At 43.4% G+C, this 144,179-nt stretch overlaps 3 protein-coding genes and 1 non-coding gene across 4 annotated transcripts; 1 reads left to right on the forward strand and 3 right to left on the reverse strand.

Annotated features, from left to right (window-relative positions):
* Positions 1-15,564: 15,564 nt before the first annotated feature.
* On the reverse strand, positions 15,565-15,828 carry SMIM36 (small integral membrane protein 36). Its single transcript, XM_089673440.1, has one exon. It carries the CDS (start codon positions 15,826-15,828, stop codon positions 15,565-15,567), a length of 264 nt encoding a protein of 87 aa, XP_089529566.1.
* A 19,259-nt stretch (positions 15,829-35,087) lies between these two features.
* Positions 35,088-35,160, reverse strand: TRNAM-CAU (transfer RNA methionine (anticodon CAU)). Its single transcript has one exon. It is a non-coding gene; the product is annotated as a tRNA-Met (tRNA).
* Positions 35,161-35,564: 404 nt separating this feature from the next.
* MAP1LC3A (microtubule associated protein 1 light chain 3 alpha) lies at positions 35,565-63,234 on the forward strand. The gene is made up of 4 exons (XM_089673293.1): positions 35,565-35,733; positions 54,367-54,422; positions 55,733-55,839; positions 60,916-63,234. Exons 1-4 carry the CDS (start codon positions 35,694-35,696, stop codon positions 61,073-61,075), a joined length of 363 nt encoding a protein of 120 aa, XP_089529419.1. The 5' UTR covers positions 35,565-35,693; the 3' UTR covers positions 61,076-63,234.
* A 13,295-nt stretch (positions 63,235-76,529) lies between these two features.
* Positions 76,530-112,310, reverse strand: PIGU (phosphatidylinositol glycan anchor biosynthesis class U). Its single transcript, XM_089673294.1, has 12 exons — positions 112,142-112,310; positions 108,042-108,106; positions 105,474-105,533; positions 103,192-103,254; positions 98,690-98,799; positions 95,742-95,842; positions 90,003-90,100; positions 89,773-89,927; positions 86,247-86,390; positions 85,926-86,050; positions 83,977-84,119; positions 76,530-81,752 (listed from the first exon to the last, which is right to left on the reverse strand). Exons 1-12 carry the CDS (start codon positions 112,269-112,271, stop codon positions 81,639-81,641), a joined length of 1,308 nt encoding a protein of 435 aa, XP_089529420.1. The 5' UTR covers positions 112,272-112,310; the 3' UTR covers positions 76,530-81,638.
* Between the last annotated feature and the right edge of the window lie 31,869 nt (positions 112,311-144,179).

Consider the following 144,179-nt stretch of genomic DNA (forward strand, 5'->3'; position numbering starts at 1 on the left):
ATGTACTTACTCTGTCTTCCTTGCTGCCACTGCTCCCAGACATGGATCCTATTCATTCTGTGATGCTGAATGGATCCTCCCGAGCCAGCCCGAGCCCAACCTGGAGGCCAGCCCCCCAGAACTAGGGGACCCCTCCCAGGCCACAGAGAGCCACCTCAGCACTCCATCTTCCACCCGACTCCCCTGCCAGCCTAACTCTTCCATATTAATGGGTTGGCCTCACCACTCTACCAGGGCCTCCAAACTTGGGATTGGTTAGACTCCCATAAACACGCAGATTAGGTCTCCCCCTCTTCTGCCCACTGGCTTCTGGAAGCTTCCATGGTCTTCCAGAACCAGGTGGAGGCTGTAGAGTCCCATCCTGTTAAGTCATCCAGCTTGACCAGCAGTAACCCTACCTAATCACAGACTCACACAATTACCATGAGTCATACACAATAAATTTACCTACACTACCATTGTAGCACACTAGAGGGTGCTACACTAGTATTGTCCTAGCCACTTATAAGAAGCTAATGTGGCAGGATGACAAAGTAGAAGACCAGTTAGAAGACAGAAACAAAGTACTGTCACTAGGGCCATGCTGGGGATGGGTAATGTCTGAGAAGCGCCCATTAGTTTTTTTACTGCCCACCAGTACTTGGTTGCTAGGATGCAGGCGGCCAGGCATGCTGTCCATTGAGAGAGCTGTGCCGCGGCTGGCTCCCCCATGCGCATTTGTGGGAAAGATGTCATAGTGGCTTGGCCATTCAAATGACTGAAGCCCAAGAACCCGGAAGGAAGACCGGGTGAAACCAGAAGCCCTCTCAGCGGTAATAGCTCAGCATATCACATGTGATTCACATAGGAACAGCACCGCATTCCTGTGTAAATCACAAGCAAATTCCGTGAGGTGCAATTTGAGCCAAACATTTTGTATGGCTCAATTGCACCGCATTCGCACCAGTTTGGTCCACACTAGAATTGGATTGCAGGGGTATTCACATCCATGCGATCCGATTCTGCACATTGCACTGCGTTTTGCAAATGGGTGTTGTTAAATTAACTTCGCATACACACCCGCAGCGGTTTGCATGAATAGGGTGTGATTGTGATGTGGTGCGAAACCTGTGCAAATTCCACACTGCAGGCTCAAAGGTAAGTCTGTGATAATGTGCTGGTATGTGATGCATATTAGCATATTTTGTCATTATTTTGCAGGGGCCCAATTTTTTTTACTGTTTTTTTTTAACTCCTTTACATGGTTCCTTTAGATCAGTGGTCTCCAAAACTGCGGCCCCAGGGCCAGATGTGGCCCTTTGCCTACTTTTATCCGACCCTTGTGGCACTATTTTTTTCCACTGATACCAACAATGGGGCATAATTCCCCCCACTGACACCATTAAAGGGGCAGAATAACTCCTAATAACAGGTCACAGTTCCTCCCAATGACACCAATGATGGGGTACAATTCCTCCCAATGACACCAATGATGGGGCACAATTCCACCCACTGACACCATTAAAGGGGCAGAATAACTCCCAATAACAGGTCACAATTCCTCCCAATGACATCAATGATGGGGCACAATTCCTACCAATGACACCAATGATGGGGTACAATTCCTCCCAATGACACCAATGATGGGGCACAATTCCACCCAATGACACCAATGATGGGGCACAATTCCTCCCAATGACACCAATGATGGGGTACATTTCCTCCCAATGACACCAATGATGGGGCACAATTCCACCCAATGACACCAATGATGGGGCACAATTCCTCCCAATGACACTAACAATGGGGCCCAATGACAGTAACGATGGGGCGCTATTCCTCCCAGTGATACCAAAGATGTGGCATTGTTTGTTCTGCAGAAGTCTGGACCCTTTCTACTCCCAAAAGTCCAGCCCCCACTTGGGTTTGAAGAACAGTAAACTGGCCCTTTGTTTAGAAAGTTTGGAGACCCCTGCTTTAGATGACTCTGCTTTAACTCTTTTAGATGACCCTTTTTTTTTTTTTAGATATATCTCTTTTTTAATACAAATAATTATGCAGCAAGAGTGTGAGAATGCTGTCGCGGTTTCCTTGATGTTGCCCTGGAAACAAAAGTGCTGAACACACTGAGCTTTTTTTTTTTTAACGCACATAATATAGCTTTTTTTTTTTTTCTATTTATTTAGTTGAAGCTAGGAAATTCTCAGGGATAAAGTATTGGCATTATGTGAATGGAACTCGTGTACAATAACTCTCTGCTTAGGATGCCAGCTTAGAAACTGAGACAAAACAAGTGTTGTGGTGACGGCGGCATTAGGACAGCCATTGAAGCTCGACGCAATGTACTTTCGTTTGGTGGATTTGTCCAACCGCACAAAGACTCTGGTATAATAAGGGGGAGCATAGCCGTTAGCTAAAAGCTTGTGTGCGACTTTTGTTTTCAGTGCATCCATAGCAATGAATAACCTGCCTACTCTTGTGCAGCAGGGAAAAAAATGTGTTGAATAGATCCCTACAATGAGAGATATGATACTTTAAGTTGCTGGTGAATTTTAACGGGCTCCACCATATTTTCTTGATGTCCCAGCCCTCCTTTTCTTTGAGAAATTCTAGGATTTGTACTGAAGAGCAATTGGTACAAAAGTTCATCCCACATCAAGGACTTTCTGAAACATTTAATGGTTAAGAGAATTAAATACCTTCAACAGGTTTTGGAGGAAAAAAAGCCTTCTTCGGGGTTTGAACAGTCCATGTTATTAAAACCAAGAGAAAATGCAATAAGGGACCAATGTGAAAGACTAATGCAGGGGCAGACTGACAACTCATGGGGCCCTGGGCAGTAGGGGATCATGGGGCCCCTGTGTCCTTGCCCACACTCAAACCACACCCAAAAAAGCTGTCATCAGTCAGTGTCCCTGATCATCGCCACACCAGTTATATGATGACGCTGCACTGCACTTGTGACCAGGGGCAGACTGACAACTCATGGGGCCCCCGGGGCAATAGGGGATCATGGGGCCACTGTGTCCTTGCCCAAACTCAAAAAAGCCTATGAAAAAGGTACCAGGGGCATCTCATAGGGCCCCCTACTGACCCCGGGCCCTCGGGCAGCGCCTGAGTGCTTGAATGGTCAGTCGCCACTGGAATAATGTCTATAATGTCTGAAGATAGCGCCAGTCTTCTTTAACCACTTGCCCTACAGAGGATTTACCCCCCTTCCTGACCAGGCCATTTCTTGCGAAACGGCGATGTGCTAATTTAAATAAAATATAGTGCTGTTGCGCTTAGGAATAAATATTCATGCAACTTTGATAAGTATATGCTGCAGTCCTAATTTGTGAACCAATAACACAAAAACAAACAAAATACCATGTGGACCGCGCATAAATTAAGTGCATTAAATTCAGCAATACATGAATAATAATTCTTCACATATACAAAGTGAATAATTGTAACATTCAGTCCCAATTCGGAAAATTATAGTGCCCAAGTATTAGTATTCAACACCTGGGCACTTTATTTTTCCGAAATGTGATTGAATGTTACAATTATTCACTTTGTATATGTGAAGCATTATTACTCATGTATTGTCAAATGTAATGCACTTAATTTATGCATGGTCCATATGGTATTTTGTTTTTTTAGCTGCGTTACTTTGACTGACAATTGCGCGGTTATGCAACGCTGCACCCAAATTATGTCCTTTTTCTTCCCACAAATAGAGCTTTCTTTCGGTGGTAGTTGATTGCCTCTGCGTTTTTAATTTTTAGTACTATAAAAAAAAAGACCGACAATTTTGAGAAAAAAAACCCTATTTTTTTGCTATTATACATGTCCAGTAAAAAAATGTTAAAAAATCAAATTTTGGCATAAATTTAGGCCAAAATGTATTCTGCTACATGTCTTTGCTAAAAAAAAAATCCCAATACGTGTAAATAATTGGTTTACGTGAAAGTTATAGCATTTACAAATGGCGATATAGATACTAGAATTTTTTATTTTTAAACAGCGACTTATTACGGGACTGCTGCAGGCATTCTGACACTGGAGGGAACTGACTGTCACTGACATCCCCAGTGACACCAATACAGTGATCAGTGCTAATAAAAAGCACTAACACTGTACCAATGACACTGGGCAGGAAAGGGTTAACATCTGTGGCAATCAAAGGGTTAACTGTGCTGTTTGACTGTGTGCTTTACGTGTAAGCACACTGCTTTGTATTGCTCTGCTATACAAAAGTCCTTTAAGTGACATAAACTTATGTACTAGGCGCTCCTCCATATGAGGTGAGACAATTTAATTCCCGGAATGGACTGAAAAAAAAATGTGTACAGTAGCGGCTGTTGCCGTCCTCAAAGTAGTAGTCTTTAGGAAGGTTTTACACTATGGAGAGGCTCTCTTCCCTTTTTGCCTTATATGAAATTTCATACTATGAGGATCATTTATACCCTGTTGGCATGTTCCTGGTTTACTGTTGAGGCTACTGTGGGAGTATCTTTTTGACACTGGAGGATATTATACAAGCACTCTTTGACCATTCTTATTGCAAGATGGTCAATAGGAGCTGGTAAGTGTGTATCCCATTACCACTTCGGGTGGAGGTGTTGGGTAATGTCACTCTATGCCAGGGGCGGACTGACAACTCATTGGGCTCCCGGGCAATAAGGGATCATGGGGCCCCTGTGTCCTTGCCTAAACTCAAAAAAGCCTATGAAAAAGGTACCAGGGGCATCTCATGGGGCCCCCTACTGACCCCGGGCCCTTGGGCAGTGCCCGAGTTTCCAAATGGTCAGTCCGCCCCTGCTCCATGCTATTTGGAAGGAATTAATTTCCCATATTTTGAATTCTTTATGCATATGTGGTTTTATGTTTGTGGTATTTTTGTATAATTTGAACACTTGTAACACTAATTCAAGTTGAGAGCAATACAGTTTATTTAAGTTTCTTTCAGAAATATCAGACACAGCTTCTGTATAGAGAAAGAAGGGTTAGCCGCACATGGGAGGATTGATGAAATGTAACAGATAATTTATTGATCCATCAGAAACAAAGAGCACCAGGACATGTACAAAGCTGTTAACGCATTTCACACGATCGCGTGCTTATGCATAACAAAACTTTTGTTATGAATAAGCACATGATCGTGTGAAACGCGTTAACAGCTTTGTACATGTCCTGGTGCTCTTTGTATCTCATGGATCAATAAATTATCTGTTACATTTCATCAATCCTCTGGTGTGCGGCTAACCCTTCTTTCTCATTCCATTACTTGTCTTGGTTTGATGTGGATTGTTCACCTGAGCGGTAACTCCTCCATTTTTCTTATACAGCTTCTGTATAGAAATCATTGCAGAAAGCCAATAGTTAAAGTGGAGCTCCACCCAAAAGGGGATTTTATGCTTTAAGGACTTGTCCCCCACACCCTGTTAAGGATTGGCACCTTTGGGGAGTGGGTAGGAAAGCAGGCACCTGAAATTGACAGGTACCCCTTTCCACTTCCACTGCGATTGCCTAGGCAATTGGAATCAGTAGTTGTCCTCCCCTCCTCCCTCCCCGTGGTCTTCTGGGACACGTGACAGCTCCCTGAAGACTACGGGGCCATTCATAAAGCGCAGTGCTACTCGCAAGCCACAAGCTGTCACAGCCGGGTGCCCACACTGAAGATGCTGGCACTGGGAACACAGGGTGGTCAGTGAAACTGGCTGCGGGGGACACGCCACAGGATCGAGGAACAGGTGAGTATCCAATTTTTAAAAGTCAGAAGCTATAGTTTTTCTAGCTGCTGACTTTTATTTATTTTTTATTCTCACTGTGACTCCACTTTAAAGTTCTGGCCTTTCCTTCTATACCCTGTACAGTGCAATTCTGCCCCCCCCCCCCATACTGTGCCCTTCTGTCCCCCCATACTGTGCCCTTCTGCCCCCCCCCCCCCCATACTGTGCCCTTTGTGTTGAATAGTGTTTGATTTATGGCATATTTTCCCTGTTGTTTAAAATCTATTTTATTGAAACTACTAATACTGTACATATATGTTTGATTCTATCAACTATTTATACTTTAATTCTTGAGAGTAGGTACGTAAATTGAGGCAGACTGGTAGGGGCCCCAGTGCATTACTTTGCCCAGGGGCCCATGGTTCTATTAAGACAGCCCTCGCTAAAGCAGTAATATTTAGAAACAAAAAAAGCCATGCACTGTTTTACAACCACTGTAAAGCTGGCTAAACACTTTGATTTTTTTTTTTAACACTTGTTTGCTTTTCAAATTGTTAGTGGGAGTCAAATCTATATTGACGTGGACTGCAGTGGAAAGAAAATTTGAAGGAGCAGAATGGAAATTTTTTCTTGAATGACCAAATTTCTACCAGTGTATGGGGTTGTTTATTCAGTACAATACATTCTCTCCAAAACCAAATGCAAAAAAGTAAACAAAATTCTGAAACACACTCAATGGACCATTGTCATGCCATCTCATGTACTGAGAAATGTTCGTATGAACGTTCATTCAAAAATCTACTAGTGTATGGCCAGCTCAAAGTATAACTAAAGGCAAAACTTTTTTTCTAGTTATTGGATACAGTGGATAGGAATTAGACCCCATGGCCTGTTTTTATTGCTCTCTGTACCCCCCCCCCCCTTCTTGGTGAGATTTACCCTCTTTGTTTGTCCTGTTTATCATTGTCGCAGAAAGTGAAAGAGAAAATCCTAGATTCTTGGTTGTCGCCAGAACAAAATCTTCCAATGATATGACAACCATGGTTTTCCTCTCACTTCTTGCTTTGGCTACGGGACAGGAAGTGAAGGGAAATCTCCCCAATGAGGCACAGATGCCAAAAAAACCTAATAGGGGTTATAACCCCTATATGGGCAGCACAGTGGCTAAATGGTTAGCGCTTCCACCTGGCAGTACTAGAGTCATTGGTTTGAATCCCAACCACAGCACCTCCTGCCTGCAGTTTGCATGTTCTCCCTGTGCCTGCGTAGGTTTCCTCCAGGTACTCCAGTTTCCCACACTCCAAAGACATGCTGGTAGGTTAATTGGATCCTGTCTAAATTGTCCCTAGTATGTGTATGTATGAATGTGAGTTAGGGACCTTAGATTGTACACCCCTTGAGGGTTAGAGACTGATGTGAATGTACAATATAGAGTATATGTAAAGCGCTGCATAGATTGACAGTGATATATAAGTACCTGTAATAAATAAATAAACCCTCCCTTAGGCTGCTTATACACAGATCTGTTTTTATTCCGCTTTTGCGTTAAAAAATGTCGAAGAAAATGCATGATCATGTATTCCTATGGAACCATTCACACCGATCTGTTGCAGGTCCTGTGCATTTTTAAAAATTCTGCTTGCTGCAGGTTTGGTGTGGTAAAAAAAACTCACCAAAATGCACCTCCCCATTGAAATCAATGGACAACATGGCAAAAACGCATCAAAACACACCCTCATTGTGTTTGGTGTGGTTTTTGAGTCACATGTCCTGTAAAAAACACACAGCAATCACAGTAAATACTTGGCAAAAATGCATAAAAAGTAGCATTACTCGTCTATCTTAAATCTACTGCAGCGTTTATGTAAAAGTATTGAAAAAAAATCAGTGATGGAATACTATCTGTCTTTGCCAGACGCGTGCTAGTTCTTCCCCTTCCCTTTCCACTCTCTGATCCCTGACTGTCTTTAATGATCACATTATTCATCTTCTGTTTGTGCTGTTGCTGCATTTCAATCATTCCAGGCCCCTACTAGCACTGCCGGATAAATTCTCCATGGAGTCACAGAACATCTGTCGTACTTAGGAAAAGAAAACTTAGAGGTACAAGACATATTTCTATTATAGTGATGGTATCATGGTACTTATTTCCCTGGAATAGTTTTAAAATTACTTATTCCAGATATAAACTCGATCACTAAACTCTCATATAAGCTCATTGTAGTTTCAAAAGTCTACGTCAATATGTTTACATCTGCAATGTTCAAAACCATTTGAAGACCAAACCATTATATACTGCTCACAAATTAAAGGAACACTTTATAATCAGAGTCTACCATCAAGTCAATGAAACTCCTGGGATATGGATCTGGTCAGTTAAGTAGCAGAGGGGGTTGTCAATCAGTTTCAACTGCTCTAGTGTGAAATTAAAAACAGGTGCACTCAGGGGCAGACTGACCATTTGGAAACTCGGGCACTGCCTGAGGGCCCGGGGTCAGTAGGGGGCCCCATGAGATGCCCCTGGTATCTTATTCATAGGCTTTTTTGAGTTTGAGCAAGGACACAGGGGCCCCATGATCCCCTATTGCCCGGGGGCCCCATGAGTTGTCAGTCCGCCCCTGGGTGCACTAGATAGGCAACAATGAGACAACTGCCAAAACAGGAATGGTTTTACAGGTGGAGGCCACTGACATTTTTCCCCTATTTATCTTTTCTGACTGTTTTTCATTAGTTTTGCATTTTGCTAGTGTCAGTGTCGGGCGGGCGGTGATCGAGAAGGTGGTGGGGGAGGGGCAGACGTGTGCGGTCCCTGGAAGACGGATCTCTGATAATTAAATTTTTCTTAGGGATTTGGTTTATTATGCACAGAGCAATAACACGCCACTGGCAGTTGCAGGCTTTGACTTGGAGAAAGCGTACGATCGGGTGTCTCACTCCTTCCTGTTTACGGTACTAAAGAGTATGGGGATGCCGACGGATTTTGTTGAAATGGTGCGGTGTCTAAATAGGGGGATTAGTAGCAGAGTATTGGTGAACGGCAACCTGACGGAGCCGGTGTGGATTAGGTCAGGAGGGAGGCAGGGATGCCCGTTGTCCCCAATTGTATTCATATGTGTCATGGAACCACTATTGAGGCATGTGGAGAAAGACAAGGCTTTCAGAGGATTGTTTGTGCCCGGAAATAACGGGGAGCATGCAAAAATCATGTGCTACATGGATGATGCGGTTTTTCTGTGTAACTCTAAGAGGGATGTGCTGAGAGCAGAACTTCTGCTCAGCATCTTTGGCAGTGTATCCGGTCTGAGAGTCAATTGGGGGAAAAGTAAAGCATGTGCGTTGAGTGGATCTTGTGACCTATCAGGGTGTAAGGTGGAGGTAGTGGAAGAAATAAAGGTGTTGGGGGTGGTATTTAACAGGAGTTTGACGTGTCAAAAAAATGCAGAGGAAGGTGTGGAAAGGATGGAAAGAAAGTTGAGTTTCTGGAAACTGAGGAGCCTGACTTTGTCCGGAAAAACCTTGATCGTGAAAGCTGTGATCTTACCGTTATTGGTGTATTTTGGTGTAGTCTTCGGCCTTAACAAACGACTTACCCAGCGGGTGACAAGGAGTCTGTTCATATTCTTCTGGGGTTCCAAGATGGAGAGAGTGGCAAGGTCAGAACGAGCTGGGGGGTATGGATTTCCAAACATTGACTTGTTCTTGAAGGTACAGTGGTGGATGACACATTGTAAGACTTTCATGGGTGGAGGGAAGGTTGCGAGCCTCATGAGGTTCTTGATTGGACGGCCCGTGGTAACGTGGGGTTGGTGCGAGCAGGATCTGAGAAGGCCATGGTCCTTGGTGTCGCCAGCATACTATATTGGCATGAAGGAGTTTTATGACAGGAATGGTTTGAGAGAGTTGGGGGTGGGTGCCTTGAAAAAAGAGATGCTGTGGAAATGGTTGAGGAGAGGGGAGGTGGTGGCTAATATAAGTGGATTAAGTTCTAAGTATGCGGAAAAGTGCTGGAAGAATTTGGGAATTTTGGGAGTGACAAATAGGCAGAAGGAGATTGCATGGTCGATGTTACACAATTGTCTGACTACGTGTGCTTTCCTGAAAATGATGGATTTGGTGAGAAGTGAGAGGTGCCCGAGGGAAGGATGTGGAGGGTGTGAAACGACGAGGCACGTATTTTGGGAATGTGGCTTTGCCAAGGACATGTGGAGGCGGTTGGATGGCTTCGTGCGGAGAGTGGTGGGAACCAGGAGAGTGTCCTTTGAGTCTGGAGTATTGGGGTTGGTGGAGGGGGACAAGGATGTGAGGAGGAAAATGCATGTCATTTCAGCTGTGGTAAAGGAAGTGCTGTGGGATGCGAGGTGCATTCTGTATAGGAAGAAGGTGGTGCTGACGGAGGAGGATTGTGTGAGGTGGTGCGGTGCTAAGATGTGGTACATGCTTGCTGTGGAAAGGAGGAGGTTGGGGAAGGAGGAGGCTGATAGATTGTGGGACGTGGATGGGTGGAAGGAAGGGGGGGGGGGTTTGGATGTAATGTATAATATTTTAATTGTGTGTTTTTTTTATACTTCTTTCGCTAGTATGATGCAAGGAACATGAACTGGTGGTTGGTTGTGTACAGCCCGGGTTTATGATTCAGTCTGACAGCGAAAAGAAAAAAAAAAATCTGCTCCTTTGTGCAAGGAGGAACAGGATGAGCATTGACAGAGCCTCCAGCAGGTCACTGGTATGAATGTCTCTGACCAAACAATCAGAAACAGACTTCCTCTAGTGGACGCTATGCTCACTGCCCGATACCATAGAGCTTGATTGGCATTTGCTATTGAACACCAGAATTGGAAGGTCTGCCACTGGCACCCTGTGCTTTTCACTGATTAGAGCAGGTTCACTCTGAGCACATGTGACAGACATGAAAGGGTCTGGATAAGCCGTGAAGAAGGTTATGCTGCCTGTAACATCGTTCAGCATGACCGTTTTGGTGGAGGGTCAGTGATGGTCTGGGGAGGCATATCCACGGAGGGACGCACAGACCTCTACAGACTAGACAATGGCACCCTGACTGCCATTAGGTATTGGGATGAAATCCTTTGATCCATTGTCAGAACCTACACTGGTGCAGTGGGTCCTGGGTTCCATCTGTTGCATGACAATGCCTGGCCTCATGTGGCGAGAGTATGCAGGCAGTTCCTGGAAGATGAAGGAATTGATAACATTGAATGGCCCCCAAGCTCGCCTGATCTAAATCCAATAGAATACCTCTGGGATATCATGTTTCGGTCCATCCGCCGCTGCCAGGTTGTGCCTCAGACTGTCCAGGAGCTCAGAGATACCCTGGTCCAGATCTAGGAGAAACACCCCAGGACACCATCCGTTGTCTCATTAGGAGCCTCCCACGAAGTTGTCAGGCATGCATACAAGCATGTGGGAGCCATACAATCTACTGAGTACCATTTTGAGTTGTTGCAATGAAATTTCAGGAAAATGGACTACCCTGCTGCATCATTTTTTCACTTTGATTTTTGGGGTGTCTTTGAATTCAGTCCTCTGTAGATTGATCATTTTCATTTCCATCAAACGATGGGGAATCCATACATTCCTAACACATCACCCCGTCCATATCAGTATAGACATCCAGCAGGAGATTTTTCCCCATTGAGATCTGATGTGTTTTCAAAGTGTTCCTTTAATTTTTTGAGCAGTGTAGCAGAGGCCCTAGAGAATGAATTCGGTATTTGCACAGCAGTCTTTCAAACTCAATTTATTTGGGAAAAAAATAAACTTTTTTGAATTTCAATGCAAAAAAACCCACAATACATAACCCAATCTTTTTCTGTAAAATATAAAAGAGTTATATCGAGTAAATAGATACCAAACATGCTACATTTAAAATTGTGCACGCTTGTGCAACGGCGACAAACAACATTAAATATAGGTGACACTTTAAAAGCCTTTACAGGTTACTTTAGATTTAAAGAGGGATCTGGTACTAGAATTATTGCCCATGATCTGACGTTCGTGGTGATACTTCACATGTGTGGGCCGATCGCTGTTTGCGTGCGTGCAGGACCAAAGCGCGCATTCACCTTTGTGTGCGAGCACGAGGGAATGAGAGAATTTTAATTTTTTTTAAATATTAATTTTTTTTTACACTGTTGCTTTTTTTTTTTTATCACTTTTATTGCTGACACAAGGAATTTAAACATCCCTTGTGACAGCAATAGGCATGTGAAAGGTACTGTTTATGGAGGAATCTGGGGTCAAGTAGACCCCAAATCTCTCCTCTACACTTAAAAGTATCTGCAAACAAAAAAACAGAGAGTGCACCAGTCTAGTGCATTATCCAAAGATCAATTTATTAAAAATAGCATAAAAAATATTCACTTGTGGTGACACTGGTTCTGTGAGCATTCACGAATATGTTTGTAAGTATTTTTTTTATCCTATTTTTAATAAATTGATCCTTGGCTAATGCACTATGCCCAGTGAGCTCTCTATTTATTTGTTTGCAGTTGCCACGTCGGACCCCCCCAGTCGTTTGTGCGAGCAGCAAAGCCTATCATTTCCGTTGGTCTACTTCCATCATTTATTTCCATGTGGTACAGTCAGGAGAGTGGCCTGTAGTTCTTCTCAATAATGCGCAGGAGATTTTTTACTATTACACTTAAAAGTATTCCAAAGCACCAAGATCTGTGTTTTTTAATGCCTTTAAGTTTTCTAAAATGGCACCATTTACATCTGGGTACAGGTCACTGCTTCCGGGTTTCCATAGCGGAGAGACGATCAAAGCCGCTCCTGGTTTTGTTCAGTTGTTCCACCAGGTGGAGGAGGAACTTGATGTTTGCTTGAGTGTCCAGGTGGGACAGGAGAGCCAGAGCAGGCGGCAAAAGGTGGTGGGGGAATGTCCCCTCCCGCTGCTTGTAATAGTGATCGAGTGGCTAGTTAGCTGCTCTGATCACTATTTCAAGAGAGGTGACCCCCAGCTCTAAAAGACTGTATAACTGAAGGAATCATCCCACTATACCTACTCAAACTCCAGCGAGGTACGGGAGCTCAAATGGTTAAATAATAGCTTGTGACCCTGCCATGAAGGTCCTTGTTCAGGTACTTTCTGTAACAAGGTGACAACACTCTGTCACTGTCTCCCGATTGTGCACCTGCGTTGTCACTTTCTCATGTGGGTTTCCAGTGGAAGCTACAAGTGGCCCTTCCAATACACCTTAGACATGCATGGTCCCCTGTTATCATATTTAGGAAATCTGGCCTGAAAAATGCCATGAATCCATTGCTGGAGCCAGGGGCGGACTGACAAGTCATGGGGCCCCTGGGCAATAGGGGATCATGGGGCCCCTGTGTCCTTGCCCAAACTCAAAAAAGCCTATGAAAAAGGTATCAGGGGCATCTCATGGGGCCCTCTACTGACCTCGGGCCCTCGGACAGTGCCCGAGTTTCCAAATGGCCAGTCTGCCCCTGGCTGGAGTACATGTACTGTTCACGTGAAGTGGCTGCAAAGAGGTGGTAGGAGATTAGCAGCACTGAGATGCAACAAATAACAAAAAAAGTTGAAAGCAAATTTTTTTATTTTCATTATGGGTGCATTAGGAAAATAAATGTCATTCAGTTTGGGGTTACAACTATTGTAAAGGTTATTTTTGTTTTAATATGTTTTATACAATTTTTAATTACTTCTATAAAATCTTTGTTTTACTTTTTTAGAGCCTTCTTTTAAAAATCAACATTTCTTACAGGGTCCATTCATGATACTGAAATTGCTGAGCGTTCTAGGATTTTTAAACAAAGAGCACAGCAGTATCTTTTACCTTTTAGATCTTTTTCTAACTGAAAGTCTTTATACAGCCATACAGAGGAACAAAAGAGGAGCAGAGAAGGCTCCCTCTCTTCTGACTCATTTGGCTGTATGTGTGTGATGAATCAAATAAAAAAAAAAAGTATTTTCTAAAATTAATTTACTCTGCAGGAAAGTTCAACCTGAAAAGTGCTTGCAGGCAAACTTAAATTTTACCTTCTGTGATTGGCCATTATTTTTTCTTAATATGTAATACTAGGAAACAAAATGTCAGTTCCCATGAGGCCATGGAAGATTTCAATTCTTGCATTCACTTTCAGGGTTAAGGGCTTGTTCATAAGTGCGGCAGCCCTTGCTGCCCCTCTGAAAAGCAATTCCATGTGTACAACCCTGAGTAGCTGCATGACCTTGTTTAGTTGGGCATTCAATGGGATAGGGGGATAAAAACATGGCTCAATCCCCTGGTTTTACCACAGGCTAGCTCCATGTGTGGGATAATTTTTAGGGTTAGGTTTCTGCAAGGTTCAGGGTTCACTCTTTAAGTTTACAGTCAGGTTATTTTTTTAGGGCTGACAAATGATATATTACTGTGCTCTCCCCCTGTGGTCAGGGCCGTCTTAATAGCATTGTGGGCCCCTGGGCAAAGTAATGCACTGGGGCCCCTAGTAGCTTGTCTCAATTTACACACCTATTCTCAAGAATGAAAGTATAAATAGTTGATAGAATTAAATATATATTTATTAGTATTTTCAATAACATTGATTTTAAAGAATAAGTAAACATGTCATAAAGTAAACACTAATCAACCCAAAAGGCACAGTATGGGGGGGGGGGGGGGTCTGATGGGCACAATACTGGAATCTGGAGGGCACATCTGGGATGCTTCCTGGGACAGCTTAGTAAAAGGAGTGACTGTCCCGGCAAACCCGGGACAGTTGGCAAGTATAGTGATTGCAAGACTATCGTGGGGCACCCATGCACCTGGGGCCCCTGGGCAGTGGTACCCATGCATTAAGACAGCCCTGCCTGTGGGTGACCCCATCCAGATCACATCCACTTTCTTGGTGACCCCCCACCCTAATTATGCGAGGAATCACCCATTTGTGGACTCCCAGTCCCTGAGACACTGTCATCCTGTTCCACGTGCCACATATATCATATCTTTCTAGGCAGTCCCATCTCGATTACGTCTACTTTTCTTGGTAGCCCCACCAAAATCACACCCACTTTCTTGGTGCCCCCAACCCTAATTATGCAGGAATCACCCATTTTCAAAAGCCTAGTCCCTGAGGCACTGTCATCCTTGCCCCCGGCTTACACATGTGTCCTCCTTCTGGGTGGTCCCACCTTGATTACGTCTACTTTCTGGGTGGCCCCACCCAAATCACACCCACTTTCAGGGTGCTCCAATGCTCATTATGCATGAACCATCCCCCTTGGAGGCCTGGATCCCCTCATTTACACCCTTTTTTTGCATTACTACACATGCTCAGTAACTCAAGTGTAATGCTGTGACCAGGGGCGGACTGACCATTTATAAACTCGGGCACTGCCCGAGGGCCCGGGGTCAGTAGGGGGTCCCATGAGATGCCCCTGGTACCATTTTCATAGGCTTTTTTGAGTTTGGGCAAGGACACAGGGGCCCCATGATCCCCTATTGCCTGGGGGCCCCATGAGTTGTCAGTCTGCCCCTGGCTGTGACGTCAAGATCAAGAGCATCAAGATATGAGACTGTACATTTATGCATTAACCACATAGGAAGAAAACAAAATGCCAGCTGATAGTGTTCTTCAATGACAGGAAGCCAGTGGTATGCTGAAAAATACCCCCTCCTCTACTAGAACATCTTCAGTTAAAATATCATTTGTTGTGGTAATCAGTCATAAAAATGTATAATGGCCCTTGGGGATCCTCTTTAGAAGTTTCTACCTATTAAGTTGATGCATGGGTCAATCCAGCACAGCAATGCCCCCAGCACAATTGCCCCATGTACTCACTTGTTGGTCCTGAAAGTCAGCATTGTGAAGATCCAACTTGCCTGAGTCATACAAATGCCCGATAATCTCTTTAGACAACTGTAATTTTCTTCTCCAGCACGCCGGTTTTGTTCTGATAGGCCTTGCCCCACGTAGCACTTTGCTGCATTACCACCAAGCGGATGGGCGAGCGGTTCTCCGGCACGGTCTCTGGGGCATACTCCTTACTGGGGTCCCGACCCCGACAGTCATAAAGCACACAAGACACCAGAAAGACCAGCAGGAGGATGACATAACTAGCTACCAGGATAATTAAGTTCAGTGTCACGGGGTCAATTTCTAAGTAAAACTCCATTGCGGCCCATATTCCGCCCTGGAGCGAGGAAGACGGCTGTCTGGGAGACCCCTGTGGTCCGGGGGAAGCAAGGAGCAGGGGGTGAATGGATGGGAATGGACGCTCAGGATTGTGCGGTAAAAATACATTTAATCCTCTACACTCATTTCTAGGCTGCATGATTAAAGCGGCTCAGTTTAATAACTTAATCCCGGCCTTTGAAGACCACGGTGGAGATGCACTTTCCTGATTGTGGCAAAAGCACCGTCATATCACCCGTCAAAGCTGATTAAATATGGGATTGTCTACCACATTCATTTTCTGATTATTTAAGAGTGATTGGACGGTGACCCTGCAAGGTGAATGGGGGAGGGGTTATCGTATTTGAATATTTTTGCAACTGAAACCCGGCGGAGAATTGTTGAAATTTCCAGAGTATGGCTAAAAGTTGATTTCAAAATTGTGACCCTTAAATTCTCCAATTATGGTAAATCCAATTCTGGGGTCATCAGCAGGGGTGGACTGACCATTTGGAAACACGGGCACTGCCTGAGGGCCCGGGGTCAGTAGGGGGCCCCATGAGATGCCCCTGGTACCTTTTTCATAGGCTTTTTTAAGTTTGGGAAAGGATACAGGGGCCCCATAATTCCCTAGGGGCCCCATGAGTTGTCAGTCCACCCCTGGTCACCAGGCAACTTGCACAACTTTCTTTCTCAGATATACCACCAAAAGTCAAAATGAGTAAAAAGATTAAAGAGCTGTTTCTGGTCTCCAGCTCACTGGGGCAGCAGGCAACATGAAACAGCTACATATGAAATTCTTGGGAGGATTCATGGGATAAAACTGATAAAAATTAGTTAAAATACCTCCCTGCAAGACGTGAACGCACCTAAAGTGGTTGTAAACCCTTCCATATACCCAGTGAAGTGACTGGCCTCAGGTGAGACACAGAGATGAAACAAATCCTCCTACAGAAGTTGTACCTGTTTATCTATAGCCTTCTCTTCTCTATAGCTGTTCAAAGTGCTGAATTCATAAAGCTTGTCTGAGAGTTCAGAAAAAAGGGGGGCGGAGAGCTGAAGTCACACACTGCAGACCTCAGTGAGGAGAGCTCTGAGAGCTGATTGGAGGGAAGAGACACACCCCCTCAGCACAGCACACAGAAACAGAGCTGAGGCTGTCAATCACAGGCTGTGTGCTGGAGGCCCCTGCCCTGTTACCATATTTCTCTTGGTGTTAGGAAAACGTGTCTGAAGTGATTCATGCTCGTAGCAGAGGAATGAAGCAGCAGACAGAAATGACACTTAGTACTCTGGATTGAGACAAGTACACACTATAGAGGGATATGCTTTGTTCATATTTCATATCTGAGGTTTACAACCACTTTAATACTTAACTGTTAAAGGTCCTGCACCAACACTTTCTTGTGAGTGCTGAGCTTTGGGCCTCTTCATTGGCTGGCGTGGGATGATGTCAATCCTGCACGTGTGCAGCAGGCCATCATCCTGGCACTTCACGGGTATATGGAAGGGTTTACAACCACTTTAAGCCTAGGTTCACACATATGTGGTGCCAAATCACTGTGTTTTCAGTTAGCAGTTGCAGTCTGATCCCCTGCGCTTGCCAGTCACCGCTGTAGCTGCTTCCATCTTCACCTGGTCTTCCTTCTGGGTTCACAGGCAGTATAAATTGACTTGCCGCGGTGATGTCACTCCTGCGCATGAGCACGCGAGTCACTGTTTGCGGCACAGGGCTCTGAAGGAATGGCAAGGGTATGCCATTCCTTCAAAGTGCATGCGTCGCTGACATCACCTGGACCCTGCATTCACTATATCCGGTCTCCCAGGACCCTGCATTCACTATATCTGGTCTCCCACAGTACACACAACATGGAAATGCAATTATTTTAGTAGATATAAACTGCTAAATACCTTTTCTCATTAGCAGTTAGAGCAGTCTTGTGACTTCTAGCAGTGTCCAGCCGAGCACATGTCAAAGCCTGTAGGAGGAGTTTTCATTCAGCTCTAGGAAGATGCAGGACCCCTGACCTCTGTCTGGACAGTGCTGACTGGCCCTGTGCGGATCACATGCACTCTCCCAAGAAAAAAACCCCACCCTTGCAATACACACCATACTGAGCATGTGCAGAGTGACTCCACAAGATATGCCCTATCAGGAGATAAGAGGGGGACACTGAAAGAAGGGGAGGATCAGGGAAAACAAGATCAAACAGTGTTTTTACATGAAGAAATTGTGAAGTGGCGAGCGAGCGACCAGATATGATTGTCTATCCTATTATGTCTAGATGGATGTTTGATGTCTATTGTTTCCTCTACTATGGTTGTGAACGTATACAGTAGGTCAAATAGATCTTTGTTAGGTTATACCTATATATCCTTCTCAAGCATTTAACAGGTAAAATTGCCCAAAGTTAACCTCAACCCATTGAATTATGATCTCTTCATATCTTCCGTTAAATTTAATTAATCTCTTTTTTGTCTATCCCATTATGCCTAGATGATATTTGATGCCCATTATATCCTCTACAACTGTTTTGGACGTGTAGGCCAATTTAGATAATTTTTAGGTCATTTTCTCCTAGCTCTGTGAGTTTTCACATCCAGGGTGAGCAATTGAGTCCCATATATATGTGTATATATTTGATTAAATACTCTGTATTGGATATATTAAAGTTGTTTGGTAATTGAACAATTTTCCCTTGATATACCTTTAGACTGCTTTGGCGGTAGAAATTTCCTCAAAAAATCTTCCCTGAAGAAGCCCGTGAGGGCGAAACATGTAGGGAGTAACTACAATTACATAACCAAGTTTGAATCTCAGTTGTATTCTTAGAACTAAAATTGTTTTTATGTTTCTGTATTTTTTCCTTTCTTAAGTTTTTTACAAAAATACGAAATAAAAATGATATAACTTTTTAATGTTTGATATTCATGTTCATGCACCCTGAAAGTCCCATCTTCTCTATTGAAAATTAGTGTTTTTGCATATTGCAGAGGATTAACCCCTTAGGTTCCACAGTGAGTATAACAAGCATGCTTTACTGCATATACAGACTGATTTTACTGTTGTGGGTTTAGTAACACTTTAAAAGTGGCATCTTTGTTGTCAGTGTGCATGTGGCCTAAAGCAAAACTAAGCCTAACAATTTAAAGTTGTTAGGCTTTACATGTTGTGAGAAGGCAGTCTCTTCTGCAATAAACCTACGCCTACCTGGTCGCAGGGCTGGATCTAGGGTGGGTGCTATCATGGGCTGTGCCCCCCAGATTTTAGCTGTGCCCCTACTAGGTTTCTGAGAGTGCATCCACTAATCCATAAGTCAGTCTGATGCAGACTGTTGATGTAAGGAGGCACTCTTATGGTCACAATCCATGTAATGGGGAACTCTGATGGAGACACCTGATGAAAGGGGGCACTCTGATGGAGACATCTGATGAAAGGGGGCACTCTGATGGAGACATCTGATGAAAGGGGACACTCTGATGGAGACACCTGAAGTAACGGAGATCTCTGATGGAAACACCTGATGGAAGTGGGATTCTGATGGGGACATCTGATGTAAGGGGGACTCTGATGGGGAAACCTGATGTAAGCGGGACTCTGATGGGGACACCTGATGTAAGGGGGGACACTGATGGGGACATCTGATGTAAGGGGGAACTCTTTTAGGGACATCTGATGTAAGGGAAACTCTGATAGGAGCCTGATGTAAAGGGGGGCTCTGATGGGGACCTGGAAGTAAGGTGGGCTCTGATGGGGACCAGATGTGAAGGGGGCTCCTAATTTGGACTGTGATGTATGGGGGACTCAGATGGGGACTGTGATGTTATGGGGACCTTGATGGGGACATTGATGTAAGGGGGCACTCTAATGGGGACACCTGATGTTAGGGGGCACTCTGATGGGTACACTTGATATAAGGGGGTAATCTGATGGGGACACTTGATATAAGGGGGCACTCTGATGGGGACCTGATATAAATGGGGACTCTGATGAGGACTCCTAATATAAAGGGGGACTCTGACAGGGCCATCTGATATAAGGGGGCATAGGTTCTTTTTAATCACCGTAATCTAAAACAGTCTAATACATTCTAGTGTTTCCCAAGTTGTGACACTGTGACAGACTGTCAGTGTCTCATACAGTGTTGACATTATGCCCCCTGACGTTTTCTTACTACACCCCCAGATCGAATCAGGCAAGATCTGGCCCTGCCTGGTCGGCACGGGATGATGTCACTGCTGTGCATGCGCAGCAGATAGTCATTCTGGTTCACAGTGATCCCTGGAATGTAAACTGAGTTGGGCATGCACAGCCCAGCTTACAGCGGCCAGCCCGATCCCTACGTGCCAGAATGACTAGCTCCTATGCACGTGCAGGAGTGACGTCATCCCACGCCGCACACAGGAGAACTTGCAACAAGGCGATGGACCATTGGAAAGGTAAGTATTGATCCCTTTAGTTCTGCTTTAACTGTCCAAAACAGTTACATTCAAGGCATGCCATTACTGGTAAATTTCACAGTTGCTTGTGCTCTCAACCGAACTGTCAAGCCATCAACTGGCTGGTGTCATAACTGATCACACGTGCAGCACTTTGGCAACTGAGGATCAAGCATGGATGAGCAAGGTATTGCTCTATCACTGGCACTTTACATTTTAAAATGAGGCCTAGCATGCCAAAGCTGGACAGGGAGCGGTGCATGGAAAGCAAGTAAGTGTTCTTCCTCCATTTTTGTAGCAATCAGGGGCGGACTGACAACTCATGGGGCCCCCCGGGCAATAGGGGATCATGGGGTCCCTGTGTCCTTGCCCAAACTTAAAAAGCCTATGAAAAAGGTACCAGGGGCATCTCATGGGGCCCCCTACTGACCCCGGGCCCTCAGGCAGTGCCCGAGTTTCCAAATGCTCAGTCCGCCCCTGGTAGCAATCCTGTTGCTGGTGAATTCCCACTTGCACTAGAATCACAAATATGAAATTAGCCATGAAGTAAACCTAAGGGGCTGCCATTGCTGATTAGGAGGATCATGAAACTAGCTGTACATGGCAGCCAATCAGCTTCTAAATTCATCTTGTTCAATTAAGCTTTGTCAATGAAACCTGGAAGCTGATTGGTCTCTATGCAGAGCTGCACCAGTTATAGTAAATCAACCCCATTGGGTGCTGCCATAACAGACGATTTACAGGGTGGCCCTTGTCACCTTGGCAACAGTGGAGGTGGATCCCGTGAAAATTCACTGAGATCATTGCCATGGCTCTTGGTATTTTGTTGCCATAGTAATTACTGCAGAAGTTGCCATGGTTATCCCCTCCTTCGCTGCCATAGTAACGGACATTTTGTTTCTGTGGCAACATATAGGGACAGACTCCATGTTCTGCTACTTTATTCAGTTTGAATAAAAAAAGGTTTAAAGTAAAAAAAAAAATGTTTGTAATTCCTGGCTGATCCGGGATCGGTATTTGCTCATATCACTGCCATTATTCGGTTCTTTGCATTCAAAGCTTGCTTCCACTTTAGGTCTTATTCACACTGGGTGTGTGCCCAGCTATCCTGAATGCCTTTCTCCTGGCAGGAGAAACACGCCTATAGCCGCATTTTTTAAAATGTGTGTAGGTGCGTTTAGAGGCATTCAAAAGCATTAAGCATCTTGGCATTTATTCATTTCATTGCCCTGAATATTAAAGTAGAGCTAAATGCAATTTTTTCTTCTATTTTGGATAGAGTAAGGGAGGCGTATATCCCGTCAGTTTATTTTTTGCAATCTGTGTCCCATAGGGGAGATTTACCTTCACTTCCTGTCCCATAGCCAGAACAGGAAGTGAGAGGAAATCCTTGTAAATTAAGGAAATCCCTGGGGCTCTCCCCACCTGGTCACCAGAACTAGTGTCCCCATTGGAAGATTTCACTTCTATTACGTTTCTGGGAACAACCCAAAATGTGGGATTTTCTTTTTCACTTTCACTTACAATGATAATGGTAAACAGGTGAACCTCCTAATGGGGACACAAACAGCAATAACAACTTGACAGGGGTGCTAATCCCTCTCCACTCCATCCAAGTCTTGCATGGAGTCATTCTTTAATTTATTCTGGCCATTGAAATGAATGAACACTCAAGGCTTGACAAAAAGGTATCCTCGAAACACGTTGTCACCCACACATCTGATTTGCCCAGCAGATCTCACAGCAGTGGGGAATGCTGCGCTTGGTTTACACACACAGGCAGGTTCCAGCCGGCACCAGCGAGCTTCTCTTCTATTGATTACATTGTCTCGATTCTGCACTGATCCCCGCTGACATCTGGCTGCTGTAAAGTGAGTCTGCTTTTCTTTTTTAACCGGTTCCCGCCCGGCCAATAGCACAAAGGCGGCCGGCAAAATACCTCGTTCCTCCGGGTGGACGCCACATGGCGTCCTTTAAGGCATGCGCAGTGCGCCTGCCCGCAGGGCCGCGCAGTGGCACGATCTGTCACCGGCTGTGTACCTCGGACACGGCTGATGACAGATCTGTGTACCGGCCCCGTTTCCAGTACCATGTGACCTGCTGTGACCAATCACAGAAGGTCACATGACAGTTGTATACAATGGATGGCTTCATTCATGCCATCCATTGTATGCTAGTGTGTCTAGCTGTGAATGGCCACAGCAATCACATGCACAAGCTGGGCCAATCACAGCCCAGCTGTGTCATGTGATTAGCCATGGCCAAATCACAGCTAAGCACAAAAACCCCCCCTGAATGAATCGATGTCATTCAGGTGAATGCTTGCTTATAGCAAAGTAATTCTTTGCTATAAGCAAATTATGTAAAAAAAAAAATACTGATCACTTCCCCAAAGTAGTACAATGTTACTATGGAAACATTATGCTACTTTGGTCATAGTGAAATATCAAAAAAAAAATCTTAACCGCTTGCCGCCCTGCCACTGTGTATATACGTGTGCAGGGCGGCAGTGGAGCGCAAAACCATGTTTTAAAACTTGTTCCGCGCTCCCGACACTTTCGCCGGTGACACCCGCGGGTGACACGATTTGATCCAGGAGGGATCAATCATTAGATTTCAGCCAGTGATTTCTGGCTGAAATGACATGATCGGTCCCTGTCCTATCCTGTCCTGTGTTGACATATACACAGGGCAGGATATGATGTCATTCTTCCCTGCCTGGACACATTCCGTTCCAGACAGAGAAGACACAGTAAAAGTGAGTACACAAGCACTACACTACAGTTAGAACACACCTAGGACACATTTAACCCCCTGATCGCCCCCCCCCCCCCCGTTAACCCCTTCACTGCCCTGTCACCAGTGTCACTGATCAGTGAAGCGATTTTTACTGATCACTGTATCAGTGTCGCTGGCGACTTCCGATAGAGTTAGCGCCCCTCCCAGATAGCGCCAGTTTGCCCGCCAGTACACCAGTAATCCCATTTAACCCCTTGATCGCCCCCCCCCAGTTAACCCCTTCACTGCCCTGTCACCAGTGTCACTGATCAGTGAACCAATTTTTACTGATCACTGTATCAGTGTCGCTGGCGACTTCCGATAGTGTTAGCGCCCCTCCCAGATAGTGCTAGTTTGCCCGCCAGTACACCAGTAATCCCGTTTAACCCCTTGATCGCCCCCCCCCAGTTAACCCCTTCACTGCCCTGTCACCAGTGTCACTGATCAGTGAACCGATTTTTACTGATCACTGTATCAGTGTCGCTGGCGACTTCTGATAGAGTTAGCGCCCCTCCCAGATAGCGCCAGTTTGCCCGCCAGTACACCAGTAATCCCGTTTAACCCCTTGATCGCCCCCCCAGTTAACCCCTTCACTGCCCTGTCACCAGTGTCACTGATCAGTGAACCAATTTTTACTGATCACTGTATCAGTGTCGCTGGCGACTTCCGATAGTGATAGCGCCCCTCCCAGATAGCGCCAGATTGCCCGCTAGTACACCAGTAATCCCATTTAACCCCTTAATCTCCCCCCCCAGTTAACCCCTTCACTGCCCTGTCACCAGTGTCACTGATCAGTGAACCGATTTTTACTGATCACTGTATCAGTGTCGCTGGCGACTTCCGATAGTGTTAGCGCCCCTCCCTGATAGCACCAGATTGCCCGCCAGTACACCAGTAATCCTGTTTAACCTCTTGATCACCCCCCCCCAGTTAACCCCTTCACTGCCCTGTCACCAGTGTCACTGATCAGTGAACCAATTTTTACCAATCACTGTATCAGTGTCGCTGGCGACTTCCTATAGTGTTAGCGCCCCTCCCAGATAGCGCCAGATTGCCCGCTAGTACACCAGTAATCCCATTTAACCCCTTAATCTCCCCCCCCCCAGTTAACCCCTTCACTGCCCTGTCACCAGTGTCACTGATCAGTGAACCGATTTTTACTGATCACTGTATCAGTGTCGCTGGCGACTTCCGATAGTGTTAGCGCCCCTCCCAGATAGCGCCAGATTGCCCGCTAATACACCAATAATCCTGTCTAACCCCTTGATCGCCCCCCCCCTGAGTTGACCCCTTCACTGCCCTGTCACCAGTGTCATTGATCAGTGAACAGATTTTTACTGATCACTGTATCAGTGTCGCTGGCGACTTCCGATAGTGTTAGCGCCCCTCCCAGATAGCGCCAGTTTGCCCGCTAGTGCACCAGAAATCCCATTTAACCCCTTGATCGCCCCTCTCCCCCCCCCAGTTAACCCTTTGACTGCCCTGTCACCAGTGTCATTGATTACAGTGAACAGATTTTTACTGACTGTATTACTGTATTAGTGTCACTGGTGACTTCCGATAGTGTTAGCGCCCCTCCTAGATAGTGCCAGTTTGCCCGCTAATGCACAGGATTTTTTTTACCAAAAACATGTAGCAGAATACATTTTGGCTTAAATTTATGACTAACTTTGAGTTTACGATATATTTTTTATAGCTGAAAGTAGAAAATATTGTTTTTTTTCAAAATTTTCGTGGTTTTTTTGTTTATAGCGCAAAAAATAAAAAGCGCACAGGTGATAAAATACCACCAAAAGAAAGCTCTATTTGTGTGAAAAAAAGGACGTAAATTTAGTTTGGGTAAAGCATTGCATGACCGCGCAATTATCATTTGAATTAGTGCAGCGCCAAACAACGAAAAAAGGCCTGGTCATTAAGGGGGGTAAATCCTCTGGGGCTCAAGTGGTTAAAAAAAGAAAAAAAAATGTAATAAAAAATTAAAACTAATAAAATTTGTACTGTCACCAGTCAGTGTCTATTTTGCAAAAAGTGGTCATTTGGGGGATATCTGTACAGTTCAGACATTGTTGGACCTCAAGAAATTAGATTGGCTGTCAGTACTTCAGGATTGATCAATATTCAGATCCATACCATAGTTTGTGAACTCTATAACTTTCCTACAGACTAAAATAATACATCCTAATTTGGGTTATTTTCACCAAAGACATGTAGCAGAATACATCTCGGCCTAAATTTATGAAGAACAATTATTTATTAGCGAACCCCTCTCTCTCTCTCTCTCTCTTTCCCATTTTTAGCTAGTACAAATTGCGATACTTTATATTATTATTATTAACTGGTTAATCAATCAAAATCAACCCCCCCCCCTCTCTCTCTCTCTCATTTTTAGCTAGCATAAATGGGGATACTTTTTGAACATACTGGTTAATGTTGGTTAATATCTCTCTTTCTCATTTTAGCTAGTACAAATTGGGATACTCTTTATTATTATTAACTGGTTAATATCTAAGTTAATAATTAAAAATAATAAAAGTTAATAAATAATCTCTCTCTCTCTCTATTGGATGTGAGGAGTACTACGCGCAGGAAAAGTCTGCCATCTATTGGATGAGATGAAGTACTACACTCAGGAAAAGTCTGACATCTATTGGATGTGAGGAGAACTACACTCAGGAAAAGTCTGACATCTAGCGGCTGAGATGAAGTACTACACGCAGGAAAAGTCTGCTATAAATTGGCTGAGATGAAGTACTACACTCAGGAAACGTCTGCCATCTACTGGCTGTGAGGAGTACTACATGCAGGAAAAGTCTGCCATCTATTGGTTGAGATGAAGTACTACACACAGGAAAAGTCTGACCTGTTTTTTTTTTTGATTGAAAAGATACTTTTATTACAGAAGTATAAAAAACAACATGATACTTTGTAATCGGGGTACATCTCACCCTGTACTGCGACGCAGCGCACCACATTGCAATACAGTTCCAAGCATACGATAAATACATTCAGAAATAAATACATTCGCTCAGCGGTATGATGCCTGACGTGATGTGCGTGGAGGATGCATCCCCAGACCAACACGTCATGCATAACGCTGCATACCCCAAAAACCATAGCATCCTAATACACAATACGTTTCCTAATGTCACAAAATCATGCAAAAACGAAAGCCGACTGTTACGCTATACAACAAGCATCGGGTGTGTGTGAGGGGGGGGGGAGGGGGAAAACACAGGCCCGAAGCTTTATTGAAGGGACAAAGACACGCAAGGGGGAGCAGGGGGAAGGGGAAATCTTCAGACGTCCTCTTCCTCCTTAAAGTCCATCAAGGTATAGTCTCTGAGCAGACTGAGGATCAGTCTGCGGCAGTCCTCAATGGACATCCTCTCCCGCTGGTGGATGAGGCGCTTTCTGGCGCACCATAAAGCGTCCTTAAAACAACACAGCACCCGCCAGGCGCCGTCAATGTCCTCCAGAGAAAAAGTTCCACAGAATAGTCCATTCAACACCCCAAAGTGAGTGATGGCTGTCTGTGGTACAAAGTCCTTGAGTTCAGGTTCCAGGGCCCCCAACAGGGCCTGAGCAAATGAGCACTCCCAGAAAACGTGGTGAGACGTTTCCTCATGGATGATGCAGAAGGGGCAGTGTCTGTATCTGCTCAGGTTCCTGGCATGCATAAATGTCCTGAGAGGCAACCCCCCTTGGATTGCCATCCATGCCAGGTCTTTGTGTCTGTTGGTGAGAATGTTGGAAGAAACATTCCTCCAGACCACCTTGCAGGTGTCTGAAGGCAGGCCTGGAACCGACTCCAAAATGTCGCTTGCTCGGATGAGCTTGTAAATGGTCTTTGGTTTCCACAAGTCAGGCTTGACTCCCTGCAGCCCCTGCTCCCTGATGAACTTGAAGGTATCCAAGTAGTACCAAGGAGTGTCCCAGTTGTAGGGGATGGAACTATCCCAAGTGTCCCACCCGAGGGACCTCCAGAGAGGCAACAGGAAGAAACGAGACATTGCGTTCCCGCCAGAGTCCATAATCCTTTTGGGCAAAGTTCTGCGGATGCAGTTGCAAGCAAAGAACACCCTCAGTTGGGTGGCGATGTCGGGTACGCCCTTACCGCCCTTGAGGGGTTCCTTGAACATGACTGCCCGCTTCACTCTGTCCATCTTGGAGCCCCAGATGAAGTGAAACACCGCCCTGGTGATGGCCTTACAGGTGTTGACCCGAGGGGGCCAGGCCTGGGCGAGGTACTGCAACACAGGGAGAATTTCGCTGCGGAGTACCAGTGTCTTCCCTTCGATGGTGAGGTCTCTGAGGCTCCAAAGTCCAAATTTTTGACGCATCTTTGCTAGTCTCTCCTCCCAAGACTTCAGGGCTGCGCCCTCGACACCAAACCAAACTCCCAGAATTTTCATGAAGTCTGTCTTGATGCCAAAGGGCATGGATGCAGAAGAAGGCAGGAACCACTTTCCGAAGAGCATGACTTCCGACTTCCCGCAGTTGACCTTTGCCCCGAAGCTTGGCCGAAGTCCTCGCAGGTCTGGACGAGCTGGTCGATGGAGCGCTGGTTGGCACAGAACACCGTCACGTCGTCCATGTAGAGCGAGCACTTCACTTCCCTTCTGTCTGGTCCCGGTGCGGTGATTCCCCCGATCTCTGGATTCCGTCTGATGCATTCGGCGAAGAGCTCTATACAGCAAACAAAAAGCAGAGGTGAAAGAGGGCAGCCTTGTCTGACCCCGGAGAGGACGGGGAAGGGGTCAGTTTTCCAGCCGTTCACCTGCACGGAACTGCAAATATCATTATACATAATATCAACGTACGAACAAAACATTCCCCCGAGACCAAACCTGCGCAGGGCTCTGCACATAAACCCATGAGAGACACGGTCAAAGGCCTTTTCCTGATCAAGACTGACCAGGGCCGCGTGCACATGGCGGTCCTTGATGTATTGGACCGTGTCCCGGACAAGCGCTAGGCTGTCCGCAATCCTGCGGCCAGGAATGCCACAAGTCTGATCCGGGTGGATTATCTGTCCGATGACAGCCTTCAACGCCAATTTTTCAAGTCACATCTCTCCCCCTTACGCTTGTACAGGATCGTGATCATCCCCTCCCTCAACGAAGGAGGCATCTTGCCCTTCACCACCATCTCCTTGTACAGCTCGAGCAGGTCCGGGCCCACGAGATCCCACAGCGCTACATAGAGCTCCGCTGGGAGACCGTCGCAGCCCGGGGTCCTGCCTCGCCTAAAGGATTTAGCAGCAGAGTGCAGTTCCTCCAACGTCAAGGGGGCGTTGGTGGCCGACAAACCTGCAGGATCAATAGCATTAGAGATACCTGACAAGAACCTGTCGGCCGCTGCCGTGTCTGTTTCTTTGGGGGAGTAGAGGTCGGAGTAGTAGTCGCTGACCACTTCCATCACGGCCTCCTTCCCTTTCTGGAGCGTTCCGGTCTTGTCACGCAGCTCTGACAGGGGTGTGTGTCCTGAGTGGAGTTTCCTGAAAAAGAAAGAGTTACACTTCTCACCTTTCTCGAGATGCTCCACCTTGGCACGGAAGACAATGTGCCTGGATTCTTCCTCAAAGTGCTTTTTCAAGCACTTCTTGGTGTCCTCCAGGTCTTGCCTCACGTCCCAGCCACAGAGATGAAGGTCCTTCAGGGACTGCAGCTGACGCTGCAGCCTCCTGAGTTCCCTCCTCCTGGCGCACACTTGCTGGCGTCCCCTGGCCTGAAAGAAGCTGCGCAGCTTGACTTTCACGAACTCCCACCAGTCGCTTACCTTGGGAAAGAAAGACTTCTCCCCTCGCCAGGCACCGTAGGTTTCCCTGAGCTCCTCTAGCAGTTCCTCATCGTCCAGCAGGGTGCAATTCAGCTTCCAGGAGCCTGGGCCCGGGGCAAAGCCCTCTCCCAGATCACCTTGAAAGTGAATGGCCCTGTGGTCAGAGAAAAAGCAGGGAACCATGGAGAACCCGCGGTGCCTGACTGCCCTGGAGGTGAGCACAAAGTCAATCCTGGAGCGCACAGATCCATCGGGGTGGCTCCATGAGTAGTTCACGGAACCGCGCCCCACGGATCCCACTGCGTCTCGCAGGGAAGCCTCCGCAATCACCTCCCGGAGCAGCTTCGAGGTGGCGTCGAGTTTTGCGTACATGCAGGAGCTGCGCCCATCCTCCTCTATCGGACAGTTAAAATCACCGCCGATTACTACTGTTCTCGTTGTGACGAGTTGCGTCCGCAGGGTTTGGAAAAGTTCCAGCCGCGCGTTCTTCTCCGGGGAGGCGTACACGTTGATGAGCCTAACAGGCTCCCCCACCCAAGAACCGTCTATGACCAGAAGGCAGCCACAGACGAGCTCATGGACGGAGTCAACAGTGAAACGTCCTCCCCTGATAAGAACCGCTACCCCTGCGGACTTGCAATCGCCACCCCCAGACCAGTAGGAGGGACCGTGGGTCCACTGGGAGGACAAATGAGTGTACCTCCTCAGAGGGGGAAGTGCGCACTCCTGAAGCATGTAGACATCACTCTGCTGTGTGGAAAGAAAGGTCAGCACAGTCTGCCTCCTAGACACATCCTTGATGCTCCTCACATTAATGGAAAAGATAGAGATCTCAGCCATCATGGGAAAGAGATGAAGGGGTTAGTCGGCAGGGGCTGTGCTTACCTCCCCTGGGGAGGGGGGGCGACCTCTGCGGCCTGGCCAGGGTCCTGGCTCAGTCCGATCTGGTTGAGGACCTCGTTGAGGACCTCATCGAAGTCGGTGGAGAGATCTGGCCCCGACCGGGTCAGAGCCATCTCTTCTTCCACCTCTTCCTCTTCCTTCAGTGTGTCGAGGTCCTCCCCCACGGGGTCGGGACCTGCGGCATCCTGGAGGACAGCAGGCCATTTGGTGGCGGAGGAGGGTTCCTCCGCCGCCGGGCTAGCCTGCTCCTTCTTCCGCTTCCTGATCCCCGCCGCAGAGCTGCTGACGGGGGTGGCAGGGGGAAGGGGCGGGAAATCCTCCTGTGAGGACAGGTCAGGGGGGGTGGAACCGGGCCCGGGAGGGGTGGGGCAGGGGGGCCAGGGGCGGGAGGGGCAGGGGCGGGGGGGGGCAGGAGGGGCAGGGGCGGGGGGGCAGGGGCGGGAGGGGCAGGAGGGCCAGGGGCGGGGGGGGCAGGAGGGCCAGGGGCGGGAGGGGCAGGGGCGGGAGGGGCAGGAGGGCCGGGGGGGGCAGGAGGGCCAGGGGCGGGGAGGCCAGGGTCCGGGGGGGGGGGTGGGGTGGGGGGAGGGGGGTTCCTCTTACCTGGGTCCTTCTGAGGCTTCTGTGGCACTGGTTTGGCAGCAGGGCCCTTGCTCAGGGCCCCAGCATACGTCCTGCTTCTCTCTGTGCAGTCCCTGTAGTCGTGCTCTGACCGTCCACAGAGGTTGCAGGTTTTGGACCTCGGGCAATCCTTGGTCTCGTGACCTGCAGACCGGCAGAACCTACATGAAAGCACATGGCAATCCTTACCCTCGTGCCCCGGCTGTCCGCACCTGCGGCATGACTGGGGTTGATCCGGGTAATGTAGGAGTCCTGCTGACGCTCCCAGGGAAAAGCATTGTTGCAGGTGTTGGAGATCTCCAGCGGGACGATCTCTCAGCAATCTGCAAAACACAGACCACTTACCTGTCCAGAAGCCGTTGGCGTCTAGTATCCGGACTGGGTCCTTCAACACGACGCAAAACCTTTGGAGATAGGTGGCGATGTCTCTTCCAGGGACGTGAGGGTTCCTCATGGATACCGTGATCCGCCTTTCGTCCCTTTGAATGGGAGAATTCGCAATAAACTTGCGGAAAAGGGAATCGGGCCCAGAGGTCTTCACCGTCTCCCAGTACCTTCTGCATACCTGTAATGATACAAAAGTTACGAAGAAAATACCTTTCATGAAGGATTGCACCGACAGGGTCTCTGCCTTGCTAAATCCTTGTTCAAGGATCATCTTCTTGCCGAAGACTTCCGGGGTCATGTCCGGGACTCTGCCTTCCACTTTTTTCAGCCGCAGCACGACTGTCTGCTTCATCCAGGGCTCTAGGGGGGGGAGACCGTCTGCAGGGCCGGGGCGTTCTGAGGTGGAGGTGGAGGCGGAGGGGGCTTTTCCCGGGGTCTTGGCAGGGGCGGCGGCGGCGGTCAGCGACTTCTTGGTGGTCTGCTTCTTCCCCATCTTGTCGCAGAGGAGTTCTCAGGAGGGCTTCCCAGAGATCTTCAGCGGATTCCTTCTCCTTCCTCGGCGGCTTCACTCTTGCTTAGCCTTTGAAAAGGCTATTGAGCGTCTACTGCCCGGAGGTAGTAACGCAGAGTGAACAAGGGGGGGGGGAAGATCACAAACTCGTTCTGTGTGGGGGCTAAGCCTCAAACCCAATAGCAGCAAGCAGGTGAAGCCGAATTTAATCGACGATCCTACCAGGCTGAGTAGAGGGTACCCCACACAGACCAAATGGCTGGGATAGATGCAAGTGGTTCTCAACGTCCTAGCTGGAAGCAGGGACACCCCTAAAGGCAAGGTCGATACTACACTGGATCTTAGCCAAAAGGCCGAGAAGTGGAAAAGTCTGACCTCTTTTTTGGATTGAAAAGATACTTTTATTACAGAAGTATAAAAAACAACATGATACTTTGTAATCGGGGTACATCTCACCCTGTACTGCGACGTACTAGGCAACTGGTTAATCAATCAAAATCAATCCCCCCCCCCCTCTCTTCTCATTTTTAGCTAGTACAAATTGGGATCTCTCTCTCTCTCTCACTGTTAGGGAGAGCAATGTGTCTAATTTGCATATTTGCTCACTCCCTCTCTCCTCTTGTCTGCCATCTATTGGCTGTGAGGAGTACTACACTCAGGAAAAGTCTGCCATCTATTGGATGAGATGAAACATCACCAAAAGTAAGCTCTATTTATGTGAAAAAAAATGATATACATTTTGTTTGGGTAGAGTGTTGCATGACCGCACAGTTACCAGTAATGCCGGCCATAGACGGGTTTAAAATTGGCAGATTTTTTGGCCGATAAAAAAATTGGCCAATTTTCGCATCATTAGTGGGTTAATTGGTTGGCCATTTTTTGGGGTTTTTGCACATTTTTTTATCAGTCATGTTGGAAAATTTGCAGCCGATTTTGCCGATCGGCTGATTTTCTTGGCAATGATGGGCAAATCAGCCAATCGTTTTACCAATAAAAAATTTGCGCATGAGCCGTGACCTGAGAAGAAGAAGGAGGAGAAGGAGGAGAAGAAGAAGGAGGAGAAGAAGGAGGAGGAGAAGAAGAAGGAGGAGAAGAAGAAGGAGGAGAAGAAGGAGGAGGAGAAGAAGAAGAAGGAGGAGAAGAAGAAGAAGGAGGAGAAGGAGGAGAAGAAGAAGGAGAAGGAGGAGAAGAAGAAGGAGGACAAGGAGAAGAAGAAGGAGGAGGAGAAGGAGGAGAAGAAGAAGGAGGAGAAGGAGAAGAAGAAGAAGGAGAAGAAGAAGGAGGAGAAGGAGGAGGAGGAGGAGAAGAAGAAGAAGGAGGAGAAGGAGGAGGAGAAGGAGGAGAAGAAGAAGGAGGAGAAGGAGAAGAAGAAGGAGGAGAAGGAGGAGGAGAAGAAGAAGGAGAAAGAGGAGAAGAAGAAGGAGGAAAAGAAGAAGGAGGAGAAGAAGAAGGAGGAGAAGGAGGAGAAGGAGAAGAAGGAGGAGGGGGAGGAGAAGAAGGAGGAGGGGGAGGAAAAGAAGGAGGAGAAGGAGGAGGGGAAGGAGGAGAAGAAGAAGAGGTCCACTATTATATTTTATATGAAAAAGTCTTGCGGTTGCAACAAATGTATCCATTTGTATCCAAATAAAAACATCTGTATCCAAATAATGTATCTGTATTGCTGTCACATTGTATGGTGTGCTCCCGCCTCTGCAAGGGACAGAAGTTATGTGGTTAGTGCCAGCCATAGACGGGTCGAAAAATCGGCTGATTTTTTTTAACCTTGGTGGTAAATTGGCCAATGATTGACCCCTCTATGGCTTGCATTGGGGCCAGTTCACACTACATGCGTTTCAGTTGCTTTTTTCTGCATCTAAAACGCACAGGAAGTAGCTTATATGGTTGTCAGTGTCATAGTTCACATCAGTGCTTGCAGTTCCAGTGCGTTCCGATTGCAGAAAAAAAAGTAAAACAGGCTGCATTTTTCCTTCACAGAACTGTACTGGAATGCGGTAAAATGCATAAGAAATGCACCAGAACGCACCAAAAACACACTATTGTCCCTATTTAAATTGAAAAAAAAGAAAAAAATGAACCAGAAAGCATCAAAAACACACTGGAACGGTTCAAAAAAAGGCTTTTAGGCTAGGTTCCCACCTATGCAGGTTGCGTTTGAGCCGTTTCTGCATTGTGTTTTGCGTTTTTGCACCTGTGCTTTTGCTGCGTTTTTTATACGTTTTCCATTTTTTTTTTTTTTTTCTTGTTGCTAAGCAGATTTAAAAAGCAAAACACATAAAAAAATGCAGTAAAATCGCATCCAAAATGCAGCAAAAATGTATTGCGTGCTTTTCTGTAGTGTTTCTACTGAAGTCTATAAAACTAAAAACGCAACTTTTTCCATCCAAAAAATGTTCCTTACCCTTTCCAAAAAATGTGAGAACGCAGAAATGTCAACGTGTCCCCATAGAAAATCATGTAGTGCGTTTCTGCAAAACACTGCCGAAAATGCTTAGGTGTGAACAGGGGTGGACTGACCATTTGGGAACTCGGGCACTGCCTGAGGGCCCAGGGTCAGTAGGGGGCCCCATGAGATGCCCCTGGTACCTTTTTCATTGGCTTTTTTGAGTTTGGGCAAGGACACAGGGGCCCCATGATCCCTTATTGCCTGGGGGCCCCATGAGTTGTCAGCGCCCCTGGGTGTGAACCTGGGGTAAAAATGCACTGGAACATTTCATAAATTTTTCACACCTATGCAGGATGCATTTGAGCCATTTCTGCATTGTGTTGCGTTTTGCACATGTGTTTTTGACGCTTTTTGCTGTCACTTTGATGCATTTTAAATTTTTTTCTTGTTGCTAGGCAGATTTAAAACGTGAAACGCATCAAAAATGCACTACATGCTTTTCTGTAGCGTTCCCATTGAAGTCTATAGAACCAAAAATGCTACTTTTTGTGTTCAAAAAAGTTTGTGAGGGTCAGTTCACACTACACGCATTTCAGTTGCTTTTTTTCTGCATCCAAAATGCACAAAAGTAGGTGATATGGTTGTCAGTGTCATAGTTCACATCAGTGCAGGGGCAGACTGGCCATTTGGAAACTCTGGCACTGCTCGAGGGCCCGGGGTCGGTAGGGGGCCCCATGAGATGCCCCTGGTACCTTTTTCATAGGCTTTTTTGAGTTTGGGCAAGGACACAGGGGCCCCATGATCCCCTATTGCCCGGGGGCCCCATGAGTTGTCAGTCCGCCCCTACATCAGCGCTTGCAGTTCCAGTGCATTCTGGGTGCAAAAAAAAAGTAGAACAGGCTGCATTTTTTCTGCAAAACACTGTACTGGAACGCAGTAAAACGCATCACAAACGCACTGGAGTGTACCAAAACGCACCAAAAAATGTGCTAGAACGCACATGTCCCAATTTAAATTGAAGAAAAAGCAAGGAGAAAAAAATGAACTGTAATGTATAAAAAACGCACGGAAGCGTGTCAAATGCGCACATGCAAAAACGCATCCAGAACACATCTGGACTGCGTTTCTATAGTGTGAACCGGCCCTGACCCTTTCCAAAAATGCCCGGGGTGAAAACACGGAGATGTGAACCTGTCCCATAGGGAATCATGTTAAATGGACTGTAGTGCGTTTCTGCAAAACGCTGCGGAAAATGCTTAGGTGTGAACATGGGGCAAAAAAAACGCACCAGAATGCAGCAAAAACACGCATTCAGAAACACATCCAGACCGCGTTTCTATGAACCGGCCCTAAAAGTAGCACAGTGCTAAGTAATAAAACAATGGCCAGGTCAATAATGGGGGGGTAAAAAAATGTTTGGAGCTGAAGCGGTTAAACCAGCAGACAGATGAAGGAAAAGACTTGCCCCGTGTGAGGATCGAACTCACGACCTTCAGATTATGAGACTGACGCGCTACCTACTGCGCTAACGAGGCGCTGGTTGGTCAGAGATGTCCTTCATATATTGCTGTCAGCTACACTTTTTCTGTTCTCTATTATTATGATGATGATTATGATTATTATTATTATTATGATTCATGACAATGATTCTTTGTTTGTTTTCTTCCCTGTAAATGCGATCTATTATATATAATCTATATAATATCTCTATAATAACTATAGAACGTCTCCTTTCCTATGGTTGTCATTGTGAACATCTGGCTGGCCGCCCTTCTAGACGTAACTGACGGACTGAAGTTGCCGGTATACACAGAATGAGATCCTTCCGTTCCGAACGGAAAGCTGGAATCCAGCAGTGCGGGAGAACGTCCAGCAGATGGCGGCAGAGGCCGGCCGAGCTCCCCGATGACGTCACTCGGCTGTGTACATTGTATCCGCACAGAGTGAGCTCAGAGTACCGGAGATCGTCGCTCGGTGCTGGTCGGGGGACTCGGGAGGAGAAGATCGGGGGGGTAGAAGAAGTCAGCGGGGAATCGTGTGAGCGGAGTCGGGGTTGGCAGAGCTCAGGATGCCGTCAGAACGGCCTTTTAAACACAGGAGGAGCTTCGGTGAGTGTTGACATGTTATGGACGATTCTATTCCCATCATTGTTCCCTGCTAGCCGGCCTTCCATTGTCCGCACACAAATCATGGATCTACCATGGATCCTAGGGAACAGGGACGTTGCCCCTAGCAACCGATTAGCATACATCCTTCATCATCGCTGAGTGGTTGCCATGGGCAACAGCGCCAGATCCAATGAAGGGAGCAGTCGGAAGTAGCAACCAATCAGCATCCATCTTCTATTTTCATAGCTTAAACTGAACAAGCTGAAGCTGGAAGCTGATTGGCTGCCACGCACAGCTGCTCCAGCCTAACCATGGGTAGGAAATCGAACAAAACAAAAAAACAATTGGGTCGGTGTGACTTTCCTATGGTTAGTGTGCTCACTGCAACAAGTCGATTTCTGTTTCAAGATCGGAAAGGAACAAAGAAAGATTTTTATTTTTTCTAAGGATTTTCTAATCATTAGTAAGCCAATTGTCGTAAAAGGAAAAAAATGAAGTGAAATGCTCAGTAGCGTTAGAGATTAGGGGAAAAAAACAATGTTTAATGTTTGAAAACGATTGGAAAAGTGCTGAAAGATTTATTGGGCCATCGAATGTTAGATCCAAAGAGCGGTTCAAATTTTTTTTTCCTTCACCCCCCCGAAATTTCATGACCAGCTTAAGCCGTGAGCAATACTGCTAGTAGTAGAGAGCGATCGCCCCCCCCCCCCCCCATGTTTAGTGCTGAAAATGATCATAAAACGATTGAAGTTCCCATACAATGGTTGCGTCATCGAATGTTAGATCGATAGAACATTTGGTATTTTTTCCAATTTTTGTTTCATTTTTTATGGCCACAGCTGAGTAGGAATCTAAACCAATCTGGTATGAGGCCGAATGATTGTTCGATATTTGCATAGTTAATCTCGACCTTTGATTTCCACTATTTAACAAAAAAAAACAGCCATGTTGGAAACATTTTTCCCAAACGAATGCATTTCAAACCCTGGGTCACTCCGAATACGATTTCTAAGTGGTGCGATTATGGGACCACATTTAAAGTGCAACTTCAAATAGCACTGATAGACACAGCTGCGATTTCAGTGCCACTTCATTTACAGTCTATGAGAGGTAAATCGCACTGAAGTGGTGAAAAAGTCACGCAGGAACTGTTCTTCAAATTGCGCTACTTAAAATCGCACCGATTAAGACAGCACCGTAGACAAACATTCGATGTGACTTCAGGTGCGATTTGCTGCAATTACATTGCATCACTTCTGATCATAAAGAAATCGACTGGAAAAAAAAAACAAGGATTTCATGTTGAAACTGATTGGAAAAAATGTTGATGTTGGCTGGAAAATTGATGGGATTGAATGTGATATCGAACAAACGTTTCAATTGTTTTTGTTGAATTTTCATTTGTTTTTCTACTCCTCTATGGCCACATTAGTAGACTTTTGTTTGACATTTTTGTTGTATAAACATTCGTTCATTAATTTCTGTAATAATTAGTCGGGGGAAATTGTCGTTCCTTTTTGACCACAGTGACGGGAATATTCAAAGGCGTGGGATGGCAATTTTTTCTCGAATATATGGATTTCTAACAGTGTATGTACAGTAGCTTTCATTCGGTAAAGTTCATCTCTTTGGAAATTGAATGTTAAAAGCAAAAGACCTCTTAAACTACTTTGGAACGACGTGCGAATGTTCTGAAATTTTTGTACGATTTACTGCGACTGTTTGTTTGAAATTCTACTATTGTAGACCCAGCTCTAGTAAACCCCCTTCTGTGAGTCCCATTGTCTCCAGCCAGGAGATTAGAGGACAATGGGGCTCTGCCAGACTATTCCTCCTTCTCAGTGCGGGGCAGACCAGGCCGAACCCTTTCTTTGTGATCGGTGGCTTCATGTGATCCAGGTTGGTCCTCAGCTTTCTCTGGATCTTGTCTTGGTAGGGACTATGGTTAGGGTTGCAGGGACCAGCGATGAAAGCAGACAGCTGCAGCCCCCATTGATTGTTGATGAGTGTCACGAGTCCCTTGTTTTCCAAGTCAGATGTACTTCTGCTTGTTCCAAAGTCTACAGCCGGTCACCAGAGGTCAGGGAAATGTTGGTTGCTCAACAGGCCCTGCCGAAGAAACGTCCATGTAGTGTAGCCCTGGAGGAGAAACAACTGCTAATGTCTTTGTAAGCTATAGAGAAGGCTCGTTGAACCCTCCACCTGTTTTACATATATCTACTATATCTGTGCTATGGTGATGTACTAGGTTGGTGCGCCCTCTTTGTTGTTGCTTTTATGAACCCTTTACCCTGGAGGAACCCTTTTCTGGTCCTTGGGAGCCCCAACTAAAAATGATATTTACAGTTCATGGTATATTAGTGTGATTAGCACAGTGTAGATACAGGATATACACAACATAAAATAGAAACTCTGACACCAAGAGCAGATCATGGTACACCTGGTACACTCTTCCTAGAAAGCTGAGGGGTGACTCTGCTGGGCATTCGTAGATGTAGGGGGGCTTTGATGGGCACACATAGATGTAAGGGGGGGACTGTGCTGGGCGCGCATTAGTGTAGGAGGGGGACTGTGATGGACAATCCATCTGTGATGGGTGTTAGTCGGAGGCCCTGTTATGGGGGGGGACTCTGATGGACATGTTGTTGGGGAACTCTGATAGGCACTCCCGGATGCTGGTAGGGGACTCTGATGGGCACTCTCGGATGTTGGCGGGGGACTCTGATGGGCACTCTCAGATGTTGGCAGGGAACTCCGGCAGGCACTCTCGGATGTTGGCGGGGGACTCTGATGGGCACTCCTGGATGTTGGTGGGGCACTCTGATGGGCACTCCCGGATGTTGGAAGGGCACTCTGATGGGCACTCCTGGATGTTGGAAGGGCACTCTGATGGGTACACCAGGATGTTGGAGGGGCACTTTTGATGGGCACTCCAGGATGTTGGAGGGGCACTCTGATGGGCACTCCCAGATGTTGGAGGGGCACTCTGATGGGCACTCCCAGATGTTGGAGGGGCACTCTGATGGGCACTCACGGAGGTTGGAGGGGTACTCTGATGGGCACTCACGGAGGTTGGAGGGGCACTCTGATGGGCACTCCTGAAAGTAATGGGGACTCTGAAGGGCACTCCAGATGTAAGGGGGCCCCTCTAATGAAAAAGGTTGCTGTAGAGAGATTACTGAACTAGAAAAAGCAGCATTGTGTAATCCTGTTTTGTCACTGATAATTTTTGTGTAGAAACCTGAATTCTTCCCTACGGGGTAGGTAAAAGAGGTGGTTGCCTTGGGCATTGCAGCAGGGGTGGGGTCAGAACTTTCAGCTTATGCTGTTGCAGCTGAAGTAGTTGCAAACTCATGGGTGGGGGCACCTTCTTGCCATTTTGCCATGGGTGCTAAAGGGCTTTGTCCCACCACTGCTGCTCATGTAATCTGGACCACTAAAAAGCAATACAAAAATATAGTCCTTTATGATCCAGATCTTAGTTTACAGCAGGGGTGGGAAAACTGCGACCCTCCAGCTATTGTGGAACTACAAGTCCCATCATGCCTCTGCCTTTGGGAGTCATGTTTGTAACTGTTTTGCCATGCCTCATGGGACATATAGTTCCACAACAGTTAGAGGGCCACACCTGGTCTACAGCCAGAAGATAACCATATTTTGAGTGGAGATCCCACCCTGTCCGATCCCAACCTTACAGTGTACAGTCAAGTGATCTCTAGACTTGGGTTAGCCAGCACTTGTTGACTAACTGAGGTCTGGACTGGGGAAAAAAAGGGGCATTTACCCCTGGGCCTCTACTGTACTAATGAGAAGTTGTTGAAATGGTGGTCTTGAGTAGAGAACCTTCACTATTCAGACACTTATTAGAATAAAGCCTACACTCAACGACACATGGTGGGCATCATATAACTATCAGACCTATGATCTCAGCTTCTACAGAGGGAGGGATCCAGCTTTGAGTTGTCCTATGACCAAATGCCAAGGAACACCAACCTTTCACTATGGTCCACCTATTGGCCCCTAGAGGACAAAGCATTGATGTAGGGGTTGGAGGAAGGAACCATGGCGTGCAGTTGGGGACACAACCATTCAGTACTACCTGGACTTTCAAATGCTGAAGGGATTGACATAGGCTGCAGCACTGAAATGGAGAGAAGTTGGGAGATACGGGCTGCCACAGAGGTGGGTATAAAACATGTCATGTTGTAGGGAACTTTCAGGGTAACTTTAAACCTACCACAAGCCTGGCTTACCCATACTTGCGTTGTATAATAAATAAGATCATCATGTTCTTTCATTCAAAAAGAAAATAATCTCCATTGTTGCTAACTGCAACAATAATTAACAAAGTCTATAATTGGATCACTAATGCCGGCCATACATGGGTCAAAATTCGACTGATTTTTCATCCGAAGAATAATCTGCCGATTTTCGCTCTGTGAGTGGGTCAATGGCACTGGCCGATTTTCATGGTTCCTCCCCTTTTCGGCAATTGGGCATGTTGGAAAATCCTTGAAAAACTACCGATTTTTGACTCAATGATGGTCAAATCGTACAATCATTTTTCCAAAAAGAATATGCGCATGGGCCGTGACCTGGAAGGAACAGAAGTTTCACCTGTTATATGGGGTGAACTTTATGACTTGGTCGGCCGATTTTTGAAATCACCATCTGATTACTGAGCGAACGACGGTTTCAATTTTCGGACGAAAAATCGCTCAGAATTCGAACCATGTATGGCCTGTATAAGGCTCGGTTCACACTCCTGCGACTTTGGATCCAACTTGTGACACCCAAAGTTGCAGGACATGTGAATTGCCATGCTTTTCTATGACAGCCGTTCCAGTTACTACTTCTGAAGTCACTGCACTTTCAGAAAAGGTTCATGTACTACTTTCATGCAACTTTTAATCTCAAGTTGCATCAAAGTCTCACTCCAAAGTCGCACTGAAAATCACGCAACTTTGGAGTCTCCTAGTGTGAACGGAGCGTAATCTTGAATGTGAAAGGTCCTAGGCTAAGGTCTACTGCCTAGATTACACTGGCGATGGGGTGAAAGAATGCTGGCTGGAACGTTCCGGGGGTTCTCCCGCACGTACCGCGTATAGTCTACCGTACAATGAGATAGCTGTATGCGCTTCACTCATGTAAATATCAATGTACAGAAGCATCAGCATTTACCTTTGTATGTGCGTAAGATGTCTTTCCTGAATGTTGAAATACATTTTATGCGCATGCGTGTGTGAACGCCGATGCACAGAAGCTTCAGTGTTACCAAACGTATAGCCATTCACTTGTATAGCAGGCTGTATGCAGCTCCCAGGGAACCGAAAAACGGCTGGAACTTTACTCCCAGCATATTTTCAGCCTCTCGCTGTCCATATGCATGAGGCCTTCTAATCCACCATGGATTTACAACCAGGAGGTTTCTGGATTATATAGAAATGATGGAGAACACAGAAAATGCAATATTTAATCTATGTCCTCTACATGGGATCACTGGGTACTGCATAGAAAACCAGCTCTGTCTAATCCGGTCCTCATAATCTGCCATCAGAACGATCACTGGTAGAAAATCGTCCCCTTCTAATGATCTCCTGACCATCTGCTCCTATATAGAACTCGTCATTCAGCCTTTTGTATTTACTGACAATCAGCATAATTACAGTGTTGGGGTTAATGATTGTGAGCTGTGTGATAAATGTACTGAAGGCTAGAATGTTTTCACCCAGCAGGTGATGGCTAATAACAGGTGTCCCCGTCACGTGGTGTTTATTTCCTTGTCACATTGCTGTACTCTTGTATTTCCTGTGATTCATCAGTTCTGGAATCTAAAGCGGTTAGATTAGTTTAGATTGAATACATGTGTACATTTCCAGTACCAGGAACCCAGTGAGAAAGCCACCTGGCATGCAGTTCTGGATCTTCAATGCTACTTCGATATCTGTCAGGGTCAGTGCTTGTAAATAGTTGAAGTGGAACTCTGGGCAGTGCAAAAAGTTTGGATGTTTTAAGTCGGACCAGCTAAAACTGATATTTTAGTTCTTGGGAGGTGTTTCTTTGAGAGTTCCTGGGTCTTTGCAACTGTTATGGCCATTATGAGGGGCTCCCACTCTCCTTGTTGTTGTGTTTTTTGTTTTTTTTTTACTATATATTTCAGATAGTGTAGCATTTGTAACGAAACAAAGAAACACTCAAAATCCCCTGGTAGACAGCAGCCGAGTCAGGAATTATGGTAGATCTCTCTGAGGTTTCAAGATCTTTAAGAAGCCAAGGCTGACTCAGCCCATTAGGCTTCCTCTATAACTAAAATATCAGGGTATAATATTATATTTTATATTATATTTTAATATTATATTTTATAAATGTATATATTATATTTAATAAAATGTAACAGCAGGAACTGGAACAAAGGAACACTCAAAACTTCCTTGTAGCCAGCTGCATGATTAGGAATTATGGTAGATCTCTCTGAGGTTTCAAGATCTTTAAGAAGCCAAGGCTGACTCAGTCCATTGGGCTTCCTCTATAACTAAAAGATCAGGGTATAATATTATATTTTATAAATGTATATATTATATTTAATATTATATTTTATAAAATGTAACAGCAGTAACTGGAACAGACAAAGGAACACTCAAAATTTCCTGGTAGTCATCTGCATGATTAAGAATTATGGTAGATCTCCCTTTTGAGATATCTAAGACCTATGAGAAGCCAAGGCTGACTCAGTCCATTAGGCTTCCTCTATAACTAAAATATCAGGGTATAATTATATTTTATAAAATGTAACAGCAGGAACTGGAACAGATAACGGAATGCTCAAAATTTTCTGGTAGACAGCTGCTTGGTTGGAAAGTTTGGTAGATAACCCTATTTGGGGTATCCAAGACCTTCAAGAAGCCAAGGGCTAACTAAGTCCACAAAGCTTCATCTATAACTAAACTATCAGGGTATATTTATAATTTGGTGAATATAACAGCAGGAGCTGGAACAGACAAAGGAACACTCAGAACTTCCTAGTAGTCAGCAGCATGATTAGGAATTATGGTAGATCTCCCTTTTGAGGTATCTAAGACCTATGAGAAGCCAAGGCTGACTCAGTCCATTGGGTTTCCTCTATAACTAAAATATCAGGGTATAATTACATTTTATAAAATGTAACAGCAGGAACTGGAACACACAACGGAACACTCAAAATTTTCTGGTAGACAGCTGCATGGTTGGAAAGTTTTTGGTAGATAACCCTATTGGGGGTATCCAAGACCTTCAAGAAACCAAGGGCTAACTCAGTCCACAAAGCTTCATCTATAACTAAACTATCAGGGTATATTTATAATTTAGTGACTATAACAGCAGGAGCTGGAACGGACAAAGGAACACTCAAAACATCCTGGTAGCCAGCTGCATGATTAGGTATTATAGTAGATCTACCTTTTGAGGTATCTAAGACCTATGAAAAGCCAGGGGCTGACTTAGGCCATGAGGCTCCACTTATAGCTAAAGTTTCATGTTATACACTCACCGGCCACTTTATTAGGTACATCTGTTCAGATGCTTGGTAACACAAATTGCTAATCAGCCAATCAGAATTTGAATGTGGCATGGTTGTTGGTGTCAGACAGGCTGGTCTGAGTATTTCAAAAACTGCTGATCTACTAGGATTTTCACGCACAACCATCTCAAGGGAAATCGAGACTCATCAGACCAGGCAACATTTTTCCAATCTTCTGTTGTCCAATTTTGGTTAGCCTGTGCAAATTGTAGCCTCCTGTTCTTAGTTGACAGGAGTGGCACCCGGTGTGGTCTTCTGCTGCTGTAGCCCATCTGCTTTAAGGTTTGAGGTGTTGTGCATTCAGAGATGGTATTCCACATACCTTGGTTGTAACAAGCAGTTATTTGAGTTACTGTTGCCTTTCTATTATCTTGAACCAGTCTGCTCATTCTCCTCTGACATCAACAAGCCATTTTCATCCACACAACTGCCACTCACTGGATATTTTCTCTTTTTTTGGACCGCAAAGTCACTTAAATCCTCTTTCCTCCCCATTTTGATGCTCAGTTGGAACTTCAGCAAGTTGTCTTCACTACGTCTAGATGCCTAAATGCATTGAGTTGCTGCCATGTGATTGGCTGATTAGCAATTTGTGTTATCAAGCAATTGAACAGGTGTGCCTAATAAAGTGGCTGGTGAGTGTATGTTTTAGAGGATGTAACAGCAAGAGCTAGAACAAAGGAAGGGTCAACATTCCCCAGTAGACAGCTGCACAGGTTTTAATTTTGGTATATCTCCCTGTTGGGGTAGACCTACAAGAAGCCAAGGGTTGACTCAGACCATTGTGTTTCACCTGCAACTAAAATATCACATTTAGTTAGATTGGCCCTCCAGATACTGCTTTTAACATACTCTTTTCATGTGTAAGGCCTGTACACACTATGATCGCCTGGTTTTCCTCTGTTTCACAGCAAGTCGAACTCGAGGATGGCACAAATTGTACAAAAATTCTTGAACATCCAAGGATTTTTTTTTTTTGTTTGTAGCAGCGTTGTAGCGTAGATAATTGTTGTTTGTTTCTGATCAAGCTCAGTCTTTTGTCTCTGATTTTTCTCAAAAGAAAACCATACATATTGAGTGGAAATTGGACATTGTGTTCACATTTGAGAAATATTTTGATCCCTTTGGAAATTTAATTGGGAAAGTCTAAATTGGATGTTGAAAGTTGTGTAAACAATTACGAAAATTGAATGTTCGGTCCTCGTACGGAATTTTTCTTCTGATTTTCTCATAGTGTGTACCCACGTAAGCCTTGCTCGGTTGGTGGTAAGTTCTCTGGCACCTCTGACACCAAAAGTTAAGACAATATCCATTGTTGGTGACCTTCGGGACACATTATCTTCTGAATCCCAATAATGTCAAAAATTCATTGTGGTAGGATATTTGTGCACAATGGTAGCAGCTGGCTTGCAGGGCATTGTGGTTTATTGGAGGTGGGGGTTGTCTTTTTTTTTTTTTTTTCTTTTTTTATGCCTGGAACGTAAAAACTTCTCAGCTTGACTCCTGTGGTAACCCTGGTGGGCCCTCTAGGTTGAGGTTCTGGTGTAGTAGCACTGGCTGTAGAGACAATCCCCTTGGTACGTCTTCGTTCGTGGAAATGAGAACAAGGAAACTTGCAGAAAAATGAGCACATCGGAATGATTTTCTTGGTAAAACCAGGACACTGAGATCTGGTCATGGGTTACTGATTTACAGACTGTAGAAGTACATTGCTTGATTCACTTGCGTGTGTGTGTTTATCAGCACTGAGGAGTCTGTTATGAGGTTCTATATATGAATCAGGAATTTTCGTCACTTCAGAGGTGTGTTGCTGGAGGGTCTGGACTTCAAATGGGTTCCAGAATATTTAACATTCCCATAACATAATGATATCCGGAGATTATTTTTTCCAGGCTGACATTTCAGTGATTGGATGGCATTTGTGTAATGGCTTTGACCATAGTGCAAAGATGGCCTCCAACCAAAGCTTTTGTTTCAGGTTTGAATAGATTGAGAATGGGTTAAAAAGGCCTTTCTCAACCAGGGTTTCCATGGAAGCCTTGGATTCCTCCAGAGGTTGCTGTGAGGTCCTTGAGCACCCTCCTGAGATAAGTAACCATTGACACCAATGATCTTTAAGCTGTGTGGGGGAGGACATTCTTCCCAATGACCACAAATGTAAGAAGCATCCTTTCCATCCAATATTGTACAGTACATTGAGGTGTGGCTTTAGGAATTATCAGGAGGGGGTTCCCTGAAAGGTATTTGAAGGGTTACTCCATTGAGAAAAGTTGGTTATATGCATTTACAGATTAACATTTGTGTCCCTTAAAGGGGATCTTCACCTTCCTAACCCTCCTTTTTTTTTTGTTTTTTTTTTGTTTTTTTTTTTTTTAACCCCTGTTTACCTGTGTTGGGTTCTACACAATTCAGATACTCACCCACCCAGTAGATCCATCGTTGTCCTGCCAAGATCCTCTTCTCGAGTCCCACATCCCATGTTTGTGTGTGACATCATCAGGAAGCCTGCCAGTCAGCCATCGGAGTCAGCCGATGGGCCTCCCGATCATGTGCCACTGGGCCTGCCACCTTCTACTCTTTCAAAGACTGGGATATGTGACAGGTGTTGGCATTGGCAACATTAAGGGCCCATTCACACCAGTGGACGCACATTATGCTCTGTAAAACACGTCTGCTGGTGTGTGTAGTGTACGGTTGGTGTGATGTGTTGTTACAATGTGTGATGCTGTTTTCTGTTTTACCTTTGTTGACCTATCACTAAATTATATTTCATTCTACTCTGCTGCAGTGCATTGCATCTCTCCGTAATGAGCTGCAAAGAAATCAACCTGCCCTACTCTACAGCATTGACCTGAGACTATAGGACATGAGGCTGATTGCCTTGTTGGTGTTAGGACTGTGTTGGGCAATACCACATAGCGCAGTCCAACGGGCCTGTTGTGTATGAGCCCTCAAGGCTTACTTACACAGCAGTTTCTGCGTTCAGTACTGCATGTGCGTTTGGGACGTTTTGCAGTGTTTTTGGTTGTGTTTAGGACATTTTTTTTGTGATTTTGTTTATTTTTTTTTTATATTTGCATTTGCAGTGTTCTCATGTATGTATTTTTTTTTTTTTTTAACCATTTGTGAATGAGTGGCCTGCACAGGCAAAACAACATACCCATACTTCACTGCATGTTCCCAGGTTTCAGGTGCACGTGCCCACCTGCTGCCACTGTGTACAATCACAGAGGGAGTATGTGGACGTGCACGCACCCAAAACCTGGGAACAGGCAACGAGGTATGGGTACAACACTGCCTGTTCCCAGGTTTTGGGCACACACACGCCCACCTACTCCCATTGTGACTGTATATAGCGGGAGCCTGTCCGCAAGTCCCAGGACATTCATGGCCAGGACCTGTTGATCTGCTGTGTATAGCCCAGAGCTCTGTGTTGACAGTCAACACAGGGCTTTGTACAGAGGGAGTCATCTCTCCTTTTGCTTTGCAGGGATGAGAAACTAAGGGATCATTAGTAAAACACAGCACACTTTACACATAATACATATAGTTAGGCACACACGTAACAACTTGAACACCCTAGATGTTAACCCCTTCACAGCCAGTGTCATTAGTACAGTGACAGTGTAGAGTATTATCACTGATCACTGTATTAATGTCACTGATGATTTTAGTGACAGTTAGCCAGTTCCCCCCAGCATCAGTTAGTGTCAGATTGCCCACCACACTATCACAGTCCCACTATAAGGCACTGATCACCGCCGTTAGTAGTATAACAAAAAAAAATTCCAATGTATATACCATAGTTTGTAGACTCTACAACTTTCAAGCAAACCAACCAATATACTCTTGTTGGGATTTATTTTATCAAAGACATATAGCAGAATACATTTTTTTTAATTGTATAAGTTTTTTTACAGCAGAAAGTAGAAAATATTGGGGGGGGGTGTTTAAAATTGTCTGATTTTTTTTTTTTTTTCATTTTAATAAAACAAAATGTGAACAAATACCACCAAAACGAAAGCTCTATTTGTGTGAAAAAAATTATATAAATTTTGTTTGCATACAGTGTTGCATGACCACACAATTACCAGTCAAAGTAGCACAGTGCCGAAAGGCAAAAAAATGGCTTGGTCTTTTAGGAGGTAAAATCTTCCGGAGCTCAATTGGTTAAATAAATTTAATTTCTCTTGCATGCGATCAAACTGCTTTTCAGGCTAGGTTCACACCTATGTAGTTTGCGTTTTGACCCGTTTCTGCAGTGCGTTTTCAATGTGCTTTGCGTTTTGGGGGGGGGGGTTTGGCCAACTGGTTTCTGGGCAGATCAAAACGCATCAGAAACGCACGCAAAGTGCAGCACTTGCGGTTTATATGTAGTGCTATTGATGTCTATTGGAAAGAAGTCCCTGAACCTTTCCAAAAAATTACGACCGCAAAAAACGCATAGTTGTGAACGTGATCCATAGGAAACTATGATAAATGGCATGCACTGCTTTCCTGCAAAATGCATAAAAAAAAACACACAGGTGTGAACCTGGGCTTAAAAACACGCTTGACTGCATATGGTGTAAGGGCTCATTTGCACCTCAATCCCCACCTTCAGTGTGCAGTTCCACATGGGCATTTACATGCATTTATAATGTTTGTGGTGTGTTTTTGCCATGTTTGCAGTGCATAGTTTAGACACGATCTTACTGAGTTGCATTGAAATGCATTTGTGGTGCATTGATGTACGTTAACCCTCGGTTCACACCTATGCTCTTTCTACAGCATTTTGCGGAAACGCGGTACTGTCCATTTAACATGATTTCTTATGGGACAGGTTCACATCTCTGCGTTTTCACCCGGTGCGTTTTTTGGAAAGGGTCAGGGACTTTTTTGAACGCAAAACGTTTCAATTTTGGTTCTATAGACTGCAGTGGGAATGCTGCAGAAAAGCATGTATTTCATATTTGCTGAGTGTTTGCCACGCTTTTGATGCGTTTTGCGTTTAAAATCTGCCTAGCAACAAGAAAAATTGAAAAACATGGGAAAAAAAAGCATCACAAATGAGGCAAAAACGTAATGCAGAAACGCACAAAACACAACCTGCATAGGTGTGAACCTAGGGTAAGATATGTTTACATGTGAAGAAATGCTGTACTTTTTTAAACGCACATTAAAGTGCTAATTTAAATACATTCATTTTTATTTTTTTTGCATATGCGTTCATGCTGCATTTAAAAATGCGTTTGACTGCGTCTGGTGTAAATGAACCCTGAAAGCAGTGTTTTTCCAGGCAGGTGGTGACCCCAAATGCCCCCCATTTAGGTCAGAGGAGTCTGTATTGGTTGTGTGAGGTAGGTTAGCCGTCTGTCCCTAATTCTGAAGTCGGCACATTGACAGTTCTATTTGTGACCCCAAAGTCGGTGTGGCAGTGACACGGCGTTCAGTGTTTTTCTTAGAACCTCGCAGTGTTTACACCTGAATTATACACAGAGAACATGGCTGCCCTCCAGGGCCTGTCCTTCCTCCAGAAAAACATGACACCCCCCTCCTCCTCCCTTCCTCCCCTCACAGGCTATTTTCATCTCTGGCTCTCCTCACTTGTTTGTTCAACACGAGCCGTTCCATCTATTAAAGTCTATCTATAGCCAGAACACTTCAGTTTTCTATAGATCGTAGAAGAGTTAGCCTTGCTTTCATTGCTGTCTAAGGCATTGTTGTGAAGATTCCTCCTCACATCCTGTCCCTGTGACAGTTGCCAAGACAGGAAGTGAGGGGAAATTGCCAGCGGGGACACAGACCACAAGGTATGGCTTTGTCCTGCTCTAATAGGGGATTGCAGAGGCCTGTGGTGCCGCAGGAAGTTATTAGAAGTACCTCAAAGTGTTACTAAACCCTGGACCATACATTCACTATATCCGGTCTCCCCAGACCCTGAATTCACTATATTCAGTCTCCCCGGACCCTGCATTCACTATATCTGGTCTCCCAGGACCCTGCATTCACTATATCCGGTCTCTCCGGACCCTGCGTTCACTATGCCTGGTCTCTCCGGACCCTGCGTTCACTATGTCCGGTCTCCCCGGACCCTGCGTTCACTATATCCGGTCTCCCCGGACCCTGCGTTCACTATATCCGGTCTCCCCGGACCCTGCGTTCACTATAGCCGGTCTCCCCGGACCCTGCGTTCACTATAGCCGGTCTCCCCGGACCCTGCGTTCACTATAGCCGGTCTCCCCGGACCCTGCGTTCACTATAGCCGGTCTCCCCGGACCCTGCGTTCACTATAGCCGGTCTCCCCGGACCCTGCGTTCACTATAGCCGGTCTCCCCGGACCCTGCGTTCACTATAGCCGGTCTCCCCGGACCCTGCGTTCACTATAGCCGGTCTCCCCGGACCCTGCGTTCACTATAGCCGGTCTCCCCGGACCCTGCGTTCACTATAGCCGGTCTCCCCGGACCCTGCGTTCACTATAGCCGATCTCCCCGGACCCTGCGTTCACTATAGCCGGTCTCCCCGGACCCTGCATTCACTATATCCGGTCTCCCCGGATCCTGCATTCACTATAGCCGGTCTCCAACAGTACACACAACATGGAAATGCAATTATTTTAGTAAATATAAACTGCTAAATACCTTTTCTCATCAGCAGTTAGAACAGTCTTGTGACTTCTATCAGTGTTCAGCAGAGCACATGTTAAAGCTTGTAAGAGAAGTTTTCTTTCTGCTCTAGGGGGATGCAGAACCCCTGACCTCTGTCTGGATTGGCCCTGTGCTCATTAACAGGCACTCTCCCAAGAAAAAAAAAATATCTCTAGCAATACACACCAAACTGAGCATGAGCAGAGTGACTCCACAGATATGTTTTATCAGGAGATAAGAGGGGGGCACTGGAAGAAGGGGAGGATCAGAGAAGACAGGATCAAACAGCCTTTTTTACACAGTGCAGAGGATTATCACCTAGGTTATACAGTGAGTATAACAAGCATGCTTTACTGCATCTACAGATGATTTTACTGTTGTGGGTTTAGTAACACTTTAACCCCTTTTCTACTGGGGCAATTTTTTTTTTACTTTTTATACGTGAAATTTGCAATATTAGTTTGAAGAGTAATTTAACTCTTTCAATGTCAGGGCCATTTTTGCCCCCCCCTTTTTTTTTTTTTTGCACACCTACCCATGTCAGTCCTTAAATTTGCGTGCACCCGTGAAACGGAAACTACCTTTGGTACCCTAGATGTTCACTAGGCAACACTTTAACTCTACTGTAGACCTATAGGAGCTATTAAAGTGGAACTTTTTAAGTAAAAATGTGCAAATGGGCAGAAGAGACGTAAATTAAAGTGTTCTTAAACCCACAACAGTAAAATCAGTCTGTATATGCAGTAAAGCATGCTTGTTATAATCACTGTGGAACCTAAGGGGTTAATCATCCACATTGTTTAAAAAGGCTGTTTGATCCTGTCTTCTCTGATCCTCCCCTTCTTCTATTGTCCCCAGTCCATCTACTGATAGAACAGAGCCTTGGGGGCAAGCTGCACATGCTGAGTTTGGTGTGTATTGGTAGAGAGTTTTTTTTTTTTTCTTTGGGACAGTGCATGTGATTAGCATAGGGCTAAACAGCGCTGTCCAGACAGAGGATCAGGGGTTATGCAGCCTCATAGGACAATCAGGGGAGAATGAAAACTCCTCCTACAAGCTTTAACCAGTGCTCTGATGGACACTGACAGAAATCACAAGACTGCTCTAACTGCTGATGAGAAAAGGTATTTAGCAGTTTATATTTACTAAAATAATTGCATTTCCATGTTCTGTGTACTGTGGGAGATCAGATATAGTGAATGCAGGGTCCGGGGAGACCAGATATAGTGAATGCAGGGTCCTCTGAGACCAGATATAGTGAATGCAGGGTCCGGGGAGATCAGATATAGTGAATGCAGGGTCCGGGGAGACCAGATATAGTAAATGCAGGGTCCTGGGAGACTAGATATAGTGAATGCAGGGTCCGGGGAGACCAGATATTGTGAATGCAGGGTCCGGGGTTTAGTAACACTTCCTGTTCGCCCCTGTGCAGTGAGCTGCACATGGGCAGCTCATTGTACAAATTCAGCAATGCCAAGGTGACTGAACTCCCACGCATGCGCAGGAGTGATGTCATCTCGGCCCGGCCAATGGGCAGCTCATTGTACAAATTCAGCAATGCCAAGGTAACTGAACTCCCACGCATGCGCAGGAGTGATGTCATCTCAGCCCGGCCAATGAAAGTGGCTGGCTATCGCTACCCTGAAGCCAGCTGACGGGGAGCTCCAGGACACCATATTACAAGTATAGGTTTGCTTTAAATATGCACAATGGCCCTGAAATGATTGCTGTCATTGCGGAGTGCACGGTGATATGTAACCTGTGGTGCCAGCAACGTGTTCATATGTAGGTATGCCCGATGTGTGCACTGACGTGTGTGGGGGTGGGGCAGACTTAACATTTTTTGGAAGGGTTTTAAGTGCTTGGGTGTGCCTTAGTGAAAAAAAAAAAAATTAAAAAAATTTACAAAGGACTTTTACACAAAAAATTCTTTGTTTTTAGGCATTCTGGTGTTTTTTTGTTTCTGGTAAGCTGAGATATATTAACTTTTGAGTTTAGAAACCATTTGGTGTATTTAGTGAAACTTCATGTACATTCGTTATGTGCAAATGGGGACAAAATCAAATGTTATTAGGCTACTTTTTCTACAAGTCGCATGTTATTCAAATGAATAGAGTGAATGGTGAAAATACCATATTATAGCAATAGATGGAGCTGATGATCATAGGAAATAAATACTTATTTCCTATCGCCATCTAGCAGCCACAATGCAGTATATATTTTTTCTTTTTTTTGTACTGCGTTGTATTACATTTAATAAATAATTATTATAATAGAAAAAAAACAGCCCTTAGTTTGCGTTTTGAACCCAGTACAGCCAGAATCTGCAGGCTGTGCACTGTGATTGCAGGTACAAGATTCTGCACAGAGATTGATGCAGTAGAACAGTGGTCTCCAAACTGCGGCCCGGGGGCCAGATATGGCCCTTTGCCTTTATATGGCCTTGGGGCACTATTTCACCAGCCGTCACCAATGAAGGAGCACCATCTCCCCTACTGACACCATCAATGGGGCACCATTCTTCTCTTGGATATCAACAATGGGGCACTGTTCCTCTCATCAAAACCAATGATGGGGCTCTGATGTCGGGGCATTTTCTATTCCCATTGGTCACAGTCCAGCCCCCCTAAAGTCTGAAGGACTGTAAACTGGACCTTTGCTTACAAAGTTTGGAGACCCCCGCACTAGAGTCGTTTGTTTGTTTTTATGCACACTTGAATTGAGCCTGCTTTAGGCCCAATGTACACAGGACACTTCTGAACGATGGAAACTGACTGCTGGAAAACGTAGGTTAAATAACGTCTGTTTAGCCGCGTTTGCATATTGCGTTTTTGCGCGTTTGCGTTTAGAAGCATTTTTTTAAAGATAAGCACAGGAGATCCTCCCAAATGCCCAGAATGCACTGAAAAGTGGTAAATTATTAACTGTTTCAGGGAAATGCAGAGAGTAGAAGCAGAGACAGCAGTATGTGTTGATATTAGCTAGGTATGAGTTGCTCATTAACATTTCTTTTGTTTCCAAGGGTGGCAAGGTGTCTGGTGGAGGGAGTCATTAAGGTCACCTGGCAGGGGGTCTTCCTGAGGAATTTGAGGTGTGAATGATCATTAACATATCTTTTGTTTCCAAGGGTGGGAGAGGCCTGAGGTGTGAATTGGTCATTACAATGTGTGACAAGCTTGGTAGGAACATCCTGTGTTCAGTGTTTTGTCCATCTGAGCACCTTGAAAACACTTTGCATGCATTTTTCATGATGAAAAAAGGCTCTGGACAGCATCGGGAACTGGAAGAGTTAAAAAAAAATTGCAAACGCTTATAAACGCGATTTGCCACATTTACAAGCGTTTTGCGTTTGAAACCCTGATAAAATCGACTGCTGAATGCAAGTTTGGTGCGTTCAAAAAAACGACTGTGAACTCAAATGCCTGTAAACGAAGATGTGTACATGGACACATAGGAAAACATTAGGGTGAGTTCAGGGGCTGCTGAAAAAAATGCTGTTTATCAGCATATCAGTTTATCAGCTGCAGTGTACATGCGCCCTTAATCTATGTAGATCATGTGGTTTTGGAAAATGCTGCACTGTGGCCACTAGATGGAGCTGACAGTTGTAGGAAATAAGTATTCCTGATGAGTGTCTGCGCTGTCTAATGGTCATAATGTGGTATTTTCCTGATTCACTCTATTTTGAATGAATAACATTTGACCTGGAGAAAAAAAAAGCAACACTCCATTCTCATAGAATGAATGTATATGCAGTTTAACAGGACGAATAGTTCTGCACATTTTTTATAAATGCACCCCTAAGAGTCAGTTCGCACTACATGCGTTTTCAGTTGCTTTTTTTCTGCATACAAAACACACAAAGTAGGTTATATGGTTGTCAATGTCATAGTTCACACCAGTGTTTGCAGTTCCAGTGCATTCCAGTTGCAGAAAAAAAGTAGAACAGGGTGCATTTTTTTTCTGCACAGAACTGTACTGGAATGCGGTAAAACACATAAAAAATGCACTGGAATGCAAATGTTCCTATTTGAATTGAAGAAAAAGTGAGAGGGGAAAAAATGAACTGGAATGCATGAAAAAACGCACTGGAATGCGTCAAAAACGCATCAAAAACACGCATACAAAAACGCATCCGGAATGCATCTGACCTGTGTTTCCATAGTGTGAACCAGCCGTAAATGTAAGAGTCAGCCTACATTTGAAGATAGTTCTTGCTGCCTGCAGCCTCCTGGCTTTGAGAACATCCTACTGCCCCCCATCCTGGAAGGTGAGTCCTTAATTCAGCTCAGTGAGGGGCATTTCTCTGTCTCCAACATCGCCCTCTAATGGTGAAAATGCTGCTCTACTTCTGCGTTCCAGTTACCAGTTAGGATTTCCCTTTGTTCCTATTGTGTGTATTTTCTGCTCCACTATTTGTACATTTGCCAATGTTTGTCTCTTTTCTTTTAGCTGAAAGATGTGCAGAAGTTCATCAGATCCGCGAGCAACATCCCAATAAAATCCCTGTAAGTAAACAAAATATGTTAAAGAATCCCTGTCACTGTTTGTAAATCCCAAAACCAAACCTGCAAAGAAAAGGGTTAATATCTACCCCTCCTGCCACCCATGTTACCAATGACTGCTGAGTGCAGGACCTGGGCTGGCTGAAAAGTCTTCGACATTTATTTATTTATTTCAGGTACTTATATAGCGCCGTCAATTTACGCAGCACTTTACATACATATATTGTACATTCACATCAGTCCCTAACCCTCAAGGGGTGTACAGTCTAAGGTCCCTAACTCACATTCAAACATGCACATACTAGGGCCAATTTAGACAGGAGCTAATTATTATTATTATTATACAGTATTTATAAAGTGCCAATAGTTCGCTCAGCGCTGTACATTACAAAGGGGGACAGAACATGTGACAGAACAATACCAATACAATGCAAAACATGAGGGGATCGAGGGCCCTGCTCTTTCGAGCTTACAATCTAGCTTACCAACTATCACCATACCAACTGTCACTATGGGGTTTATTTACTAAAGCTGGAGAGTCCAAAATCGGACTCCCTTCTGCATAGAAACCAATCAGCTTCTAACTTCAGCTTGTTCAGTGAAGCTTTGGCAATGAAACCTGGAAGCTGATTGGTTTCTATGCAGAAGTGAGTCTGATTTTGCACTCTCCAGCTTTAGTAAATAAACCCCTATATGTCAGTGCTGGTTTTTAAATGCAATTGCTATAGCCTGCCGGCAGTGATCATTGTTTTTTACCAGCAGAAATATATAGCAATGTGGGAGGGATTCCCTCATCAACACTGACTGTGTTAATGGGGAAATTGAGCGTTTTTGTTTTTTGTTTTTTTGTCTTTCCACCACAAGTGGAAAGAAAATTGCATCATTCATGGGCTGCTTAAGTTGCTGGAAGGCAGCATGTGTGACCTGCTTGAGGCCAGACAGTTGACAGAATGGCAGCTGAGACCACAGGGGGACCCTTACCTTGCCACAAACAATTTGATTTGTCATTTGAATCTGCAAAAAATCCCCCTCTAGCGGGACCCAGAGAAAAAAAAAATAACCCAATAACCAAAAAAAATTTTTTTTTGCTTTACATGCACATTACAATAACATTGCAGGGCAATCGGCACAAATGTTCTGATCTGAGGTTTCAAAACCAAAAGCACTCAGTCTACCGCTTACAGTATAAAACTTTTGTAGCCACTTCCAGGAAAGATGGTTTGCTAGCTGTACGTGAAATGTTCGAACAGAATGATGTCATCCAAAACACGTCCAGCCACTGATACGGTGACACAGCTTCTCCTCTGTTCTAGGTCATCATCGAGCGATATAAGGGAGAAAAACAGCTTCCCGTGTTGGACAAAACCAAATTCTTGGTCCCGGATCATGTAAATATGAGCGAGCTGGTGAAAATCATCAGGTAACCACGAAAAATATTCTATATAACAACACAGCCTAATGTCACCACCGAGATGTATTATATCCAGGGTTTGTCACAGAACTTCTCACTATATAAATAATTGTGACTATACTCAGTACAGATGTTTCTCATTTAAAGTGTAAGTTCACCTTCAGCAACATTTTTCAAAAAGCCCCATAAGGAATTCCATATCCCCTGAATAGAACATACCAGCATTTCTTTTTCAAATGCTGTTCCTGCTCCCATTACACATTTTTAAAAATTATTTCAGGTACTTATATAGTGCCGTCAATTTATGCAGCACTTTACATATATATTGCACATTCACATCAGTCCCTAACCCTCAAGGGGTGTACAATCTAAGGTCCCTAACTTACATACAAATATTAGGGCCAGTTTAGACAGGATCCAATTAACCTACCAGCATGTCTTTGGAGTGTTGGAGGAAACTGGAGTACCCGGAGGAAACCCACACAGGCACAGGGAGAACATGCAAACTCCAGGCAGGTGGTGCCGTGCTTGGGATTAAAACCAACGACCCTAGTACTTACTGCCAGGCAGAAGTGCTAACCATTTAGTCACTGTGCTGCTTCACATGCAACTGTGGGTGGCTGTGTCCAAAAACCACTGAGCCCTCCATCCTCCTCTGCCCTATCGTTTTGTAGGAGGGGCTGGGTGCTACAATTCTGTGCTCCATGTCGGCCACTCCGGGCCATTCAAACTGTGTGCATGCGCAATGTGTGCTCTCTAGCTGAGTTTAGCCACTGCAGCTAGAGACAGAGAGAGCGCAATGTGTATGCAATCCGTATGAACGTCTAGGATCAAACGCTAGGTGTTACACAATTGTAATGTCCTGCAAACGGCAGAGCAAAGGGGTATTGTGTGGGGCAGCAATTTCTGCGGAGATGTCCCCACAGCTGCATGGAGGAGCATTTGTTTGTCTTATCCATGGGATATGGAATTGCCTAAGGGGGGCAACACTTAAGACCTCAAGCATGCTAGGAGTCAAAAACACCACTTTTAAGGGCGTTTGACTTATGGTTTTTTTTCTTCCTATAAACGCCACTCGATATGTGTAACCATGCACACATAGGTGTTTAGAGGAAGAGAAAAAACCCAGGGTCAGCCCATTCAGGAGAGGAGCGTTTTGCCGCTAAACATCTGACGCGGCTAAACACGCTTACGTTTAGCAGTTGAGCATTCATTTTCAATGGCCAGAATAAATTAATATTCTTGCCAATGAATTGAATGAACACCAAAACCTTTGTGGCGCTGTTTTATCGCTGTTTTATCACACTGTTATGTGATTGTTTTATGTTTTTGGGGTTATATTCGAGATGTGCAAAGAGAGATCACTTGTAGGTATAACATTTAATAAAATAATGACAGCTACAGATAACAAATGTAATAATATTAGAAAATATACCCATATGGAAGAAAACTATATTTTAAAAATATTCTTCCCAAATATATTGCCATATATTTAAAATACTACAATTTTCAATTTAATATACTATATATATATATATATATATATATATATATATATATATATACAGCATGTTGAAATGCGTTTTTTATTGCAAAATATATGAAAAATATTTTTAAAAATACATTTCAAATATACTGTATGTCTATAAAAATCTATATTTTTGGAATGCATTTACAAATATATGTTAAAATTACTTTTTTATATGTTAAAAAAAATCTGAAGAATATGTTTAAAAATACTGGGCAGGAAGGGGTTAACATTTGGGGCAATCAAAAGGTTAACTGTGCTGTTTTACATGATGTGCTGTGTGGGTCTTACTAGGGAAACATGCTGCAGTGTATTTCTCTGCTATGCAGGGCGTGCGCCCCCGTCCGGAAATGCAACTCAGGTGTGTATATATACACGTGGTTTTACGTAGCCCCGCCACCCTGTAGCAGTTCTTCTACTATAGAGCAGCGGGCAAGCAGTTTAAAGAACACGCATTTGTTATTTATCACCAGGTTCTTGCTGGCGGTATTTTAGAAATTTACAAAATAACAATTAAAGGAACTCTGCACTGGCCAGAAAGTGAAAAGTATACAATGTATCAATGTGAAAATGTTCTCCTCTGAGCTCAGGTATGAAAATAAATAGTAACATTTCATCAGAGGGAGATCATTTTGTAAATGAAAGCACACTACAATGTTTTCATAGTTTCACATAATTGCTGTGTACCTTTTGGTGCACTTTTAGCCTGCCAAAAAAAAAAAAAAGTGAAAAAACACCAAAAATAACGCAAAATGTAAGCGCTAAATATTGCAAAACATAAATATTTAATGCATTCGATAAGTAACGCTTTTTTTTTTTTTTTTTTTTAATTAAATGACTACTTTTGAAATATCGCATTAATTATTTTAACTCAGAATTCTTGCGGTATTTATCTCTTAGTGAATTGACTCCTTGGCCAGTTGGTAATGACATTCCTTTGGTATGAAGTCAGCTAAGGTAACCAGGATATTGTGAGCCAATTTTAATAAGGAAACATGAAATTTACACATCACGCACCTAAACACATTTGAAAAAAGTGGAAACAGGTGTAATAGAGCTACCGCCTTCTCAGTCCAAACCTGGTGCTCAGGCTATGAGGCGTCCAATGCCTCTGTAAGACAAAATCCACTGGAGAAAAAAGTTGGCACCCGGGAAGATCAAGAAAATGTGGTCTTTATTAATTAAATCACATGCATACATCTGTAAAACAGTTGAGCTTCAATGCCATTTTCAGGACTAAATCTGCAATAATTTTTACTTATGGAAAATAAATGATGCTTTTAAATATTAGCTCCTGTTCTTAAATTTTATTATTTATAAAAGTCCATTGTTATTAGCAGTAGCTACAGTGTATCTTGTATAGTGTATTTCATTTACATTTTAACAAGCATTGATAATACTGACGTGATCTTGCTACATAGATCAGCTTTCAAATTGATAAGGGTGTTCACCTAACAGGAAGAACTCTAGGATGTACTTCTTATGTCTTTCAATAGTTAGCAAGAGTTTAGGGTTTTTTGAGGGTTTCTGTTGTTGTATTTATTTCATTAATAAAAATATTTATTTTCAGTTAGATAAATGTAAAATGTTGCGTATTAATATTACATTTTTACTACTTGCTGGTGGCAAGCTCCAGACAAAAAGACTGTGTAGAGACTAATGTACAGCTGTCATATGAAATAGGTCTAAAGAGAAAGAGAGATCAGATTATACACACTACGAAATAAGTATCCTCCCATGGGGGTTCAATATGTGCACGAACAGGAACCAAATTGAAGAGGAAACCGCAAAACTAGGTCCTGTAAAAACCAAAAATAAATATAACTAATAAAACAGGAAAAAGTATTTAAAAAATGTGCATACAACATTTGCTAGGAGTTGCAAAACCCACAACAGTAAAATCAGTCTGTATATGCAGTAAAGAATGCTTGTTATACTCGCTGTGTATAACAAAGGGCTAATCCTCCACATTGTTTAAAAAGGCTGTTTGATCCTGTCTTCTCGGATCCTCTCCTACTTCTACTGTCCCCAATCAATCTGCTGAGTGAACAGAGCTCTAGGAGTCACTCTGCACATTTCAGTGTATATGGCTAGAGGGTTTTTTTTTTTTTAGTCTTTGGGAGGGTGCATGTGATCAGCACAGGGCCAATCAGCACAGTCTAGAGAGAGGGTCAGGGGTTATGAAGCCTCATAGGACAGTCAGAGCAGAATGAAAACTCCTCCTACAAGCTTTTACCAGTGCTCTGCTGGACATTGATAGACGACTGCTATATACTGCCAATGAGAAAAGGTATTTAGCAGTTTCTATTTAGTAAAATAATTGCCTTTCCATATTGTGTGTACTGTAGGACAGAGATATCCAAACTTTCTAAACAAAGGGCCAGCTCACTGTCCTTCAAACTTTAGGAGGGCCGGACTGTGACCATCAGGAGCAGAACATGGTATTAGGGGGGAATAGTTTCCCATCATTGGTATCAATGGGAGGAATGGTGCCCCATCATTGGTATCAGTGGGAGGAATGGTGCCCCATCATTGGTATCAGTGGGAGGAATAGTGCCCCATCATTGGTATCAGTGGGAGGAATAGTGCCCCAGTAGGAGTAATAGTATTCCATCATTGGTGTGAGTGGGAGGAATAGTGCCCCATCATTGGTGTCAGTGGGTGTAATAGTATCCCATCATTGGTGTCAGTGGGTGTAATAGTATCCCATCATTGGTGTCAGTGGGTGTAATAGTATCCCATCATTGGTGTGAGTGGGAGGAATAGTGCCCCATCATTGGTGTGAGTGGGAGGAATAGTGCCCCATCATTGGTGTCAGTGGGTGGAATAGAGCCCCATTATTGGTATCCGTGGGAGGAATAGAGCCCCATCATTGGTATCCGTGGGAGGAATAGTGCCCCATCATTGGTATCAGTGGGAGGAATAGTGCCCCATCATTGGTGTGAGTGGGAGGAATAGTGCCCCATCATTGGTATCAGTGGGAGGAATAGTGCCCCATCATTGGTGTCAGTGGGAGGAATAGTGTCCCATCATTGGTGTCAGTGGGTATAATAGTGCCCCATCATTGGTGTGAGTGGGTGGAATAGTGCCCCATCATTGGTATCAGTGGGAGGAATAGTGCCCCATCATTGGTATCAGTGGGAGGAATAGTGCCCCATCATTGGTGTGAGTGGGAGGAATAGTGCCCCATCATTGGTGTGAGTGGGAGGAATAGTGCCCCATCATTGGTGTGAGTGAGAGGAATAGTGCCCCATCATTGGTGTCAGTGGGTGGAATAGTGCCCTATCATTGGTATCAGTAGGAGTAATAGGGCCCTGTTGTCAGTGGCAGGAACTATGCCCCACTGTTGCTGACAGTGGGGGGGAATAAGATCCCAAGGGCCAGATAAAAAGCAGGCAAAGGGTCACATCTGGCCCCAGGGCCGTAGTTGACCACTGCTGTAGACCACTGCTATAGGAGACCAGCTATAGTGAATGCAGGGTGATGGGTTTAGTAACACTTTAAGTAAGCTTGAAAAAAGTATTTAATTAATTTGGTCTAATCTTTCCCTAATCTAGACGTCGACTGCAGCTGAACCCAACCCAAGCTTTCTTCCTGTTGGTGAACCAAAGGAGCATGGTTAGTGTCTCCACCGCCATCTTGGACATCTATGAACAGGAGAAGGATGAGGATGGCTTCCTCTACATGGTGTATGCATCCCAGGAAACCTTCGGCTAATTTCAGCCAGCTGATCGCTCAGTGTGTACATTTACGCTCATGTGCTGATAGGAGCATGTATGTGAAGCTGTGCGCACTGGCATTAATGTTTGCACACGTTTTCTTCTGTAGTCCAACCAACACTCGTCTTTACTTCAATACTGTGCACAGACATTCCACATGCCTTGGCACACCTGCGTGTCAGAATCATTATCCATCGCTACGTACACCTCCAATAACATATCACATATCTTCTACACCACTCACTGTACACAGTCATTGTAATGCTGTCACAGTATAATTATATAGGCTGCAGGAACAATAAGTTAGGCCTCATGTATGTATAAAATCATCTGAAACGAGGACTGTGTGGTATGCAGGACAGCCAATCAGATTTTTTTTTTCTTTTTCTAAGCATCTTAAATGAAGGAATACTGTTGCTATGGGTAAAACAGATGATTCACCTTTCATAGACTTTCATAATGAAGCCTTCGGCCTTATCTAATAAAGTGTATGTCCAGCCTTAACCTTTTCCGTTAGTTTAAGATGGAGTGGGAGAGATTTACAACCCCTGGCAGATTTTTGCTGCGATCAGAGGCTCTGTTAGAGGGATTTCCTTCCCACTAAGGACCCTTTCACAGTGGCATGTCCTTGCAGTCAGTGCATGCTGGAGGTGCCATATTGCCTCTTAAATGCCTGCTAACCATGGGTCAGCCACTCTTCTATGACTAAGCTCCAGTGGGAAGGGCGAAACACGTTGGAAGCTTGGTCTGTGGGGAAGAGCCTGCTGAGGCCGGGTCGGGAGTGAGGTGTTCCCCATGCACATAGATTGCATCAAGTGAGTGCTTATAACGACACTCCAAGCTCCATTTTGGGTCACCATGGGTCAACTGCTGCTGACAAAACAATCCCATGTAAAAGAGTTCTAACCGTCTTTGACGATTTCACCAGACAGGAAGTTAGGGTAAATCTGCAATAGAGGCACAGATGGCAATAAAAAACTGACAGGGGTTCTATCCCTCCCCTATTTTGGTAAGAAAAAGCTTCTTTTTTTGTCTGTGTTGCTTTTGAAGATTTTCTCTCATTTTTGCTCTGTAGAAACAGTTGTCACCAGAACAGGAAGTAAGGTGTAATCTCTGTAACTGAGCCCTGGATAGCAGGGGCTTTAGTCCTTTACCAGTCTACCTAGAAAATGTAAGGTTTTGGCTGGGCACACACTTAAAGCAGTGCCACCCACAACAACCTACCAAAATTCAACTTACTCAAATACAAAATAATGGCAGTTGTCGCTATGTCAACTGCCAGTTGTCCTTTGCATTTAGCACCCCACAATGTTTTGTTTTGGTTTCTTTTTTATATATATATATATATATATATATATATATATATATATAAGCCGGCTATTGTTTTTAACTAACGCCATACTTGTATTCTCAGCCTTTTTTGGATCATAATAATTTCAGCTTGTGTATTTGTACCCACACCCACCGTCTTGTGACGTTCCTCAAGGGCCTTACACACGATCACTTCCTGTTTTCCACCATTTCTGACATATCCGAATTCTAGAAGCCACCGTTGATGATGGTGTATTTTAAACTGGAACTCGACATAGGTTCTGAAATATTTGAAAGATGTTGTAGATCCATTTCATGTTTATTCAATATGAGCGCTCTACTGCCAGGAGGCCTTGATGTTTTACAAAAGACGCTGAGAGATCATTTTCCAGCAATACGTTCGATTAGGAACTCATTCAGGTTTACACATCTTTTTGCATGTCGTTTATTATTATATATATATATATATTTTTTTTTTTTTTTAAGTGGCCACTAGCTGGCCTCATTATTTTCAGTTTGCGTGGTAAAAGTTGAAGACAAACCTTTTTAAGGGGCAAATTTTAATGGTTTTGTACAGGTTCGGAACCCCCAACCTTTTTGCTTGTTCTGTTGAAATGTATGGATTTTATGTAGTGTTTTTAACTTTTTTTTTTTTTTCTTCTTTTGACAATTCTTACAGGTTATTTTACATTTACTAAAATTTACTATGTGTATCTATAACCAGACACCCCTCTCAAAATCTGAAAAAATGTATAAAAAAATTATATATGTGTATAAAAGCTGATGTGTATATACAGAGGGATGTTCCATGTGTATAAAGATTAAATAAAATTATGTGGCAGACGATTTATTGTGGGTCTGGTTTATAAACCTCCTTTAAGTCCATAGTTTGCACATTTTTTGGCTGAAAGCTTTGCAGGTTGATTGCTGTAAATTCAGAACAACCCATTATGCAGTGCAGAGTCCCCAAGGCTTCACACTGCTCTATTGCAAAAACACAATAAAAATGCATATATGATTTTGGTGCATTTTTGGTGTGTTTTCTGGGTGCCTATTACCCGGCATGCACCCGTGAAATGTGGACACATGACTAATAAAAACGCAACTGCAGGTGCATTATTGATGTGTTTTCCATTCACTTCAATGGGGTGCAATTTTTTTTTACATGCATAAAGAAATGCAGCAAGCAGGACTTTTAAAAACATTATTATTATTATTATACAGTATTTATAAAGCGCCAATAGTTCACTCAGCGCTGTACATTACAAAGGGGGACAGAACATGTGACAGAACAATACCAATACAATGCAAAACATGAGGGGATCGAGGGCCCTGCCCTTTCAAGCTTACAATCTAGGAGGGAGGGATGGTGGCACAGGAGGAGATAGCTGTGGGGGATGGAGTGGTAGGAAGAGCGGAGGAGGTCAGCAAGTTAGCAGGGGGTGAGGTAGGCTTCCCTGAAGAGATGGGTTTTCAGGGTGCGCCTAAAGGAGAGGAGAGTAGGTGATAATCTGATGGGTTGGGGAAGGGAGTTCCAGAGGATGGGTGACACCCTGGAGAAGTCCTGGAGGCGGGCATGGGAGGAGGAGACCAGGGAACTAGAGAGAAGGAGGTCTTGTGAGGAGCGGAGTGTGCGTGCTGGGCGGTACTTGGATATTAGGTCAGTGATGTAGATCGGGGCAGTATGGTGGACAGCTTTGTACGTCAGTGTTAGGATTTTAAATTTGATCCGTTGCGCAATCGGAAGCCAGTGGAGGGATTGGCAGAGGGGGGTGGCGGAAATGGAGCGGTTGGAAAGGTGAATGAGTCTGGCAGCCGTATTCAGGATCGACTGAAGCGGGGATAGCCAGCGGCGAGGCAGGCCAGTGAGGAGGGAGTTGCAGTAGTCGAGTTGTGATATGATGAGGGAGTGGATGAGCTGTTTAAAAACATAGCTGAACAGTGTGGAAAGTTCCATTGGATGCAGGGATGCAATTGTCTTCTGTTTTTTTTGTGTGTGTGTGTGTTTTTTTTTTTTATTGAAAAATTGATAAAAAAACAATCAGTATGAAAGTTCGTATGCCTTCGTTAGCTGAGTCACATGAGCCAGTATTTTAAAGCTGAACTTCAAGAATGGGGCCATTCCAAATGGCAATGGTTAAATGCTCATTTAGGTCTAGGGAACGGGAAATAGCAATTTTACTTCCCTCCAGGGTTTAAGACCAATCCGCTGCATCTTCTCCACTAAGCTCTGGTGGTTGCAGGTCCTCTGATGTCATAAAGGCCAATGCAGAGCCCATAGCCCTACATTGGATATGAGTGCACCAAGGGAGAGTCCACTGCCAGAGCATAGGGGATTAGAGGAGAGCACCATTTGATGGGAGAGCTAGGGATCGGGCAAGTAAAACTGCTTTTTGTGGCTTTCTAGACCTAAATGAGCATTTAAACTGGGCAGTGTGGGGGCAGCCCCTGCATTGTTCTCCCCAGAGATTAGCTTTATAGGTATGAATAACTTAACATTTATATAAAAGGGTGGACTCACAGCAGCCATATTGTCAGTGTGGGTTGGAGATGTTTAAGTGGTTGTAAACCCTTACATATACCCAGTGACATGACTATCCTCCAGTAATACAAGGAGATGAAACAAATCCTCCTACATAAGTTGTACCTGTTTATCTGCAGTCTTCTCTTCTCTATAGCAAATCAAGCTTGCCTGAGATTTCAGAAATCAGGGCGGGGAGCTGAAATTAAACACTACAGATCTGAGTTAGAAGAAGAGCAATGAGAGCTGATTGGAGAGAAGGGACACACGCTTCCTAACAGAGCACACAGGAACAGAACTGAGGCTGTCAAACACAGGCTGTGTGCTGGAGCTCCTTCTGTCACCCTTTTTTCTCTTGGTGTCAGAAAAACTTATCAGCAGTGACTCATGCAGCCAGCAGAGGAAGGAGGCAGCAGACAGAAACGACACTTAGTACTCTGGATTTATACAAGTACACACTAGAGAGAGATATGCTTTGTTCATATTTTATGTCTGAGGTTTACAACCACTTTAGGGTGAGCTAATAATTCTGTGTAGAGAGATAATGTGTTTTTGTTTTTTTTTGTTTTTTTTTTCTTTCTAAACATGTCCCCCATGGCAGTGCCCAGCTTCCCATGCCATTTGTTTGACAATAGCTTTCCTATTACCCCAACAAGATTGAATATCAAAATTAATTCCCCATAGACTTCAATAGGATTTGTCATCTTCAAGCATGAAACTGTTCATGAACCAAAACCAAATATATTCCCTAATCCCTACTACTGATAAGATCATAGGGACCCATCGAGGATCAAAGTTCAGCTGTCCTTGTGTGTAATCACATCAGATGCAGTTTGATACCATTACAGCCGTACAAATTTTGAATTTTGAATCACCTGTCCTGATGACAACCCTGACCAGGCTAGGTAAATCTCAACAGACTGCAATAAAAAAAACTGATAGGTTCTAACCCTTTCCTAGCCCATCCAAAACTACAAAAAATAGTTTTGCCTATAGATATATTTTAAACACCTTTTTGCTGTAACTTTTGTAGTCCTATGTGCTGGGGCTAACCATACATATATAGATTTCTCTAATAGGTCTAAGAGATACATACTACATACATTCATCCATGCTAAACAGCATGGGTGGAAGAATCTCCCTGCCAGCTGTTGTATTCTGACAGCCAGCACCCGTGGATGTCAGAATACTCTAACAATGACTGCACTGGACTGGATGTAGTCTCTGTTCTGCTGACAATTTTCCACCCAGCTCCTTTGGCAAAAGTACATTTTTGTCAAGCTGGGTGGGTGGTGCCAAAGAGGATTCATTGTGATTCAGAGGATTAAAGCAAATCTATGGTCACAGTGTACAAATTAATTTTTTAACTTCAACATTGTAATAATAATGCAAACAATAGTTATAGCTGAAAATCCAATATAACCAGTTCCTGACCACCTGTCCGCAATGTATGGGCGGACACTGCAGGCAAACCGACGTACCCATACGCCGCTGCCTACTCCCAGGTTTGTGCGCATCCTCGCCCAGCACCTGTTGTGGTTGTACATAATGGGAGCCTGTCGCCTAGTCTCGGCCAATAATTCACAGCCAGGACCTGCTGATGGGCTGTGTGCAATCACAGCACAGAGCTCTGTGTTGGTAACCCCTGTACAAATCATTAGTAACACCTCATCTGGAATATGCAGTTCAGTTTTGGGCACCAATTCACAAAAAGAACATTGGGGAACTGGAGGAAGTACAGAGAAGGGCAACCAAACTGATCAGAGACATGGAGGAGCTCAGCTATGAGGAAAGATTAGAGGAACTGAATTTATTATTTCTGGAGAAGAGGAGATTAAGGGGGATATGATCTCCATGTATAATACATAAGGGGGGATATGATCTCCATGTATAATACATAAGGGGGGATATGATCTCCATGTATAATACATAAGGGGGGATATGATCTCCATGTATAATACATAAGGGGGGATATGATCAACATGTATAATACATAAGGGGGGATATGATCACCATGTATAATACATAAGGGGGGATATGATCACCATGTATAATACATAAGGGGGATATGATCTCCATGTATAATACATAAGGGGGATATGATCAGCATGTATAATACATAAGGGGGGATATGATCTCCATGTATAATACATAAGGGGGGATATGATCACCATGTATAATACATAAGGGGGGATATGATCAGCATGTATAATACATAAGGGGGATATGATCTCCATGTATAATACATAAGGGGGATATGATCTCCATGTATAATACATAAGGGGGGATATGATCAGCATGTATAATACATAAGGGGGGATATGATCTCCATGTATAATACATAAGAGGGGATATGATCTCCATGTATAATACATAAGGGGGGATATGATCTCCATGTATAATACATAAGGGGGATATGATCTCCATGTATAAATACATCAGTGGTTCATATAGTGAACTCAGTGTAGAGTTATTCACCCTGAGGTCATCATAGAGGACAAGGGGGCACTCTATACGTCTGGAGGAAAAGAAATTTAATCTCCAAATACGGTAAGGTTTCTTCACAGTAAGAGCTGTGAAAATGTGGAATAGACTCCCTCAAGAGTTGGTTCTGGCCAGCTCAGTGGATTGCTTTAAAAAAGTCCTGGATTCTTTCTTAGATACACGGAATATAACTGGATACTAACATTTATAGGTAAAGTTCATCCAGGAATATCCAATTCGGGGGATCAGGAAGGAATTTTTTTCCCTGCAGGATTAAATGGGATCATGCTTTGCGGGGGGGTTTTTTTGCCTTCCCCTGGATCAACTGTGGGTTGATTATAACTTTTTCTTTTTTTTTAATGGTTGAACTGAATGGACTTTTGTCTTTTTTTCAGCCGAACTATGTACAGAGGGGGCAATCTGTCAGAAACTGAGAGATCTAGTAGTAAAAGTAGCCTACTTTACACACATTACACATAGTTAGGCACACATTGATCACCCTAGATGTTAACCCTTCCCAGCCAGTGTCATTAATACAGTGACAGTGTATAGTATTATCACTGTAATTATTTCACTGGTGATGTCAGTGGCAGTTAGTTCCCCCCAGCATGATTTAGTGTCAAAATGCCTGCCGCACTTTCGCAGTCCCGTTATAAGTCGCTGGTTGCCGCCATTAGTAGTATAAAAAAAATTTAAATTGTAGCATATATACCATAGTTTGTAGGCACTATAACGTTCATGCAAACCAATCGATGTACACTTACTGGAATTTTTTTTTTTTTTTTTCACATTTTGGCCAAAATTTATAAAGAAATTAGTTTTTTTTATTGGATGTTTTATAAGAGAAAGTAAAAAATATCGGGGATTTTTTGCAAAATGTTCAGTTTTTTATTGTTTATATTGCAAAAAAGAGAAAACGCAGTGGTGATCAAATACCACCAAAATAAGGCTCTATTTGTGTGAAAAAGTTATATAAATTTAGTTTGGGTACAGTGTTGCATGACTGTGCAATTACCAGTTAAAGTAGCACAGTGCCAAATAGCAAAAAATGGCCTGCTAATGAAGGGGGTAAAACATTCCAATTAAGCCTACTTGAAAAATCTCCTTTCCTATTGGGAGCTCTACCTGTCTGCTGACTGTCTCTTTCCACAACTTCCTGGATTCCCTGCATGCTTTGTAGCTTCTCCTCTGCTGTTTACTTTCAATTTCTAAGGACTACATATTCCACAGTACCTTGCTGCCTGCAATCAATGATCCTGTGTAATGAATTTGCCTCCTGAAACTCCTCCTCTCAGCACCTCTGCAGTTCAGATGGCAGACTCTGTGACATGTGTGACACAGCAGTGCCTACTCACAGGTCATGGTGACTACATGTCCCAGAACTCAAAGAAGTCAATGTGTGGGGATCGTCACAAAGTAAGTTTACAAACCTCAAGATTGTTCAGAGTAACAAGAGTAGGCTGGAATTCTAATTGAAACACAACGTAGGAATGAATATATGATTTTACCTTTCGACCATAGATGCACTTTAAGGAAGAATTGGTCAGAATTTGAGCCGTGTATGGCACAATTTACTGTACCACATTTCAGTATGTATTTGTAGATAACAAGTCCCTGCCTTTATTTCACTGATATCACTCCCCAGCCAACAGCTGCTGAAATAAAATCTTGTCCAGAAAAGGATGGCATTGTTTACAGTGACTAAGATGTCACACAAATGCATTTCGAGAAGAATGGTCAAGCATTCCCATAGACACCCTCCTAAACCTTGTGGACAGCCTTGCCAGAAGAGTTGAAGCTGTTATAGCTGCAAAGGGCGGGGCCAACTCAATATTGAACCCTACGGACTAAGACTGGGAGTCCATTAAAGTTTATATACGTGTAAAGGCAGGCCGACCAATACTTTTGGCAATATAGTGTATATCCCATAGGTTGTAGACGCTATAAATTTCACAGAAACCCATTAATATACACTTATTGGGATTTTTTTTGCTCCTCTCTAGCCAATGTCCTGCTCCTTTTGCTTCATCCATATCTTCACAACCATTTGTTACCAACCTTTTGGTTTGTTCCTCAACTACACTTCCACTTGATCCCAACCTGCAACCATTTATTACCGACCTTTCGCTTGTTTACTGACTACACTTCTGCTTGATCCCTGCCTGCTTCTTCTGCTACTGGACCCTGGCTTGCTTACCTTTTAGTAGCAGAATACGTTTTAGCCTAAATGTATGAACACATTTTTTTTTATTGGATACGTTTAATAACAAAGCAGAAAATATTGTTGTTTTTTTCATTTATATAATAAAAAATAAAAAAACAGTGGTGAGCAACTACTACCAAAAAAGCTCTATTTGTGTGAAAAAAAATTATATAAATTTTATTTGTGTATATGTGTTGCTTGACCAAGCAATTGTCCGTTAAAGTAGCACAGTACTGAAAAGCAAAAAATGCCCTGGTCATGAAGGGCATAAAACCTTCTGGAGCTCAAGTGGTTAAGCAATTTTCTTTCCTGCAACCACGATTGCAGGAAAGAAAATTGCTCAATTCCCTTATCAATGCATTCAGTGTTCATGAAAACTTCCCACTGTCAGAATACAATGATCACTGCTGGTGGCTATAGCCGAGCAAAAAAAACCAGACAGGCTGATTGTTCTGAAGTTGAACCAGCTGAACCAGCCAAAGTTCGATCCATCTATGACTGGCTTTACTGCTGAAAAAAATGACCTGCTATTACCTTAAAATCCAACCAGTGGAAGGTCTGCTTCGAGAATGAAGACATTAAAAATGTAATTAATTAAAAATAACCATTTTTTTTATAATAAATATTAAAATGAAAGTTTTAATATTTATTATAATATTGTTAATGAAAATTTTTAACAAAAAAAAAAAAATTTGCTATATTTTGGTGACAGATCAAATAAGACAGCCAAAACATCACCTTCTGTTAAGTATGGGTTTTACAAACATATTGTAATGTATTTAAGAACATCGTGTTTTTTGACCCTTACACTCAGGGATCGCTTTCATGTTGGATGCTGTCTCCACAGAACTGTAACAGGTCAAGTGACTGAATGAGCCTATCCTTGTAATTATATACATGCTCTGTTACTAGAAATCATTAACCTTTCTGCAGCCCTTACCTTCCTAAGCCTGCGTTAACCATTACTATACCACACCTGTAAAAGGCCTTTAGGTAACAACATATGACATTGACAATGACCAACAACCAAGGGCGGACTGACAACTCATGGGGCCCCTGGGCAATAGGGGATCATGGGGCCCCTGTGTCCTTGCCCACACTCAGAGCACACCCAAAAAAGCCTATAAAAGGTACCAAGGGAATTTCATGGGGCCCCCTATTGACCCCGGGCCCTCGGGCAGTGCCCGAATACTGGACTGGTCAGTCCGCCCCTGCCAACAACGCACGTTCGCTCATAGTTATATCATATCAGCTATCTAGAGCAGTGACTAGCAATTTGTTGCTGTGGGTCTCCCTGGCTCCTGACACTGCCATCTGAGGAAGTCTGCCAATTATCTATGCATGCCTTATCTATCCATGTACACAGCAGATAAGGCTGGAACATTAACTTCTGTCCAGGACAGGATCCAATCTTCCACTCTTGTAGCAAAACTTCTGCTTCCTCCTGAATGGTTGGTGTATGCTATGGCTGTGGCATTGTCTGATCTGGATCAGATGACCCTCTAGGAAGATGGTCAGAGTCAGCTAAATCATTCAAAGCTTCAAGATGTTGAGCTGGAGATGAGATACTGACAAGCATTTCCTTTTTTACTGACGAGGTGACAAGAACTCCTCCCCAGCCCAACAGGCTGGCATGTGTTGTGAGGATCCTCCAAAAGACAGGATAGAAGGGCTTTCTCATTACAGAGTTGGATTCTTGAGCCACCAAGCCAAGGACAATCCAGTCCTCGGCAACAAGAAATTCGGTCTGTACAGGGACCAGATTGGTTGGCCCATTACAACAGAATGTTTTAATTGTAGAGGTCTAGAGTAAAATTGGGCAAATAGGACTGCCCTAAAGAAGGCATCAGACCCAGGACTTTTATGCAAAAGTGGAGAGACGGATGACTCCTGGACTGGACAACTCAAATCTAAGGCCAGAAAGTCTGGCCTGAGCTGTGTCCAGGACAAAGTTAGATGCTCCAAATTATGAGTTGGTTCCAGCAGCAATTTCTGAAGGGTTAGTATCCACTCAAACCTCTGTAACATGTGGGCCGTTAAAGCCATGTTGTCTGACAGAGTTCATAACGACCGTTTCTTCATCATCAGGAGGTTTTCTAAGTAAACCAAATGGGGAATGTTACAAGAGTGGAGCAGGGGTAATACTAGGGTTTGTACCTTGGAGAGCACCCAAGGTACAGACAAGAGGCCACAGGGCAGGGTAGTGTAGGGACCCCACAGCAAAGTGTAAGAAATGTTGATATGCAGAAAAGATGGGGACATGCAGGTATACATTTTTGATGTCCATAGGAGCCGGAAAGGGAGGCAATAACAGATTTGGTTGATTCCATGCAGAATTTCTGGGCTCAAATGAAATCATTCAGAGCTCTGAGATCCAAGATGGAGAGGATACCCTCTTTAGGATGTGGAATAGTCAACAGGTTTCAGTAAAATCCTTGAAATTGTTCTGTCAGCAGAATTGGGGCAATGATACCTTGATCCAGAAGACTTGACAGGAAGGTTGGAGGTAAGAAACTGAGAGGGTGCAGGGAGTGAAACCCCAGTATGTAGCCCTGAAATACCACCTCCGAGAGGCAAGTTGGCAACAAAGGTTATCGAATGTCCCTCAATTCTGGAAAGTGAAAGGCTTGTCTGAGTCACACTTTAAATGCCAGACCTTGTGGACAGACTGGAATCCAGGCTTGGAGGGTCTTGATGAAAAGTTCAAGGGAGTAGAGAAACAAAAGACAGCTTATCAGGGTGTTTTCAACTTTCACAGAAGAATTGGAAAAGTGTGACCTTTGGAGTTTTAACTGACCCAACGCTGGAAAAAGCACTGATAGAAGCAACAGGCTGGTCTTCTAGCTTCAGTGTGTTGTGAACTGTATCAAAAAGAGTGAAACAGTCATTGGGATAGTAGTACATGGATTCCTCAGGGGTAAGTTCAATGGTCAGGATGTGGAGCGACCTAGAATCAAAGTCTCTGCAGCCAATGGCTCAGAAGCTGCTAAGTTTGCTGGTAAATCATATATAAAATATGCAGGAGAGGGCGCAGGAAGGAGTGTATAGATGTATGGGCTTGGGGTAAGAGGTGTGCCTTAGGTACTCACGAAACCAGAAAACTGGTAGCAGGTGAGCGGTGGAAAGCCAGAGGTGACCAAGTTCCACATGGCTCTTTGCAAGCAGTAGCAGGCAGATGCTTCCTCAAAAGCTGGGTAAGGAGGCATGGAGGACACCTTCACCCAGCCAAAGATGTCAGTACCAGTACTAAATCCTACTCCATTAACCCTTCCATGGTAGAAACTGGCTGGAACGGAGAATAAAGGCACACAGAAACCTATGTAGCTTGTATAGCTCCAGGTGCTCGGCCTGACTGGCCTACTTACTAAGTCTTTAAAAACAGGGCAAGTGGCTCTGGACGTAGAAACAGTCCCCATACTGAACTCAATGCCTGAAGGTCACTTCCAGGCTGTCTCCACATTACTGGATGCAGTAGTCCAAAATCCATGCTAGGGGTCAACCATGCTGGATAGCTGCAATCAAAGAGACCAAACTTCAGCAGAAGGAAGAGCCCTGAATTAAAAAAAAAAAAAAAAGTACTAGCATAAAAATTGCTTAGTCTTTCAAGCAAGTGCATGCTGGTTATCCTGGGCTGGCCTACAGTTTTTTGTTTGCCAATCCTGTAGGCAGCAGAATAAACAGAAGGTTAAAGACTTCCTGTGCCCCTCAATAGATGAGAAAGAAATGAAGGTTCTCTATACAAACATTTGCCTACAGATCAAATTAAATGAAAATACAATATTGTGTTTGTCCAAGCAGTGTATACCGGGGCAGAGACATACGGAGACAAGCTTTGCTGTGTCCTATATCTGGGTATTACTCACTCTAGTACTGATTAGAACATTGATGTAGACATCTTCAACTGCTACTCAGGTTACCGTGGTAACATTTGTCCACAAGCATGGGAAAGTGGCACAGGAGAGACAATACCGAATCACAGCTGTGACGGTCTCTCCAGGTAATTGTTGCATGGGGCCACACTGGCTGCTACTAAAAGGCGCAGGAGACAACATAAAAATACAGATCTGTTTATTTCAAGTAGATCTAAGCCCAATCACTATAATTGTATGTAGTCTTTAAAGGAATAGTTCACCTGTACCAAAAAAATTGCTTATGCAGGTAAAGGGCACCTGTAGATGAAAAAAAAAAATGTGCAGTTTTGACTAAAGTTGGATAATTCCCTTGCTATAGGTATAGGTCATCTACTATAGGTATAGGTCATCTACTATAGGTATAGGTCATTGCACCAACTGTTGTCACCTTCTCCCCAAGCTGTTTGGCGATAGTTTGGTAGTCCAGTCCAGCCTTGTGTAGGTCTACAATCTTGTCCCTGACATCCTTGGACAGCTCTTTGGTCTTTGCCATGGTGGAGAGTTTGGACTCTGATTGTTTGATTGCTCCTGTGGACAGGTGTCTTTTATACAGGTAACAAAATGAGATTAGCAGCACTCCCTTTAAGAGACTCTTTTTAATCTCAGCTTGTTACCTGTATGAAAGACACCTGGTAGCCAGAAATCCTGCTGAATGATAGAGGATCAAATACTTATTTCCCTCATGAACATGCAAATCATTTGTTAAACATGCATTTCTTTTGAATTTTGTGTTGCTATTCTGTCTCTCAGTGTTACAATACACCTACCATTAAATTTTTAGACTGATCATTTCTTTGTGAGTGGGCAAACATTCAAAATCAGCAGGGGATAAAATACTTATTTCCTTCACTGTATAGAAAAAAAAAAAAAAAAAAACAACAAAATGTCCACTTTGATATATCCTGAATTTTCGATTTCGGTCCAGAATTTTCATTTTGGTGCACCACTAGTTAATACAGTGGGGCAAAAAAGTATTTAGTCAGCCACCAATTGTGCAAGTTCTCCCACTTAAAAAGATGAGAGAGGCCTGTAATTGGCATCATAGGTAGACCTCAACTATGAGAGACAAAATGAGCAAAAAAATCCAGACAATCACATTGGCTGATTTGGAAAGAATTTATTTGCAAATTATGGTGGAAAATAAGTATTTGGTCAATATCAAAAGTTCATCTCAATACTTTGTTATATATCCTTTGTTGGCAATGATAGAGGTCAAACATTTCCTGTAAGTCTTCACAAGGTTGGTACACACTGTTGCTGGTATGTTGGCCCATTCCTCCATGCAGATCTCCTCTAGAGCAGTGATGTTTTGGGGCTGTCGCTGGGCAACACGAACTTTCAACTCCCTCCAAAGGTTTTCTATGGGGTTGAGATCTGGAGACTGCCTAGGCCACTCCAGGACCTTGAAATTTTTCTTACGAAGCCACTCCGTTGCCCGGGCGGTATGTTTGGGATCATTGTCATGTTGGAAGACCCAGCCACGTTTCATCTTCAATGCCCTTGCTGATGGAAGGAGGTTTGCACTCAAAATCTCATGATACATGGCCCCATTCATTCTGCCCTGTACATGGATCAGTCGTCCTGGTCCCTTTGCAGAGAAACAGCCCCAAAGCTGCAAAGCTCCAAACACGACGAGTTGTGTTTCTACCAAACAGTTCTATTTTGGTTTCATCTGACCATATGACATTCTCCCAATCCTCTTCTGGATCATCCAAATGCTCTCTAGCAAACTTCAGACGGGCCCGGACATGTACTGGCTTAAGCAGGGGGACACGTCTGGCACTGCAGGATCTGAGTCCCTGGCGGCGTAGTGTGTTACTGATGGTAGCCTTTGTTACGTTGGTCCCAGCTCTCTGCAGGTCATTCACTAGGTCCCCCCGCGGGGTGAGATCTTGCGTGGAGCCCCAGATCGAGGGAGATTATCAGTGGTCTTGTATGTCTTCCATTTTCTAATTATTGCTCCCACAGTTGATTTGTTCACACCAAGCTGCTTGCCTATTGCAGATTCAGTCTCCCCAGCCTGGTGCAGGTCTATAATTTTGTTTCTGGTGTCCTTCGACAGCTCTTTGGTCTTCACCATAGTGGAGTTTGGAGTGTGACTGTTTGAACTTGTTATCAGTATAAAAGACACCTGTCCACAACCTCAAACAGGTGCCATTGATACAGGTAATGAGTGCAGGACAGAGGAGCCTCTTAAAGAAGAAGGTACAGGTCTGTGAGAGCCAGAAATCTTGCTTGTTTGTAGGTGACCAAATACTTATTTTCCACCATAATTTGCAAATAAATTCTTTCCAAATCAGCCAATGTGATTGTCTGGATTTTTTTTCTCATTTTGTCTCATAGTTGAGGTCTACCTATGATGCCAATTACAGGCCTCTCTCATCTTTTTAAGTGGGAGAACTTGCACAATTGGTGGCTGACTAAATACTTTTTTTGCCCCACTGTATGTACCCCCACTCCTAAAGATCTCCCTGAGCTCCCCTGGAAGTGTTGGATGCCTTTTCCCCTGCTAGGCACTGTGGTTCATTCCTTTTTCCACATTACTACTGCGCTCTCTAGTGATATAGTGGTCAGGAGAAGAAACCACACCATGCAGAGGGGGGAACAACCATTCAATCTATGCAAAATTGGTACAGATGCTGAAGTTTCTTCAGCTAGCAGAGGTTGGGAAGAGAGTGGAGATTGGCAGTCACATGCTTGCACTGGGTAGGTGACCAAGATTTACACAGTACCTGCAGAGAAGAAAAATAAAGGTCACCAGCCCAGCTCTGCTATCTGGTATGGAGCTGTACATCTCATAGCTGGATGGACAGAATCCCAAATCCTTGACAGGTAAAACAACTTCCCTATGTGTATTCCAAGCGGGTATTTAGCGGTTTAGCTTGCAGGTCACCCTTAACAGCAAGCTAAAAAAAGAAATCACTTGCAAAGACAATTTCTTTAACCTACTTGTGATATATCCCTTGTATCATCATAATGACTAACAGTCCAAACAATGTAAGAACAAATAAAAAGTCTCTGGTCTGTCCTCACAGATGTCTTTATTCAGGTCCCACATCCCACAAATAAATAAAATGTAGAAATATAGGTCAAATGTAAAACATTACAGTGCATACAGATAATTCTCTTTAAAAAAAAAAGTAAAGAAAATGTATGATAAGCATTTTCCAGTTGCATTGCTGTTAACCTCACAGCATGTCAAAAATCCAGCAGCAGAACTAGACGCTCCAGACACTGGAGGAGTGATCCCTTATTGGCCGATCATGCTCAAATCCAGCCCCCTAGGTCCCCCAATTACTGGACAAACATATCCCAATTTTTATTCAGCTTTCTTTAGCTCCAAGATCTGGAATTCCTATATGACAAAATTCTACGCTCTTCTTTCTCCTGCTATAAATATATGAAATTAAATATAACAGCGATTCAGTAATCAGCTGCTCTGTCCCCCAAAAAATCTAAAAAGAGGAAACACTAAATGTGAACTTGAATCGGTGTGAATTTCCACTATGACTCTACAATACTCGAATGCTTTTGATCCCACATGGTGGAGGGGTTTAGAAAAGAATAAACTAACTACAAGCTGTATGTATTGATAGGCAGATTAGTGGATGGACTCGTGATTATTGCATTTTTGGCGTTATTCAGTGTGGGATCAATGCCATTTGAGTACAGTAGGGATGTACTGGAAACTAGTTCACCTTTAGATCTTCAACTATTATTATGACCAGCCAGGTCTTTCAGAGAGCATCACACGTCCGCATATTAGTTCGCTGCAACTTTGGTGCAGTTTCAAGCAAAATGCAATTTCAATAGGTATCAGAGCTGATTCACACATGTACGGTGCGGACTGAAGCTCAGGTGTCACAGCTAAGTGATACAGTAGTTGCTCACTTGTTCAGGTCAGGTTTACATCAGGTTCAGGACAGGATTAGCTCAGGATCTTATCCTGTTCACACATATGCGGTTTAGAAACAGTTCCCAGAGAATTCAATAGCCTGTAATCCACACCTGAACCTGAAGGCACTGCTCAGAAATCGTACAGGACTCTTTTTCAAACCGCACTGAATCCGCACCGCCAGTGCACCGGACATATGTGAACAGGCACCATAGGAAGCAATGTTTTTTCACATGTCATGCAGATTAGATGTGGTTCAAACCATATCCAATTTGCATATATGTGAACAGGCACTAAGTTGCTATACACCAAAGTCTAAGGTGCCCATTTCTAAAGCAGCAGTATGATGTTACCTCAGCCAAAAAAAAAAAGTGCCTTCCACTTTGCTTGCTTATTGACTCAGAAGCAAGTAAAACCTCATATAGTGAATGAAAGAAATGGGAGCCTGATCTCATGACCAGGGGTGGACTGACAACTCATGGGGCCCCTGGGCAATAGGGGATCACGGGGCCCCTGTGTCCTTGCCCAAACTCAAAAAAGCCTATGAAAAAGGTACCAGGGGCATCTCATGGGGCCCCCTACTTGCCCCGGGCCCTCGGGCAGTGCCCAAGTTTCCAAATGGTCAGTCCGCCCCTGCTCATGACCCATCAAAGCCAAGCTTTCTTCTTATCACGGAGTGTTCTTTGCAGCATAAACACTGCGAGGTCTTGCAGAGAGCACTTAGAGATATCTGCCCCCCATAATTAATAAAATGTTTTTTAGTTTGGAACTCAAGGAATATCAAACATTTTGACTGGAGAAAAAGATCAACAAACCACAAACTTAAAGACCCCCATTGAAAACAGCTGCAAATTTTAAATAGCTTAAAGAAGAAAGCCTGTTTTGAGAGATCCAGGCGAGACGGCCAAGGCTGAGCACTGCTTCTGGCAATGTTAGCTTGCCTGGTTCCCAAGCTGACTCTGGGTTTTCTGGGAATTACAAACAGGTACGGGCTTATGACTTTTCTCACGCTCTCCTGACCTGAACACTTGATCCAGGTCAGTTACTCAAAGTAACATAGCAGCCAAGCAATCTACATTTTCAGAAGGTGGTCAGCAATGGCTGCCACCATGTTTTACTTCTGATGTACCAGTCATGGAGCAAGCACTTCTTAGAAGGAGATTAGACAACAGTGCAAACATGAGGTTGTGATAAGTTCTCTTTAACCCTATTATGGATCTAGTGTATTATGATCCAACTCGCTTATTGAAAAGGCGCTGGAATGGTCTGGAACAAACTTCCAAATCTGCTGAGGATCTATGTGAACACTGTGAGGATTAGCATGCCATGAATTGTCACTTGACCATGGAAAATGCAATTGTTCTGTGGCAAATCATTACAGTATATGTTTTCGGATTTAACACACCAATACTGTCAGTGTAGGATGTTCTAGAGCCAGGGAAAGCATCTCAAATTATCGATTGTTGAATGTTTCACTCTACCCAAAACTGAGCTCTTCGGTACAGGGGCGGACTGACAACTCATGGGGCCCCTGGGCAATAGGGGATCATGGGGCTCGTGTCCTTGCCCAAACTCAAAAAAGCCTATGAAAAAGGTACCAGGGGCATCTCATGGGGCCCCCTACTGACCCCGGGCCCTCGGGCAGTGCCCGAGTTTCCAAATGGTCAGTCCGCCCCTACTTTGATATAAGTAAACCCTGGTGGACTGAATCACCCACTGACTCTTTCAAATCTCCACCATCTTCAGTATTGAGATCGTTATCGCTCTGAGAGAAGTAAGTGGCTGACTCAGACTTTCAGCATCTACCCAGAAATTACAGAATAGATGTGGACTATTCCTTTAAAATCAAAATATATATCATAGCATGGGTGAGAATACACAGGAGCATTTGTTCAGGGTGAATGTAGGTGAAATGGCTTGACTTTTCTTTTTTTTTAGACCTGTAGGCACTGATCCAATCAGTATCCATGGCTGGCCAGTCTTTGCCTACCATTGATCAAAATATTGTACTGCCTTTCATTCAACACTGGCGCTGAATGACCTCTTCTGTTGTTTGATCAGTTGTTGTACCAGCCAAGAACGTTTCAGCCACTCCTTGTACAGACATAACTTGGGCACACAGCTACTGTGGACACAGGGAGATATTTACTAAAACTGGAGAGTGCACAATCTGGTGCAGCTCAGCACAGTAACCAATCAGCTTCCAGGTTTTATTGTCAAAGCTTAATTGAATAAACTAAAGTTACAAGCTGATTGGCTGCTATGCACAGCTACACCAGTTTTCGTAAATCCCCCGTATACAATACCCAAGTTAAATGATTTAGTCCACAGTGGCCATCAGCAAAGCCATAGGCAGCACAGCAAATATACAATTTCTGCAATCACGGTTTCTTTATAGGCATGTATTCTGCAAAGCAGCTTGTATTTTCAGTCCTTTGGCCATTTAAAAGGTAAGTCCACCCTCAGGCATGCAGTCAGCTACACTATATGGTTAAAATTTATGGCTACCAGCAACCTCCACTCCCTCCTATCCCCAATAACAGCTTCCACTGCTCTGGAAGGTGTTCTGTCTGTGTGAATTTATTTCTATTTAACCAAAGAGCACTTATTTTCACAGTTACATTTTGTAATCCCAGTGAGATTTTGTGTTAAAGGGTAACTGTTTCCAATATTCAACAAAACTGCCTATAGAATTAGATATGAGAGGCAGACATCCTTGCTGTCATAGGCTGCTTAGGTTTGTGTTTGCAGGTTTGCTCCTCAGGGTCAATTGAGACCTCAGTATTGTGGTAACATGCATTTCTACGCATGTCAATGCCTCCAAGTTCAGTGCCATTCATTGTAAATGGAACCCTAACACACTATAGAGTAGCAGGCAAAACACCTGTACTGCAGCACATCTGTGCATTGTGGTGCATTGTGTGGGGGAAAATAAAAGATCATGGAGTGTTTATAAGTGCATTGGCAGCCCTTGAAAATAAATGGGCTGCCTTAACAGATAGCGTGTTAATGCCGAGCAGTAATGCACCACAATACAACAATAGTGTGTAAATATACACGAAGTGTCATGCATGTGGCAAGCCCAGACATAATGAAAAATGGCCCCCAGAATAAAAATGCAACATATCAGAACAGCACTGGCTCTAAGGGCTGTAGTGCTTTTGGCAGATTTGAGAAGAAAGGTGAGGGTAACTGGAATATTAGTTGTTTTTCCAAATACAAAGTTACTCTTTGAAGTAAACCCGTGTTCTGCAAATACAGGGTAAAGCAGCAGAGTGACTTTAACGATGGGCCCCGCAGCTGCTTACTTCACCGTTCCTTTGCAAGAAGCAATGAAAAATACCTGCTACATCCAGGTGGCTGTTCAGGGATCCATTGCTGTCACATGGGGGGGAATAGTCCCTAGCCTTGTGTAAGCTCCAGCTCACGGCTCATACAAGGACTCCTGGTGGCAAGCGAATTGAAGGAAGGCAAGTACCATCAGCTGATAGGGCCACAACATGTGTACCTATTCTTCCCCGCATGGGCAAAAAAACGGGCTCACTTTACGGAAACCAATACAGAAGGCTGAATAAACCCTGTACATTTTCAGCAGCATTTTCTACACATAACTTGGTATTTGTCAAGCCCCACAATAATGCTGTGTTACCATTTCAGAGATGATTATTAAAAAAAAATAAAAAATAATAAAAACAATAGTGCAGCTCCCCTTGGTAACAAAACTGAAATAAAAGATGGACATCTGGCTTAGAAAAGACCTGCAGAGGATATCACCAGGTGCCTCACTGCAGCAACAACTGTCCATCAGCCTTCACCCCAAACATGCTGCACTGTATTCTATCTATAGGAATTTTCATTCATAAGCAATTCAGGCCTAAACAAGCCTACACAAAACAGGCTTCATACAGGCAAATGGACTTGTCTGCTTTTCAGATGCCTACTTGTCCTTTTCCATTAATACCATCTGTTTTTGCTTTTTTTTTTTCCTTCAATGGTGCTTCATGCTCAGCAAAGAATGATATTGCAACATGTTTGTTAGAAGGGGACAGGATGAGATCCATGCTGAATACCCTTGTCAAAAATCACTGTACTGTTAAAAAGTAGTAATAAAGAGTCCTCTTGCTTGTCCTTTAAAATGTTACGGAGGGACAGGCTTGAGCTGTGCCTCTCTGTTCCACAGGAGGGCGCTGCCCTCCATCAAGCCGCTTCCCTGATCTTCAAAGTCCCTCCATGGCTTTATTTTAAAATGAGAGTGGCTTCAGTTCCATCCTTCTTGGTTAGGTAGAGTCCGTGATGGAGGTGGTATTCTCTCCGAAGGAAGGCGTAAAAGTAATCTGACACCAGGAGAATCTGAAGAGGAGAAATACAAGTGTGTGAAAAATATTTCACTCCATGGTCGATTTAATCTACTCATATTTTGCCTTCCCCTTTGTTCCTTCTTTCCCTTCAACAACATGCTAATGAAACTTAAAATAAAACCTTTCCATTTTCATAATATGCTGCATGTCAGTGCCAATGATATCATCACTGGGCCGCTTTACTTCTCTTCACAATGCAGGCACATCATGGCTGGGGGGAGAGGCTGGCAGGGTGCTGTATATAGCGGCCTAAAAAAGGAAGCGGTGGCAACACCCACGTAGGATGCTGAACCTCCATGATTGAAAAAACAAATCCAATGAATACTATGCAGAGCCATACAAAGCAGCATTCAGGAGCTGACAGGGGAGAGATCTGTATTGTTTACATACAGGTCTCTCCCTCATCAATAATACTCGGAGATTGCCAGGTGTCGGTGGGGAATCACCGGCCGGATCCCGGTGATTGACAGCCGAGGCCACGAATGGCGGCGTGTGTAGGGTGCGCGAGCCCCCTACCTGGAACTGCAAAATCAAGTATCAATACATAATTTTGCACACCCGTGCAAACCTGTAGCATTATTTATGCTATAAGGCGGCGCAGAAGCGGTTAAGTCTGTCCTAAAATATTGAAGTTTTACAATTGTTGGATGTTACTGTGTGCTTCCAGCGGTTTCTCTCTGGATTATTATTATTATACAGTATTTATAAAGCGCCAATGGTTCGCTCAGTGCTGTACATTACAAAGAGGGACAGAACATGTGACAGAACAATACCAATACAATGCAAAACATGAGGGGATCGAGGGCCCTGCTCTTTCGAGTTTACAATCTAGGAGGGAGGGGATGGTGGTACAGGAGGAGATAGCTGTGGGGGATGGAGTGGTAGGAAGAGTGGAGGAGGTTGGCAAGTTAGCAGGGGGTGGGGTAGGCTTCCTTGAAGAGGTGGGTTTTCAGGGTGCGCCTAAAGGAGAGGAGAGTAGGTGATAATCTGATGGGTTGGGGCAGGGAGTTCCAGAGGATGGGTGACACCCTGGAGAAGTTCTGGAGGCGGGCATGGGAGGAGGAGACCAGGGAACTAGAGAGAAGGAGGTCTTGTGAGGAGCGGAGTGTGCGTGCTGGGCGGTACTTGGATATTAGGTCAGTGATGTAGTTCGGGGCAGTATGGTGGACAGCTTTGTATGTCAGCGTTAGGATTTTTAATTTGATCCGTTGCGCAATCGGAAGCCAGTGGAGGGATTGGCAGAGGGGGGTGGCGGAGATGGAGCGGTTGGAAAGGTGAATGAGTCTGGCAGCCGTATTCAGGATGGACTGAAGCGGGGATAGCCAGCGGCGAGGCAGGCCAGTGAGGAGGGAGTTGCAGTAGTCGAGTCGTGATATGATGAGGGAGTGGATGAGCTGTTTAGTGGTTTCTGGGGTTAGGAACGTGCGGATTTTGGCGATGTTGCGGAGGTGGAGTCTGCACGAGTTTGTTAAAGATTGGACTTGGGGCTGGAAGGATAGGTTGGAGTCCAGAATGACATCAAGTACTCTGGCCTGCGGGGCGGGTTTGATGGTGGCGTTGTTGGATGTGATGGAGAAGTCAATGGGGGGTGCTGACAATGTGACATGAGGAAGAGCTGAGGGAGTGATCCACTTTATACATGCATCGAAATTTGGCTGGTTCAGAAGAGACCGGTGGAATTTCAATCCAGGTACAGAGGTTAGACAAAAAAATTAAAACACTGCATGATTTACAGGTGTGAAAGTGATGGCATGTTAAGCGTTGAAAGTGATGTAACATTCTTTCCTCCCGCTGTGTGATGAGACACCTAGCTAACAGGTTAGAAGCGTCACTTTTGTCATTCGCTGCGTGCCCTGCTAGTAGTACGGAGTCATGTCAGAGCTTGCCGAGCTTCAAGGAGGGCAAATTGTTGGAGCCGTTTAGCTGGTGCCTCTGTGACTGAAGTTGCCTATTTATGTGTCGTGTCGAAGGTGGTGAGCAATGGCAAGCACTATTCTTTTACATCAGTTGTAATACAACAAGCTAGGAGAATAGGATGATGGGAAGAAAATAAACCCAATGGGCTCTATTAAAAACTGAGCAGCCTATTATCTGGTTTGTAAGAGATGTTTAACAGGACAGGTGGAACATGCGGTCATATGGCTCCTGTATCTATTAATACATACAGGCTTTGCACTCTAAACAAATCTGAAACTATGCTCCGTGACAAGACTTACCTGGCCCACGTTAAATGACAATGTGATGGCATAGAAGAAGTTTGAGTTGGCACTGCCTGCGTATATCCACAAGTGCCAAAGAACTGGAAAGAGTAGCGAACATACCACCAGCATGCACGAGACTATGAAGATGTTCCGCAGGACTGTAAGAATGGAAAAAAACAAAAAACAGAGCAACAATGAGCTAAGACATACATAGAGATAATATACATAGAGATATAGTACACAATGCAAACTGTTCTCTGATAATTATTTCCAAAAGATGAGTTTTCCTTATCCTAAATCTGTTTTCACAGATATTTAAAGCAGCTGATGCATATCCTTGGCAAATGAGTGCATATAGACCGTAAGTGGGAGGTTGAAGGAGATCAGCAGGATAAAGAGTTGGAAACAATATTAAAAATAAAAGTCAGTGTTTTATTATACACAGTGCTTTAGCAAATCAAGTATTACATTCAATCAGGGTTACATCTACTTTAACCAAGTCCAATACGGCTTAAAGTAGAACTAAAGGCAAAACGTTTTTCATTTTGGATAGTAAAGGAGGGTTATAACCACTTTCAGTTTCACTTTTTTTTTCCATCTGTGCCCAATTGAGGATGTATTTCTACACTTACTTTCACAAAATCAAAAACAGGAAGCAAGAGGAAATTTTTTCAAAACTGAAAGATTTCCTGGTTGTCACTGAAGGATAGCGCACCTAAGAGTCTGCAAGAGCCTGGCATTGCACCCGCAATCTACTGTTCATGGATGCAAAGCTCTGCAGGCTCCTTAGAAGAAAAAAAAAAAAAGCACTCTGGACCTGCAAAAACTGTGCATTTATAATTACTATTATTTTTTTTTTTTTTTTTTTAAAGGTGAACTTATCCATTACTGTTTATTTGAACAAATTGATCTCTTGTTGCTCCTTAGCCGCAAGATGAATCTCATTTGATGGGTCAGGGTCTGCTGGGCCCCGGTGCTAGTGTAAAAATCTTTGTTGTACATTTTTACTTTAAGAAATCTTTAATGAAATGTTCTACTGTTAAAAGAGAAAAAAAATAAATTATATATATATCATTTTTTTTTATTTTTTTTTGGTTGGTTAACTACTAAACAGCTAAAACAGTTTAGCTGTTTAGTAGTGATGATATTAGTATATCATTTAAAGTGGTAGTAGACTTGTTAAAAAAAAACCCCCACACATCTTTCTTCCCGCAAGGTAATGCCATAATCAATGTATACTAGCACATTATGAAAGACTTGCCTTGAAACAAAGCCCTCCACTGATAGCCTGGGCTTCCATCTTCACCTGGTCTTCCTGCCGGGCTTCGCTTAAATGGCAGTGCTGCAATGACGTCACTCCGGCTAATTCACACGGGAGCCTCGGCACAAAGCTCTGAAGGAATGACATGGGTATGCCGTTCCTTTAGAGCACATGTGCTGGGGCTGCTCACTGGCACATGTCCTATACGGTGCACGTTTAGGAGATATTCATTTTACCTACAAGTAAGCTTTATTATAAGCTCACCTGTAGGTAAAAATCAAGTTCAGGAATTCACCACCCAAGCAACATGCTGGCAAGAGGACATAAAGATGTGATCAGCAGCATGCTGCTTCTCCACTTGCTGTCTAATCATGGGCTGGTAAGGAAATGGGGGGAGGGGGGGGGGTAGTTGTTGAGACCTGTAAGGGTAGCCATACAAGGATCAAAAATCATCTGGTTCAGCAGGAACTAGGCAAATGTCTATCCATGTATGGGCAGGCTGGTTGTACAGGAGTCAATCGGTAGTGTTATTTACCTGCGGCAGACTCAGATTAGCTCTCTTCCACTGCCAAATAGGGCTGTGCGGCAGAGCTGTGCTCTTGTAGGTTGCACTAGCATATACGCATGTTATCGGTGTATTTAGTGGATTGCCTGGCGTTCAACTTTAAGATACAACATTGCAGCAAGCTTGTAAGAGACTTACATCTGGACAGGTGGGCCCACATAGGAAGCAGAGCCATGTAGAGTGCCACATCTCCCACGGTGGGGTATGACTTGAAAATGCAGATAATGGCCAGCTGTACAAATATCAGGAACATGGGATGCTCTCTACAATAATAATCAATAGAAACAATTTGAGAAAATCAATTTGCAAAGCTTTAAATACTAAAATCGACAACGACCACTCAACGGATCAAGAAAGACTGCGTTTTAATTGAACAATATTCAGAAAAGTGGGCAGAGGTTTACATTGACATTTCATATGTTATAGCTGTTAAAAATGAGTAAAGTGTGTGCAACTTACTTTAACTTGATGGTCAGAGGCACGGTGTAAAAGAACACATTGATCTGGAAGACACACACGAAGAACAAGCTGAAGTGTTCAAACATCTCCGCGAAGAAGTACCAGAACAAGCCAATATTTGGAGTCAAATCTGGGACAGAGAGTCTAAGAGGTTGGACACAAGAGATAAAGATCACATGGGTACGACTCGTATATCTGTCATCATTCTCTACAACAAGCAGGCCATGAACACTATATGGTGGTCAGACGCACAGACCTATAACTCCAAACACTAATGGCAGCATCCCGTCTACACTTTGCATGCATGTCATGCCGATTTTAAATTCAGAATCTCTTAAAGAGAAATTTAAAGTGGTTGTAAACCCCTATATATATATCCAAGGAAAGTCTGGGAAGATGTATTAAAGCGCATATCTAGTTTATTGTATAGGAAAGCAGCTAAAAAAAAAAAAGAAACATAAAAAAATACCATACTGTATGCCAGTGCGGGGGGGGGGGGGGGGGACCCAAAAGGTTCACACATATCACACTATCCTCACTGCTTATTAATAACCAAAGGGGTTATGATATGGGGATACCTGGAGCAGCGCTACCTTCTCTCCCTACATATATCCAGTGAAGTGACTGGCCTCAGGTTATACACAGTGATGAAACAAATCCTCTTACACAAGTTGTACCTGTTTATCAGTGGTCTTCTCTTCTCTACATCCATTCAAAATATGTAATTTATAAAATTTGTCTGAGCTGTCAAAAACAGGGGGCTGACAGCTGAAATTTCACACTACAGAGCTCAGTGAGGAGAGTTCTGAGAGCTGATTGGAAGGAAGGGACACACCCCCTCCACACAACTCACAGGAAAAGAGCTAAGGCTGTCAATCTGCTGAAGCTCCCTCCCATCACCATTTTTGGTGTCAGGAAAACTGGTCAAAACTGACACATGCAGATAGCAGAGAAATGGGGCAGTAGACAGAAATGACACTTCGGCTGGATTCACATCTGTCACGTTTTTTTACAGCATTCTTGAGCTTTGACAGGTTGTTTTAATAGCCAACAGAAAAAATATCAGGTTTCATCATTTGTTACAATGGTTCAAGCTTTTTCAATTGTTATTAATTTTTGTTTTTAAATTTTTGTCAGGAATTAGGCTTAACCTATTTATTTTTTATTCAAAAATGTTATATATATTTATACATGCATACATACATACATACATACATACACACACTTTTGTTTTAACTGCTTCCCCTGTGCAAAATCACGTATATACACACGTGATTTTGTATTTCTGGGTAAGGGGTGCGCACTCCCTACCCGCACCACCACTGGCTGCTACAGCTGTCAATCACCGGGTGCCGGCCTGAGATTCCCTGCCACCACTCGGCAATCACCGACTCTCACTGACAAGGTCTGTATGTTAACAATACAGATCTTTACCCCGTCAGCTCCAGCACACTGCTTTGTATTGCTCTGCATAGCAGAGCAATACAAAACAGCGTGCCTCCCTAGTAAAGAACATACACAGCTAACCCTTTGATCGCCCCAGATGTTAACCCCTTCCTGACCAGTGCCATTAGTACAGAGTCGATGCTTTTTTATTAGCACTGATTACTGTATTAGAGTCACTGGGGATGTCAGTGACAGTTAGTCAATCCCCCCTCCCCCCCCCAGTGTCAAAATACCTGCCGCAGTCCCCCTATAAGTTGCTGATCGCCACCATTACTAGTATAAAAAAAAAATTAAAAAACAACTTCCAGTATATATACCATTTGTGAAACGCTACAACTTTCACGTAAACCAATTAATTTACACATATTGGGATTTTGTTTAGCAAAGACATGTAGCAGAATACATTTTGGCCTAAATTTATGGCAAAATTAGATTTTTTAATTTTTTTTACTGGATATGTTTTACAGCAAAAAGTCAAAAATATTGGTTGGTTTTCAAAATTGTCGGTCTTTTTTTTGTTTATAGCGCAAAAATAAAAATAAAAAAACCCTCAGAGGCGATTAAATACCTCTAAAAGAAAGCTCCATTTGTGGGGAGATAAAACATGACAAATTTAATTTGGGTGCAGCGTTGCATGACCGCACAACTGTCAGTTAATGTAACGCAGCGCCATATCGCAAAATATGGCCTGGTCAGGAAAGGAGGGTAAATCCTCTAGAGGGTAAGTGGTTAATATTCGATTTTTTCGTTGATTATCATTTGATTTCATCATTTATTATCACATTATTTTAATTATTGCATTTTGAGCAGAAAAACGCACAAAAAAGTGTGGCAATGTGCAAAAAGGCTCAAAAACACAGGAATCACGCTTTTCAATGCATTTCTGTGGAGAAAAAAAAATGCAATCCATTCAAGGAATGCCATGAGTGATAACTGTCATATTTGCTTTGCCCTCAACTGAACTGTCAAGTCATCACATGGCTGGAGTCAAAACTGATCACCTGTGCAGCAACTGTAGATCAAACACGGGCTACAATGTCCACTTTAATGGATGTAAATTATAAACCGAGCTCCTGGTCTTCCCCCCCCCCCCCCCCCGTGCCCCCCCCATCCTCTCCATCACTACTAACAACGCCACCATCTCTCCCACCCCACACGCCAAAGTCCTGGGTGTCACCCTGGACTCCCACCTCTCCTTCCTACCCCACATCCAACTGCTATCTAGATCTTGCAGGCTCCACCTCCGCAACATCTCCAAGATACGCACATTCCTCACCCCAGACACCAAACAACTCGTACACTCCCTCATCATCTCACGCCCGGACTATTGCAATTCCCTTCTCACTGGCCTACCCAAACAAACACTATCCCCACTCCAGTCGATCCTGAACTCAGCGGCTAGACTCATCCACCTCAGCAACCGCTCCACATCTGCCTCCCCCCTCTGCCAATCCCTTCATTGGCTCCCGATTGCCCAACGCATCAAATTCAAACTGCTAACTCTGACCTACAAAGCCATTCACAATGCCGCCCCAAACTACATAACTGACCTGATACCCAAATACTACCCTACCCGTGCCCTCTGCTCCTCACAGGACCTCCTACTCTCTAGCTCCCTGGTCTCCTCCTCTCACGCCCGATTGCAGGACTTCTCCAGGACTTCCCCCATCCTCTGGAACTCCCTACCCCAATCCATCAGACTGTCACCTACCCTCCTCACCTTCAGGCGCACCCTGAAAACCCTCCTCTTCAGGGAAGCCTACCCCAACCTCACCTAACACCTGACCTCACCTAACAACTAACCTCCTCCACTCCTCCCACCACTCCATCCCACACAGCCATTTCCTCCTGTGCCACCTTCCCCTCCCTCCTAGACTGTAAGCTCGAAAGAGCAGGGCCCTCAAACCACTCATGTATTGTATTGTTACTGTCTTGTCTCATGTTCTGTCCCCCTTGCTACTGTACAGCACTGAACATACCCTTTGGCGCTATATAAATACTGTATAATAATAATAATAAAGGGTTTAGCTCCACTTTAAATACAGTAAATATTGAACAGGCAAACAAAAATGATACTCACATGAAGCCATAAATGGAGTGGATGAAGTCCCAAGAGTTTAGCAAGAAGAAGGAATGGCAAATTAAAACCGCAAGGCAACCCAGGTACAGCGATGAATACTGACAAGTGTAAAGCCAGAAATCCCTACTGGACATCTTCACTGGAATGAATTCTCTCTAAAATAAAACATATATGTTAGTACCGGCTTAATCTGCTTGTGCTATTATGGGTATAATGATATCAGAGGGTACCTGCAGTAGATAGAGGAGTGCTGGAGTAAACAGTGTGATTGGGTACAGGGACTGGTATGTAGCCAATGAGAGGAACACAGCGCTGAGAAGCGGACTACCTAAAGAAAACCAGCCAAAAGTTAGTAACCTTTGAGCACATTAAAAAAAATGTTGCAAAATCTAAACATTAAAATGTAGTAAAGACTGCCCAGTCTACCTTTGTGACCATATTTCAGGTTACACCCATATTTAGGGTGTAACATTGAATATGGTCACATTCCCCACGCCCCTACTCTCAAACTGCATTCCGCTTACCTGAATAGTGGGTTACCTCTACTGCAACCTACCGTTTGTGTGTAAATTTGGTGTGGGTGTACAGTTAGGTCCATATATATTTGGACACAGGCACAATTTTCATACTTTTTGGCTCTGTATGCCACCAGAATAAATTCAAATGAAACAATCCAAATGAATTTGAAGTGAAGACTTTCAGCTTTAATTCAAGGGGTTAAACATAAATATCAAGTACAAAGTTTAGGAACTGCAACCATTTTTATCCACAGTCCCTCCATTTTTAGGGGTTCAAATGTAATTGGACAAATTAATATAATCATAAATAAAATGTTCATTTGTAATATTTTGTTGAGAATCCTTTACTGGCAATGACTGCCTGAAGTCTGGAACCCATGGACATTACCAAAGACTGGGTTTCCTCCTTTCTGATGCTTTGCCAGGCTCTAACTGCAGCTGTCTTCAGTTGTTCTTTGTGGGTCCTTTCTGCCTTTAGTTTTGCCTTCAGCAAGTGAAATGCATGCTCAATTGGGTTGAGATCAGGTGACTGACTCGGCTATTGCAGAATATTCCACTTTTCCTTCAAAAGCTCCTGGGTTGCTTTTGCAATGTGTTTTGGATCATTGTCCATCTGTACTGTGAAGTGCTGTCCAATCAACTTTATTGCATTTGGCTGAATCTGGGCTGACAGTATATCTGCAGAATTCATCCGGCTGCATCTGTCACATCATCAATAACACCAATGACCCAGTGCCACTGGAAGCCATGCATGCCCATGCCATCACACTGCCTCCACCATGTCTTACAGATGACGCTTTGGATCATGAGCTATTACAAACTTACTCCACAGTTTTTTCTTCCCGTCATTCTGGTACAGACCAATCTTAGTTTCATCCGTCCAAAGAATGCTTTTCCAGAACTGGTCTGGTTTTTTTTTTTTAGATATTTTTGGCAAAGTCTAATCTGACTTTTCTATTCTTCAGGCTTATGAATGGTTTGCACCTCGTGGTGAATCCTCTGTATTTGCTCTTGTGAAGTCTTCTCTTGATTGTAGACAATGATACGCCCACCTCCTGGAGTGTCCTTCACTTGTCTGGATGTTGTGAATGGGTTTTTCTTTACCATAGAAAGGATCCTGCGATCATCCACCACTGTTGTCTTCCATGGACGTCCATGCCTTTTTATGTTGCTGAGCTCACCAGTGTGTTCTTCTTTCCTCAGAATGTACCAAACTGTTGATTTGGAAACTCCTAATGTTGCTGCTATCTCTCTGATGGATTTGTTTTGTTTCTGAAGCCTTACAATGGCCTGTTTCACTTGCATGGACAGCTCCTTTGAACGCAAGATGTAGGTTCACAGCATTAGATTCCAAATGTAAATACCATTCTTAGAATCAACTCCGGACCTTTTACCTGCTTAATTGATGAAGAAATAACGAAGGAGTAGCCCACACCTGGCCATGAAACAGCTTTTGATTCAACTGTCCAATTACTTTTGGTCCCTTGAAAAAGGTGGGATGGCTAATCTTAAGAGCTGTAATTCCTAAACCCTTCCTCCAATTTGGATGTACATACCCTCAAATTAAACCTGAGAGTGTGCACGTTCAGCCAATATCCATTGTATAAAACTATAGCTTGAATATGTTTTGGTAAATACCTGAAAAATGAAAAACTTGTGCCTTTGTCCAAATATGTATGGACCTAACTGTTTGTGGCTCCACCCACACAGCCACACTGTCCATTTATAAATCCATTTACAGGGATCTGGGAATGAAAACACTACAAATCCTCCCTACTACTGCGGCAGAGGGACTCACAGATCTCAAATGAAACAAGTGCAGTGATGTCACCACTAGGGATGCACTGAAATCTCGGTGGCCTAAACGTTTCGGCTGAAAACACCCTTAATTGGCCGATATGAAAATAGGCACTAACACAGGTTCCGAAAATAACCCCACCCCCTCGCCGCCACCTGCAGCCGCCTGGTAGTTCTCAGCCTTACCTGAGAAACCAATGAACAATCCCAGCGCTTGGCATAGAGATAAGTGAAGGAAAGATGGCCTCCACTCATCTCTATACCCTTGGAGGACCGGAGCGATGTAATTTCTGTTTCTGGCACCTTGTACACAAGGCCTTTTTTTTACATTTTTTTTTCTATAAAAGCACTAGATCAATGTTTTATTTTTATCTAATGCTTTACATTGAAGAGGAGAGATGTGGGTCTTATTGACCCCATATCTCTTCATAAAGAGGACCTGTCACTAATTATTTCTAATCATAACGGATGCATGCATTCCTTGTAATAGGAATAAAAGTGATTTAAATTTTTTTTGAAGGGACAGAGTAAAAAATAAACGAATAAAAAAAAAAGTGCCCCTGTCCCCCAGTGGTGAAAACATACGTAATCCATGCCCACAGATGTAAAAAGTGTTCAAACCACACATGTGAGGTATCGCCACGAACGTCAGAGCAAGGGCTATAATTCTTAAACTAGACCTCCTCTGTAAGGCTACGTTCACACTAGACTTGCGTGCAGGCGGCAGTGAGGCGTTTGGGAAGCGTTTTTACCGCTTCCCAAATGCCTCAGACAATTCTGCACATTGCAGCACATGGTGCTGTTCTAACGGGAGCGTTAGCGTCGCGTCACGGCAAAACGGACGCCTCTGGTTAAGTCAGGAGGCATTGAAGCCTCCTATTCTAGTCTATGGTGCCGCTCCGCAAACGCCATTTACACTTCATTATAGGCATTTGTGGGGCGTTTTTAACGCTCGGCAAACGCCTAGCAACCGCCGCAAAACCGGGCATGAGTCGTTTGCGGAGCGTTTGCCGAGCGTTAAAAAATGCTCCGCAAGCCGGACCAACGCTTGCCAAACGCTATAGGGGCGTTTGGCAAGCGTTGGTAAAACAGTCAAGTGTGAACGAGCCCTAACTTTTGCAGAAATATTTAAAGCGTCACCCATGGAGATCTTTAAGTACCGTAGTTTGACGCTATTCCACGTCCGCAATTTTAAAGCATGTTGGGTATCTATTTACTTGGTGTAACATCATCTTTCATATTTTACAAATAAATCAGTGTTTTTTTTTTCTTTTTTTTCCCTTAAATCATTAAAGCGGAGTTCCAGCTGAAAAAAAAATAAGTCAGCAGCTACATAAACTGTAGCTGCTGACTTGTAAAATACAGACACTCATCTGTCCCTCGGTCCAGCTGTGTCCTCACCACCGTTGGTTTCACCGGCTGTCTTCTCTCCCTGGCGCCGGCATCTTTAGTGTAGGTACCCGGCTGTGACAGCTTGCAGCTTTGTGCTGCGCTTTGTGAATGGCCCCGTAGTCTTCTGGGACCTGCCACGTGCCCCAGAAGACTACGGGGAGGGAGGAGGGAGGACAACTTCGGTTTCCAATTGCCTAGGCGATCGCAGCAGAAGTGGGAGCGGGGACCTGTCAAATTTGCTCCCCAAAGGTGCCAATCCTTAATGAGGAGCGGAGGATAAAGCATTAAAGCGGAACTTCCCCTTTTGGGTGAAGCTCCGCTTTCAAGTGTATTTATTTCCAAAAAAAAATTGTGTTTGAAAAATATATTACTTTTTAAAAATGGTCCATTTCAGTTTTCGGCTAAGTGCATCCTGAATTTCGGTTTCGGCACCAGAATTTTATTTTCGGTGCATCACTAGTCACCACACTTGTAGACCACTAATTACTTCCTCCAGCCCTATAACAGTACGCGTGTACCCTCATACAGACCCGGGGTTGAGATGTAAACAATGCAGAAGCCTGTGCACTGCACCCGCAATGATCTGTAGTCTTTAATTAAAATATTTAATAGATGCACATTTTTCTTTTAATAATGCGGAAGCAATACTTATATTTTTGCAAAAGGTGGACTATGCCTCTGAAGCTCATCTTTGGGCACAAATAAGTACAGCTTTTAAGTGTTTGCCTATTAACAGAGTGGCTCTCTCTTGCATCTACATTTCTCTTCCACAATCTTTCATAAAAGTCTTCTGGTACAAAATGGGATTATAAAATCGGTAATCTATGGCCATTCTCTGTGCACTGGATGACTGGTCTTCTTAACACCTCCTTTATGTTTCATTTCAAGCAGCACTGGCATCTTATGCCCAAGGAAGGTGCCAATTCTTTGCATCCTATACCATGTTCCCACCCACACGCTCTATTATAATCAATGTCTAGTGCCCTGACTGCAAACAGCTATCAGGACAATGACTGACATCACTAGTTTTGTAAAGAAAGTTTATTGAGCAGTGGAAATATGTAGGATAAAAATTGATGGAGCTCTAAAAAAGCGACTGGAGATGAGCTTTAAAGGGATGGTCCACTCATAACAGATACATCTGATTTTGGTATATGACAGCAATATCAACTGGCTTCTTCTGACTCCAGATGCCTTCATGTTCCCAACTCAGCCCACTAAAACTGGCCAGAGATGGATTAAAATTCGACCGGATTAGCAGTGAACGGCTGCATTTCAATCCATCTATGGCCCTGTTCCTGAGAAGTCAATCAGTTGATCGATTTCTTATGAACAGGCGTGTTGGAACATTTTGCTTCAATTAGCACATGCAGCCAATTGGCTGCAGCATTGATTAATGTATTCTGACAGCGGGGGGAGTCCCAGAATAGTCAGAATACAATGACATAGCAGGGAGGATTCCCCAATCCACACTTCTAATGTGTGGATGGGGGAATCAGTTCACCTCTTTTCATTCAGCCTTTTGGCTGAATGAAAAAACTGCCATGCATGGCCAGCTTAATAGTAGTCAACACCCCCCATGTGGTATTTTTTATATAAAGGACAATGCAGAGCGTGAGACTCCTACTGTTATAATATGAAGAATGAGAGTCTCTCTGGGGGTATAAAAGAATATGTATACAAAACATTTCATATTCCCGATACGTGCCCGTTGTACCATGCACTTGTGTGAAAACGTATCATTTTCTCTTTGTATTGCTTCCTTTGTGTGAAATCCCTGATGTTCCTGCCAGTCCTTCTGCTTTCCTTCTAAAAACTGACAACACTAGGCATGAGAGCACAGCATGATCAGTTCTCTAGCTTTGCTGAGAGGGGTTTATAATGGGGTCTTTTTTCTAATCTCTATACACATGTTTTGCCTTTCATTTCTATTTTAAACTGAATGAGTTGTTTTAAAAGGCGAGGGTTTACATATACATTAAGATGGGAGATTGTCAAAGGAGTCTCCAAGAAAAATAAAGCAGTGAGTGACTGAATAGGTCTACATCAAGAAGAACAAAATGTACTGGTGGACTGACCCTTTAAAATCAAGTTGGGCTATGGCTTAGCTAAAAATGTAACCTATGAACAACCATTCAACTGTCATGTATACAGATTTGTAAAAGAAAAACAAAAAGATCCTAAAAAGTTGCCTATAGTCAACAGGAATTTTTCTTCCTATAGCAGTCACCAAAAAAAGCCATTTATACAAACAAGACTCACCTTTCACTGTAGCCAAGATAAACAAGGCAATGATTGCATTATTGATGGCACAGGTAGATTTGGCCACGCAGGATAAAATAGTATAGGGATTTAACAAGTAGCTGCAAAAAAACAAAGTTGTATTAAATTTTCAGCCTTGTCACCAGTAAAGCTTTCAAAATAGATTCAGGGGATATACTGTAGATATGAGCAACCTTCCACCCTCATGGTAGTTCACATATTCTAAAAGTAATTACCCAGCAATACCAGGTATGTGAGCAATCCTGCAAGGAGCACCTGTTCTTGGCTGGTTTATGGTGAAATGATATTCCAGAATATGGCCCTTTGACAATATGCTCATCCGCACGAAACGCGTCAGTGTGGAGCCTAGCCAGTAACGTCACGCCGTCCGAGCCGCGTGGAGGTCGGCGGCCATCTCTGTTCCTGTTTTTTTGATATGTGAGTGTGTTTTCATTGCCTAATAAAAAACTCTTCAAACATACTACACAATCAGAGTTTCTTTGGGGCTGGCTGAACCAAGGAGCCCCCTCTTTTAAGGTGGAGTTTGAGTGTGGGTATAGGCGCCCTGCATCGATGAGTCCCTCATTGACTATTTGAATACTCATCACTGCATGCCTGATGACCTCCTGCTGGCTGGATGGAGGACCACAGCTGCAAGAACCGATTTGCTGATTACCTGCCGTGCTGATGGTCTGTCAGATGACCCTTACACCTTCAGTTCCTGAGCCCCAGGGATGGTCTGACAACTCAAATGCGCAGTCTTATGCACTTTCTGGTTAGTGCATATTATATATCCACCTAAAAGCCCGGAATCCACAGTATTTGCACCTATCATTGGGACTATTGTCATGTCGCAGGAGACGGCATTATTCATCGCTATAAGCACTTTATCCAACACCACTATTATTATATATTTTGGATTCAATTTTATTTTCAATATCAGTTTATGCCACTTTTAATCATTTGTTTTTATATTCATTTTAGCGCTGCATTTTCTATATTATTATACTGTGAAGGTTTGGGTCTGTACCTTTATGCTAGCTGCTTATGATCTACCTTTTTTCCAAGCGCTCGTAATACTCTCCCTCATTTTACAATGGCCCCAACAGTGCTCACTAGAACATTCAGAAGTTTAGAAATCTATCACCAATGCCATCAGTATGTTTTGCAACAATAAGGTTGTGAAGTTCTTGAGAGATCTATTTGCTTTTACCCACCATGAAATGTTTCTTGTGTGACATCTTGGTAATGAGACACCCTTTCATAGGTCATTAGTAGAAACTGAACCAGCTGATATTAATTTGCACTGACAAAGGGCAGGGTTGCTTTCTAATTACTGATAGATTTCAGCTGGTGCCTTGGCTTTCCATGCCTTTTTGCACCTCCCTTTCTTCATGTGTTCCATACTTTTTCCCTGTGTCATTCCATTTTATTACACATAACTTAATTTCTGAACTTTTTTGTTTTTGGTTTCTTTGTATGTATAGATTGCATTGATTGTTACCGACGTGGTGTAAATTTCATGTCAATAGCACCTTTAGAAATATATTTACCGTGTTCAATACTTATTTTACCCACTGTAAGTCACAAAAGGAAATCCTTTCAGCCATACTTTAATGTTTCAAACAACCCAAAAAGTGTAGTTGTTACCCAAACCTGAAAGTCCAGCTCTAGGTGGAGACTGGTATGTTAATAAAAACCTGTTGAAAAGGAAACATGGGAGCATCCACTGATGACCTCACGTGAAAATACAAATTGCCTGGCTTGAATACTTTGAGTCACTGACTGGGAAAAGTATACAGATTAGGAGTTACACAAGCTTTTTTTTTTTTTTTCTTTCAGGTCAGTGACCAAAAGTATCTAAGCCAGATAGTAAAGTCCTTCACCAGGTTAATTTAGATGCCAGACACCCATGACTTCAAACACATACTGTAGCTGTCTTGTTTACTCGCATTTTGATCAGATGCATAGAAAAAAAAACAACAAAAGCAACATTTTGTCCCCAGAATTTCTCCCATATGTATAACAGGGATGGTAAGCAGGTCTGGTATGCCCCATACATCTAAACCCAATCAATAAAATCTCATGTAAGTTATTACATGTTAACCCCACCAAGACCCAGCATCCCTTTAACTGGGCGATGATGCCCAAATGGAAGATGTACCAGATCATGTGACCAATGTAACTGACTTTCACAGTGAGTCGTATGATCAGGAGCCAGTCCTGCTGGCTCCAGCTCATTATTAAAGATCAAGTGACATCTTTGACAGCTGGGTCACTGTACTGGGAGGGCACTCTCAGCACAGAGAGCTCTGCATCCCATGGACACATATGAGCAGCGTGTGACTGTTAAACCAACCCTATTTGCTGCTGCACATATGTGTTACATGGGTGGTTTAACATCTGAAGCTGGAGATGCTGCCATGAAGGTCTTCTTCAGAAACTTGCTACTGTGAGATGACAACTGTCTCCCAATTGTGGTTCTTGCATTACCACCCTGTCACAAGGTAGAGATTACAAACAGCCATGTGGACATTGTGCAGGCGTGTTCTGCTGTCCTCACTATCAAGAAAATCTGTAAAGGCTTCAGCGAGATAATGTAGACAGGAAATGGTTAAAAACCAAACCAAAAAGGAAGTTAGCAACATATAAAAAAAAAAAAAAATAGGATTCCATCTACTTTACGTTTTAGACAGAATATAAAAAAAATGTAAATGTCTGTCAGGTTTTTGCTGCTGCATTTGTCATGCTGAAATGAAGATTTTCCCTAAATTCCTGTGGAGCCACCAAGACAGGAAACAAGCAAAATGTGTCCAAGGGACACTCACACAGCAATAATAGCTTCTTTTTTTTCCCCCCCAGCAGTGACTGTAGAAGAACAATAAAAAAATAGCTGTGAAGTGTATAACATTGGGTAAAGTCAGCACTATATAAAGAAAAAGACTTACAATATTGCCACTTTTAGTGGAATATAGTACATTTCAGTCGGTACTCTGAGTATTTCTAGGGATCCTGGTGAATACTTTTTAAGTTCCAAGTACAGTTTCTGCTGCTTGAACTGTGAAGAAAATAACAATTTGATCATTAAATACATAAACATTGATAATGACCATAACAGAAATCAATAACCTAAAACTGAAGGTGTAATTTATTGAAATAATTTAATAAAAAGATGAACTCCAGGGAGAATAATGAAAATACCCTTGGAGTGGAATTCCCCCGCACTGCAAGTGTTACATGCTTGTTTTGTCTAGGGCACTATTTTAAATACCATTTTACTTACTTCTATCCAGGGGTGGACTGACAACTCATGGGGCCCCCGGGCAATAGGGGGTCATGGGGCCCCTGTGTCCTTTCCCAAACTCAAAAAAGCCTATGAAAAAGGTACCAAGGGCATCTCATGAGGCCCCCTACGGACCCCGATCCCTGCTATAATCTTGCTCTCGCAGACTCCTCTGCTCCCTATGACCAGTCCCCTGCAACCAATACTCTTTGGGGAGCCACCTGCTGGTTGCGCTCTGACGTCATCACGTACAATGAAGTGCCAGCAGTTGTGCATTGTAAGTGAGGATTCCAAAGGCCCACTCAGAAACTGGAGCACCGGAGGAAAGAGGAAAGTGCTGGCTGCTTAAGATGCAAGGGGTATGGCAAATAAAAGTACTTTTTATTGTTCGCCTATACTGAGCATTTAATCCTGGTAGTGAGGGAAGAGTTCCTCTGTAAGGGTAATTTTAACTGTTCTCCAGAGTTCAGCTTTAATTACATTTATAGGCAAGTTGTGTAACATCCCTTACATTGTATGTAATCAGAGAACCCTTGTCACCTGTTTTTGTTTGTTTCTCTGGCGTAGATTGTCCCTCTATTCCTGTCTGGTAAAATGTTGTGCCCACAACAGAAAGCTATTAAAAATCTTTCCAACAGGGCCCCAGACACCAGTAAAACCAAGAAGGAGTTCTGAGCCTTACCCACTTTATCCAAGACTCAGAATGGGAGAGGAACATTAGAAGCTGCATGAGCTGAGAAAATGAGAGATCCATCGACGACTTACCGGTATCCTGCATCTCCTCCACAGGCTAGGGGGTGGGAAGGTGTTATCAGTGTATTCCTGAGCTTCAAAGCTGGGCACACACTGACAGTTTGTTTTTGTTTTTTTTTCCGTTCAACCAGCAGACTGAACGAAAAGAAACCCAAAAAAACAACATAACACAGATTGCCATACCAGCATCTCACGTATTGCTGCTGCAGCATATATATGGCCCTAAGCAGCTGCATTTCCTTGTTCAGGAGGGTGATTGGGGAGAAGGGGGGGCTATAAAACTTCAGCCAAACCGCCCGCTTTGACTTGCCCCCAGCCGCCCATGTGAAAAGCCCTTACATATACGCATACAGTACATCTATTGCATTAGAAACATTATTTCCTTCAAACTATATTTTTCCATGAGAAGTGGTGATCAGCCAATCAGATGACAGCTTCCATTTGTGCCTGCTGCATCTCTGGTAAAATTTCAACAAAAAAGCACTTTCCACAGGATGCAACATACGTAAAAGACACCCAAGCTGCATTAAAAATGGGATTACATGTCTCATGCAGAGGTCATTTCAGGTCATGTGAGTTTGCACCAGTTCATGAAATATCTGAAAAGAGTAATATTTTGTAATAACTGATACAAAATAAGTAGTATACAAATAAAGTGCAGCACTTAGACAATTCAAACAAAAATATATAGAAAACATGTTCAAAAATAATTCAAAATGTTCATAAGTGAAATATCAAAATAATGAAATCAAAGCAGAACAGTCCCCGTATGCTGTGATGAGATAGGAAAACTTCTGAGGATAGCCAATGTGACACCAACCACTTGCATGCAAGGCTTACCGGAAAAAAATGTGACCCCCTATTAAGAGCGGTCAATTACGCTTTTATTTAATAACATCCGGAGAAATGGGCAGATAGAATCATCCTCTGGATACCCAAACGAGAGTGATTGGTGTTCCTCCTATGCCGGTCCCTATATATGATGGCTTTGACCACTCCAAGCAAGATATAGGAGACCAGAGCTCGTGGCATTAGACATGCAAAAAAAGATGTCTCCACAGAGTGTAAAATCCTCAAATACGAAATGTATTATATGGTAAAAATGCACTCGCATGATAATGGACATAAGTCAGCGTGTACAAACTAAAATCAAATCTTTTCAGCATCCAAGATGGCCACCTGCCGGTCGCGCATGCGTGGTAGCGTGTTCTTGGCTCCGCCTTCCGCATTTCGTCACAGATGACGTCATCAGGGGCACTAGCCCCTTTGATTTCATTATTTGATATTTCACTTATGAACATTTTGAATTATTTCTATATATTTTTGTTTGAATTGTCTTAGAGCTGAACTTTATCCGTACACTATTTATGAGGTGCCTGGTATCAAGGTAAGGTGTTCATCTGCTATCTATTGTATCTTCGACCTTGCTACCACTGGAGAGGTCACTAAGGTCTTCTCTGAAGCCCGCCTCACCACCTGCCCCCTTGACCCTGTCCCCTCACAACTCCTATGATCACCCTCCTCCTCCATCCTACGCTCCCTCACTCACATCTTTAATCTCTCCCTCTCTACTGGCACATTCCCCTCCCCTCTAAAGCACGCGCACATCACTCCCATACTTAAAAAACCCTCCCTGGATCCCACCGACCTGAACAACCTTAGACCCATCTCCCTGCTGCCATTTACATCCAAACTCCTAGAGCGCTTAGTCTATAATCGCCTGAGTTCCCACCTCACTGACAATAACCTCCTTGATCCCCTACAGTCTGGCTTCCGTCCCCTACACTCCACCGAAACTGCCTTACTCAAAATCACTAATGACCTGCTAACCGCCAAAGCTAATGGCCACTACTCAGTGCTCCTACTCCTCGACCTCTCCGCGGCTTTCAACACAGTTGACCACCCCCTCCTCTTCAAAAAACTACACTCTCTTGGCCTCAGAGACTCCGATCTCGCCTGGCTCTCTTCCTATCTATCACAGCGCTCCTTCAGTGTTACCTATAACGCTACCGCCTCCTCTTCACTCCCTCTCTCTGTTGGGGTCCCTCAAGGTTCTGTCCTCGGGCCCCTTCTCTTCTCCACCTCCTCCCTTGGCCAATTGATACACTCTCAGGGCTTCAACTACCATCTCTATGCCGACGACACACAAATCTATCTCTCTACCCCTCACCTCACCCCCTCAGTCTCCGCCCGTATCACAAGCCTACTGAACGACATATCGGATTGGATGTCACTCCACTTCCTCAAACTAAATCTTTCCAAAACCGAGCTCCTAGTTTTCCCAGCACGTGCCCCCCCCCCCCGACTTCTCCATCAAGACCAATAACACCACCATCAGTCCCACCCCGCAAGCCAGAGTACTAGGTGTCATCCTAGACTCCAATCTGTCCTTCCAGCCACAATCACTGACAAACTCATGTAGACTTCACCTCCGCAACATCTCCAAAATACGTTCGTTCTTAAACCCGGAAACTACTAAGCAACTCATTCACTCCCTTATTATATCATGACTTGACTACTGTAACTCCCTCCTCATCGGCTTACCCCACCGCAGGCTATCCCCGCTTCAGTCGATCTTGAATGCTGCGGCCAGACTCATTCACCTTACTAACCGCTCCGTATCCGCCACCCCCCTCTGCCAATCCCTCCACTGGCTTCCGATTGCCCAACGGATAAAATTAAAAATGCTTACATTGACATACAAACCTGTTCACAACTCTGCCCCAAACTACATCACTGATCTGGTATCCAAATACCACCCAAAACGTACTGTCCGCTCCTCACAAGACCTCCTGCTCTCTAGTTCCCTGGTCTCCTCCTCCCATGCCCATCTACAGGACTTCTCCAGTGCTTCCCCCATCCTCTGGAACTCCCTACCCCAATCCATCAGACTATCACCTACTCTCCTCACCTTTAGGCGCTCTCTAAAAACCTACCTTTTAAGGGAAGCCTACCCTGCCCTCAGCTGATTACCGATCTCCTCCACTCTTCCTATCACTCCATCCCCCACAGCTATTTCCTCCTGTACCACTATCCCCTCCCTCCTAGATTGTAAGCTCCAAGGAGCAGGGCCCTCGATCCCCTCGTGTATTGAATTGTATTGAATTGTATTGTTATTGTACTGTCTCGTGTATTGTCTCCCATTATAATGTACAGCGCTGAGCAAACTGTTGGCACTATATAAATCCTGTATAATAATAAAATATTAAAAAAATTGTTGCTTTAGTTCCTTAGCACAGATTTTGGGTTTTACTTTGATACAAAATAAGTGCTAATGTACTTTAAAATATACAGTCATAGCTTGTCTCACAAACAGGCAATCCTGAACCTATTAACCATTCATATGCTGTAAAACATTCATGACAAGGTAGTACAGGCCACGAAACAAAGGACAACCATTGTAAAGTCTCTTACCGATACTTTGTTATATTCTTGAACAGCCAAATAAAGTGCAAAGGCTGTAAGTGCATCTGTAAACTAAAGAGAAGGAAATCAAGTTGAGAAAATTAGCATTCTTTGTACTAGAAAATTGTTTGCTTACAAAATAAAAATTATACTAGATACTACATTAAAGGTGCAAACTGTGAATAGGGCCTTACACCATAGAAAACAGGAGCATGCGTACAGGTACAGATACGCGCCCATCAACACAGATCTGTACCTGTACACATATATATACTTGGATCTGCGTTTTGCAGAGTACAGCCGCATTCTGTTGTTGATTTGTATAGGCAGCTTTATGCAATACCTTTGGCTCTTGGGCACAGAACTGTGGTGGGGTTTTTTTTTTTTTTTTGTTCATTTTACAGTGCACAGCCCTCTGCGTCTGTGTGAACGAGACTTTATATTCTTAGGGGGAGAGTAACTAAAACTGGAGCACTCAGAATCTGGTGCAGCTGTGGATGGTACCCAATCAGCTTCTAACTTCAGCTTGCTCAATCAAGCTTTGGGAATGGGAAGCTGATTGGTTCCTATGCAGAGCTGCACCAGATTTTGCACTCTCCAGTTTTAGTAAATCTCCCCTTTTGTATTCACTAAAATTTGTAGTCAGCCTGGAAGCTTGCATCTTCAAAGAAAAGTCAGCAATGGCAGCTCCCTTATTTTTTAACCCGACACATTCCCTTTCGACCCTTTAACTGCCGCTGATGTGAAGGTTCATGTTGGCGGCAGCGGCATTTACACACACTCCCAGCTGCTGGTTTTCTGCTGCAAGTGACTGAGGCAGCTGAAAAGCCGCCTGATCACTGCCACAGGCACCAGAACATGCAGGGTTGTGCAGAGGGGACAACAAGGGTCTAATTTTGGTCACCAAAATCCTTGTGGCTTATGGCTTCATTCATGAAAGGAGATATAAGCCAGTGGATGTGTGCCAAATTCCCTCTGATCCTGCCACCAACAGCACATCTGCATCCTATTATCAAAACAACTGGTGAAGTATCCTCTGCAATGTAAATGTAAATCAGAAGGGGACCTGAGAATTTTAGCACATGAACAATGTGATGTAGTATTAAACTCATTATTGAAGGAATCTTTATGCCAGATTTCCAGACTAAAGCTGGCCATACATGGATCGAAACTTGGCCAGTTCAGCCGGGTGCGGCCAAATTTTGATCCATGTATGGGCAGCCTGGTTGTACAGAAGCTGATTGGAAAAAAAAAAAACAGTCTGTTGTGCAGAAGTCATTCAAACAATCGGTGCTGCTGGTTACAGCTGGCAAATCTTATTGTGTTCTGACAGCAGGTAAGCACCCCCCTGCTGTGAGAACGCAATAGAACAGTGAGAGCGATTCTCCCATTCACCTCAAATGTGTCGATGTGGTGGGGGAAAATCAGCACAAATTTTTTTGTTCAACCTGCTAGTTGGACAAAAAAAATAAAAAATAAAAAATTTAAAAATTTTATGTATGGTCTGCCTTACACAACTATTTATATTATGTTGAAAATATATGACGCCTAAAGCTCTGTATGTAATGGGGGTTCAGAAGGATTAGTGGTATATTTATAATTGCGAAAAAAAGATTTAAAAAAAATTTGAATTTAAAAAAACGTAAGATTTATGTCAGCCGCATTTATACACACTCCCAACTGCTACAGCAGCCATGAGTGTGTGTATCTTCTCAGCCTACTATTGGCCTTCTGGTCCACAGGCAATGGAACATGGGAGTGGATTGCAAAGGAAACATCCAGGATCTGATAGAGGAATGAGAGCCCAAAACCAGAAGTAATAAAATGCTTGTTACTTCCGGCTTCGTTAATCGGAAGGGAGATCAGGTGGTGGATGTGTGTTGGATTCCTTCCAATCTCATCGCCGACACTCACCAGTCAGAGAGCCAGGCTGATAATGTCACAACCTGACTCAATCAGAGGAAGCTTTGTATTCATGGACAGGTGTACATCGCTTTCTATAAATGGCTGAGCGCCACTCAGACAGACTATTGTTACGGGTATGAGACAGGAAGGTCTCGTCTCACACCCGGAACACAGTGCTGTACATAGCCTCAGCTACATACAGTTTATGCAGCACATCCAGCAGCCTTACATATTACCGAGGGACATAATTCATTTGGGCTAGCTTGGCCCAGAAAAGGTACACTTTGTGGAGGTTTTAACTAAAAATGTGCATTTAAAACTCATGCACAAAAAAACAAAAACCACTGCTCTGATATCGAAACGGATAAAGCCAAGAATTCACTTACCATATACACTATTTCTACATAGTCTACAAGGAAATGGAAGAGATATATGATGAGAGGAGTCTGTAGGGGAAAAAACATTTTAGAATAGTTAAAAACGTGGGTTTTCCTTATAACAAACTAACAATTAAAACAAAAGAAAACAGCGAAGTAATTACTTCCTAAAAATAGTACTCGGTATGTTATGGTGGGTTTTTTTGTGCTCAGTTTATGCTTCGGATAAAGGAAAGGAAAGTTACATATTGTGCCGAATTTCTCTGGAGGCAGCTGGTCCTACTGAGATCTGTTCATGTTTCAGGAAGAGACAACTCAAACAGAGCCCTTGATTCATCCGAGTAGCCCTATGCTGGAATGCCAGGCACATTGTTCACAAAGACTATCTACCTTATGAAATGGGCACCTCTGCAGAACAGCACAGACAGTTCCTGAACCTCTCTGCAGACTACACTGAAGTCATGTACTCTGGTCCAGCACCTGTCTCAGCCTGTGACTGGACAATGAAGGAGCAGCAGCAAGCTGATCAGTTCAGCCTTCTGCTCTGTACATAAATTTACAGACAACAATGGGCAAAGTTATAGAGCTCTGGATGAGTGCTGACCCTACCTCTGAAATGTTTTAACATAGGTCGGTTCCTAGACTAGAAAGATTCAGATTTGAACTAGCATGCCCAGGAAAAGTACAACTCAAAAAATTTGCGAGAGATCTGAATAATAATGATGTCTCAAATTATAGATCAGCGTTTCTCAACCGGGGTTCTGCGGAACCCTAAGTCCCCAGGGGTTCTGTCGTGAAACAACATTATGGCGGATGTGTACCACCTAATGTTGTTGCCAGTGTTGTTCGCAGTGCGCGCTGACACTACTGACTGATACCCAGGGTGGATAAAAATCAATGATTTTTAAAAAAAAAAAAATCAAAAAATTCGGATTTTTTTAATTTAAATCGGATATTTTTAAATAAAATATTTTTTGAGGAAAATATATTACCATCCAAAGGTTATTCCATCATGAAATAAAGATTAGTTTTTTAATTATGTAGAATAAGGCTGTATATGTTTAATTGTTTTGGTAAATAAATTCCATGAATCCATGCTCAATGTCATGCTCTTCCAGAGGTTTTTGTACGATTATTGGGCAGTTTCTCTGCCTACAAGATATTATCACAGATGCTTGGTTTACTTTTGCAGTTCTCAGAACTGAATCTGACTCAGCGGAGATCACATGCCTCTTCTTCACAGCAAAAATGTTATAACATGAACAGAGTTAAGAAAAAGACCTTAATTCTAACTTCTACAAACCTATGAATACAGAATCAACCCCTTCACTGCTAAGTTTCAAGAAGTTCAGTGAATAGAATAGAAACAATATTTTTCTGATTGTTTGCAGTGGAATAGATCTGCACAAGAAGAAAGTGACACTAAGTGTGAGGAGGAAGGGGCTGACAGTCTAAGTTTCTTCAAATATATATATTTTGTTTTGCCAAATTAGTTAACAAACATGGATGTTTGTTTAAGCAAATCACATATGCTGGAATGTTATTGTTTCAGTTGAATAAATCTATTTAAATTGTTATTAAGGTAATGATTATTTTTCTCCTTCCTAAGTACAACAGAAAAGTTGTCCAAATATGAATGATTAACCTATTAAACTGGGGATAAAAAAACTAATGAAAAGTTGTTATTCTAAAAATCTTCAACTACTTGTATATTAAAGTTATACCAGCAAGAATTAGTCTATGTAGAAAACTAGGATTTAAATCAAGCCTTACTGACTAGTGATTTAAATCAAATCCACCCTGCTGATAGCGGATGCCTTCTCTATAGTTCCGGCCGCTATAAAGTCAGAGGGCGGGGCCAGGAGTAGTGCAGAGAGCGGGAGCTGAAGAAGGAGGTGGTGGCTTTCTGTGAGAGAGCTGAGCACAGGGCGGGAGCAGGCTTGCTTTGGGAGGTGAGATCCCACAGCTACAGAGACACAGAGTGCAAGGGGTGGTGGAGGGAGGAGGGCAGAGAGCCACTAGCCGCAGGAGCACATGGCTGGATCAGGAGGCGAGATCCTGTTACAGCCGTGATATTGCAGAGTGCAGGGAGGAGGAAACAGACAGCCACCAGAGCATGTGGCTCAATGGGAGGAGAGATCTGTATGGGAGGCAAGAGTGCTGGAGGAGGGGCAGAAAGGAGGCAGTGACATCCAGTGTATGACAGTAGTGATGCAGACTGCAGAGAGCAGGAGCACATAGTTGGATCACACTGAATGTAGCAGGATGTGAGAGGATAGTAGCTTTTTGTTATTATGCCAAAAATGTACTGTACATAAAGCTATTATGATCTCACCTTCTGCTACATTCAGTCTCATCCAGCCACTAGCGCCCCCTCTCTGCATTAAGCACTGCCATACACCGAATACCACCTCCTCATCCAGCCATGTGCTTCACCTACAGCTCACTCATCAGACTCAATGTTCCGGGAGCTGTAGATTTGAACATTTTTTTTCAGGGGTTCTCTGAGATCTCAAACTTTTTGCGAAGGGTTCCTCGAAGGCAAAAAGGTTGAGAAACACTGTTACAGATACTTACTTCATGAAAGACATCTCCTGAGTATGGTGACACACCAAGATCCAACAAGGACATCCCCTCCACCACTGTAAAAGAAAGGATACTATGAGGAACTGAAAGAAAGACTAAAAACTTACATTGTAACTGCTGATATGGTTTACTAATATCTGTCTATTAGTCTGGGTGAAACATCTGAAAGTTCAAAAACGCATCATATTATGTGTTCGTTGTATGATGGCTTCTCCAGTCCTATGCTCAAATCAATCATTTGACTAGTGAATGTCTGTAAGGATGCTTCCGCTACAAATCTGTTCGATCAATCCTGGGTAAAAGTGAAACTTTCACAAATGCAAGCAATTCAAATTCCTATACATGTCAAAATTTGCCCCACCCAATCAATTTCATTGCTTGAGGAGGCTGCCCACCGTACTTAAAATAGTATTAAATCCGAGAACAAAATTCTAACACGTTGCAGCTTACCAATCATTAAATCTGATCTCCAACCTTCCCGTTTATTTTTTTTTTTATCCACCACATTTTAGGGACTTGCCCGTCCAGCAGATCCAGCATTGTCCTGCTAATATCTTTTCTGCCCTCTGCTCAGTCCCGTTCCGCCATTTCCTTTGATGACGTCGTCGAGAAGCTGCCGGCTCCTCCAAGTTCAGCCAGCGGCTTCCTAATGATGTGCTGCCCAAATCCACCCTATTCAATGAAGGACTATGCCTGCTGCGCCTCCTGGGATATGTACGTCACATATCCCAGGAGGCAAAGTGCACGTCTTTCGCCTAGGCAAATTATGTGCTTGTTGCAGGGGTGACAAAGAGTTTTCATTTTAAAAAAAGCTCAATTTGCACATTGGAGGAGAAGAGGGGTGGAGCGGAGGCAATATCCTGTTGAGGGTGAAGATTCAGTTTACGTGTGCTTGCTGCATCAGCTTTTTAAAGTTTTTTGTTCTTTATTTTTGCTCAGTGATCTGGCCAGTGTCTCCACCCAAAATGGAGTATTATCAATCTGGGAAGAGAATAGTGTTAGATGGACTTGACTAACAAATTAAAGCCAAACTCCAGAAAACACTTTTTAAAAATATTACAGCAACAGTTTCTTTGTGAAAAAAAATTTACATAAATGATTAAAAGTTGACTATTGTAAGCATCCCTTCTGCATCCTGGTCACCCTCCCCCCATACACTCAGGATCCTCCCTTGCTTGCAATTATCCCCAGTATCTAAGCATGTGTCCTAAATGTCTTCCTTACACAGATACACATCTCCTGCATACTCTTCATTCACCACTCTTCTCATTTCTGTCCCCAGGATTCATTCACAGTAGCATCATCCACCCCACTATCCTCCTGCCCACACACCAACCCCCTCACTTCTTTCCAAAACATCTCTCCCTAGCATCCCCCCCATTACAAACTCCTTTTTCCCTGCATCACTTTCATACTGTCTATTGTTCCCAGATTTCCCATGGCCCATAGTCCAAGACCCCCCACCAGGCAACCTCCTCTGTTCCCTTCTTGTCTTTGCCATCATATTCCCTGTTATCCCCATTATCATTTACCATCATCCTCCATGTCACCTCCCCATCATCCTCCACCATTATCCTTTCGATCACTCATCTTCCACATCACCCACCATCACTCTCCATGACATCATCCCTGTTATCCCCACCATCATGCTCCATGTCTCCCCCCCCCCCCAATCATCTTCCCTGTCATTTTGCATCATCCTCAATGTAAAACAATATCTTCCTCCATGGCATCTTCTCTTTCTTCCCTTATCCTCCATGTCACCATCATTATCTTCCCTGTCATCCCCCATCTTTCCTATATGTCATCCACCATTATCTTCGCTGTCATCCTCCATGTCATCTTCCCCATCACCCCCCATCATCCTCCATGTCGTCTTCCCCATCATCCACCATGTAAACCCCCATCATCCTCCACGGCATAATTCTCCCATCATTCTCCATGTCATCTTCCCCCTCATCCCCCATCATCTTCCATGTCATCCATCATCCTCCATGTCATCTTCCCCATCATCATCCTCCATGTCAACTCCCTTTGCCACCCACGGTATCTTCATCATCTTCCCTGTCAAATCAGCCTCAATGTAAACCCCTATCATCCTCCATGGCATCTTCTCTGTCTTCCCCCATCATTCTCCATGTCATCTTCCCATCATCCTCCATGTTAACCCCCATCGTATCTTCATCATCTTCCCTGTCATCTTCCATCAGCCTCAATGTAAACCTCTATCATCCTCCATGGCATCTTCTCCCTCATCCCCCCATCATCTTCCATGTCATCCCCCATCATCACTCATGCGGTCTTCATCATCTTTCCTGTCATCTCCCATCAGCCCCAATGTAAACCCCCATCATCCTCCATGGCATCTTCTCTGTCTTCCCCATCATTCTCCATGTCATCTTTTCCCTCATCCCCCATCATCTTCCATGTCACCTCCCATCACTTCCATGTCATCTTCCCCATCATCACCCATCATCATCCATGTCCACTCCCATCATCACCCATGGTGTCTTCTCTGTCTTTATCATCTTCCCTGTCATCTCCCATCAGCCTCAATGTAAACTCCCATCATCCTCCATGGCATCTGCTCTGTCTTCTTCCATCATCTTCCATGTCACCCACTATTATTCCCTGTCATCCCCCATGGTGTCTTCTCTTCATCATCCCCCATGTCATCTTCCCCGTCATCCCCCATCATCCTCCATGTCATCTTCCCCGTCATCTTCCATGTCAACTCCCATTGCATCTTCTCTGTCTTCATCATCTTCCCTATCATCTCCCATCAGCCTGAATGTAAACCCCTATCATCCTCCATGGCATCTTCTCTGTCTTTCCCCATCATCCCCCACGTCATCCCCCACGCCATCTTCCCCCGTCATCCCCCACGTCATCCCCCATGTCAACTCCCATTGCCACTCATGGTATCTTCTCTGTCTTTATCATCTTCCCTGCCATCTCCCATCAGCCTCAATGTAAACCCCCATCATCTTCCATGTCATTTTCCCTGTCATCACCCATCATCTTCCATGTCCACTCCCATCATCACCCATGGTGTCTTCTCTGTCTTCATCATCTTCCCTGTCATCTCCCATCAGCCTCAATGTAAACCCCCATCATCCTCCATGGCATCTGCTCTGTCTTCCCCGTCATCTTCCATGTCACCCACTATTATTCCCTGTCATCCCCCATTGTATCTTCTCTTCATCCATCATCCTCCATTTTATCTTCCCCGTCATACTCCATGTCAACTCCCATTGCATCTTCCCTGTCATCTCCCATCAGCATCAATGTAAACCCCCATCATCCTCTATGGCATTTTCTCTGTCTTCCCCCATCACCCTTCATGTCATCTTCCCCATCATCCCCAATCAGCCTCAATGTAAACCCATCATCCTCCATGGCATCTTCTTTTTCCGTTATCTTCCATGTAGCCCACTATTATCCTCCATGTCATCTTCCCTGTCATCCCCCATGGTGTCTTCTCTTCATCATCTTCCCTGTCATCCCCCATGGTGTCTTCTCTTCATCATCTTCCCTGTCATCCCCCATGGTGTCTTCTCTCCATCATCTTCCCCGTCATCCCCCATGGTGTCTTCTCTTCATCATCTTCCCCGTCATCCCCCATGGTGTCTTCTCTCCATCATCTTCCCCGTCATCCCCCATGGTGTCTTCTCTCCATCATCTTCCCCGTCATCCCCCATGGTGTCTTCTCTCCATCATCTTCCCCGTCATCCCCCATGGTGTCTTCTCTCCATCATCTTCCCCGTCATCCCCCATGGTGTCTTCTCTCCATCATCTTCCCCGTCATCCCCCATGGTGTCTTCTCTCCATCATCTTCCCCGTCATCCCCCATGGTGTCTTCTCTTCATCATCTTCCCCGTCATCCCCCATGGTGTCTTCTCTTCATCATCTTCCCCGTCATCCCCCATGGTATCTTCTCTTCATCATCTTCCCTGTCATTTCCCATCACCCTCGCCCACCATTCCCTTTTCCCCGAGTCATTCCCCTGTCCTCCTCCATACACCTGCCCGCACTCCTCCCTGCTCACACCTGTCCCACCCTCCTCCTCCTCCCCCGGCGCCCCCTCTCACCTCTCTTCCATGAATTGAGGGGGGACACCACCTCTACCCGCTCGGAGATGAAGGTGGCCAGGCTGGAGCGGAACAGAACAGCCCTGATTGTCACCGCCACCAGCATCACCAGCACCAAAGGCGCCGCCATCTTCCCCAGCCCAGCCTGGCCAGGCCGCGCCGAGGCTCACGGGAGAACATGGGACTTGCAGTTCAGTAAGGCGCCCCAATGACAGAGCCGGCGAGGGCAGGGACTACACTTCCCAGAGCGCACCGCAGCAGGCAGGCGCTCTCTTCCGGGACTGACAGGAGAAGCTGAGGTAGGGCGGCCGGGAGGGGACAAGCCGGCTCGTTATACGGTGAATGAGGGAAGTCCTGTGAGCGATTGAGTGAGTCCAGGCCGCCATTATTAACACTTTTACTGCCCAAGCTGTGGAAATCCACATGGTAAAAGGCACATTGTAGGCCTGAAGATTAGTGAAAACCCCAAAGAGTATACATTTTCTGGAAGCAGAGACCCTGGAGAGTACAATGGTGGTAGTCAGGAAATTGGTGGATTTACGAACTAGACACTGTGCTAGTGAAAGGCTTGAATGCAGAATTGGATATACATGTAGGTCCATATTTGGACACAGGCACAATTTTAGGTTTTTTTTCCAGGTATTTACCAAAACATATTCTAGCTATAGTTATATGTATGGGCTGAAAGTGCACACTCTCAGGTTTAATTTGAGGGTATGTACATCCAAATTGGAGGAAGGGTTTAGGAACTATCGCTCTTAAGAGTAGCCATCCCCCCTATTTATTTATTTCAGTTACTTATATAGCGCCGTTAATTTACACAGCACTTTACACATATATATTGTACATTCACATCAGTCCCTAACCCTTAAGTGGTGTACAATCTAAGGTCCCTAACTTACATTCATACATATTAGGGCTAATTTAGACAGGATCCAATTCACCTACCAGCATGTCTTTGGAGTGTGGGAGGAAACCAGAGTACCTGGAGGAAACCCACACAGGCACAGGGAGAACATGAAAACGCCAGGCAGGTGGTGCCGTGGCTGGGATTCAAACCAATGACCCTAGTACTGCCAGGCAGAAGTGCTAACCATTTAGCCACTGTGCTGCTATCAAGGGACCAAAAGTAATTGGACAGTTAAATAGAATCATAAATAAAATGTTCATTTGTAATATTTTGTTGAGAATCCTTTACTGGCAATGGCTGCCTGAAGTCTGGAACCCATGGACATTACCAAAGACACGGTTTCCTCCTTTCTGATGCTTTGTCAGGCTCTAACTGCAGCTGTCTTCAGTTGTTCTTTGTGGGTCTTTCTGCCTTTAGCTTTGCCTTCAGCAAGTGAAATGCATGCTCAATGGGGTTGAGATCCGGTGATTGACTCGGCCATTGCAGAATATTGCACTTCTTTTCCTTCAAAAGCTCCTGGGTTGCTTTTGCAGTGTGTTTTGGATCATTGTCCATGTGTACTGTGAAGTGCCGCCCAATCAACTTTGCTGCATTTGGCTGAATCTGGGCTGACAGTATATCTCTAAACACTGCAGAATTCATCCAGCTGCTTCTGTCTTCTGTCACATCATCAATAAACACCAATGATCCAGTGCCACTGGAAGCCATGCATGCCCATGCCGTCACACTGCCTCCATCATGTTTTATAGATGATGTTGTGTGCTTTGGATCATGAGCTGTTCCAAGCCTTCTCCACACTTTTTTCTTCCCATCTTTCTGGTACAGATTAATCTTCATGTCATCTGTCCAAAGAATGCTTGTAAGGGATTTCCGGCAAGAACAATCGCGATCGGGAACGCGCATGCGCGAAAGAGATCCTGCAGAAGAATTGCCGGTTGTGCGCAGGCGCGCAGGAATGCGCAATCATGCACGTGCACACGCACAGCGAAGATTGGCGACAGACGGGCTATTTAAGGAGGGCCTCTGCTCAGGTTCAGTGCTGACTGGTCTTCAGCTCCCCCCTGTGTCCTGCTTGTTCCTGTGTGATTCCTTTGTTGCTGACCCGGCTTGTTCCTCATCTGACTCTGATTACTCTCCTGCTCTTGGTTCCTGACTTCGGCTCTGCTCCTGACTTTGGCCTCTCCTTCTGATTCTGTACCGCGCTGCCCGACTGTTGATGACCCTGGCTTTTCCATGACATTGCTCCTGTCTCTTGTCTTCACTACCTGCCTTGCTCTGGTGCACGCCTGGCAATCTACCAAACCTGCTCTGCCTGCTACTCCTGTGCCAAAATCAAAGAATCTTCAGCCTTCCAAGGTATTCATCTGCAAGAGCTGCAAACAACAACTACTGGCACTCTTGTTCCCCTGGGTCCTAGACTCCCTCTGTTTCAACCTCAGTGGGCTCAGGGCTAGTGACACAAGTGAGGCTGACCTCATCAATTCAGTCTCCCATCAGGTACGTGACAGTACCAGTCAGCCAATGATGGAGTCTGAAAGGGAGGCCTCGCAACTGGGGGACATTCGCCAATCAGTAACTACCTTGTTCACTGTGATACACGATTTACAGAAAAACTTTGAACACCTGGAGAGTAAACTGCGAACCGACTCTAATGTTCTCATAGACACAGATCTCATGGCCACCTTTGATGCAGTCACTCAAACAGAGACCAGTATAATCTTTGAAACCTCTGCCCTACCAGAACCCCGGGTGCCTACGCCTGAGTTCTTTACAGGGGACCACAGGAAGTTCAGGACCTTTCGTAACTCCTGTGAGTTATATTTTTCCCTGCTCCCCAGGACCTTCTCGTCATCTAACACTAAGGTGGGATTTATTATCACACTTCTTAGAAATGAACCTCAGTCCTAGGCTTACCATCTCCGTGAACAACACGATCCGGCCCTAGCTTCAGTGGACTTATTCTTTACAGCGATGGCACAAATCTATGATGACCCCTTCTGGCGCCAAACTGCTGAAACTATGCTCAGTAAGCTACAGCAAGGCCAGAGACTGTGGAAGAATATGTCATTGATTTCCGCATCTGAGTTCTGATACTCAGTGGAACAAGTCTGCTCTCCGCTATCAGTTCCGTCTTGGCCTTTCTGATACCCTGAAGGCTGAGCTGGCCCGAGTGGGGGTACCAACCAGGTTGGAGAGTCTGATAGACCTGACGATTCATATTGACCGTCGGATTCGGGAAAGGCAGGGTGAGAGGACTAACGGGAAGATTCTAATATGCTCCGAAATTGGGCCCTCTACGAATGTTGTTTCATCAGAATCGCCCACCAATCCAGCTAGAAGTTTCTGGAGACCGCAGTTATCCGCAGCAGAACGCCTTCGATGGCAGAAGTCCAACCTCTGCCTCTACTGTGGTGATGCAGGTCATTTCGTGGCTACCTGCCCGGCAAAATCTCATAAGCCCTCTCCCAACTGTTTCTACATGATGCACCCTCAAGGGGCAAGCCGAACGCATCTCTGTTTTCATCTGCAGCTACAGCTGGCCGAAGGACAATCACGGTCTCGGCCATCATAGACTCGGATGCTTGTAGCTGTTTTATGGATGCTCACTTCGCTACTCAACACCAGATTCCACTCTGTACCAAAGCACAAAGACTTGCAGTTCATCTGGCAGACGGATCTGGTATCAGTTCTGGCCCTGTAACACAGGAAACCGTGCCAATATTCTGCTACTCTCCTTCAGGACACCAGGAATTCCTATGTCTAGATATTATTACCTCCCCGATTTTTCCAGTTATTCTCGGCATGCCTTGGCTAAGAGCCCACAACCCAACCATCAATTGGTTGTCTGGAGAAATCTTCTTTCCTTCAGAATATTGTCTGACTCACTGTATTCCTAAAGAGACAAATGAGGCAACTCCTCTTCTCAGCATTCACTCTGACCCTGAAACCATGAAACTTGTTCCTGTAGTATATCACGAGTATCTGGACATGTTCAATAAGAAAAGTGCCAACACCCTTCCTCCTCATCGCTCCTATGACTGTCCAATTGAGCTCCTGCCCGGCACCGAAATTCCTTTCGGTAGAATTTATCCCTTATCCGAAGCCGAATTAGAGGTCCTCTGGGAATATATAGATGAAAGTTTGGAAAAGGGCTTTATTCGGCCTTCTACATCACCAGGAGGAGCCGGGATCTTCTTTGTTGAGAAGAAGGATCAAACTCTTAGACCTTGTATTGACTACCGTGACCTAAACAAGGTAACGGTCAAGAATCGCTACCTGTCTATCCCAGTCTGATGAGCAACATGAATGTGAATCATGCTTCAAATGACAAACCAAATGTAAACAAAGCTTAAATGAACATACATATTTAGTGACTCCTTCCTTGAGGTTCCCCTATATTATGCATCTGCCAATATTTGTGACAGTTACAAATACATAAAGGTATTCTCTATATCTGGTCTCCCACAGTACACACAACATGGCAATTATTGTACTAAATATAAACTTCTAAATACCTTTTCTCTGCAGCAGTATATAGCAGTATTGTGCCTTCTATCAGCGTGCAGCTGAACACTGGTCAAAGTTTGTAGGAGGAGTTTTAATTCTGCTCTGACTGTCCTATGAGGCTGTATAACCCCTGTCCTTCTGTCTGGACAGTGCTGATTGGCCCTGTGCTGATCATATTCACCCTCCCAAAGACAAAAAAAACTCTTTAGCAATACACACTAAACTAAGCATGTGCAGAGTGACTCTTCGAGCTCTGTTCTATCAGCAGACTGATTGGAGACAGTAGAAGAAGGGGAGGATCAGAGAAGACAGAATCAAACAGCCTTTTTACACAATGCGGAGGATTAACCCCTTAGGTTCCACAGTGAGTATAACAAGTATACTTTACTGCATATAGAGACTGATTTTACTGTTGTGGGTTTATTAACACTTTAGTGCATATTAGTAAATTATACGAATATGGACAAAGGGATCCTGGTTCTTTTATGTGTTTCTTGGACATAATCCGCATCCTTAGCAGGGGCGGACTGACCATTTGGAAACTCGGGCACTGCTCAAGGGCCCAGGGTCAGTAGGGGGCCCTATGAGATGCCCCTGGTACCTTTTTTCATAGGCTTTTTTGAGTTTGGGCAAGGACACAAGGGCCCCATGGTCCCCTATTGCCCGGGGGCCCCATGAATTGTTAGTCTGATCCTTAGAACACCTTTAAAAGATATAAATCCTGTATAACCATAATATACGTTTATATATGTTACTTATGTATATTTTTTGTAAATGTGTAGTTCTCCTACAGGTTTCATGGACATAATCCTTGGGTACACCAAAATTCCAACCGTATTTTTTTCTTTGGTTTGTAACTTTAGATCAGCTTTCTCAACCTTTTTAACACAGAGGAACCCTTGAAATTACTTTCCAGTCTCAGGGATCCCCTGCTAAAAATTACTATATCTGCAACTCATGATACATGAGTGTGATGGTCAGCGGAATGTATGCTCCTTACACTTGTGGTCATTGGGAATAATTTACCCCTTACAGATAGCGATAAAGATCATTGTTGTCAGTTTGAACTTATCTGAGAGGCAAAAACTGCTCATTGCTCAAGGAATTCCTAGCAACCTCTGAAGGAACCCTGGGGTTCCATGGAATCCTGGTTGAAAACCCTGTTCTAGATAATTATGGATGTGGTACCTATAAGTCAAGCCCACAATAATGTATAGTTTCCATGTAACTTTAGTCAATAATTGTTTTAACTTTATTTGTTTTTCTTTTAGTGCAGAATATTCTTTATTTGGAAACAATGTTGGCACTAAAAAGGTTCCCTAGATGTGTCAGTTATTTATTGTTTCCCACTGTTAGCATTACTGGTTGCAGTACTCAGGGAGGATTAGTTCATTCTACATTTATAAATTGCACAGTTTGAAATCTATTTTATTGCCAATTTTAATTATATGGGGGTCATACACACTTTAATAAATGATCAGTTTGTTTTTCGATCAATCTCTTCTAATAGTAATAGTTGGTCTATAGTAGACAACCCATCCAATCTGCCACAACCAGGGAAGTATCTCAGTGCTGCTGATCGATGGAAATCGATTTATATTTTTCCACCCTGGGCAATCAACTCAGATCGCTTGAATATGACGGAATCTAAATTGATTGGTAGAGCGAAGGTATTCGATTATTTGCGTCATCGGTCCTTGTTATTGAATTGCAAATCATTTGGATAAAAAATTGAAGCATGTATGTCCAACCATTAGTATTTGCAACTATTATTCGACTGTGTGTATGTATGTGTGTATATATATATATATATATATATATATATATATATATATATATATACAGTCATGGCCAAGAATATTGGCATCCCTGCAATTCTGTCAGATAATACACCCAGAAAATTGTTGGAATTACACATGTTTAGGCATTCTCATGTTAATTTCTTTTGTTTTTATTGGTATGACACAAAAAAATGGAGAAACAAAAAAGGCAAATCTGATACATTCCACACAAAACCCCAAAAATGGACTGGACACAATTATTGCAACCCTCAATTTAATATTAGGCAGCACATCCCTTGGAAAAAATAACTGAAATTAATCGCTCTCTATAACCATCAGTGAGTTTCTCCCACCTCTCTACTGGAATTTTGGACCACTCTTCTATCACCAATTGCTCCAGGTCTCTCAGATTGAAAGGGTGCTTTTTCCCAGCTGTTGTTTTAAGATCTCTCCACAGGTGCTCTATGGGATTGACATCTGGACTCATTGCTGGCCAGTTCAGTATTCTCCAGCTCTTTCTCTGAAACCATTTCTGGGTGCTTTTTGATGTATGCTTTGGGTCATCGTCCTGCTGTAAGACCCATGACCTCTGACGGAGACTCAACTTTCTATCACTGGGCCCTACACTGCACCCCAGAATTCTTTGGTAGTCTTCAGATTTCATAATGCCATGCACACAGTCAAAACATCCAGTGCCTGAAGCAGCCCCAAAATATCAGTGACCCCCACCATGTGTGACTGTATTCTTTTCTTTAAAGGCCTCATTTCTTTTTCTGAAAACATTAGAATGATGGGCTTTACAAAAAAAGCTGTAATTTTGTTTTGTCTGTCCACAGCACATTCTTTCAAAAGGATTTTGGCTTTCTCAGGTAAGTTTTGACAAACTCTAATCTGGCTTTTTTATGTTTCTGTGTCAGCAATGGGGTCCTCCTGGGTCTCCTACCCTTTTTATTCAAATGGCAACGTATAATTTTGAGCTGACACAGTTATACCCTGTGCCTGAAGGTCAGCTTGAATTTGTCTGGAAGTTGATCGAGGTTCTTTAGCCACCATTCGAACAATCCTTTGTTGCAATCTATTTAGCTATTTTTCCACTGAATTTTTTTTGTTAATTTCTATTTTATAAACTATTAATAATTAAAAATGTTTTTGCTTGCTTTGTTTGCTAATATTTTTACACCTTTACCATAAATTTACACATTTTACATTGAAAAAAAAGCACAAAATTGAAAAAAAAAATCATTTGTAAATAACTTTTCTATTTCAATGGTTTTTATAAATTTTTTAAACAATATAAAGCAGAGGCAATAAAACACGCCCACGCAGGGGCTATCAATTGCACAGATAAAAAAAAATACAAAATAAAAAAAAGGAAAAACAATGCTCTAACGCCAACAGGGCAAAAGGTACGTCCGCGCAGGGGCTATCAATGGCACATAAGTTGCAAGACATTAATGTAACTGCCTATAACAACTAAATGCAGCTGTCCAGTCACACCAAAAACACAGAGAGAGAGAGAAAAAGGAAGAAAGAGGAAAGGAAAAAAAAAAGGGGGGGGCAAAGAGCAGGGGTCCAAGAGCGCCAATACCGAACGCCATTACATCCCCAGACTAGCCGGGGGAGTGAGGGAAAGGCATATTGCAACCACGGCTCCCAAATTTTCAAAAATTTATGTTGGGAGTCGTTGCAGATACTCAACATCTGTTCATTGAGCATCATAGTGGTCATACGATCCCGCACCCCCTGAAGAGGGACAAATGTAAATAACTTTTCAATGCTTTGAACCAAAGTCATAATTTTGGTGTCATTTTAACAGGACAAATTACAGAATAAAACGTGCACTTTTTATGTGCAATAACAATAATTATTTTTTAAACTAACACTGCTCAAAAAAGAGAAAGTGTTTGTTTTTTTTTTAGTTTTGTTACATTAAAACAAAATATAATTGTAGCAAGACAATATTTATGAAACGAAAGCCTTGTTTGTCCTTAAAAAAATAATATATTTGTATTACGTTGTTATCTTAAGTAATGACAAAGTTATCACCGAATAAACAGGTCCATAGCAGAAATGTAAAAATTGCTGTGGTCCATATAGGGTGAACAGGTGTGAGAGCCACTGCGGAGCTGCCGTGTCCTTAACTACCGATCACTCATTCAGCTGTCAGTGGAGTTCCCCTGCTGACAGCTGAAGTGTGAACAAAGCAGTTGCAGATATCTGTAATTGTCATCGGTGAGTACAAAAAAGTTGTATCATTACTCGTACTCGCTGTAAGAAAAATGGTATTGGTGCAACTCTAATATAAACACACACACACACATATATATATATATATATATATATATATATACTGTATATATATATTGACATGGGGGATGTTTAGCTCCATGGTGGATGTGTTTTCAAGTGAGTTCATGCTAGTCAGAAACTGTATTTCAGGGCTTGGTAGCCCACTTTTATTAAAAGGAAAGGCAAAAACAAAAGTTCAACATAAGGTTTCCTATGCAGGGGTTCTTCTACAGTAACATATGCACAATCAAAATGAAAATGCTAGCCCACCTGGCTACTCTCCAGCAGGACTGCTGCTATAGATACTGGTCCTGCCAACCACCAGCTCTTCAAGGCACACAGCTCCTCTGGCCTAGTCCTCAGGCCGTTAACTCAGATGCACACAGCTCCTCTGGCCTAGTCCTCAGGCCGTTAACTCAGATGCACACAGCTCCTCTGGCCTAGTCCTCAGGCTGCTAACTGTCTCTTGGAGACGTTCATACTCCACCTGCCAACTGCAGCCTCTCTGTCTCCTGTAGGATACCTTCTGTCTGTCTTGGGTGGAGCCCTGAGGTATTCCTAAACCTCCATTATAAGGGCTGTGTGCACCTGGGCACCTACTGTTCCTCTACAAAACCTGGACACTGGTTTGGAGATTCCGTCCCGCCCAAGGCACTATGGAATCTCCAAACTAGGGAGGCCCATCCAGAACAAATATTGGGCGGCAAAAAATTGCAACAACCACCATTTTATTTTCCAGGGCCCCTGCTTTCAGAAAATATATAACGTTTTGGGTTGGAAAGCAATTTTCTAGCAAAAAATGATTATTTTAACATGTATGTTAAAAGTGTCAAAACTGCCTTGAGCAGCAAACGGCTAAACCAACTGCTGATAAACTCTGTGCTTTAACATTCAATTAGTCAAAATGCCACATGCAGTTTATTGTTTATTCAATTCAGTCTCTACATATTGTTTTTAACCTTCAAGCCCAGGTAAAGGGAGTAACTTCTGGCCCCCATAACACATTTTCATTTTTACATTTATATGATATTGCATTGGAATACATTTGTACCTGGACTATTAACTCGTGTGGCTTTTCAATCTCATATTAATTTGGTTACATTACAAACCAAGGAAATCATGAAAAATCTTTTGGCATGGTGAAACTGGCAGCCATGAATTGTGCAACTCAGGTTGAACACCGGTGCAACACTATTGGATATTAATACCAAAAGGACAATCCTAGGGGTTCAGTGCTTCTTATTTATTCAAGTGTAAATGCTGCATGAGGGATCCACTTATAAATCCTTTTTCAAAGTAGAAATTAATTAAAGGCCAATTCCACCTTTTGCAAAATAATACATACAATCATTGGAGCATGCAAAACATTGCAACTGTGATCGGTGGATCATGGGTGCAATGCACAGACTTCTGCAGATTATTATTATCCAAAGGTCTGTTTCGAGGTATGAACCTTCACTTACAGGGTTGGAGTATCAATGGACCACAAGTACTGTGAGGCCACTAGACTTGTGCTCCACTGATCTGTGTGAATGAATGATGTGGCTTTTCAGGTAGCGGAGTCTCGCACAGCTGCACCAAATCTATAAAGTTAAAAGAGCCTGCAGAGAGAAAAAAACTTTGGATTCAGTAACCCTAGGTTCACACCTGTGCGGGTGGTGCTGTTGCAGATCTGCATTAAAATCCTGCACAGAGAAATGCGGACCCGTGAACGGGTGCCATTAGTTCTAATGGCACGCCGCCCGCACTGGAAAACGCCACCGTACTGGGAACCGAGATTTCCGTGCAGGCTGCATTTTCCAAAGAAGTGCAGGGACTTCTTTCCCTGCGTGTCACGGGCATGGGAGTCCATTCAAATGAATGGGCTCTCGTGCCCGTGCAAAACGCGGCCCGCACGGCCGCATAGAACCGAGGGTGAAGGGGTGATTTGGGGGTGGGGGGCTGTGGACTGTAACCATGTTTCATGTTACACCCTAAATATGGTAGGTAAATGAAATATAATCAGAAAAATAGACTTAACATTTAAAGCGATAAATAAAAATCAAATACAGCAAAAAGTTGCAGCGCTTGAGTATATAATAAAGTGAATTACCATATATATAGCAGAATTAAAAGAGAAAACATTCATTTTATGACATGCACCAGATCCAACGTTCATAAATTAATGTAAACAATGGTCAGGTAAATAATAAAGGTTCATTCCACTAATCAAAGTGCCTGTAGTGATAGGGATGTTAGAGTCATAAGTTTTGGGGGTGTATCCAAGTGACAAGCAAATCCGTGACTTCCGTGATAGGAGAATAGCTGTAAAATGCACTAACCAGATAGCGCAAGTAAACGCGCATTGGAGTATAATGACCTACTCCTGGTCACAGCCAAATGGTCCTCAGCGTAATTAGAGGTCCTCTCTATAAATAAGGGACCTGGGTTGAAAGGCACATTCCCTTTGATAATGTGCCATTGCCATGAAACGCGTTAGGGATAAGGACACCTCTCATACCACGTATTATCCACTTGGTTCATGCATCTGACTGTCGGCAATCTTTTTGGATTCTGTGAATCAGCTTTTTTGGACATTACCATGTAAGTGTGCTACTTGCTTTTACCTTTTGAATAAAAATACTACACTATCAAGATTTCTTTCTTTTGGGTCTTATTGCCGAGTCCCTGAGATGATCTCCTGATATGAAAGCACACCAATCCTGGCGATAGAGGATATAAGGCTATTTCGTGATACTGTAAAGAGGCGCACTCCCCCTGGTGGTAGGAGACGGCAAGAGTGGTGCACTGGTGTTCCTGAGGGCTTTACGCTGAGGACCATTTGGCTGTGACCAGGAGTAGGTCATTATACTCCAATGCGCGTTTACTTGCGCTATCTGGTTAGTGCATTTTACAGCTATTCTCCTATCACGGAAGTCACGGATTTGCTTGTCACTTGGATACACGCCCAAAACTTATGACTCTAACATCCCTATCACTACAGGCACTTTGATTAGTGGAATGAACCTTTATTATTTACCTGACCATTGTTTACATTAATTTATGAACGTTGGATCTGGTGCATGTCATAAAATGAATGTTTTCTCTTTTAATTCTGGTAATTCCCTTTATTATATACTCAAGCGCTGCAACTTTTTGCTGTATTTGACTTTTGATGAAGAGGGTATACGAGGTTTACCTTTATGCTAGCGGCTTGAATCTGTCAGATCCAGCGCTCGTTCCTTTCCCCATATATTGGATAAATAAAAATACTCCATTCAAGTATGTATTTTTAACTAAAAAAACTCCCTTCTATTGCTCCTGGCCTCCTCCAAATCTCCAAATTCCTATTATGTGTGTGCTGCTGTGATCCATCCTCCAGTTAGAAGGTGGCTATGATTGTTTTGCATGGTCCCACTGTATGTAGGAATGTAGCCAACCTCTCTTGCTTGTTCCCAAGATAGACTATGGACTGATATTTGTATTGTGCATCAAAAGGGGCACATGATTGAGGAGGCAGAAAAACACAGTAAGGGCTTATTTACACGTGCCTAAAATGTGGCCTTGGAAATGCTTTTTTAAAGCACTCTGAATGCTAACTAAAGCACCTGTCACTAAATAAAATGGTTAGCTCACAGTCCTGTTCACTTGTTGTGTTTGCTTTACTTTGCTTCAAAAACTATACCCCATGTTGCTTTCAGTGCTTCAAAGCATCTTCAGAGCCTCCATAGAAGTCTTTGACAAAGCTCACTTACAGCACCTGCAGCCTTTGAGAGGCTTTTGAGCATCTTTAGCTTCGCTTTGTTTTGTGGTTGAATATCTTTTTATTTGCACAATCAAAAAGTAAAGTATTCCAAACACTGAAAAGCAAGAACAGGTGTACATTGAAACAGATGAATAAAACATGCGTAAAAGAGTGAACAAATGTCATTTCTCAATGAATCACACCAAGAGTGGTAGAATGAGTTGCAAGTCACTGAAATAGCAATGAATGCGGAATGTTAGCTGCACTTTGTTTTGGATGTATTGCAGGTATGAGTTATCCCAGGATGCACTGGGAGACCAATAAGTGAACCAGAAAGATGTCATCAGCAGTCACATTCGGCTCATGTGTATGTATTATGGAAGTGTCTGGTGCAGGTGTCACATCTGGTGTGCAGTGTGGAGCAGCAGGAAGGTGAGCGGGGTCCAGACTGGAGCGGAGCAACTAGCAGATAGGACACATAGGGGTTTATTTACTAAAGCTGGAGAGTCCAAAATCAGACTCCCTTCTGCATAGAAACCAATCAGCTTCTAACCTCAGCTTGTTCAATGAAGCTTTGGCAATAAAACCTGGAAGCTGATTGGTTTCTATGCAGAAGGGAGTCTGATTTTGGGCTCTCCAGCTTTAGTAAATAAACCCCATACTGTGCAACAATGGTATGCTATAGTGGAAGGTTAGCAGGGATCAGAGAGAGAGGACTGAGCAACAAAGGATTGGCAGTGCTGACAGACCAGAGCAGGAGAAACTAGCAATGTCATATGTGGTGCGCAGTATGGGAGCAATATAGGGAGATGAGCAGGGACCGGAGAGGAGCAAACCAGAGGATCAGCAGAGCTGGGAGTTATCACTGAGTGGGGGATCAGCAGAGTTGGGGATACTCATGAGTGGAGGATCAGTTGAGCTGGGGTACTACTGAGCAGGACATCTGCTGAACGAGAGTACCAATGGTGAACAGAGGTGCTAAGGAGCAGGGGATCTGCTGAGTGGGGGTACTACTGAGCTGGAGTTCTACTGTGCCCCTTTAAAACAAATAGAAAAATCAACAAACGCAGATGGCATCTTCCAAGCTTCAATAAAGCTTAAAAATACCATCACCGGACCCTCACTAAAGCATATCAAAAAAGCATGTTGAAGTGGTATGCTGTTTAATGTGCGTCGAATTGGAAGTAAGTGTAAATGAGCCCTAAGAAACAATTTAATGAAAAACAGATTACAGGGCTATTAAGTAGAAGACGTCTATAGATTATTTTTGGAGTAGAATATTGATTACTGTCACTTTAAGGAATATCAGAGCAAAGGATATGTCACCAGCACACTAGGGAACTTCATAAAAGGTCCAATGTTTTATTAATTGATCACATTTCAGAAAAGAACAACGTTTCGGAGCCCCGCATGACCCCTTCATAGGTCACATGCCTAATGAAGGGGTCATGCATGGCTCCGAAACGTCGCTGTTCTTTGCTGTGATGTAATCATTTAATAAAACATTGGACCTTTTATGGGGTTCCCTGGTGGGCTGGTGACATATCCTTTGCTCTGAGTTATTCCGGTCTCCAGCCGTTGGTCGCTTCAGCACCCACCTACTTTACAACCTCTAACAGGGATGTGTGTGTTGGGATATTGTTCTGGATTTAGGGAAAATCTGGTGGATTTGCTGGAAATGCATCCACGTTTGTTGCTAATGCACTCAGCATTAGAAAACACAGTTGCATTTGACTACTGAAAATACGGAAGAGCTGTAGGTGGCACCATTTCTCTTTTGGCATGAATCTGCCCAACAGTGGAAATAGTTTTTTATTATGAGAGACAGATATTGATGTGTAATGACATATTTATCTATTGATGTCAGTCTTCTGTGTAATATAATTGACTTAGTGTTAGTTCGTTTATTAAATAGCTTATGAAAAAAACAAAAGGTCTAGATAGCTGGTGACTAACAGGAATAGATCTACACCCTAGTTACACCTTCAGCAATAATCACGCAATGACAATGTTCCCTTCCCCCTCCTTCCATTGTGCTTACTTCTGAATGACAGCCGCAGGGAGATGACCAGGCTAGAGATAAACAATGAGGTCTGTGGAATATCCCAAGACTGATCCTAAAAGAATTGTCCAGCTGTAGTAAAAACTGTACATGTCATGCTTTAACCCAGTGTCTCTCAGCCAGGGTTCTGTGGAACCCTAGTGTGCCACCTAATGTTGTTAGGGGATCCTTGAGCAGTGATCAGTGGTGGATTGATCTCCCACAATGACCACCAATGCAAAGGGGCAGTTTTCCACTGACCACCATTGTAAGGCTGATGATATACTGACCATATATTGGCTGGTTTCTGATGAATTGGCCAAAATTCAAGCAGTGAGTGGACCTGTTGGCACCCTACAGCCTGACATCTAAAAATCGAACGAGGCAGCTGATAATTCGCGCCTAAACAGGGACTGCAGTCAATCATAGACCATGTGTCCTACCTCTACATAGCTTTAAAGTGGTTGTAAAGGCTCAAGGTTTTTTTTTTTACCTTCATGCATTCTATGCATGAAAGTAAAAATACCTTCTGTTTGCAGCAGCGCCACCAGCCCCCCCCAATACTTACCTGAGCCCCCTCTCAATTCAGCGATGTTCACGAGACACCCGGCTCTCCCAGGTCCCTCCCTCCTTATTGGATGAGACAGTAGACGTAGCCATTGGTTCCTGCTACTGTCAATCAGAGCTTGTGAGTCAATGAGGGGGGGGGCAAACCATGCTCTGTGTGTGAATGGACACACAGAGCAGTGGCTAGGGAGCGAGCCTGCTTCGGTGAGCCCATAGCAAGTGGCTTTCTATGGGGGGCACTAAGCTGGAGGGGGGGGCCTGGAGTACCGGCAAGGGGGCCCAAGAAGAGGAGGAAACCACTGCACAAAGCAGGTAAGTATAGTATCACTTTAACCGCATGCCGCCCAGCCACTGTACATATACGGCGGCAGGGCGGCACTCACAGGCAAAACCACGTTTTAAAATGTGTGTTTTGTAAACAAATAGGGGGCGCGCGTGAAGCGCGCTGCTGCCCTATTTGTCCCGCAGATCACCGCCGCAGATGTCAGTCGCCGGGTCACAGCCGCTCCTTAGCGGCTATGTCCCGGCGATCGGCGGCAAACAGTGACAGAGAGCACAGCTGCAGTAGCTGTGCTGTCTGTCACTTCCCTGTCAGCTCAAGGATGAGCTGATCCAGAAAGAACAGTTTCTCTCTTCCGATCAGCCTTGTCCCGTGCAGTACACCCCCCAGCCCCCTAGTAAAACACTCCCCTCACTACTATAACCCTTCCCTGCAAAATAAAGTTAACCCCTTCCTCCCCATTGCCATTAGTACAGTGTCAGTTTTTTTTTTTTTTGCACTGATCACTGTATTAGTGTTTTTGGGGATGTCAGTGACCCCAAGTCAGTACCCCCCAATGTCAGAATGTCCGCCGCAGTCCCGCCATAAGTCGCTGGTCGCTGCCATAAGTCCCTGATCGCCGCCATAATTCACTGATCGCCGCCATTATTAGTATAAAAAAAAAACTAAAAATCCCAGTATCTTTCTCGCCATTTTGTAAACGCTATAACTTTCACGTAAACCAATTAATTTACACGTATTGAGGTTTTTTTTAGCAAAGACATGTCGCAGAATGCATTTTGGCAGAAATTTATGACTAAATGTGATTTTTGCATTTTTTTTTTTACTGGACATATTTTATAGCAAAAAGTCCAAAATATTGTTTTTTTTTCCTCAAAATTGTCAGCCTTTTTTTTTATAGCGCAAAAAATAAAAACCGCACAGGCGATCAAATACCACCGAAAGAAAGCTCAATTTGTGGGGAAAAAAAGGATGTCAATTTCATTTATGTACCGTATTGCATGACCGCGCAATTGTCCGTTAAACTAGCGCAGCGCTGTATAGCAGAAAAATGGCGTAAATTGCAGTATTTATACCATAGTTTGTAGACGCTATAACTTCCACACAAAGCAATCAATATACACTTATTGGGATTTTTTTTACCAAAAACATGGAGCAGAATACATTTTGCCTAAATTTATAACCAACTTTGAGTTTACTATATATTTTTTATAGCTGAAAGTAAAAAATATTGTTTTTCTTCAAAAGTTTTGGCCTTTTTTTGTTTATAGCGTGAAAAATAAAAAGCACACAGGTGATCAAATTACACCGAAAGAAAGCTCTATTTGTGTGAAAAAAGGACGTAAATTTCGTTTGGGTGCAGCATTGCATGACCGTGCAATTATCAGTTGAATTAGTGCAGCGCCGAGTAGCAAAAAGAGGCCTGGTCATTAAGGGGGGTAAATCCTCAGGAGGGCAAGTGGTTAATGTGTGTTCAACCCTTCTAGGAGCCTGATTTTGTCCCTGCAATACATCAGAGGGTTTTTGTTTCATTACGGAACTCTGTAAAACACACTGTTCCTTATGCCATTTATCACCATGCTGTCTACTTCAACACATCTTGACCGTGTCTTTTCTATAGATGTTTCTATTGTTGTTTATAAAATGTATTTTTTCATAAAACAATAAAGTACACCTGATTTGGGAAAAACAAATAAGCATGCTTATGGCAAGTTACAGGATGTTAGTGCTTCAATAGTCTTCCTGAGTTCTGTAGCCTTGAGTGACTCCAAAAGATATCAGTTGTGATTGGATTTAAATATTATTAACCTTGCCACACATACAGTATATGCTGTAGTAGATAAATAGCCAGGAAGAACAACCTGGTCGTAATGCCACGGAACTACTGATTCATATAATAAGATTGCCTGCGTCCACATGCATGCATCACTGCCCGCCTTGCTGATAAATACTACTCCAGTGAATCATATGTTTTGCACAATATAGACGTCACTGTGTGTTAAAACTGTGTTGTTTTTTTACTTGTTTTCACAGGGAAAACATGATGTAATAACTGGCACAATTCTGTTTCGCTCTAAGTACCTAATGGGTAATCTGATAACATTGCCCATAGCAGATAACTGCCAGCTTGCTTTTGCTGTTTTGTATTTTATGTAGTCGGGGTATTATAGGGCACGTTTATCATAGGGGGCCTTCAGCAATTGCAGAAACACATCCTCTTCTGGTTTTTGGCTGTTTAGAAGTATGGACAAAATAAAAAATGACATATATGTTGGAGTTCCCCCGTAACAGTTTTATTGGGGCTCATGCAGACATAGGCAGAGGTCCATACAGCATAAAAAACGACTGTATCCCTGAGCCTGATGTCACAGGTATTGTTTGCAGCAATAGCATATACAGTTGTGTTCAAAATAATAGCAGTGTGTTGAAAAAAGTGAATAAAGCTCAAAATCCTTCTGATAGCTTTTATTTCCATACACACAAATGCATTGGGAACACTACACATTCTATTCCAAAACAAAACATAAAGAAAAATATATCAAATTTGTGTTGTTCCTCTAAAAAAATTGAAGAAAAGTGAATATTAGATTCTTCAAAAAAATTGCAGTGTTTGTATTCTTCTTTACAAACTCAAACATTCACTATATAAACTGAAAAATGTTTGAAGATTTTGCTTTCCTTTGAATCACTTAATGAATATTTAGTTGTATAAGCACTGTTTCTGAGAACTGCTGTACATCTGTGTTGCATGGAGTCACCCAACTTCTGGCCCCTGTGAACAGGTATTCCAGCCCAGGATGATTGGACTACATTCCACAGTTCTTCTCTATTTCTTGGTTTTGCCTCAGAAACTGCATTTTTGATGTCACCCCACAAGTTTTCTATTGGATTAAAATCCGGGGATTGGGCTGGCCACTCCATAACATCAATCTTGTTGGTCTGGAACCAAGATGTTGCATGTTTACTGGTGTGTTTGGGGTCGTTGTCTTGTTGGAACACCCATTTCAAGGGCATCTCCTCTTCAGTATAAGACAGCATGATCTCTTCAAGTATTCTGATGTATTCAAACTGATCCATGATATATATGAGTATGAGAAACATCCCCATATCATGATGCTTGCGCAACCATGCTTCACTGTCTTCACAGTGTACTGTGGCTTGAATTCAGTGTTTGGGGGTCGTCTGACAAACTGTCTCCGGCCACTAGACCCAAAAAGAACAATCTTACTTTCATCAGTCCACAAAATGTTGCGCCATTTCTCTTTAGGCCAGTCAATGTGCTCTTTGGCAAATTGTAACCTCTTCAGCACGTCAGATAGCTTGGCTTCACATAGGCGTCTTCTAATTGTAACAATACTCACAGGTAACTTTAGACCTTCTTTGATCTTCCTGGAGCTGATTGTTGGCTGAGTCCTTGCCATTTTGGCTATTCTTCTATCCATTCCAATGATAGTTTTTCGCTTTCTTTCACGTCTTTCAGGTTTTGGTTGCCATTCTAAAGCATTTGCGATCATTTTAGCTGAGCAGCCTATCATTTTCTGCACTTCTTTATATGTTTTCCCCTCTCCAATCAACTTTTTAATCAAGGTACGCTGTTCTTTTGAACAATGTCTGGGACAACCATTTTCCTCAGAATTTCAGAGAGAAATGCACTGTAACCAGAATGTACAACATTTGCTGCCTTCCTTCCTTAAATAAGGGCAATAATTGCCACCTGTTTTTCAAAGAATGAATGACTTCACTAATAGAACTCCACACTGCTATTATTTTGAACATGCCCCTTTCAATTAGTGATTCAATTACACAGAATCAGCAGCATGCATGTCATGACTGTTGGGTCTGTTGGATTTTTATTACTCTACTACACCTGCTAGTAAATTATTTGCCATGTAGAAATATCATTTCTACCAAAAACAGTGATTGATCAGGTTAGTGATGTCTGACTGCTATTATTTGGAACACAACTGTACATGTGTATGTCCCCGCCAGAGTGCAGACTGTCTACATTCAGGGACATATATCCATACCTTTATGTATGTACACTTGGATTTGCATTTACTAATGCACAATTGCAGCCTGTCATTGATTTGTATAGGCGGCTGTATGCAACATCTATGACTCCTTAGCACAGAAATATGGCTGTTTTTCACACTTTTACAGTTGTCTGCACTTATGTGCATTAGTCTTTACCTGTTAATCCTGCCAATAGATCTGTTATTTTCCACTTCTATGAACAGTCGCAGCACTGTTTGCTCTACTGTGAAATTACACAATAGTGTTTCCATCCCTTGAATGGAAGAAAAATGTATGTATGTATAAGACAGCGCTGGACCTATATGGAGTCTGGTATCCCTGGAGGTGATCTGTAATATGTTGCTTTTTAAAGGGATCCCCGGGATTGATGAGGGTGAAGGGAATAGTAGTCCTGATGGGGACTCGGCTGCTGCCTCACTGGTAGTGACGTAAATTTGCTCTGCAGGATATGTGTAGAAGAGATAGGAGGCGCTTTCGATAAGCAGGGATGTCACATTTCAGGCTTTTATACAACATGTTTATTGAAGTTCACAGGGTACACAAGAATCTAATGTAGTTCAGGGGGGAAAGGCACCCATTCCTTCATCAGGGCTGTGGAAAACAGAAAAAAGCAAGCCAATGCATGAAGGTAAAAAACCTTCTCTGTGCAGCATCCCCCCCAGCCCCACCTTAAATTCACCTAAGCCCCCCTAGATCCAGCGATGTGCCATTGGCTCCCATTTTTGTTAATCACAGCCAGTGAGCCAATGAGAAGAGAGAGGGGGCGGGATCGAGCCATGGCTCCATGTGTAAATGGCATAAATAGTGTACATATGGTGCAGCCCTAAAAATAAATCTTTTGAGGTAAAGGGTTTGGGTGTTAGCAGCTGTGGTTAGGTAGAGTTCATTTAGCGCAGGAGGAACCAATACACTTATCCATGTGTAAATGGACACACAGAGCAGCAGCTGGGGAGAACGCATGCTCAGGTGTCCCCACAGCAAGCTCCTTGCTGGGGGGGGCACCTGACAGGAGGGAGGGGCCAGGAGCATTGGTGGGGAACCCGAGAAGAGGAGGATCCGGGCTGCTCTATGCAAAACCACTGCACACAGTAGATAAGTATAGACATGTTTGTTATTTTAAAAAAAGTAAACTTTTCCAATCACTTCCGGCCCTGTAAGGCTTCGGTCACACTGGATCTGACTTTGAAATGTGTGACTTCACTTTAATTTGCACAGTTTCAAAGTTAGATATCAGTGCGATTTGGAAGACATCTATTCAACTTCATGCACAGATGTCTATGCAAGTCGTGCCTGAACTTGCATAAAGTAGTGCATGAAAGTGCATTTCAAAATTGGTGCTACTCGGATGGAATCGCAGTCGCACCGATTTGACCGCTTTGATTGCAGACAATAAGGTGTGACTTGTCATGCAATTTTAAACTATCAAATGCATAACAATTCACACTGGTGTGACTGGAAACTTAAAACTCTCTCAGAACGGTAGCTGGCGGTGATCGGTAAGCTCCCAATGCATACTTGCGATCGGGAGCTTTCTGATCATGAGACTACTGTGACAGCCAATCACAGTGGTCACATGACCCGAAGGCCCACCTCCACCTCCTGGCTTTTAGAACCCTTAAAGGACTCGGAGGCGGCCAGCGCCAAAGGATTAAAGCAGAGTTCCACTCACCTATCAAAAAAATAAAAGTCAGCAGCTACAAAAACTGTAGCTGCTGACTTTTAAAAAACAGCCACTTACCTGTCCCTCGGTCCCGTGGTGTGTCCCCCGCAGCCCGTTTCACCGGCCGTCCTGGATTCCAGGAGGCCGGCAACTTCAGTGTGGACACCCGGCTGTGATAGCTTGTGGCTTCACAGCTGGGTATCCACTGCACATGTGCAAGTAGCGCTGCGCTTCATGAATGGTCCTGTAGTCTTCTGGGACCTGTCACGTGTCCCAAAAGACTACAGGAAAGGATGGAGGGAGGACACCTTCTGTTTCCAATCACCTAGGCGATCAAACCGGAAATGGGAGCGGTTACCTGTCAAATTCAGATACCCGCTCCCCCCCCCCCCCCCCGAAAGGTGCCAATCCTTAATGGGGAGTGGGGGAGCAGTCCTTAAAGTGGAACTTCCCCTTTTGGGTGGAGCTCCGCTTTAAGTAAGTTTTCCCCTCACTTAGAGTTGCGACAATGATGGTTTCAGCACACAGGAAGTGAGGTAAAATCTGTAGAGGCAACATAGACAGTCATGTAATCAAATACACTCCTTACAGGGTTACAACCATCAGTCAATGGGTAGTGTAGTGACCATTCAAAGCTTAGTGCTGTCATAAAGACAATAGTAAAGTTAACATCACCAGGCTAGCAATGACTATAACCATGTGTTAATGGAAGGAGAAGAGGGTCCCCTCCATGTCAGTAGGATGGTCTTCTTTGCATAGAAGTATAATATCCGCAACAGACATTTATCGTATTTAGAAATAGAAATATCACCAAATACTCCCAGTAAGCAGCTGTAAAAAGTAAAAATTTTGTCACAATTTTTGTCTGGCAAGTTTTCACACATTGGCTTCCTGGTGCATTGCATTAACTCACATTGTATTAAGACAGCCCATTCACATGAATAGGCTGGCAACCCAGCAAAGTGTCAGAGAAATGGAAATGTACCATCTTTGGCATTGCAGTGCATCATTATTATTATTATACAGTATTTATATAGCGCCAACAGTTTGCTCAGCACTGTACATTATAAAGGGACATCATAACACATGGTAGTGTGTTACCTTGGGATGTGGTGCACTGCAATGCAACTTTCTTTGTCGCTGCCTTAGTTCCCCAAGGTGCCATTCAGAATGAATAGCACTTCAACAGCATACGCTTGTAACATGTATTAACAAGCATTGTAGTGATGCACATTTTACCACAACGTATCTCAGTTTTGTCTCTGAAACAGTATTGCTATATAGGGAGCATGGTGCAGTAGTTTATGGCACAGCAACACAGAAAAGAAGTAAAAACTAAGCACTTTTCTTCAAATAAGGGTTTGTTCACATTGGCGGCTGGGTAAGGGGGCTATAAAATCAGGTGGTTGAGCCACAGTTTTACCTCCCCCGACTGCCCACCTAAGCTAGGGCATGCAGCTGCTCAAGGCTGTACACATTGTGTGCCACGCTTTGCAAAAATCAAATTATATGTCACTTTTTGGCAGGCGGTACTGCTACCAAACACAACCCATTCAAGTGAAAGGGGCTGTGCTGCAACCACCCTGCTACTGCATGCAATGCGCATGGTTGTGGTCAGGGGCGGACTGACAACTCATGGGGCCCCCGGGCAATATAGGATCATGGGGCCCCTGTGTCCTTGCCCAAACTCAAAAAAGCCTATGAAAAAGGTACCAGGGGCATCTCATGGGGCCCCCTACTGACCCCGGGCCCTCGGGCAGTGCCCGAGTTTCCAAATGGTCAGTCCGCCCCTGATTGGGGTGCAGTGGGTCAGCATTTTGAGGGTTAAAGCAAGCAGTAAGGAGGTGACATATTGCCTCCTCACCACTTGTTAAATGTCATCTTAAAAGCAATCCTCTGTGGACCGCTTTTCGGAGGAGCAGTGTAACCGCACATGTGAATGAGCCATTACTGTAATCCTAACTGGAGTTCCTCTGTAACAATGTCTCATATCTGTTGTTTTCCAATCACTTGTCAGAATATGGGTTGAAGTCTATAGCACGTTCGTATGTCCAAACAAGTGTATTTTTTTGTAGTTGTATTATTTTCCAATCTCCCTTTAGTTTTGAAACCCTACTGACCTCATTCCGTCACAAAGCTTAGCCCTGCTCTATATATCCCCCTTGTCACTCGGGGTCACAATGCAGTGGATCCCTTGAAACACTTATACAAGACATGCAGAATAGGACTGTCTTTCCTAATCATATTTTTGACACTAAATCACCTAAATTTAAATGAAAGCAAGGGTCATTAGATGATGTGGACTCTTCCTTGTCCTCTGAAGTGGTTTTAACCAGTTTTATTCCAGTTGTCAAGAGAGGGTTTGTAAAAGTATATGTTCTAGAATACATGTTTATCTTTCTATATGCCTTTTGGTTTCAGATCCGACGGCAGAACCTGCAGCTGTACGGACTATCAGGGTCATACTGTCATGTTTCCATGGAAACAAATCTTGTACCCTAAAGGTTGTACAGTCAGTAACGGACAGGGTGTGGGGCGATGGCAGAGGCTTAAAAGGTACATTGCATTTTAAAATTGATCTATTTTTTCACCTAAAGAGAAAGTACAGTTCAGCTGAAGTCACTAGATTTGAGAATAAGTGCATGTTTAACATACCATTGCTTCTTTAGGGCTGAGGCATCTTAAGGGCCCTTTAACACTGATACGTTTTTTTGCTGCACTGAAAGTGCAGGAAAAACTCAGTAAAATGATTTCCTTTAAATTTTTTAAGAACTCTTTGCACCAGTGCACTGCGGGTGCGACACATTTTGAAAAATCTTTCATGCTGCATCTTTGGTGCCCTGTTGAAATAAAGGTAAAACACATAAAAAATGCATCAAAAACACATCGAAATGCACCACGGTTGTGTTTTTGAGTCGCGTGTCACATGCTGGGAGTTAGACAACCAGAAAACATACCAAAATACAACAAAAAAGCAATATTCGTTTTTCAACAGACCAGTATGAAGGGGCTCTAAGAATTCCAGCTGTGGATATTTTATACATAGTTATATTGATCCAAGATATGCATATGAAATACCTGGCCGTTCTCCCTAGAAATTTTAAATCACTGAAGTAGACGCCTCTACTTCAGTGATCTCCATTTGCTTCTGGGTCCCAAGCTGAGTGGTTACCCTGCTGAATTCTCAGCACAGAATGTCAACCAGCTGGCAACAGTGCCATTTAAAGAATGCTTTGCATTGTCTGAATGAATGCAAAGCATCCTCTGATTGGGTGAGGTGGAGAGGCAGGTTGGAAGTAGAAAAAGGACCTGCAAGGGTGATAGAAGAGCACAAATGCCTGGCTGTGGAAATTAGTGACTGGAAATTGAAAGCACTGGAACTGGATGTGCAGAACTAAAGCTGCTAATGCGCAGGGGATGCACCAAGTCCATGTATGAGAAGAGTTGGATCACAAGCCATGGATGATAATTAGTGAGCAGCGATGTACCAAATGTACAACAAGTAGTTGTAAAGGCAGAAGGTTTTTGCAGCTCCCCTGAGCTCCACCTTATACTCACCTGAGTCTGATTTCAATCCAGAGATATGCAGGAGAGCAGAATCGTAGGATCAAGTAAGCAGGTGTACCATGATAGGATGCCGCTTCCAACGGAGGACCAGAGAAGAGGAGGATCGGGGCTGCTCTGTATGAAACCATTTCACAGAGCAGGTAAGTATGACATGTTACTTTTATAAAATAAAAAATGAGCCTTTACAATCTCTTTAACCACATGCCGCCCAGCCACTGTATAAATACGGCAGCAGGGCGCACAGCTGGGCAAAACCACGTTTTAAAATGTGTGTTTTGTGAACAGGCAGGGGGCGCGCGCGAGGCGCGCTACCGCCCTGCCTGTCCCGCCTGTCCCGCCGATCACAGTTGCGGATGTCAGTCGCCGGGTCACAGCCGGTCGTTACCGGTTATGTCCCGGCGATCTGCGGCAATCGCTGACAGAGAGCACAGCTGCAGTAGCTGTGCTTTCTGTCAGTTCCCTGACAGCTCCAGGACAAGCTGATTGGGACAGAAGAGTTTCTCTCTCCCGATCAGCCGTGTCCCCTGCAGTACACACCCCCGCCCCCTAGTAAAAGACTCCCCTCACACAGTTAACCCTTTCCCTGAAAAATAAACTTAACCCCTTCCTCCCCAGTGCCATTAGTACTGTCAGTGTTTTTTTTTTTTGCACTGATCACTGTATTGGTGTCACTGGGGATATCAGTGACCCCAAGTCAGTACCCCCCAATGTCAGAATGTCCGCCGCAGTCCCGCCATAAGTCACTGATCGCCGCCATAAGTCGCTGATCGCCGCCATTATTAGTATAAAAAAAACCTAAAAATCCCAGTATCTTTCCTGCCATTTGTAAACACTACAACTTTCACGTAAACCAATTAATTTACACGTATTAGGTTTTTTTTTTAGCAAAGACATGTCGCAGAATGCATTTTGGCAGAAATTTATGACTAAATTTGATTTTTAAATTTATTTTTTACTGGACATGTTTTATAGCAAAAAGTCCAAAATATATTTTTTTTACTCAAAATTGTCAGCCTTTTTTTTATAGCGCAAAAAATAAAAACCGCACAGGCGATCAAATACCACCGAAAGAAAGCTCAATTTGTGGGGAAAAAAAGGATGTCAATTTCATTTATGTACCGTATTGCATGACCGCGCAATTGTCCGTTTAGCGCAGCGCTGTATAGCAAAAAAATGGCATAAATTGCAGTATCTATGCCATAGTTTGTAGACGCTATAACTTTCACACAAAGCAATCAATATACACTTATTGGGATTTTTTTTACCAAAAACATGGAGCAGAATACATTTTGGCCTAAATTTATAACCAACTTTGAGTTTACTATATATTTTTTATAGCTGAAAGTAAAAAATATTGTTTTTCTTCAAAATTTTTGGCCTTTTTTTGTTTATAGCGTGAAAAATAAAAAGCGTGATTAAATACCACCGAAAGAAAGCTCTATTTGTGTGAAAAAAAGGACGTAAATTTCGTTTGGGTGCAGCATTGCATGACCGCGCAATTATCAGTTGAATTAGTACAGCGCCGAGTGGCAAAAAGAGGCCTGGTCATTAAGGGGGTAAATCCTCTGGAGGTCAAGTGGTTAAGGGGAGTCAAGGTCAGCAAAAAGCAGAGGTTGCCAATTTGCAGACAAGAGGTACCAGTCAGTAAGCAGAATCTTGGTCAGTAGTCAGAGCCATTAACGGAGGTCAACAGCAGACATGAGCAAATACAGGAATATGGGTCAGCAGTGAAGGTCAGGTGCAATTTCAGGATCAGGTATCACACAAATACAAACTGAAAGACTATTCGGCAATGAGCTTATGTAGAACTTATGTTTTTGTTGTCCACTTGGCAACAGTATCTGTGCTCGACATGCATGCACAGTGTTCACATACTAATGCGCATACAGGTATGCAAAATCACGCATCTGCTTAGACCTTTCTGCACATGAATATGGGCATGCTTATGCGCACATGCATGAGCTTCATGGCTAGCATGATGTTCCTGACAGCCAAATAATTGCATTAATAACTAAAAAACACAATGATTATCTATAGAGTTTTGAAATTGTGTTTTTAAACTAGGTTCAGCAGTTGTATGGTTATTTCTTTTATAAAACAAATTTTAATATAAAATAGCATGGTGCCCTGCCCTTTCCAGCGCTAAATGAAAAAATAATTAATCAGCCCGCCACACCAGGCATGTGGATTGATATCACCATAGCAAGAAAGTGGTGAGTGCACAGCTCACCTGCAATGATTGGGGATGCTTGTGCCTAAAAGAGCACCCCCCCTCATAAACCACTGATACCACATGCTGACAGGTGCTAGGTTCTTTGTCATTCTCAGTGTCCAGAAGAAATTGCCAGCGAGTGGAGGCTTACATATCACCTACTTCCCCCCATTGGGAGCAAGTAGGTGATTTCCCCTTCCTAGGTGAACTGGTTTTATGGGTTCACTGTGTATGCAGGTAGACTACAGGGTGTAGCTTGGTTGATAGCCACTAATTTGGCTACAAACATAAGGTGAATGTTCAGCCTAGACTTTTGGGACAATCATTGATAAATATACCCCATGCAATAAACGGGAAAAAAAAAGATATCTGATGTTAGGTCTACTATGAACAACATGGAGTTTGCACATAGAACAGCTTTTCATTTGTGAATGAACCCCAACCCCTTCTTGAACTTTTCCTTTGGCTTTTTTTGTACTAGGTTTTGCAGCTAAATACATAAAAAAAACATTCTCCCATCTCTTTTTTGTAAAGCAAACAATTGAATAACTTTCAGCTTTTGTGTTCTTTCAATAATTTATGCTTTAAGCTCCATAATTCAAGGTTCTGCACTAAATATAAAATGCATCGGCACCAAGATAATTAAACTTCAGGAGGAAAAGGCTCTTTCATCTCAGTCTCATAATAACAGTGGTTGAGTCTTATAGCCATCCCTCAATTATACGTCCATTTTGTTTTTATAATGTATGCCCTCACCGTGCCATTTTTCATTTGGTCCTTGATTAACAAGCTTTCAAAAAGCTGTGTAAAAAGCTTTTCTTCTTTTATGACAATAGAAAGGATGCTTTAATTCTACATTCAGAAATTCTAGGCCTCCAAAGCCAGCAAAACATTTAAAGTCTTGAAACTCTTAGATCTAAAAACCTAACTCAATGACATTTAGATTGCCAAAGCACTGTAGGGTAGATTTACTAAAACTGGAGCACTCAGAATTTGATGCAGCTGCGCATGGCAGCCAATCTGCTTCTAACTTCAGCTTGTTCAATTAAGCTTTGGCAGTAAAATATGGAAGCTGATTGGTTTCCATGCAGAGTTGCACCAGATTTTGTTCTCCAGTTTTAGTAAATAATTCCCTGTATTATAAACTTAAAAAAAAACAGTTTTGGCCTTTTTTGATCTTTTCTCAGTGCTGTTGATCTCATTTCAGCCCCTTCCTGTCTACATGCACTCCAGCAGTGGCTGTTTGGCATTTCTCAGGGCTGGTTTCCTGACAAAGACAACAACAATAGACCATGCCTGCATAATGTGTTGTGAATCAGCCACTTGTAGTCTCTTTCAGAAAGACCACGTGACAGATGACAACACAAGAGCAAAGTTGGGAGAACGGTACAGAGTATTGTTACTTTATAAGGGCAGAGAAGAGATCTGGGGTCTAATAGACCGCAGATCTCTCTATAAAGAGGACCTGTCACTGCTCCAGCTATCACAAGGGATGTTGTTCATAAAAGTGATTTTAAAAGAATTAAAGAGACATGCAACAAATACGTAGGTCATGCACGCATATGTAAATGGTGTTCACATGAGAGGTATAACTGTGAATGTTAAAGCGAAAGCAATAATTCTAGCACCAGACTACTGTATAACTATAAACTGGTAACCTGTAAAGGCTTTTAAGGCGTAGCTTATGGAGATTTTAAAGTACTGTAATTTGTCACCATTCCATGAGTGTGCGCAATTTTAAAAGGGTTTTGTATCTATTGCATCTATTGCATCTATTTATCTTTTATGGTTTACCGGGTATTATATTGTGTTTTTGTGCATTAATTTTCAGTAAAGTGTATTTTTCCTCCAAAAACTGTGTTTGAAAAATACCATGTGAAATATAAAATTGCAACAACCACCATTTAATTTTCTAGGGCCTCTGCTTAAAAATATATATAATGTTTGGCGGTTATAAGTAATTTTCTAGCAAAACAAATCCTAATTTTACATGTAGGAGAGGAATGTTAGAATTGGCCTAGGGGTAAAGTGATTAAAGTTTAGCTAAAAAAAAGAAAAAAAACTACAGCAAGTACTATAGTAAAAATGAAAATCACTGCATATAAGGAAAGATGGAAATGTATGTAAGGCAAAACTTTTTAGTTTTGGATAGAAAGTGTAAAGGTTACCCTCTGTCAATGTTGTGATGATGACTGTCCTCTTTGGAGAGTATAATTACTGTAAAGCACTATTACACAGGTGAAATTTGATTTTGGAACATTCCCTCAATTCTCTGATATTTAATGGTATCAAATCAAGATCATTTTCTATTGTAGTGGTGACAAAAAAAATTGAATGAGCAAGATGGAAATTTCTTCTGGAAAGAAAGTTTCTAACAATTAATGTGGTTTTAATTTAGGAAACTCCATCAATTCCAAAATTGAATGTTAAAGGAAAATGAAATTTGAGGTATTTTCGAACACATTCGTCAAGTCTCTGATGGCAATATTGAAGGTACTGGTGAGATTTTTCATAAAACTGTTGCAACGAAAGTCTACCATTATATGAGAGCTTAAGGTAAAGACCTTTTTTTCAGTTTTGGATAGAATGGGAAAAGGTTAGATCTTCTGTCCTTTTATTGTTGATGATGGTGTCCTTGTTAAGGAGACTGACCCACACTATTTGCCCTGGTGACCATTGTCTTATGTTTTAGAGTTGTCGAGAGGTGAAGAGAAATCCTTCAGGGAGGACACATGTTCTGGTGACAAGTGTCCAGGATAAGAATTACCTTAACGTTGGGAACGTTGATTCTCATTACCTGTTGCATCTTTAAGACAGGAACTGAAGAGAAATGTGTATGTATGAATGTGAGCTAGGGACCTTAGATTGTACGCCCCTTGAGGGTTAGGGACTGATGTGAATGTACAATATATATGTAAAGTGCTGCATAAATTGACAGCACTATATAAGTACCTGAAATAAATAAATAATAAATCACCCCAACAAGACAGCAAAAAATAACTTGATAGGAGATTTAACCCTCCCCTATTCTATTCAATACTAAGAAAAAGGTACATACATACATTTGTATATGTAAATATACCATCAAAATCTGCGCTGGTTCAAATAGATCGTAAGCTGCCAACACTAAATTCTGATACAAAGAATTTGTAAGACATACAAATAAAAGTGTAACACTAAAAGTGTGAATGTACAATAATAATGCAATCCTAGCTGTGCATCCGTGAAGCTAGATGTGACATTGCTTCCAATACAATATTAAAATAATATAAAAGCGGAAAATAAAAGTGAGTCCCAATTTCAAACTAGAAAATATCAAAGTTGCAAATATGAATCTTCAATTGTTAGATGGCCAAACGTTATTCATGTGAAACACGTGTCCCCCCCACTCCGTGCTCAAAGAAGGCTTAGCAGATGTATTTGACCATCATGTTATAGAATGGTCAAAATCAGATCAAGAATGGTTGTTAAGCAACCACTCCAGCCTCCTCCATAGCTTCCAAATGTGGTTCAAACCGCGTTCGCCCACTCTGTATTGACCGTCAGTGCATGCGTTGTCAGGCATAAAAGTGGCATGTGCATGAAATGAGAATGCTTCCCCTAGTGTAAAATCATTTAAGAGATTTATTAAGCCAAAGAAATGCACTTACATGCTTCAAACTCAAATACAGCGCTGTGTGTCTAAAAACATCCACGTGTTCTCACTTCCAAACTGGCTGCGAGCATACACGTATGCATGGTGACGTACGCCCAAGCTCCACCTGACGTGTATATAAATACATTTGTTTATATATTTTTATTTATTTCAGGTACTTATAGCACCATCAATTTATGCAGCACTTTACATATATATTGTACAATCACATCAGTCCCTAACCCTCAAGGGTGTACAATCTAAGGTCCCTAACTTACATTCATATACATACTAGGGCCAATTTAGACAGGATCCAATTAACCTACCAGCATATCTTTGTAGTGTGGAAGGAAGCCAGAGTACCTGGAGGAAATTCACGCAGGCACAGGGAGAACATGTAAACTCCAGGCAGGTGGTGCCGTGGTTGAGATTTGAACCAACGACCCTAGTACTGCCAGGTGGAAGTGCTAACCATTTAGCCACTGTGCTGTATTAACTGCCTTTCTGGCTGCACTACTAATCTTCAGTTTCTTACAGTGGCTGAAGAATCTTTAGCATCCAACATACTTCCTGGTGTGTCGGATGCATTGTCCCCCACTGTGCTCTGTGGTTCATTCCACTGTCCCTGATGTCAATACTGTGTAGTGTAGTGACATAAAGGTTGCTGGCTGGAACCACAGAGCACAGTGGGAGATCAGGCATGCAACACTCCTGGAAATGTTTCAGATTACTGAGAATTCTTCAGCAAACTTATCTCTTCAACAGATAGAAGATCAGTGACAGGCAAGTACTATCTGTATTATTTGCAGGCAGGGCTTTGAAGAGTCACTTTAATAAATGCAGATTTCACTGCTGACCACATACTTAGATTGATAACCTCAGATAAATTATGTACTTACACTTCTACTACTCTTTCAAGCAGGTACTTACCAGCTGTTTACAGCACAATACAAAAACACGTCAATTATTTATAAGTGCACTCCATTGCAAAATATACTTCAATATGTTAAGGGAAAAACTTTTTTAATGAATATAGGTAAGGAAAACACTATATTTATGCGGATGGCTTCAACCTTCTGTTGAAGAACAGGACTTGAAAGGAAATCTCGCCAGTGAGAGTTCAGACAGCAAACAATTCAATGAGAAATTCTAATCCTTCTGCATTCCAATCAAAAGCTAAAAAGCTAGTTTACAGCTGTGTGTTAGTGCTACTACCTGTGTAGGGGATTGCCCTTTTACTCACCATGCTCAGAGGCAGGCGCAAGTCCTTTCAACCCATTTCCCACAACCAGGCCCGGACAGGGACTAAAAAGCTAGTTTACAGCTGTGTGTTAGTGCTACTACCTGTGTAAGGGATTGCCCTTTTACTCACCATGCTCAGAGGCAGGCGCAAGTCCTTTCAACCCATTTCCCACAACCAGGCCCGGACAGGGACAAAAAATAGGCACAGGCATTTTAGACTGAGCAGCCAATTTTTCCAGTGGAGGGGCACATTCAAGGAGCAGTTGGTGATGGAATATTTATTTATTTCAGGTACATATATAGCACCATCAATTTATGCAGTGCTTTACATATATATTGTACATTCACATCAATCCCTAACCCTCAAGGGGTGTACAATCTAAGGGCCCTAATTCACATTCATACATACACATACTAGGACCAATTTACCTACCAGCATGTCTTTTGGAGTGTGGGAGGAAACCCACACAGGCACAGGGAGAACATGCAAACTCCAGGCAGGTGGTGCCATGGTTGGGATTCGAACCAATGACCCTAGTACTGCCAGGCAGAAGTGCTAACCATTTAGCCACTGTATTCACAGAGTTGG

Source organism: Staurois parvus, unplaced genomic scaffold, assembly GCF_062004578.1.
Source record: "Staurois parvus isolate SC_StPar_1 unplaced genomic scaffold, SC_StPar_1.0 ptg000137l, whole genome shotgun sequence".
Classification (NCBI taxonomy): domain Eukaryota; kingdom Metazoa; phylum Chordata; class Amphibia; order Anura; family Ranidae; genus Staurois; species Staurois parvus.

Bases quoted from the DNA above. Each gene is read 5' to 3' on its own strand.
- SMIM36 (XM_089673440.1), bottom strand. From the start codon at position 15,828: ATGGAGTTTTACTTAGAAATTGACCCCGTGACACTGAACTTAATTATC.
- MAP1LC3A (XM_089673293.1), top strand. From the start codon at position 35,694: ATGCCGTCAGAACGGCCTTTTAAACACAGGAGGAGCTTCG. The intron at 35,734-54,366 runs GTGAGTGTTGAC...CTTTTCTTTTAG, and splicing joins TAAACACAGGAGGAGCTTCG to CTGAAAGATGTGCAGAAGTT. The intron at 55,840-60,915 runs GTAACCACGAAA...TCCCTAATCTAG, and splicing joins GAGCTGGTGAAAATCATCAG to ACGTCGACTGCAGCTGAACC.
- PIGU (XM_089673294.1), bottom strand. From the start codon at position 112,271: ATGGCGGCGCCTTTGGTGCTGGTGATGCTGGTGGCGGTGACAATCAGG. The intron at 95,843-98,689 runs GTAAGTCTTTTT...GTTTTTTTGCAG, and splicing joins CCACTAAAAGTGGCAATATT to CTACTTGTTAAATCCCTATA. The intron at 84,120-85,925 runs GTAAGTCTCTTA...CCATTCTTACAG, and splicing joins GTGGGCCCACCTGTCCAGAT to TCCTGCGGAACATCTTCATA.